General features: G+C 36.2%; 3 protein-coding genes and 1 long non-coding RNA gene across 15 annotated transcripts in view; all 4 read right to left on the bottom strand.

The window, feature by feature from the left end:
- Positions 1–11749: 11749 nt before the first annotated feature.
- On the bottom strand, positions 11750–116673 carry mtss1 (MTSS I-BAR domain containing 1). 11 transcript variants are annotated; one of them, XM_068221739.1, is made up of 17 exons: positions 116418–116673; positions 115972–116143; positions 97499–97560; positions 89111–89184; positions 47898–47982; positions 47733–47824; positions 45385–45459; positions 29335–29492; positions 27162–27269; positions 26975–27072; positions 24857–24947; positions 24045–24167; positions 21388–21498; positions 18429–18585; positions 18050–18076; positions 16255–16526; positions 11750–13423 (listed from the first exon to the last, which is right to left on the bottom strand). In XM_068221739.1, exons 2-17 carry the CDS (start codon positions 116041–116043, stop codon positions 12797–12799), a joined length of 2232 nt encoding a protein of 743 aa, XP_068077840.1. In that variant the 5' UTR covers positions 116044–116143; positions 116418–116673; the 3' UTR covers positions 11750–12796. The 11 variants fall into 11 exon arrangements, with proteins under 11 accessions (XP_068077840.1, XP_073809149.1, XP_068077843.1 ...); XM_073953048.1 differs by lacking the exon at positions 24045–24167; XM_068221742.1 differs by lacking the exons at positions 18050–18076; positions 24045–24167.
- Positions 54828–58474, bottom strand: LOC141386363 (uncharacterized). The gene is made up of 2 exons (XR_012408220.1): positions 56880–58474; positions 54828–55646 (listed from the first exon to the last, which is right to left on the bottom strand). It is a non-coding gene; the product is annotated as an uncharacterized lncRNA (long non-coding RNA).
- An 8587-nt stretch (positions 116674–125260) lies between the features above and the next one.
- osgn1 (oxidative stress induced growth inhibitor 1) overlaps positions 125261–143549 on the bottom strand; it is a 20182-nt gene continuing 1893 nt past the window's right edge. The window contains 6 exon segments of one of the 2 annotated variants that reach the window (NM_200186.1): positions 126328–127506; positions 129714–129805; positions 130578–130769; positions 132073–132209; positions 133841–133908; positions 135484–135635. In NM_200186.1, coding sequence (NP_956480.1) covers positions 126441–127506; positions 129714–129805; positions 130578–130769; positions 132073–132209; positions 133841–133898 — 1545 coding nt within the window. In that variant the 5' untranslated portion in view covers positions 133899–133908; positions 135484–135635 and the 3' untranslated portion in view covers positions 126328–126440. 2 annotated transcript variants of the gene reach the window in all.
- Positions 142488–143549, bottom strand: part of pigu (phosphatidylinositol glycan anchor biosynthesis, class U) — a 19900-nt gene continuing 18838 nt past the window's right edge. The window contains exon 12 of the mRNA XM_017356500.4: positions 142488–143549. This exon is cut by the window's right edge and continues 1893 nt beyond it. The gene's annotated coding sequence lies outside the window, so the exon portion shown is untranslated.

Consider the following 143549-nt stretch of genomic DNA (forward strand, 5'->3'; position numbering starts at 1 on the left):
CCACTACCCTACAGTATGTGGAAAATAATGTTGGTTTTAAAAAAAGTGGCATGATGTACAGGGGTGATAGCGTTCCGGCACCACGCCGGATTTCCGGCGTACTGTGGCTGCGGGGAAAAAAAAAAATCAGGTTCACGGATATTGATCTGTCATTTCTCTAGATTCACAGAATTCACTCACTGCTGAAAGCGCCGGACTGGTTTTTATTAAGTGCCATTTTGTGTGCTCGTGAATCATCTTTTGAGTGTAGACGCCATGTAAATAAAAGATTAATTGTGTAATTTAGAGAGCTAAATTATAACGGATCTTTGTGAGATCTCTATGAACTAAGATTAGTGACGCTTTTTAGTGATAATAAGAGGAGCGTGCTTTGCACTTTCCAGGCTATATTCCATTCAGAATTTGTATGAAACTTTCGTTTTCGGCACATATACGCTGATATGTTTTGGGAATGACATCTGCATATTTACGCTGGGTTTGTTCTCGAAATAACGGTGAAGCAATAGACGGGACAAAAATATATTTCCCCCTTCTCCTTAAACAACTTAGTGTTTCAGCTATGACATAGTTCAGTTTTTGTATGTAGCCTAATGGCAAAGTGTTTATCCTTAGTTTCGTTTTTTATTCAGCTTATTTAGAAATACGTTTGGAGCAGTTTTTATTCGTTAAAAATAAGTTTTTTTTAACGAACAGCGCCCAGCGGAAGACCATAATTGTCTGTTTGATCAGTTTGCCTTCTCAGATCATCACGACTTGCCTAAAATAAAAGATATAAAACAGTTCAAGTATAAAACAATGGTAGCTTAAACGTTAAAGAATGTGTGCTATTAGGCGCATAGTTTGCTTATAAAAAGCTTGCAGGACATCGCGGCGCCAGAGCAATCACTTGCATTTTTTCAGTGGGAGCAATTTAAAGTTATCCGTCATTTTTGCTCACAAAGTACGAGTAATACATCAAAAAACGTTACAGCGTTTTATAAAATAAAGAAAACCAAAATTATGCGCTTTCTGTCGTCTGGTTTTTGAACAGGAGCGCTTAACAAAATGAAGCAAAATGTATATGCCTCACAGACATAATAAATATATTTATAGAAAGCTTTAAATTATTACTTAACGAAATAAAACAAATCGAAAACAAAAAAACTCCTTCATGTAATCCGTAAAGATGAATTTCACTGTAAAGGCGAGTCCAAAAGAAGGTTGCCAGTCAGGATCTGCGACACTGACTCAGAATAAGTTTATTAATAAATAATTAAGATATGTCCTTACTCTTTCCTCGACACATTCATTGTTATTTGTTTTTGCCGGTGCTTGGGGCGAGTTTTAGCTTATTGTGTGCGCTTGAACGCGGATTCACAGTAGCAGTTTTAACATGGAGTGACACGACATCTGACGTACAGATGACACTGGCACATGCCACTGAGTGTAGTGACACTTCCGGTGCCACGTCCGGTTTTCCACTGTCATGTGTCACTCGCTAGTGGCATGTGTAGTGACCTGTGTCACTCAGAGTGTCGCGCTGCATGTCACTGCAGTGACATCGACACCCGGCGAAGCTTATGACACTAGGTGCGTTCGACATGAAGCTCAGCTGCAGCCGGTGATCAACGAGATTAGCCGAGCGCAGGCGGGGCGAGGTTGAAAACGGAGCCGTTAAGACGGACAGCTGGACACTTCGGGACTCAAAGTTGCTGCAGTCATGATGACCGATCACATGGCGTCATCATATTTTTTTGTTATTTTTATTTATAACAACAAAACATTTACAAATAAAACAGAATACAGTCTCTTCAAACTGTAGTTCATTTTTAAACAATAAGAGAGAATTATGAATAAAATATATAACAAATGCATGAGAGAAATAAGAGGAAATGAGAGGTTAATATAAACATAAAAACGAACAGGTCTATTAAATACAAAGCAATAAGCATAAATTCTAGGAGTTAAACATTAACCTTTAGGCTAATACTTCTTGTTTGAATCTGCTAAAAAAGGGTTTACATATATGTACATTTATAGATATAAAAGTTTCCCATGTAAAAAGCAAAACAAGGTGTTTTGATTAGGTCTTAATAAATGACATTATTTTGGATGATGAATGAATTTTCAAAAAAGCATTTTAATCCAAAAAGATTGTGTTGAAAAGAACAAAAGGTAAAATAAGTGAGCTATGTAGAAGTTTCGCCTTTAAACTGCTAGACAGGAAATAAAATATATATTTTTATATTATAATAATAAAGCCATTTTATAATTATTTCATAAAATAGTTCTTTACTTTAATTTGTTAAGAGAGCTTTAGGGGGGCAGGATCAATGATGATGATTTTCTTATTTCAAGTCTGTAAGACTTATTTGAGTTCATATTTAGGTTATTCACTAAAATATACACTAAAATATATCATTTAAATCGTTCATGGAGATGAATGCAGTAAATAGTCTGTATAAAAAAGTTAAAAAATAAACCTGTGCAAAAAAGCTAACCTTTATAACCAGATTATTTAACAAAAGATGATACTGCAGTAAAATATTTGTAGTCTTTTAATAAGCAAGATGTGTACAGGATAGAGAGGGTGTGAAAAGTGAATTGTTTGTTTTGAAACTTTTGAATCGGAATTTGTCCAATTATAAACCCGAAATACACGTGTTTGTTGTCATGTGGTGAACTTGGCCAATCGTGTAATATCGGTGTCGTCATCAAAGCTCCTGCAGTCGCTCTTCAGAAGCTGCACGGTCTGAGTTTGCCGTCTGATCTCGGAGCGCTGTCGCGGTACTTTGATGCCACATGTGACAGTCACGTGGCGTCGGCGCAGCATCAATCCGGACAAGATTTCTAACCAGAATGCACCGCTTTAAGACAGATTTCGATCGATCGGCGCAGCGCTGCATGAAGTCGAACGCACCTATTAATTAACACGAGCAAAACCATATTTAATCATTACGCGACTTTTAACCTAATTTATCGCGTCGCAAGTTAGTTTATTTGCTGAGCTACTCCACGATGTTTAAATTTAAACGCATTTATTTTATGTATTCGTAGTCATACTTCCGTACGTAATATAGTCATTTGACAGTACATGTCAGTCAAATTTATTGTGGCATGCTTATGTATGTGAGGGGTTACACTTATCTGTTGTACTGTATATTATTGCATCCTGGCAGTTCCTTTGTTCCCTACAATATGGACTTCTCTATGTTTTTAATTCATTCATTTATTTTATTATTTAACTTATTTTCATTTTAAGGTATTTTAAATAATATCCTTTAAAAAGTTATAATAAAATGCATGTTGAAAACTCATAACATATATGCATGTAAGATAACAGGTGTCATTTGCCTAATGATTTTTAAATATTAAAGCAAAGAGACTTATAAGATTAATGTGCTTATAATGTGCTTATACTGACACCTACTGGCACATGTCACAAGATCACTGACACTGGCATGTGTCACTGACATTACTGGCATACATAAGCATGCCACAATAAATTTGACTGACATGTACTGTCAAATGACTATATTACGTACGGAAGTATGACTACGAATACATAAAATAAATGCGTTTAAATTAAAACATCAGCAAGGAAAAAAAGTTCAGGCTCAGGAATTTTTTCAACTATCAGCCCTGGATGTAAATAAACTCCAAGCTTTAAATCTTTTAAATTAATGAATACCTAGCCGTTATCACCAGGGCTGATGTGTTTTTTTTTCTTTCCATGGACATCCACTTTATAGGAACCTATGTGTATTTGTTTATTTATTTAATTGACACACAAAAAAGTTAGAACATGTCAAAACAGATTTTAGTCAATAAGCACAATCTGAAAGTTCACAGTAACTAATATTTCTTAATTTCAACATTTAACAACTGATCCTCTTCCACTGATATTTGGTGGATTTGATCATGATAGGGTTGCGCATAATTAAATAAAGGCACAAACAACATTGAAACATTCACAAAACAAACTAAGTAATGTGTGTATTTATATAGCGCATTTTTCACGTACGACCGCACCCAATGTGCTTCACAATCATGAGGAGGTCTCTCCACACCACCACCAGTGTGCAGCATCCACTTGGATGATGCGACAGCAGGCACAGGAGAACAGTGCCAGTGTGCTCCCCACACACCAGTTATTGGTGGAGTGGAGAAACAGTGAGAGACAATTCAATGAATTGGGATGATTGGAAGGCCATGACGGATGAGGGCCGATGGAGGGAATTTCGCCAGGACAACAGGGTTACAAGGCGTGCCATGGGGTTTTAAAGGACCACAGAGAGTCAGGACCTCGGTTTAACATCTCATCCGAAAGACGGCACTCAGACAATATAGTGTCAATACAGTATATGTTCGGGGTTTTATTCATGAGTGAGGGAAGGATGGAGCGTGAGATTGACAGGCGGATTGGTGCAGCGGCAGCAGTAATGTGGTCGATGTACCGGTCTGTTGTGGTAAAGAAGGAGATGAGCCAAGTGGCAAAGCTCTTGATTTACCGGTCAGTCTACGTTCCTACTCTCACCTATTGTCATGAGCTTTGGGTCACGACTAAAAAGACAAGATCTCGAATACAAGCGGCAGAAATGAGTTTTCTTCGAAGGGTGGCAGGGTGCACTCTTAAGGATAGGGTGAGGAGCTCTGATACCCGGGTGTCTGACACCCTCCACATCGAGAGAAGTCAGCTGAGGTGGCTCAGGCATCTGTTTCTGATGCCTCCTGGATGCCTACCTAGGGAGGTGTTTCAGGCATGTCCCACCTAGGGTTGTAACAATATACCGGTATGACGGTCTACCACGATTTGAACGTGCACGATTATCATACCATGAACAATTGCATATCAATGGTTTTAAACCATTAAAGACCGAGACAGCCGCCCCCGGCTAAAAATAAGTATTGCTCTTAAATGTTTAATAACTTTTGATCCGCTGATCCGATTCATACAATACAAAGATTAGCATAAAGAAGAGAATCCCAGCTTTACAGTGCTGTATCACATAACATTCGCGGACTTTCAGAGGCTCCGGAATCAGTGCGGTTACGTCATCAACATTTGACAACGCTGATTTGACAAAGAAACGCTCGTCACTGTGTCTCCGGACAAACCAGACATGATACATTGATGCATTGTCCCTCCTCCATGCCCAGATTGGTTCAAACTCGCTATATCACAACCAATAAGCATAGGTTTCGCTTTTGTTTGTGGACCAACAATGAGCTTTTTGAACAACACGGAATGAGAGATAGGCATACATTTCTGCGCGGCTAAATAAAACGCAAAAAAAAAAAAGTTTTGCATGAAATAATTCTCATACTAAGTACTTTTGCATGCACAGCAGCACAGAAACATGACAAAACAGTGACACAGCAAAGACGAACTGCTGCTCTTGCTGTTTTCAAAAGACATTGCAGACAACCATATCCAAATCCATATCCACAGACAACCATATCCATGCTGGCACATAAAACCTAAGGATGTTCCATATTGAATCTAGTTTCGTTATGTAACTATTTATAGTATAGTAAATATTTATATCTATTTTTTTTTACTGAGGATTTGCACCATGTTTATTTGGACTTTATTTGGACTTTGACACATTATTTATTATTTTCTTATTTTTTATTTGTTCATTGTAAGTGGTGTTGTTTATAGTAACTGAAAATATATTATTTGGAAAAAGTTAAATTTGCTTCACTGTTCTATTATTTTGTAACATTTGTAACATACCGTATACCGCGAAACCGTCAAACCGTGGTATTGTTTTAGACGATTATCATACCGTAAAAAATTCATACCGTTACAACCCTAGTCCCACCAGGTGGAGGCCTCGGGGAAGACCCAGGACAAGCTGGAGGGACTATGTCTAGGAGTTAGAGGAAGTGTCTGGGGAGAGGGAAGTCGGGGGTTCACTCCTAAGACTGCTGCCCCTGCGACCCGGCCCAGGAAAAGCGACAGAAATTTAATGAATAGTATATGTTAGTGAGCGCCCCCTGCTGGCCCCACTAACATCACTTCCAACAGCAACTTAGTTTTTCCATGTGATCTCCCATCCAGGTACTGACCAGGCTCAGCTTCAGTGAGTAACCAGTCTCAAGCTGAAAGGTAATATGGCTCTGAAACTCAAAAGCAAATTCCTTCCTTCATGTTTGCATAAAAAGGACTCCAATTAGGTTAAGCGAGATAATAAATCACTTTACTGCCAACACTATTATACCATATGATCATCATCTCCTCCTTAAGTCAAATGCTTCAGATATGAGTAGCACTGATAACAATGAACATAAATAGAAGAAAAACACACCCCGTCCAGCTCACCTTTCAGGGTAAACCGATATTCTTTTAGACTGAAGGAGCGCCGTACAGCAGCTGCAAGCTAATCCTACAGTAAAAAGCCTGAGGAGTGAATGTCCACCTCACTGAAGAGACACAGGACAATTGAGAAATCCTAGACTCAGCTCAGACAGGTGTGAAGTAACCCTAGATTCAGAATAACCTGAAAAGTATACAAAAATAAGAGGGTGGCAGTAAAAGAGAAAGCGGCACGAAATAAAGCAACAAGTTCTGTGGTGAAGGCAAAGTTGAAAGCGCACCTGCCTGAATGTCAGTGATGGATATGATGAACTATTACACATCAAGGAGAGTATAGAGAGAGCGTGAAGAAGCACTTGTGAACATCTGGTTCATTATGTTCAGCATCGTATCATACAATCAATGGTTGATCATTTAATGTAGATGCTAAAAATAATACAGGAACATGCTAAATAAAACGTTTATGTCCAGCATTGGCTTTCGCTTGAGAAATGACACCATAGTAAAATTATAGTAAACACCAGTGCATGTAATGTAATGTAATGTAATGTGTATTTATATAGCGCATTTATTGTGTATGGCCATACACCCAAAGCGCTTCACAATCATGAGGGGGGTCTCTCCACACCACCACCAGTGTGCAGCATCCACTTGGATGATGCGACGGCAGCCACAGGACAACGGCGCCAGTGCGCTCACCACACACCAGCTATTGGTGGAGTGGAGGGACAGTGATAGAGCCAATTTGCTGGAGAGGGGATGATTGGGAGGCCATGATCGTAAGGGCCGATAGAGGGATTTAGATAGGGATAGATAGGGATTTTTAATGACCACAGAGAGTTAGGACCTCGGTTTAACATCTCATCCGAAAGACGGCGCCCACTGACAGTGTAGTGTCCCCTTTACTTTTACTGGGGCATTAGGACTCACGCAGACCATAGGTTGAGCGCCCCCTGCTGGCCTCACTAACACCACTTCCAACAGCAACCTAGTGTTCCCTAGTGGTCTCCCATCCAGGTACTGAACAGGCTCAGCCCTGCTTAGCTTCAGTGAGTAACCGGTCTTGGGCTGCAGGGTGACATGGACATGCATCACCCAGACTAACATAATTCTGGGTAATCCCCTCTAGAAAAAAGAAAATACAAGAAAGAATGTGGCCAAGTACAGGGAAATCCTGGATGAAAACCTTCTCCAGAGTGCTCAGGACTTCAGACTGTCCGACAAGACACTAGTTATGTTTGCATCCACCTATTTTTATGCTCATTTTGCACATGCGCATAAAAAACAGGTTGATTGAAACACCATGATGTGCATAAATGTTGAAAATGTGCATAAAAAACGTATGCACATAACTGAGTAGGATAAACTTTTTATTCAATAAGAAAAGATGCACATAAACTACGATGAAAATGTCAAATTTCAGTATGCGCATAAAAAAAGTCATGTGGTTTTGTGAGAAGAGATCATGTGATGATGAAAATGTGTGTAAATGGAAAAACCATCAAGCTGAGCACACCGTAGAACATCTGAACGGTTGTTTTGGTCATTCTAAAACATCGTACCGTTTAAATATTGGTTGAATTATATTATTAATGACCTCCAGAGTCAAGAGCGTCTGTGCTCCGCGTCTGACACCTTCAAACGCCACTGCGCGCTCACTGCGTGTCAGGATTGCTTTCTAAGGTGCAAGTCATTTATAAAATAAAGAAAACACTCACACAGCTTCTCCTACTGCAGCAAATTTAGTTTTTACTGTTGATATTTGGCGCCAGTTAATCAGGAAGTGACGATTTTGTTTGATTTGACTCGTTGGATGGAAACGCTGCTTTATTCGCACATCTTTTATGCAATAATCCAGTTTTGTACATTTAGTTCAATTGCATTTTTGGATGGAAACATAGCTACTGACCCTAAGCACACAGCTAAAATAACAATAAAGTGGCTTCAAAACAACTGTTCTTGAATGGCCCAGCCAAAGCCCTGACTTTAACCCAATTGAGCAGCTCTGGAGAAACCTAAAAATGCCTGTCCACCAAGTTTACCATTCAACCTGACAGAACTGGAGAAAATCTGCAAGGAGGAATGGCAGAGGATCCCCAAACCCAGGTGTGAAAAAACGTGTTGCATCCTTCCCCAAAAAGAATAATGGCTGTATTAGATAAAAAGGGTGCTTCTACTAAACGCTGAGCAAAATGTCTGAATACTTAGGGCCACGTAATATTTTAGTTTTTCCTTTTTAATAAATCAGCAATGATGTCAACAATTCTGTGTTGTTCTGTCAACATGGAGCGTTGTAAGTCGATGCGAAAATAACTTTTTTTTTCAGTTTCAAGAGTTCACACTTAGATATGCTTGCCGTTAATAGCAGATTTGGCATGCTGTCCCAGGACAGAACCCCGAGCTTGGAGTTAATTGAGCCCAAGGCTCCCCCCTGGTCAATAAGCATATCATTTATACAAATTAGCCACTAACAAAACACCGTGCTTTAATATAATATAAAACATTCATTCATTTTCTTTTCGGCTTAGTCCCTTTATTGATTGGGGGTCGCCACAGACACCCATACACTCTTGCATTCACACTCATACACTACAACCAATTTAGCTTATTCAATTCACTTACCATGTCTTTGGACTGTGGGGGAAACCAGAGAATCCGAAGGAAACCCACGCAAACACAGGGAGAACATACAAACTCCACACAGAAATGCCAACTGACCCAGTAGCTCGAACCAGCAACCTTCTTGCGGTGAGCCGATCATGCTACTCACTGCGCCACAGTGACACCCTAATAAAAAACACCATGTCATAAAACACATTGTGTCAAGCCATTAAACTTGTTCAGGGTTTCTTCAGGTTTCATCAAGTCAAATGTAAGACTTTTTAAGACCCTTTTAAGACCATTATGAATTGAACTTTAGACTTGTACAGGGCTAAAAACTAAGGATTATTTCTAATTGCCCGATTGGGCCAAGGGAAATTTTTTTTTTCTTTGCATGCTACAAAAAACAAAACAAAATCAAATGTCATTATGTCTAAGCAACTTACTTTGTGTCAAAATAAAACAAAAAAACTAGTTGTACACTTTTTTTTTTCAACATAAACATTTATATATATTTTAAATGACAAGTTTAACATTGTTAAAAGTCTATTTATTTGGAGGCAATTACATAAATAATCAAAAACAAATATTTGTCGGCCTTAGGTCCAAATTGATTGAGTAAAACTTCTATTCAACCTAATGCGTTTCGGTTTAAAAAAAAAAAAAAACATACCCATTTATAAATTTTATTTCTACTCTTTTTAGGCTCAATCCCAATTCTATTTTTGTACCCCTACAGATTGTGAAGGGGAAGGGCTTCAAATTTTACCCTTAAGAAAAGGGACAGCACTAAAACACGCCCACACGTCATCATATCATAACAAGCTCTTACTGCTGTAGTTATTTCAGTTGCGTTATTTTTTAGCATTTATCTTCAGAAAATCATAAAGGCAACAATATTATTATCATAATCTAATGTGGCAATAAGATCGTACCTGTACTGTGTTTTTACACCATGGCTATATTCATCTATGCAAACACACGAAAACAACATTAACATTATAGCAGACACTGTAAAAAGCTCATTCACAGCCACTAGACTTTTCTAATAGGGTATTCGAGTGACAGATGTGGAAGTATGTTGTGGGACTGCTATACAAGAGTTATTATTATGCATTATACACTCTCAGAAATAAAGGTACGCAAGCTGTCACTGGGGTGGTACCTTTTTAAATGGTACAAATTTGTACCTAAAAGGTCCATATTAATACCTCAAGCGTACATATTAGTACCTAAAAAGTACAAAAGTGTTCCTCTTACAATGTGCAGGTACTAATATATACTTTTGCGGTACCAATATGGACCCTTCAAGTACAAATGTGTACCCTTTTTAAAAGGTACCAACTCAGTGACAGCTCGCGTAGCTTTATTTCTGACAGAGTAGATAGCCAAATTTAGCAGTTTTTAATTTTTTATTATTTTATTTTTTGTTTTAAGCATGATGGTAAAACATGAATGTTGTTATGAATGTATTAAAAGGTACTTGTTTGTTGTAAAAATTAGTAATAATTATAAAAAAAATACTAATGTGTGCATCTCCAGTCCTCTGTGTGCACTTATACTGTTGTTGTAGCTGGCGATTTTGAGAAATTTTCGTACCCCTTGGTTTCGAGAGTGGTCCTAAAAAATCCTGGTTTGGAGGGGTATCTACACTGCAAATTTTAGATAGTAGATTTAACTACCTTGGAGTTTAAATTAACACTCCTCAGAGTTTATATGGGAACCACTATAAGTGTTAAAAATAACACTTTTGAAAGTGTTAACATTATCAACACCAAGAGAGTGTTAATTAGCAAACTCTTATTGTGTAAAATATCTGTTAAATTTGCGAAAAAATACCAGCAGCTGTGGTTGCCAGAATCTTTCTGTGAAAAATATGGAAGTTTTATAGAACTGAATAAATGTACGAAAAATAACCATATTTCATGAACTGATACAATGTTTAGTTTACAAAATCATAGCTTAGTGCACAAAAATGTAAAGTCTATATGCAATAATGTGTTTACGTGTGATTGCAACTAGCAAACAGATTTTGACTGCATTAGTAACTACACAGTTACCTTTACACAAAAGAAGATGCAGCATAACATCAAATACTCTTTAGTTCATCTTGCACTTGAACACAGACGTTACTAACCTCCACAATGGTGACAGAAAAACCGTTTTGCTGTTTTTTTTCCTTTTTTGATTTTACGGAAAAATACCCGCAGCTGTGGTTGCCAGTAATCAGCTGTTTTCAACATTTTACATTCATTAATTCAGTTTACAAAATATTTCTGTTAAAAACACATTCCACAGTCTGTATTTTTCATCGAACACAGCTTTCCCCTTAGCGCTGCGCCTTCAAGCTAAAAATAATTAGGACAGGGGGGTAGGACTAAAGGGTAAAATTGGGATCGATTAAGGGGTAAATTTGGGGAAAATTAAAAAAAAAAATGGAAAAAAAAACAGTTACTGTAGATCTTTGCAAAAAAAGAAAAAAGAAAATTATATATATATATATATATATATATATATATATATATATATATATATATATATATGTATATATATATATATATATATATATATGTATATAAACTTGCATATAAAAAAGGTTTTATTAAGATGGATTGCTGGTGATTGGATGGATGTCGACCCAATCAGTTAGCTTTACTTGGACAGAGGAAAATTAAGACCTGTTTAAAATGATTCCGGACACACAACACAATATTTCAGTGAATTTAAGACTTTAAGCACTAAAATTTTGTTTTTGAAAGACATTAAAAGTTTTTAAGACCCCGCAGACACACTATTGTGCAGCCATAATTAAGAGTAGCTTGGAATCGAAGACTTAAGAACGTCCACTTCCATTCAATACGGTTTATTTAAATTAGATAAATGGAGCACTTTTGACTTCCAAGGCATTTTGCAACAAAAAAACAAGAACAAAAAAAAAACAAGAGTTCAATCTACAAAACTAATCATTCACGTTCCTTCCAGGAACAGTACAATTGTTTCAAGAAATGTCTTTGATTCTAATACAAAAACAAAACATTGCCTCCAAAAAAAAAGTCATAGGCCACAAGTTTGAGGTTTTATGAATTGAGTCTTTATAATAAATCCTCCAGGAGAGCAAATTTATATGCATCTACTACGGGGCTACAGCGTCAAAGCTTTGGTAAACGAACAAACGATTAAAAATGATTGAGAATCAAACAGGTTGAATAAATAACCACAGTGATGCCTTCGTAAGCTCTCACAGTCATAAGCAACCCAAATATGATCCACTATAATCCAGTCCTTCATTCATCCACCCAATCACAACGCTCGGTCCCTCCCCTCCTCTCCACTCATTGGCTGAATCCGTTTTACAGACATTGGGTGGATTAAAGGCAGTGGTGCAGTTTTCAGTTACCCTAAACTGTACAAAAATAGACGCCTAGTGCTGCTTTATCTAATCTCCAAAACAAACGAGAAACAAAGAGGTGAATAATACAACAGTCTTTCCATAGTTTCGCTAATATATACACAAGTTTTTTGATCTCTAACCAGAAGGCTGAGTGCTTACGAATACGACATAAACAAATAACTTTAATATATCTTTAAGCTCCGACGGTCAATCTAGATCTCTAAATACATATATATCTGTATATATAAGTATACATATATATGTAAAGCACGTAGCCTGCAGAATCAACTTTATTAAGAGGCGACATTCGCAGGGACGCTGCAAAACGTTTGTTCTTAGAGCACAGTGTACTTAAATCGAACGTCTTTTCGAGTGGCAAGAATCGTCAACAGTTTTGCCTCCACTTAAAAAACAAAAACACACAAAATCGCAACAAGAAAAAGCTCGAACGAATTCACTAAACGGAAAAAAGCCACAGACGAATTCAACGAAAAAAAATTGAATCAATTGAGATAGTTAGGCGTGATTAAAGGCGCCGAACGATCGTTGGTAAGTGTCCTTCGAAGTTTCACTCCTCTACGTATCATACTTAACATATCTCCTCCACCGCTGCTCGGTTCAGGAGCGCCGTCTGTATGATCCACGCCAGGCTGAGCTGAGTTATTCAGCCCGCTTTCACTTGGCATGCCGGAATTGTGAGCTAGCGTGTTTTGAACCTGCTGCTGAACTTGATGTTTGAGTTTCTGCTGGAGCTCTTTGTGATGGATCTGTTGATACTGCGGCTCTTGATTGTATTGCTGTTGGTGATTGTATTGATTGTATTGCTTTTGGTTGTAATGTTGCTGTTGTTGCTGCTGATACTGCCTCTGTTGTTGTTGGTGTAGTGTGAACTGCTGTTGCTTGCTCATTTGATACAGCGGCTCTGTGCTGCCCACTGGTGGCTGCCCGGGGAACATGGAATAGTATGGAGGCGGCATCGCGCTCAGACTTTGAGTGGACGTACACAGATTATGCCTGGCGTGAGCTAAATCGGAGCCGGGCACTCTGTTGCTTTGGGTCACTCCAGGAGGACATGTGATGTCATCACTGCCACTCAGGCCAGCGGTAGAAATGGACGCCTTCAGAGGCACCTAAAATAAAAGAGAAAGAGATCTCGGGTTACTGTGATATTCTTATTATTGTAAGCAAGATCAAAAATAGTACAGGATTACAACTGGCATCAAAATACTAATTTCTTTTGTGATCAATAGGCCTGTCACAATAATCAATATGGACTTATCATGTAACACTTGGAGATTACCTCAATATTTTTTACCGTTGAAGAATTTACCTAAAGATCTGAAAATCCTTGTAGCAAACTTATGTGTGTGTGTGTTGCTTCAAGAAAGTAACCATTCATTTGTTTTGCGTTTTATTTTCATTTGTCCATATTTATTTATTCTTTATTTAATTATTTTATTTAATCATATGATCATTATTCATTTCATTATATAATTTACTGATCATTAGTTAATGATTGGATTATTATTGATTATTATTTGTCATTTTTTATGCATTTATATTTTTATGATTATTTTCCTATAATTATTGCTTTATTATTTTTTTAGTTTTTGCCTTATTGTTATAATCTTATGACTGTAGAATTAAGCGACACTTGTTTTCATGTGTAAGAGATAAGAGAATGTCTCCATTTCAAGGTCTGTATTGTCTCTGGACAATGTTGTGAAGCTGTAATTTTCCTTTGCTGTTGCTTGTGGTTTAATAACACTTGTTGGATTTATCTTGGTCAGACAAAGTCTGAGCATTGAATCATACGCAACTAAGATTATTCAATAAGCTCTGCTCTTTCTTTATTATCATTACTACGTCTCCTTCTTCTGCTCCTCTCTGGTTTTCTCAGTCAACTCCTATATTAATAGGAGACTGTTCTTCAGTTTAATACTGGTTCATAGGTTTGGGCATTGGAAACTCTGCTGACTTGTTGTCCAGATACCCGTTTTCTGACAAAATCTGGTGTCCGGGGCTGGATCATATTTATCTGGCGAGGAGATGGTGATTTAACACTGTTGCAATATATATTTACAAACTGACAAATAATGCTAAAGCCATTTTACAATGACATTTACTTAGAGTACCTCAATGGTGTCAAAGTTTATAATTGGACATTTACCTAATAGGACATTTAATAGTATTTATAATAGGACATTTAATAGTATTTATAATAGGACATTTAATAATTTAACATTAAATTATGGAGTCTAAATAACCTTAAGAATGATAAGCATTTTAAAGTGTTATGGCTATTTATTTCTATTATTACGCTGTTATAAAATCAGTGGCATAAAATTATCTCAAACTGTTTTGAGACAACAATTTCTGTCTTAGTGTGACAGGCTTAGTGATCACTTAACATCACTTATGGTATGGGGCTATTCACATATCATTTTACAAGCATGCACGCATGCACGCACGCACACACACACAGTTGAAGTCAGAATTATTATCCCCCCTTTGATTTTTTCCCCCTTTTTAAATATTTCCCAAATGATGTTTAACAGAGCAAGGAAATTTTCACAGCATGTCTAATAATATTTTTTCTTCTGAAGAAAGTCTTTTTTGTTTTATTTCGGCTAGAATAAAAGCAGTTGCACATTCATCAAATGAATTTATATAAAACAATAATAAAGAGTAGCTCATTGGAATAGAAAAACGCATTCTGTGTGAATGGCCACTTACAGCATATAAAACTAACTCATGTTTTTTTTGCTTAAAAGTGAAGATCCAACATAGCGTTTGTTCTGCAGATAATCTTTTTTGTAAAACATACTCTACTGTCCTGCTTTTAATCACTGCAGGCTTAACATTAATATCTTATCTAATTTGTGTATTCATTGGTTTGTGTTTTTTATTTGGAAGCACACATAGCCTGTTTTTTTTTTGATATTCCACAGAACAAACCATGATTATACAATGACTTGCCTAATTACCCTAAGCAGCCTAGTTAACCTAATTAACCTAGTTAGGCTTTTAATTGTCACTTTAAGCTGTATAGAAGTGTCTTGAAAAATATCTAGACAAATATTATTTACTGTCATCATTGCAAAGATAAAATAAATCAGTTATTAGAAATGAAGTATCAAAACTGTTATCTTTAGAAATGTGTTGAAAAAAATCTTCTCTCCGTTAATCAGAAATTGAAGATAATAAACAGGGGGGTTAATAATTCAGGGGGGCTAATAATTCTGACTTCAACTGTATATATTTTTATCATTTATTTTAATCATATTTTAATCATTTACACCAGAAGACTTTTCATTGCATTCTATGAACCACCAAGGACCACAGATTCAGCAAAACATTTTCAATGTTCTACTGAAGACAACAAAATTCACAAACATCTTGTGTGGCTTTGTTTTTTAAACGATCCCTTTAAATTCAAAAGTAAATTTATGTTAAAAATCCTAAAGGGCAATTTCATCCCATTTGTAATTAAAGTTATTTCTCTTTTTTTGCCATATGCTTTTTAAAAACCCAATTGACTTTATTCTAAAATGCGGAAGTGCGCCTATTTTCTTGATTGTTTCAGAACTTCTGATTCAGTCGCCTACGGGAGAAATCACTAAGTGTAATAAACGGCAAAAACGGTCAAACTACTTGCTCTACAAACAAATGTTTGCATGACTATACAGACCAAGTAGAAAAATATAATAAGAAAATATCAGGCTGCAACATCAAGCAGCGTAACGAGCAGTTTTTAACTTCATCTAGAAATGAATGGAAGTGAATGAGACTGGAAGTCTCGAGCCCAAAAGATTCAAATGGCTGCGCCCGCTCGACGGCAAAGAATAAGGTGAATAGAGTGCTGGATTATAAATACTTGAAAAATGAACGCCAAAACTTGAGACACATTCTAGCAGTTCTCCTGTACGTTCAAGGATTTTTTTTGACTGTTTTAGCAGACCTGCGGTGTGGAGATGGGTATAGGGACGCCTCCACTGATGGTTCCTCTGCGGATGTTGGGCTTGCTGGAGGGTTTACGGCGGATGGTGGCTGTGTGAGGACCTAAAGGCTCTGGATCCATCAGCAGACTGACGGTAGATGCCGGCCTCTTGCTTTGAAACATTTTGCGGTAATTGAGACTCAGGTCACTGTTGCGAGGAATTGTGGAAGATTTATCAAAATCAGACTGGCTGTGAGCATCCTCTCCTCCATGCAGAGAGATGTAGTCATAGTCTGAAAGGCAGAGAAACACAAAGAACTAAGAGTTAATGATAATGACGAATAATGAATTAAAGCTGTAATGCAAGCAGACGTAGCATACGCAGGGAATGACAATGGAGGACTAAAAGGTGTTCAACTACAGAGATAATCATTTCAGATGATTAAAACATGTTTTAATAAGCAGCAAACTTTTACCTTGTGGGGCTAAAGGACCACCAGAAGACAAAAATGCATATTTGTGCATGCAATACATGAGTAAAATTTACAATAAGGTCCCATAACTTAACAAGCATTACCTAACAATGAGCGCAGTGTTTATTAACCCTCTGAGGTGATTTTGGGGCACCTGAGTTTTGACATGCTCAAACATTTGTGCTTATTTCGGCTACTTATTACATAGTACTGGCCAACATGTATTTTTTTGTATTCATCACAAACTGTGCTACAGTAATATGTGGGAAAGGTGGGTGTACATGCTTGTGTTTTTTACAAAAATATATATTATGCGTGGTTAGTAGGTTTTGGAGCAAAAATGTAGCTGAAATAAGGTCCAAAAAACACATTGAATGGTACTGAATAAAACTTTTAAGATATTGAGTGTTGAAGGCTAGAATATTTACTTCACAATTATGTGAAAATTATTCTGTTCTCTCGCTCAAAGAAAACATTACAATGATTTACATTTTGTAATGTCTATTTTGACAATGATCATGAATAACTCACACCTGGAGAGACAAAAGACACTCCCCCACTGGCTAATGTTCACCCATCAAGGGCATTGTAAAGCATTGTCCAGCTGCAAAAGCCAGCCCAAACTATCTACAAATGCTTGTTGTATAACTTGCTGTATTATAACCATGTAAGCACTATGGGTAAACAATGTATGTGCACTTATACAGCATGCACAATAAATATACATTTAAATGGTATAAAACATGTTTGCAAAACTGTAGTAATGAAAACTTTATTGTGTATTAATCCAGCATTTATTAATAACTGAATGAATCTGAGACACTGAAGTAACGTTCATCTGTTAACATTAGATCACTGATCATTGTTTGTTCACATTAGCTCTGGTTCATTAAATATCATAAGATAGAACTTTTGATTTGAACAATGTAACATTATTGTAAAATGTTACAAACGACAAGAAAAGCTTTAAATAATTAATAATCAAGAATTATCTGGACTAAAATCACAGCCCTAAAAATGACTACATGAACAGTACATGACTATTCATAAAAATAAACCCATCAGACACACGCACGCACGCACACACACACACACTGAGCTCTGTTTGAATGCCAGTTTTTGGGTTACACTTGGCCAACATGAGACGATGGACGAGATGCAAGCTGTCTCTCATGGCTGCACACACACTCAAATTTTACACATACAGAAAACACTCATTCAACAAATGCACCCCTGCAATATGACATGGATTCCCTAAAATCAACACACAGAATGTTGGTCATTATTGGTACATGATCACAATGATAATAATCAAGTCTATGCAATGACATTCAGAAACCTACCATATAGAGGAGGTTCTTTCTTTATCACTGTAAAAGAACAATAAAGTACATTTAACATGTATACAAACGGCCAAAAACACGCACTTTGGACAGCAATCCAAGCCTGTGGTTTGTGCAAGCGCATTAGATTTAGTCTGAAATTGCTTCACATTTGATACGCACACAAACCACAAATCGGATTACTGTGTTTTGAGAAACGACGTTAAAGTGTGAAAACATTGAAAAAGGAGAAAAGTGTTATGCAAAGAAACACAAGGAAAATCTACTGAACACGTCAAGCTTTAATATGTGCACTAAAAGCTTAAAAGGAAAAACACAAGACAGAAAAAGAAATTGTCTCAATCATGCATGTGTGTGTATTCAGCATGTGTGTACTGACCGTGCTGTGACGGGATGGTGTCTTCAGAGCAGGATGGCGTGGTGGTCTGAGTGCTGTATCCGCTGGAGCAGTGAAGGGAATCCCTGCTGGTTCGAGGAGCTTCAGAATTAAGTCCTCCTCCTAGAGTAAGAGCCAGCTGCTCTCGAGCTGACTGTGGCTACACACAGCGGAAAAAAGCCAATCACTATTTGGAAGATCGATCACAATAATTGTAGCAGTACGAGAGGTGCACAGGGCTGCAGATTAACATATGAAAGCAGTGGAACCAGTATCAGTTGTACATGCTGAGCATTTGTTGAATACAGCAATGTTACTTAACACATGCAGATGTTTGTTTGAATGCATTTTACACTGATAATGGTGGCCTGCGATGTCAAGCACTGGGAAGTTATATGTGATGTTTATACACACAACAGATGCCCTAACGCCAGGCCCGGATTGGCTAATCGGGAGGACCGGGAGAATTCCCGGTGGGCCGGTCCGTTTTTTGGCCGCGAGGGCCGGTGTCCCTAGCTCCAGAATCTGTTGCTCTCAGCAGTCACACTTTTTGAATATAATTTATTTATTTACTTGACCACAGCCTTCTTATTTATTATTTTACCGCAGCTCTGCTCTTGTTATCTATTTTCTCGTAACTTCGTGAGCACGATGCAGCCTGCAGGTTAATGATGATATAACTAGATAAGTCACTATTCAACTTACAGCTGTTATGGTACAGTGGTTAGCACGTTAGGTTAAGACGCGGTCAACCAGGGTTCGGTCCTCGTCTATGAAGGTTTTTTTTTTCATTTTTATTGTTAAGACATATAATACTATAAGGGTTGTTGAACATTTGAAGTTCTAAAACAGCTGTTTCTCAAAAAAAAAAAAAAAAAGACGTGATAGTGTAATTAGAAACTGAATTGGAAATGACCTTATTTTAAGATAGTCAGTGGTGAACTGAGGTGGGCCGGTCTAAGGCTTGAAACTCCAGGGCTGAAAAAGAGTCCCACTCCGGCCCTGCCTAACGCAATCATATCTGAGTGTGTGTGTGTGTGTGTGTGTGTGTGTGTGTGTGTGTGTGTGTGTGTGTGTGTGTGTATGCGTGTGTTTGTGTGTGCGTGCATGCGTGTGTGTGTGTGTGTGTGTTGCGCAGGTTTAACTCCTCAAAGACGGATTGGTAGGCTACCAATGAGAGGGGTGAGAAGAGCAGCAGCTCATTATCAGTGTTGGGGAACTTTTGAAAGTAATGCATTACAATATTAAGTTACTCTCCTTACTGTAAGTTATGTCCTAATATGTAAGTTACTGTTACATATTTACTTTATATGGTAAGTTTATGGTTATGTTATTTTCAAGTTACTCTTGCTTTACGTTTTCTAACCAGGCTGAGGCTTGATCTCTTGATCTCAGAACTTGCAGGCTTCTTTTACAATAATTCTTTTGCAATTAACAACGCACTGTATAACCTACACCTTTATTACCTAAAAAACACACATCGAATAAAAATGATGTAGGATAATGTTATCTCCTGAGCCCAGAGCTCCACAGGTCATATACAGAGATTAATGAAAGTTTAAAGCAATGTGTTTGCTCATTTTGTACTTTTTGTCATATTAGTAAAGTTCAAACCATTTAGGTACAACTCAATGTTTGTTCATTTTCATTTCCATTTTGTACAATGTGTTCAAAATAAGCAATGCATTCGCTCATCTCAATTTTAATTCAACTTTTAATTAAGCTTTTTTTTATTTTAAAAGCTAAATAATTAAACAAAAAAGTAACTCGTTACATTTTTATAAATTAAATATTATTACTAAAACGTTTAAAATGCGTTACTTAGAAAAGTAATATTATTACAGTTGTAATCAGAATTATTAAACCCCTTAAATGATTAGCCCCCCTCAATTATTCAGCCCCTGTTTATTTTTTTCTGAGAGACGATTTATTCAACACATTTCTAAACATGATAGTTTTAATAACTCATTTCTAATAACTGATTTATTTTATCTTTGCTATGATGACAGTAAATAATATTTTTCTAGTCATTTTTCAAGACACTTCTATACAGCTTAAAGTGACAGTAATTCGGTTAATTAGATTAACTAGGCAGGATAAGGTAATTAGGCAAGTATCGAGTAACAATGGTTTGTTTTGTATTTATCAAAAAAATACAAATAAATTGACCTTAAAACCTTTTTTTTATTATTAAAAACTCCTTTTATTTTACCCAAAATTAAACTAACAAGACTTTCCCCAGAAGAAAAAAAATATTATCAGACATACTGTGAAAATTTCCTTGCTCTGTTACACATCATTTATTTAAATATTAAAAAAAGGAAAAAAATCAAAGGGGGGCTAATAATTCTGACTTCAACTGTACATAACTCGCATTACCCCAACACTGCTCTTTAGCATTTAAAGAGGTATGAATTAAAATGTTCCCTGGGATGTTTTAGACAGGGTAAAAGGGGTGTTTATTTATACTACCATTGAGAAATTTACCCAAAGTATACTTTATGATCCTAAGAATCATATCAACTTGTGTGAAATGGGCATTCATTTTCATCTCTAACTAAAATCATGTCTGCAATAATAAAATAAAACAAATATTGTCTATAATATTCCACTTTTCCACAGAAATATCATGGTTACAGCTACAGGTTAAAGACAGTGTTAGTAGTAAAAGCCTTAGCTCTGCGCTGTGTTTAAGACAAGCTAATAAATAGTCAGTGTGGTGATTTGAAGATTTAATTCTGCTTTTGGCATTTAATATTTCTAATATGCAATAAGCATATCAGTGCTTATCAGCAAATTGGTAGTGACATCAGTACAATGAAATTAAGTTGCATTGATAAGAAAAAAGGTTGCAGCATGCAGTTTATTATTCATACTTTGAAGCCCTGTTGTTTCAGATTTAGTACTGATTCACAGAAGTAAGAAAACAGTGCATCATTATTGCAATAAAATGATCCTGTACCTTGCCCGAGGAGGACAGTGTCCTGACTCTCTCCTCATGCCCGCTGTAAATTTTGTGCAGAGGAGGCATGGAGGTGCCATTTTCTGTGCCAGGAGAGTTCTGACCTTGATCCTACACAACAACACACTTCATTAGTCCTTTTCAACAGAAAACAAGAACAAAACATTATGATCCAATGTTTTAAAGTCAATATGATTTACAGTTTATTATAATGTGACATATAAGCAAGGCAAAATTGGACCAGGATTTTCCCAATTGTGGAGTTTCTGTCAAGTCCTCCAAAACATCCCAGTGTAACCAAGTGCTAATGTCTCCTTATTTAATGTACTCAAAAACTTTGCTGTCAGTTTACTCCTCAACAGGCTAGGCTTGTAAATATTAAATGTTGTAAATATTCCTTTGCTGAGTTTCTTGCATAGACTGATCATTTCATTTCATATGACCCAATGCATCATCAGGAGCCATAAGTGGTAGTTTTCTTTTGCCTGTACATACTTTTTACCTCTCAAAGTGTCACCGGCCCAATGACTTGGATTTCTATGAATTTTTATACATTTTAGAAAGTAAAAAAAAAGTCAACCACGTTATGAATGGGCTGAGAGGGTGAGTATTTTAACAGCAAATATATTAGATTTCATTAAATCTGAATGACCTACAACAGTATAAAAAACCTAAACAACAGGAGTAAAACAACACACGTCACAATTCTCACAATGAAAATAATAAACAAATGACAAGACAATACAAAACATGAAACAAAGCAATCACAGAGTTAAAATACTTCTACTAGGGCTGGGCGATATCCCCAATATTTTCACACAAAACACTGAATAATTACATTTAAATGAATAATTAAATCGAATTTTTCGCACCACAACATAAAATGCTTGGAGTTGAAGGCTATTAACCTATATAAGCGTATCATAGGATATAAAAATGCTCAAGAAAAAAGATGTCTTTTAAAAGAACAAATTTCACAAGCTCTATTTTAATTGCATACAAGACTTTTATAATAAAAAGAATATTAATAATTGTACCATTTTATACAATTACAGTGAAAGTAAACTCATAATGATTGCTAAAGAGGACCTTTTTCGAGATTATTTTTCAACGAACATGCATTCAGAGGTTTATTCATTTTGATTTTGTGTTATATCAGTAAGGTACTAATACTAGGGTTGCATTTTATTGCTGGTATTTGCCTGGGGTCGCTGCATCTAGTAGATTAGTCTAGTGCACTGAGCGAGTTTTGTCAGTGATGATATTTACGGTGTAATGTCTTTGCAGCTGGATCCCCTCATTTATCCAGAAACAGCACTCAACATCAGATCGCAACAGTTCCTATCATATTCGCGTCTTCTCTATTATTTGTCTCATCTGTTACTACTCACTGTGAGAAATACAATTTGTGGCATGCAGTTTTAAATGCGTGCGTCTCGTGGTGAATGCATAAGCCATGAATTTTTTTGGCGGTTGTGTTTGTGTGCCCGTGTTGTTTATTATGTAATTTCAATTCAAACAAATTGATGTGAACGTCACACTCAAGTTAATCTATAAAATCGATTTATCACCCAGCCATAACTTCTACTTGTATTACTTTTAGGATGCATGATAAACTGCTAGATTTTATATTTTGCGTTCCTTTTTTTCATAGACAGGTCAGGCCCCTAGCCAGGTGGGGATTCCCACTGACAAAGTCCAGAATTTGGCCCCTATTTGAGCATATTTGTCCCATTTTTGAAAGTGTGCCATCATTAATTGTGGAAATAACAGATAGAAGAAGGCTTTAATTATTTAAATGGACAAATTCTGACTGAGGAAATGAGCTGGCCAGTTTGCTATTTGCCTATAGGCTACAGTTTTTGATTTAAAATAAGTTTAACAGATTCCTTATGAGTTTTTTTTTTTTTTTTTTTTTAGTTTTTAATGATGGATGATAATAATTTCATGTTTAAAAATATACATATTTTTCATATTTATTAAAATCAATCATTTAAAACAGTAACGTAACATTAGAGTTATTTATAATACTGTAATGACTTTGTTTAAATGCACATTTGTAAAACGTGTATTCAACAATTGTAAATCGTGGTAAAATAGTAGGGTAAGCAGTACTAAGCACTTTGACAAAATTGTAAATATTTTTGTTGCTTCAAATAGTGTGATCATCATCCGACAAGCTAATCAAGCAAAGATTAGTGCTTAAAGTGTCACTAAAATGCAGTATTTGAACCTAATAATTTAATAAAAAATTAAAGCAAACAACTGCAAAAAGGTCCACTTTTTGAGAAAAAATAACTACCCCTTTTAAAAGACTGGCTATGGGCCTGCAGCTGGGTAACTGTACAAAGGTTAAGATGGGCTTATGATTATTATTTATAAAGCAGCATGCAGGTATTTTTGTGTTAGATAGTTTGAGTACAGTGTACAGGTTAACATGTTTTTCTCTCCGTCATCAGATATCCATCCTTGAATGTCCAGCAGATGGCGGTCTCTACCTTCACACAGACACAACCTTCACACATGCACAATGACAAACACTGAGGAAAACCTTTCGAGCTACGTGTGTCCAGTAACACATGCAACAACCATGAGTCTATTCACAGGTTCAGTATGACAAACACACACACACAGCACTACACTGAGTCTGCGCTCACAGTGCTTCGGTGCCGGAGGTGTGGGCCGCGGTGGCCGGAGCGACGGACTGTGGGAGAATTTCCCTCACTGAGAGAGCGAGCGCCTTCCTCTCCTCCGACCTGGAGGAGAGGACTGCGTGAGCGCTGAGAGATCAGATCAGATCAGATCGAGACGAGGGCCAGAGAGCAGTGGAACAAGAGAAATAGATGAAATTAGATGGTGTCAAATCCAAAATACAAAACCCCAGAAGACTCCTCAACAAATGTCTTGGTAAACCTCCCACTCTCCCTCGTGAATCAAATACGGAAGTAACTGAAACTGCAATTCATTGAAATTCTGCTAGTCCTGGCTCCATATAGAGCAAATTTCTATTGACCCCACTGTTAAAATGGCCAAAATTACAGTAGAAAAAAAGGTGTTTACAGCCTGGTACAAAAAACAATTTTGGTTCATATACAGTAGCTAATATTACACTTCATGACAACTGTGAGGGGGGGTACATTTTTTTTGAACTCATACGTTTTCCTTTACATTAGGCTATATTAAGTCTGCATAATTAAGGGCGTGGCCACTTGAGTGACAGCTAGGTCTCGCTCGTAGCCTTCACTTTACCTCAGCTGATTTTGCCTAATTATGCACATAAAATATGCACATTACAACCCAAATTAAAATAGGCTTAAAGGGGTTGGAATTATGAAGTTTAGACTTGGCACCACGATCTTCTGGAGGCTCTGAAGCCATTTCGAGACTTCTCTTGGCTGAATGAAGTCGTATGGGTGTTTGAGTGAATTATGCAAATGGTTTGCGTCAAGTGTGCATGTTGTGGTGATACCTGTGTAATGTCTGGTGCTCGCAGGTGAAGCCCGTCCACAGCACTGGAGATGGAGTCCAGAGACGGGACGTGACGCACAGACGTGTAGTTACTGAAAGACAGAGAGAGTCTAGATTATTTATTTCCTATATTGCTCAATTGTTTTTAAATGCACACTCACACTTGCTTGTCCAATCAATTTTAAACAACTGATATATCTTTGTATGTAAGCTACAAAACAATATACCTGTCATTGCAGCAAAGTAAACACCAAAAGAATGATTAAGATGACTCCTCCAGTACATTTTGTGGCAATATTTTTAACAAATAAATAAATATGCTGATATGTATAATACGTGAATATGTCTGCAGTGTAAGCTTTGTTTCATGACAAATTTATGCCTTCAGAATGTTTTAAGTGCAGTGATATCATTTTGTGATGTAAAGTGATACTAATCTTGATATGGAGCCAGATAAGTCTCAAAAATAACACATTTACGAAATATTAATTCACATAAACAAAATCTCATTTGTAAATTCAAAACTATTCATAAATCCAACACACTTTTCGTGAACTCACAAGTAAATATCAGAAATATTATCACTAAATGAACTGGATGTGTGTATTATGAATCGTATTTTGAATTTATGAATGGGACTGGTGTATTTAAGAATTGTGTTTTGTAAATGTGAATTTTGTGGATTTATGAATTATATTTTGTAAAAGTATTATTTTTTAAATTAATCTCACTCCATATCTTGACATAATTTTTTTAAAAGTACAATTTTACAAGAGTTTTGAGCATTTTTAAAGCAAAATGCAAGAATTTAGGAAAAATGTAATATGCCATTATTTAAGTAGACGATGGCATACGTTTTGAAAACCTGGAGAAACCGATAAATACATATAAACAAAATTATTATTACTATTATAGCTAATATTACTACTACTAATGATAATAATGTTTTGTTCTGTTCAACAAAAAAGTTTTTTTTAGTAGTTGATGTGGATGTTTCAGCTTGTAGTAAGAGGTGTAAACAAGCAGTATTAACTTAAGGGTATTATTTATTTTTGCATCTATATTTTTTATTGCTTTTTTTTTTTGTTTTTTTTTTTGTTTTTTTACTCTTAAAGTGTTGGAAGATTGATTTGCATTAAAAGAATCAACAATATAACCCCATCCTTGAAAGGGTGGCACAATCTTATTAAGGAATTATTCCTTTTGAGTTCCCTACCTGTGTCATTCTGAGGCTTTTCACCGGGACCTTTTCACCTCTCAGTCTGAACTCCTTAATTGGATTTTACTGATGTTTCTTCAAGCTGTATTTTGATTATGATGTCATAATGGTTTTTTTTAATCTTTATATATTTTAATTTTATTTATTTACTTATTATTATTTTTTTTATTATAATTATTTTATGGATTATGAATATATATAATATAGTTTCTTTCTTTAGCATTGTTAAAATGGGCATTGTCTGTTGATTTGTTTCGATGTGTTTTGTGATTAATAGTTAAAATGTTAATAAAAAGATGCAATGAAAATAATTAACAATATAATTAAACGTAATATAATATCAAAAGTTCATCAACATCTTAAATGGCTAGACATGGGTTAAAAACACATCAGTGTCGCAACAAAAAAACTGCAATATTAATATAATATACAGTGCTCAACATAAATGAGTACACCACATTTTGAAAATGCATATTTGCATCCATTTCTCAGTGAATATAGGCAATATATTTTGGTGCACTTGAACAAAACAGATTTATTAAACGGATATATTTATTAAAATAATATTTTAGTTATCGAACATCTTTGGAAATAGAAAGATAATACATTTAAATTCTTGCGAAATACTAGATTTTTAACAAAGTTTTATACATTTGTTGTTTTATTTAATATTTACATATATATTTGGATGTGCTAATTTTGGACCATTATCATAAGTTATTTTGTACTGTCTTATCTAATGTATATTCACAAATATAACATTGTATAGCTTCCTATAGAAAATATGAATTTAAATGAGACATTTGTGGGGGGTGTACTCATATGTTGAGCTCTGTATATTATAATTACCTTTTCCAATACACATATTAGCAGAGTATTTCTTCATGCCTCTGAACTCACCTGCTGATGCTGCTCTTGCGTGACAATGTGTTGCTAGGAGATGCGGGTGGAGTCTGATACGAGTAGATGTAGTCAGAGCCTTTCAGATCAAGAATAACCTGTGCAAACACAATAAGGATTAAAACACGTATTCAACTATAAAGAGAAATAATATCACATGCTGGCCTGTTTAGAAGTCACGCAGTACCTGTTCACTAGCAGGAGGCAGCGTGTTGGGATCAGCCGTTAGGTTGCCAAGATCTTCTAGAATTGTCTGTAAGTGAGTGACTTCGCCAAGCATGCTTATCTCTTCATCCTGACATTATATAGGAAAAATATGATGTTATTACAAAACAATTTAATTGGAACATACAGTTGAAGTCAGAATTAGTAGTCCCCCTGAATTATTAGCCCCCCTGTATATTTTCCCTTAATTTCTGTTATAAGCAGGGGTGTCCAAACTTGGTCCTGGAGAGTTTAGCTCCAACCCTAATCAAGCACACCTAAACCAGCTAATTAAGCTTACTAGATATACTAGAAACTTCCTGGCAGGTGTATTGAAGCAAGTTGGAGATAAACTCTCCAGGACACCGGCCATCCTAGACTGAGTTTGGACACCCCTGGATTAAAGGAAAGATTTTTTTAAACATTTTTAAACATAATGGTTTTATTGCTCATTTTTAAGAATTGATTTCTTTTCGCTTTGCCTTGATGACAGTACATAATATTTGAATAATTATTTTTCAGGTTGCTAGTATTCAGCTTAAAGTGACCTTTAAAGGCTTAACTAGGTTAATTAAGCAAGTTATGTCGAGTTCAGACTGCATGATTTTAGCCCCGATTTTGACTCGCTGACAGGTTTTGAGAAATCACCAACAAATATCTGAAATCACAGGCAAATCGGTGCTTGTGCACGTGAGTGACAATCACACAGTATGAACTATCAAAGATGCGATCTGATCACGATTCAAATCATGCCGTGTGAAATGAGCTTTGACTGAAAATAACATCAATGATCGCCTACAGCCAATGAGAGAGCAGCATTCACTTGTGTGTGCGTGTGTGTGTGTGTGTGTGTGTGTGTGTGTGTGTGTGTGTGTGCCTGCGCAGGCCAGCGAGAGGTTTATTTGGACCCAAGAAATGGAGGAAAAACTAGTGGAGGTTTGACAGGAGCACCCCTGTCTGATTGACGTTTCATACAGAAAGTGAAAAAAGAAATTAATTTATCAACTTAAGTTGAGGAGAAATTGCTAATTCCCTCCAAACCCAGGTGAGCAATTATGTACATTTTCTACCCCATTAAAGGCTTCTTTCTCGTTATGTAGTTAATAACAAAAGATATACTGCGTGTTTATGTCTGTGAGACGAAGTTTGGACGAAGTTGTCGGCGAATCTTCCTATTGTAAAGTCATGTAATGTGAAAGCCCCTGTCGCCGATCCATCTTGCAGTGTAAAAGCAGTGACAAAACGCTAACCCAGATAGTCATGCAGTGTGAAAATATCTGTGACACGACACGAAATCATGCAGTCTAAACTCGGCATTAGGGTAGGTGGGTAAGTCATATAAAGTATAATGGACACAGACGAATAATATTGACTCCAACTCTATCTTCCCGACAGTACATTTGGTTTCTTCCAAAAATAAATTAAAATACATATACAAAAAAATTGTCTTATGATTTTTGTTAGCATTATCTTTTTTTTCTCCAATTAAATATTTGCTTTATAATAATAATAAATAAAAAGCATGGTAATTGACATGAAAACATGATCACAACTAAATCTGCATAATACCAGTACTGCAACAATATTTTTGCAATATAACATTCCCTAACAGAATTACAGTTTATATTTAAATAAATAAATAAATAAATAAATATCTCATTTGTGTAATGATCATGCAAAAATTAACAGGTCATGGAAATAATATCTAATTAAATCTAATTCAGGCTAAAAGAAAAAGATGCAAACATTTAGTCTTTAAAACAGTATGAATGAGTGAAAACCTCTGCAGATATTCTGCTTCTTATTGGCTGTGGTTATTTTCCTCTCCTCCTAATACTCCTGCCATTATCATTTATTTTCTGTGAGGCGCTAGGTTTACCTTTAGGCCTCTCTAGCCAATAGCACAGCAGCACCAACTGGAGATGTAAATTTAAAAATAGTAAGTCCCTGTCAAATTTGGATAAATAACAGGCATCACACAGAAAATTTATCTAATTCATCGCAGGATATGGATAGATCATAAACCATTATCAGAATTAAAAAAAGAGTTCTATATATTGTAAAGCCATTAATTACAAAACAAAAAATTATGGGTCTTAAAAAAGGCATCCTTTTCCAAAATGTAGCATCTCTTCAGAGTTTGTTCAGCCTCTCACCAGGACAGGTTTGAGCATTGTGACGAAGGAGCAGAATCTTCCTCTTTCCTCAATAAGAGCTCGACACACAGCTCTCTTCTCGGTCTCCTCTAAGACAGCGTAGCGTGTGTTGACGTCCTGAAGAGCGCTGTCCAGCTGCATCCGCACTTCATCTTTACCTACACAAACACAGGAGCACTTCATCAACCAAAGACGAAGAATTATTATATAGTATATTGTATGAACAAGTCGATTCCTTTGCACTTTTTTAGTAGATACAAAGACCAAATATATGTCAGTAGTACAGGGTTAGTTAGGGCTAGTGTTGTTGTAAATTTTTAAAGACATTCATGAATGAATGGTGTGTGGTTGAATGAGATGCGCTGTTATTTAACACATTTCCGGTCCGGGGCGGTCCTTGACTATACAAAGTGGCCAAAGTTCCCAGTATTTTGTTTCTCTGCCATATATTTTGTGATCTAAATATAATTTGACCAGATGCTTTAAACAGCTCTATTGGGATTTTATTCATTTTGATAGATTGGGATGAGGTCGTTTACCATGCAGTGTGTTTGCATAAATCATTATAAATTGCAAGCTTATATGAATACAATAGAGAAATAGAAAAGATAAACAGTGCTTAATGGTTTTCAGTATTCAGATACAGAAATTTAACGATCAAACATAAAAAAACAGGGTCATCATTGTATAAATGTAGTCTTTAATGAATAATATAATCCTGAGTTGTGACTATTGTGGATGCACATATTGTGATATCGATGCTCAAACGATATATTTTGTACAGCCCTAGTTTGAGGTCTGGCTACATTAGAGTAGTAGTAGTAATAAATTAAGACTGCACGATGTTGGAATAATCAAACATTGCAATATTTTGATATTCTGTGATTACGCATTTTGATATTAATACAATTTCATTAGATAACTTGAATATCACTATTTGGAAAAAATTAACAATTTAATAGACTGATTGTGATGATTCTGTAAAAAAAAAGTGCATCTGCATAAAATATAATAAACCATCTACAAGCATTTATCAATACAATAAAAAAATACAATAGAATCAAAATTCTAAATAATAATACATGCTATCCTTTTCCAAATCTAACAGCATTCAAGTGCAGTAATTAAATAATAAAAATCAATGAAATGAATCCTTATTAAAATTACAAACGGCACAATGCTGAATATGCCTGAATGCTTTTAAAATCCTCATGCAGACACAAGCCCTTAAAAACATGCAAATAATAAATTACAATCCAGACTCAACATTGCATATCCTCCGATGTGACTATTAGGACATTATGACCACATTGCGATATCGATGCTGAAATTATATATTGTGCAGCCCTATAGTAAACATGATCATTTAATATTAAAGAGGGATGCATTCAAAACTATAGTTAAATTAATCTAATAAACTTAGTTTTTTAGTCTGTTTGACTAATTATCAATTAATGAATGCAATTATATACACTTGAAAAGACATAAAAATGTAAACTAGAAAATTAGAAATACAGCCTCGACAACTGATATAAAGCAGGTTTAAATGGATAGTTCACCTAAACATAGACATTTACTCACTATTTAACAACTCTTAATATGGTTATAAACCTTTATGAGCTGTTTTTTTTTCACAAAAGAAGACATTTTGAAGAATGCTGAAAACCTGTAACCATTGACTTCCACATTATTTGTTTTTCTTACAATGGACGTCAGTGGTTTCCAGCTTTTTTCCACAAATTATCTTTATATAGAAGAAACTCAAATAGGCTTGAAAGTACAAGTGAAGGGGGATTAAATGATGAAAGAGTTTTATTTTGGGCTAAACTATCCCTTTAAGCAGCAGTGCAAATGAATAAAATGTATATTTAAGCGAAAAATTCAATGTACATTAAATCTCAAAACATTTTAAAACGAAAGCAAAATTTAAAAATTAATAAATACTATATGGTATTATATTCAAAAAATATTTATTTAAAATGCTTTTGAAGAAAACAATGACTTTAGTAGTAGCTTTAATAACCACCAGGAGGCAGTAGAGTTTCTTATAGCACTGCATACACCATGCAAATATTTGCTGCAATGCTATTAGCTGTTGGAAAAGCCTTGCTGTGCAGTTTCCATTGGTCATTTGCGAGCAGGCGTGACGAGAGTTCAGGGGTCTCTAGTAATGGCACACAGGTGGACTGTATGGTGCATTTCATTTGAAGGCCATCTGTTACTGAGAGACAGACCCTCACATTCCACAGTGCTCCTAGCAGCAGTCAACAAATGCAGGTTTTTCAATGACTGTCAGAATGAAGATATCAGAATGTAACGTGAGGACTGTTTCTGTCTGTCTGCTTGAACTGAACTAAGGAAGTGCAGCGGGAGAAAATGTGAGGTTAATCACATTTCGAGGTTTGTTTACAGAGTCAGCCAAAGCCCATGCCAGCACACACCATGTGAGGAGCTTTAAACACATGACCCGTGCTTTTGCTCTTGTTTTCATCTCTCAGCAGATGCATCACCCCCGACACATCAGCTAAATTAACCCGCTTTGCTGTTGCAATCACTTGTTGGGCATTACTACATTTTTAGATTATGTCTGTGTGTGTGCGTGCGTGCGTGACAAGACTAAGAAATTTATTCAAATCCATTTCATATTCTGAGGCAACAAGGAAACTCAATATATTATTTTCAACTAGTTTCTATGAGTTCATGAAGGAATTGTGACCACATGGTTGACCTTTTGTGCATAGGTTATAGTTAAAAGATTAGGTAACACTTTAGGTCACATTTCACGCTATTAACAAACCAATAACTAGCTTAAGAAAGAGCTGATTAGCTGTTTATTAATTAGTAAGGTAGACGTTGGGTTTAGGTTTTGGGTAGGATTCGGGATGCAGAATAAGATCATACTTTACAACTAACTGATGAACAGTTAACATCTTGATAAAAGGCAGGTAATTAGCCAGTAGTTAATAGCATGAAATGTGACCTAAACTAAAGAGTTGCAAAAGATTTGCAAATAAAAAATCTCTGAGCACCTGTAAAAGGGTTAATATCCCCAAAAAAGCTTCTTAGTAGAAAAGAGTTCTTAAGGAATAGGTTTTCCATGCGGTATAATGGCGTTGGGTGGTCCCTTTGTTTTAAAGCTTCCAAAAGTGCATAAATCCATCGTGAACGCAACTAGCCCATACTGTGCCTGGGGGTTAACGCATGTCTTATACTGTATATAAATGTGTTTTTATATGAAAAAAAATATAAAATGTAAACTCTAAATCACTGATTTCTGGTGGATGCTGAATGCACATTCTAGACAACTTCTTGCCTGATCTCTGAGCTAATGTATGGCACATGACGTAAAGTACATTCGTGGCAGAGGAGGATGAAGCCTCAAAAATGAGTCAATGCAAAGGTGCAAATAGACATCCTGTGACGCTATTAGTGCAAATGAACTACATGAATTGAGCATGTTGTGCATTTGATGCGATTAACTCGCCAATCGCTCGAGTTGGAAAATCTGACCCTTAAGTGGACATCCGCGCCACGTTAACCAATCAGGAGCTTGCTCTAGTATGGGCGTGATTATGACATAGCGCCTGTTATTGGTGTCTCAAGGGGAAATCCTCCTGCCGAAATGTTAGAACAGCTAACCAAACTGGGCTTTGCTCAATCTGAAGCAGTGCTGAAAGCTTCCATTATCCAGGTACAGTTTCTGGAGGTATTGTGCACCTCAGAAAGGATCTAGTAGGTCAGACACGTCACAGAATGAAAATACGCTGTTTTTCAGTCTTCATAATTCACAGCTAAGCCCACGATTAGGCATGGGACGATAACAGTTTACAAGGTATACCACGGTTTGGAAAAGTCAAGGTTTAAAACCGCCTAAATTTTCTGCTATACCGTTCCTAAGGTATGTGTACGATTTTTTATTTACATTTTTTGTTATTTAGGACAACAGTATCTCCAGCAGAAACAATATCCAAAGATGCCATTTAAAATTGTAAAGAAAATGTTTTTGAAACTAATGAAGACAGCAGAAGTCAATGATTCATTTGAATTATTTAGCCCGACATGTTTACTGCACCAAAATATTATAAATCTTTCAAAAAATAAAATATATAGATTTTAAAGGGGAAATCTTTTTTGTTTTTAACCCAGACATTTAAAAAGAATATATTTTAGAGCAGCACTCACAATACCGTGATACCATGAAACTGATATTTTTTATCCAAGGTTATCATACCGTCAGAATCTTATACCAGCCCATGCTTACTCTCGATAAAACCATGTTAGCTATTCAGCATCGAAAGCAGAGTCACTGGGAAACCAGAAGCCCCGCCCATGATGCAACACCACGTCTATTGTGAAGTGAATGTTGCGCACAAATTAAGCGAATTTGACGCTTGAATGAAGCGTGTAAGCTCAAAATGTTCACGTGTCTATTTATGTGTAAATATCATGATTCATCCGCGCATGTATCGTGTCCGGTGTGAACACCTAATAAGAGCAAGATAGAGTAAAATGCTGTACATTAATACCAAGCCAAACAGTTTTCTTGTTGGTTGCCATTGCCTGTATGGGAAGTTGATTATTTTAACTTGGCCTCTAAATAACTCAACTTAACTATGGTGAAAAAAAAATATTCTGTAAAATTATTATTATTATGTAACTAAAATGGTTCTAATAAAGCATTCCTGTGAATCCCCTTGCATGTGAGGAGGATTCAGATCATCTTAGTGTCAAAAATACCCATGACTACATTTCCAGCATTCCACGAGAGCAGAGCATTCTGACAGCTGTGTGCAGGACGCAATAGAACACAACCCACTGACCTCATCCAACCCGTTACTAACAATAAACTCAGGTGTCCTTTGTGACACTCGATCATCAGCACTCCAAGAAGGCATTCATGACAGATGCACAATTGCTTTCACAGGAACTACTAGAAGCTTCCTCAGAAATGCATCAGATATGCTTTTAAAGATGTTCTTTTACATCAGAAGAGATCACGTGTCCTTATGAATAGTACTACATTTCAGTGACCCCCTAAATGAACACTTTCAGCTGTGGGGCAGGTAAAAGATTAATTATGTATGGTGGAAAATACGCCCAAGGATAAAACACTTCAACAATTTGACTACAAAAAAAATCCCCCCAAGAAAAAGCAGAATTATATCTTCAAATGTTGTGCAAGCATCATAGCGCAGTAAATCTAAATAACCTCTGCAAATCCCTTAAAGTGCTGCGAATGCATTTTTGTGATTTAAGCAATGTCCATCAGTGTTGTGAAAGTCCTTTGACCTTAGAGGCATTGAGTGCATTGACCTTGTGCTGGACTTGTGTGACTGTATGAGTGCTTAGATGCTGCAAGGCCATTACACCTTCAAACGTATTCTGACGTGAAGGCTAACAGGCTGGGTTGGACAGCTTAAGGCTAGGTTCACCTTAGGTTTAAAGGGCAAAGGTCGGTAGGTTTGTAGATAAATCCCACAGCCTGCCTGCAAGACTAATGAGTTAGGAAACGTACAGCTCTACTTGAAGTATGTTATAGCATTTTGTTTCCTCTTACACAACTTTGATAGAATGTAAGCTAAAGAAATGTAAAGAAGAGATCACTTCAAAAATAAAGGTAACACTTTAGTTTGTAACAATTCACACTATTTACTACTGGATTATTACCAAATTAAATCCTTAAGATGTTAAATGTTTATTAGCACTTATATAGCATCTAATTTAACATCCCTAATCCTAAACAATACCCAAACCCAGCTAACACCTTACAAACTATTAATAAGCAGCTAATAGTGAGTATATTAGCAGAGTAGTATATTTGAGATCATGATAGCAAAACAAAACAAAAAACAGTGCATGGGAACTATACCGGATAGCCAATTTCTTGCACATAGATTACGAAATGGCCAATTCAACGGACACCTCCTCATCCCATGAGGCAACAAGATAGAATTCATGGATGGAAGAAGCAATTGCTACTGATGCTGGTATGTCATGTGATAATAACAACGATGGATGTAGTGCACACAAAATCCATTCAATCGAATGCGAATTGTAGCCTCAGTTGGAGTGGCACCCGGTGTGCTCTTCTGCTGTTGTAGCCCATCCGCCTCTAGGTTTGATGTGTTGAGCATTCAGAGGTGCTCTTTAGCATACCTCAGTTGTAAGGAGTGGCTATTTGAGTTGCTTTTGCCCTTCTTTCAGCTCGAAGCAGTCTGGCCATTCTCCACTGACATCAACACAGCATTTGCGCCCACAGAACTGCCGCTCACTGGATATTTTCTCTGTAAACCCTAGAGATGGTTGTGCATGAAAATCCCAGTAGATCAGCAGTTTCTGATTTGAAATACTCAGACCAGCCCATCTGGCATCAACAACCATACCACTTTCAAAGTCACTTAAATCACCTTTCTTCCCCATTCTGATGCTCGGTTTGAACTGCAGCAGATCATCTAGACCATGACTACATGCTTTAATGCATTGAGTTGCTGCCATGTGATTGGCTGATTAGAAATTTGCATAAACAAGCAGTTGGACAGGTGTACCTAATAAAGTGGCCGGTTTCTCTCTTTTTTGCGATTGTGAAGCAAGTTGAAACTTAAGTGTAGTACCATATGATGTTATGCCATTGTAATGCACATGCAAGCTAATGAAAACATAAAACATTCAACAGTATTCAAAACTGTCGGTTCTTATAGAACAAAATATCAAACTCATAAAAAAAAAAAGTTTTGCAAGCTTTGGGAGTGCTGATAGACTCGATGTTTTGATCCGCATTCTGAATTTGATTCGCATGTGCTCTAACAAAAATGTGCCTTTTTATTCTGCTATAAATGCTTAATGTGCAATGCTTAAAGTGCTCATAAAAACAGAATGCATAAAGCAAGCTTTAGTGAAAAAAGATGTATATTATATAACCCAGAAGCAAATGGAATGATCCATGAACATTTAAAAGTAACACACACCCCTGTGCCTGATTCACTTAGACTATTTAAAAACAAACAAAACAAACCTCATTCAAAAACAGAAAAGGGAGGTGAAGGGAAAATAACCCAGAGCCATTCACACAAAGGTGTGTGTGTGAATGTGTGTGAGTGTGTGTGCCAGAGAGACATTCCCTCAGGTCTAGAAATCCCTGCGGTTGGAGGCTATGATGTCATCAGAAGACACCTTCGCTCCATAAACACTTGCAGTTTGCAGGTGTGCAGTGTTTCTGGGAGAGGCTGCCCTATAAAGAAACTCTAGGTATATCTAGGCATAGTCGAATAATAAGAGATCAGTTTATGGAAATGGACATAACGTGAACCTAAACTACTGTTTCCTCATTTTTTGTGTAAATTCCATGAGTGTAAAATCCAGGTGGACAAAAGGGCAATCAGAACACAAAGCAGACTGTTACGTGACTCACAGGGCATTCGTCATCAAGAGAACACAGACTCATATGCAGCGATGCAGCGATCTCAGGCTGCGATTGATAAGCCAAAACATTTCCTACTGAGACAACAATAATCATTTGCCTCCTTTAGTTATTTTTATGCATACATTTGACTGATTCACTATGTTTGACTTTTATTTTAAAAACAGGAGGCTTAGATTGTTTAGTATGCCTTACTGAGCAACGATGGAGACATGTTCAAACACACGTCAGGATGCAAAATGCAGGATTTACAGATTATACTTTTATTCAGCTCCACTCCAAAGAGGCATAAGATACTTTTAATTGTATCTTTTGATAATTCATCATGTTGATTGTGAAATTTGATACGTACGTTTCAACAAACACACCTAGACTGCTGAATGGTGTCAGATCACGCAGCTCAACTGGTATCCGTTAATGCAGAGGTTGATATTAATCCCTGGCTGTGTTTTCTTTAAGATTATAGCTTAAAAATACAATACAATACATTATTTGGTCATCATAAATCGGTCTCTTTTGTCAAGTTTAATTATTATTTATCCTTTACTTACAACATACAGTGCCCAGCATATATAAGTACACCCTTCACAGATTTCTCTTTTAAATTCATATTTTTAATAGGAAGCTATCCAATATTATATTTGTGCATATACATTAGATTAGTCAGTACTAAAGCCAAATCTGCCGCTTATCTAAACAAAATAACTTGTGATAACGGTCTAAAAACTAGAACACCTAAATTTATGTTATAGAAAAATATTAAATACAAATGGAAAAAAAAGGAAAAAATTAAGAGAAGCAAAAAATATGAAACATTTAACTGAAATTTTGTAGGTTGTAATTGTTTTGCAATATTTTATTTGAATTTAATTGTATCATCTCTTAAAAATGTTTGAATTTTCTTGGTGACTAAAATAACACTTTATTAAATACATCTGTTTAATAAATCTGATTTGTTTAAATGCACCAAAATATATTGCCTATATTCAGTGAGAAATGGATCAAAATATTTATTTTCAAAATGGGGTGTACTCAATTATGCTGAGCCCTTTATCTATTGAGGGTTATCAGGTTACTGTGATGGGTTCAAATCCATTAATATTCAAAACATGGTCAATAATGGACCCTTTTATTCCATGGATAGGGTTTTTTATGTAGATACCAGAAAAAAAACCAACGCAGCATATGGCAACTTTAAATCCGTGTAAAATTAAAAAACTGCAATGTTTATTTTCCTAGCACACATTGTCTGTTATTAGGAGCGCAATTAATTCATGCAGGCAAAAGAAAACTTGCTTTGGTAATCTTTAAAGTCTAACCATTTGCTTCAGTGTTTGGTGTGGCGGCACTGTGTTGACGTCTGATTGACGCTTCAGCAACAATATTCTTAGCCACGCCCCTCTTAAGGATGTGAAAAAGAAAACCCTGCCCACTACTATATAATCCACTTTAGTTAGAAGTACATCAACTGAAAAATAAAATCTTAGCAACTATCACTTCACGCAACATTAATAATAATCAGAACTTTAATATGGACGCACTCAATTTGTGATCAAGTGGCAACAAATGGCTTACATTAAACCAATATGAGCAGGTCAACATAAAGATAAGCTAAATACTATCAAGCATACTAGGACTAAATAATAATATGCAAATAATACCAGTATCAATGCATTCCCTCAGATAAAATATTAACAAATGCTGTTCATTCAAACACTGCTGACACGAAGCAGAAATTCCAGAGCTTGTTTTTTTTTTCCCAAGGATCTCAAACACAGCAGAAGCGGCACTGGAATACTAATGTGTGAGAGTTTTAATAATTCAGATCTAACGCTGTTTTTTCTTGATGATCTCCACGCAGCAGCGTCCAAGTCTCTTTTGAGCGGTCTGCCCCCTCCCCATAGACCTCTGAATAACACAAATGTACGATATAAAGATGAATGTGCACTCAGAGACGCATCACAGGTCCAGACGCCATATTTATTTTCATTCTCTCACCATCTGTGTGAGTTATGGCAGTAAATCAAACAGCGCTGCGATGGGTTTATAGGTGTGCGATGGCGATATAAAAGCACTAGCCTCTGAATCACTTATGCTAACACTTCATTATGACTCAGAATGTGTTAAGAAAGCGACATGCTTTCCTCATGCTGAGGCAGATGATTAACACTGTAGTAAAGGTAAAACAATCATTGGATCATCATTGAATTTTTTTTTTTCATAAAATTACCTTTTATGTACTGTATAGTTGAAGTCAAAATTATTACTGTTTGATGCAATGATGATTTTTTTTATAACACATTTTTTTTTTTAATATAATTATTTTTTCGGGGTTTTCACCTTTATTATTGACATGACAGTAGATAGAATTGACAGGAAAGCACGGGGAGTAGAGAGAGGGGAAGAATCGGCACAGGACCACGAGGCAGGCACCGGAGTGCACGTGTCGACGCACTAACCACTACACCACTGGTGCCAACTTTTCAACACATTTTTAAATATGATTGTTTTAATAACTCATTTCTAAGAACTGATTGATTTTTTCTTTGTCATGATGACAGTACATAATACTTTACTAGATATTTTTTCAAGATACTAGTATTCAAAGTTAATGTAATTTAAAGGCTTAACAAGGTTAATTAGGTTAACTAAGCAAGACATTGTGTAAAGGTAGTTTGTTCTGTAGCCAATCAAATAAATAATTGCTTAAAGGGGCTAATAATAGATTTGGGTATCGTTTGGGGTGATTTCAATATCGAAATTTTGATACCGGTGCTAAATCAATACTTTTAAAGTGGTGTCAAAATGACACCTGAAACTACTTTTGAGCCACAAAATTATGGTGGACAACTCTAGAAAAACGTTTTTATTTGACAAAAAGTATTAAAGTATACAATACTATACAATTCAATTATATTATAATTCAATTCAATTAAAATTTAATTATTAATTATGATTATTTGTTAGTTAGCATGAATGCAAAGTCATGAAAGTAAATTAGCTTACAACTAACCTGCGGAGGCTGTCATCAAAATCAGTGAAGCCCTTTTTTCTAAGGTTGGGGCTTGAGTCATCAGTCAATCAGGCTTCGTTCTGCGGACTTTAAGTTTGATCGGCATGCCTCATTTGTTCCGTGATTTGTGTGGGTTTGTGTCGTGTACGCTCACTTCTGTTTTGGTATTATGATTTGTTCCTTCTTGTCTCTGAACTAATCCAAATATCTGTAGTCTCAGTATGGTGTAAAAGTTTATCGTTCCTTTTTGAGGAAAAAAGAATAGGTTAATAAGTCGTGCGACATACCTTTTGCCCGTAGTTTAATGAGTGTTCAGAAACATTAGGCAAGTGGGTGAGCTCCACTTTTTGTATTTTTACTTATTATTTCAGGCAGTGTATTTATTGGCATGGAATACGCTGAAGATTTTGCCTTCTTTTTCCACATTTTTATTTTCGTTAGTAAGTTTAGAGAGGATCTTGTGTTCTAGTTTAGGTGGCTGTTGGTTTTTTGTTCTTTGCTTTGACACCACTCTAGTGTCTTTCCTCTCCTGCAACTTTTGGCTTGGTTATATTTCTGTGATTGTTTCTATTTATGTTTAAATGCACTGTTCAAAGCACATACATGCTCTTTTGTTGGCTTTATCATATTTCCTTATAGAGGAATAAACTAATTAATTGTTGTTTATTTGTCTTTGTTTATCTCCATCCATTCTCTTCAGTCATGTAGATGTCACGCTTTCTCTCCCTAAACACCCTGTTAAATCGTAACACTATCATTTGGGAAATATTTGGAAAGAAAAAAAATTCACAGAAAGGCTAATTATTTTTTTCTTCAACTATAGTGCTAATCATTTAAAGTATAAACAAGCTTTTTTTATCAATGAAATGAAACTAGGTTACTGACTTGTTGGAAATGCAAAATATTACATGATTAGCAATGCAAATATAAGCATCAACACAAACTCTTCTAAAGAAATACTAAAGAACTTGAAATAAACATCACCAAAGAACATTGCCTGGCCTAATTATACAACATCTAGGTTTTCAGTTCTCAAAAATCAGTAAGCACTGTTAAACCAAAAGACACTGGATCAAAGGTTATATTACTGCTAAATACAAGATCGTGAAGACTGAGACAGAGCGTGAAGCAGCTTTTGAAAGGGAATTTGTGACCACAGGGTGTTTTCCCCATGTTGGGAAAGATGACATGGCAATGGAAGGAAGGATGGGGATCTCTTTTCCTCTCTCACAGCTTACGTGGCCTTGAGAGATAGCAGCTATTCTGGTGACAATGTTCCTTAATAAACTTATCATTTCCTCAAATGCTAACGTTTTCTTTTTTTCCTTTCAGAAACTTACAAAAATAAATACCTTCGGCATCTAGACAGCTTCTTAGTTAAAAAAACAATAGAAAAATGCACATAAAACCATTCATATGCTAAAAATGTTTTACATTCTTACATCCTTTGAGTCTTACAGTTCAAAAACGCCCTATGGTCCTTAACATAGATATACCAATGTCTCCTCTGTTTTGTTTGTTAGGATCGTTTTCTGAAATGGATGTGGTGCCACAACATAAAAGTTGGCTATTGGTTAAATTTGTTATTAGAGCACATGGTCATGGAAAAGTTGTCTGCTTTAGCCAGGAAAAGCAGTAGTGTAAAAGAAACAGTGGTCACCTTTTATAACTTTGTGTAAAAATTTTTTAGATATTTAGAAAAAAATGGTTGCATATAATGCAGGATTATTTCTATATAATTTTCTATTAATCAATATGTAAATAGTGAAAATGGCATTGCGTCTTCTATAGTTTATTTGTTATTGTGGGGTATTTTAAATAGTTTCAATGTGAATTGTATTGCTAAAAAAAGAGGTTTTCAAAATCCAATAATATTTTCCATTTTTTCATATTTTTGTCTTCAGTATTATTATACAATTTTCCATTATTTACATATATCAAGTATCCATGCTAAATTTAGAAGAAAAAGTTCAAAAAAGTTTATTTTATGCTGACCAAAGGCTGCTCACATTTGATCAAAATAACATAAAGAAATGTTTTTAAATACTGATGCAGATACGGATAAGCATTTGTACTTTAACATGTAATTTATGATAAGTATCATAAACAGTATTTTTCAGTATCAATTATCCAGTGGTTAAGGTCACAATCGTTAGGAAATCATTCTAATTTGCTGAGTATTTTCGTGGAAACCATCATTCAATTTCATGATCTTTTGATTAGCTTGAAGTTAAAAAAAATGACATTTATTTAAAATATGCTTACATTTTTTATTGTTTATTACAGTCAACTTTATCCATCCTTACTCATTACTTAACTTCTTAAGACAAATATATGCTTTAAATTTAATGCAGTGAATAGCAGCTTAATAAGTTTTGCATGTGTGTTGATACCTTGTTAGTTTATTTTTATAATTTACAAATATATCAATTGACAGTACACTCACTGGCAACTTTATTGGGTACACCTTACTAGTACTGGGTTGGACCTACATTTGGCATCAGAACTGCCTTAATCCTTCATGACATAGAATTAATAAGTTACTGGAAATATTCCTCAGAGATTTTGGTCCACATTGACATGATAGCATCACGCAGTTGCTGCAGATTTGTCGGCTGCACATCCATGATGCGAATCTCCTGTTCCACCACATCCCTGGTGCTCTACTGGATTGAGATCTGATGACTGTGGAGGCCATGTGAGTACAGTGAACTCGCTGTCATGTTCAAGAAGCCAGTCTTGGCTTTATTACATGGTGCGTTATCCTGCTGGAAGTATACTGATGGGTACAATGTGGTCATATAAATGAAAATCCCAGTAGATCAGTAGTTTCTGAAATACTCAGACCAGCTTGTCTGGCACCAACAAAGCCACTTAAATCACCTTTCTTCCCAAGCTTGGCTTGAACTGCAGCAGATCGTCTTGACCGTGTCTACATGCCTAAATGCATTGAGTTGTTGTCATGTGACTGGCTGATTAGAAATTTGCATTAACGAGCAGTTAGACAGGTGTACCCAATAAAGTGGCCGGTCAGTGTATGTTCACATATTAAAGGATGCATTTGTTTTATACAGTTTTGTGTTTATATTTTAGATCTTTAATTTGTGGGTCCTTGTTACCATAAATGCCATGACTGAGCTCATATAATGATTTATGCGTATGAGCGCACACAAATCTCATGTTTTAAAAGTCATTTTTATCACATCCTCTGGAAATGTTGAATAAGCGTTTGTGTGAGGGTGGATGCAGAATATAGATGAGCGGGAGTGTTGACCCTCAAACAGGCCAGAGCAGAAGTGAACACTGAACGACTGCTCAGTCTCTTACTTCTGCCCACACACATGCACACTCTATAATGACACAATGCATTAATCTCTCTCTCTCTGTCTCTACTCCATGTGTTCAATCCATCACCACTCCATCTCTTCCTCCATCTAGAACTCGGCTGGAAACTCAATTATGCCAAATCTTTAAAGTTATCAAACCAAGCATTTGTTTTTAGTTTCCACAATTTTAGTTTCCACAAAAACATCAGTAAGTTAGAATTTCTTAAAGGTGCTGGATGCATAAAAATACCAGTTGCTGCAAATTTGTCGGTTGCACATCCATGATGCGAATCTCCCGTTCCACCACATCCCTGGTGCTCTATATGTTCAAGTACAAATGCTTATTTAACAGAAAAAGCGGAATTCTTAACACAAACATGTCTGTTTTGAACTAAAATCAAAAGATTTACATTTTGCAATAAAGCAGCTATAAATTATCATTAGAAATATGTTTTGTTGCAAAATAATGAAAACTAAATTTAAAAATTACTGATCAATTGACAAAAAGAAAGCTGAAATAAAGCAGAAATAAAATAAAATTAAATTCAAGTTTATTTGTGTAGCACTTTTCACAATAATTGTTGTTGTTTTAAAGCAGCTTTACAAAATCAAATTAAGAAAAGTTAAGGTCATTATTTACCATAACTTTATTAGTTACTAATAATTTTAACTAATTAACTAGTAACTAATAGCTTTTAACAGTTAAAGTTATTATATATAAACATACCTCAAATAAACGTAGTGAATGATTTTTCTAAAAACATACATTAGACAATTTAGCAACTGAAGGTACAAGTTTTAATAAATTAAAATTGAACTCACTAAAAATTGAAATAAAAAAAAAACATTATTTTTTATATAAATACTATATTATAGTATGAAAGCATATTAAATAACATATGTAGTTTTTAGATTTTATTTTGTTATTTTTGCCATACATCAGCAAAGAGTAAATATTACCACCATGTATAAATATAATCAACTAAAAACATTGTAAAAATATTATTATCATTAGATTTTTTTGTATTACAGCAATGACAATTTTGTTATGAGTGTGCTTACTGATGCCACAATAGAAACAACGGTTGAACAAACAAGCTCTGTTTTCCTTATGCAAATACCATTTGTTATTTTATTTTCTTTTTTTTATAGTTGGAATAAATATAACCAAGATGTATTCCACATAGAAATTCCCTTTTTTCCTTTTAATTTTAGAGGTGAAATATGAACTAGGGGTGTGCTTTATATTTTAAAGCTCTACATGATTCAGTAGCTTCTTTTCCATTCTAAGATGCACAAAACTGGAATATCACATAAAAGACGAGCAATTACAGCAGCGTTTTCATCCAATGAGTCAAAAAAAAATAAAAAATTAAAAAATAAATTGTGCCTTCTTTCCTGATTAACTGGCACCAAATATCAACAGTAAACACAGAATTTACTGCAGTAAGAGTAGCTGTGTGAATCGTTTCTTTATTAATATTGTTCCACAGAAGACAATGCAGGCATGCGTTAGAAGGTGTGAGACGCAGAGCACAGACGCTCTTGACCATTCTGAAGGTAATAAATGATATATATATATATATATATATATATATATATATATATATATATATATATATATATATATATATATATATATATATATATATATATATATATATATATATATCATAACACTAATACTGAAACTGTTAAGGTGTTTTAAATTAACCAAAACAACATTTCAGCCTGCTGGTTTTTATCATTCACACATACAATCCTACTTACTTATGCACATACATTTTTTTATGCACATTTTCCAAATGTATGCACATTTTGGCATTTCCATAAACCATTTTTATGTGCTTATCCAAAATGTGCATAAAAACAGGTGGATGGAAACATTGCCATTGCTTAGTTAACTAGTTAAGGTTAATTAGTTAATGACCTTCACTTCTACACCGTGATATCTTAACATTTACTTTTAATCTAAATCTGTTCAGATAAACACTATAGGACTGTTTCAATGAAGCTCTCAGTGCAGTTGAACTGGGTGCAAGATCACCAAGCTTGATGCCATGACAACACGAGGCGTGGTATTATGACAACACAGGGTGTGGAGCCAACAGAAGCCATGAGCACGACCTATTGTGTTCACACAAAGAGATCTGAGGCAGAGTGTGTCTATAACTAGACAACAGGACTATATGTTGCAACTCACAGAACATTATTAGGATGCTATTTACTCAAGGTGTTCACCCGTGGGTTTCACTTCACTTCAATCAATGTTATAATAAGTGCTGAAGTCTTACCTTTTTTGACTTTCTTCTGCAGTTTGATCGTGTCCGAAGATTTCTTTTTGATCTCTGAACGTGCTTTTTTATATTCTAGAAACAACAATAATAATAATAAAAGATGCATATTAGGCTTATGATAGTAAATGATTAGCAAATGATTATGATTAGCAAATGATAGTAAAGAGAGTTGTAATACACATCTCAAATACAGTTGAAGTCAGAATTATTAGCCCCCCTTTTCATTTTTTTTTTTATATTTCCTAAATGTTTAACAGAGCAAGGAAATTTTCACAGTATGTCTGATATAATTTTTTCTTCTAGAAAAAAAAATTATTTGTTTTATTTCGGCTAGAATAAAAGCAGTATTTAATTTTTTAAAAGCCATTTTAAGGACAAAATTATCAGCCCCTTTAAGCTATATTTTTTCCTGATAGTCTCTAGAATAAATTATTGTTATACAATAACTTGCCTAATTACCATAACCTGCTACCCTCATTAACCTAGTTAAGCTTTTTAATGTCACTTTAAGCTGTATAGGAAAAATATCTAGTAAAATATTATGTACTGTCATTATGGCAAAGATAAAAGAAATCAGTTATTTGAAATGAGTTATTATAACTAAGTTTAGAATTGTGTTAAACAGAAATTGGAGAAGAAGAAAAAATACAGGGGGGTTAATAATTCTGGCCCTTAACTGTATGTGCACCAATGATAAATGTGCCTATCTTAGTAAGCATTGGTAAAAAATTATTCACAAAGATGTCAAGCGAAACGACCCTTTAGCCACCCCAGACAGACAGACGTGTTGGAGGACGTGGGTGTAGCGGCGCGTTTACAGGAGAGCTGCAAACCAACTGATTGAACACCTAATCTTTTATATGACATAATGGATTGTTCTCATGAATAAATGATCCATTATGAACTGTAATATAACTGTCTGAGGGACTCCCACAGAGTTAAGAGCCATTTAATAATTAACTGTGTGCAGCTAATAGGACAGTTTTTCCAACACTGATATTCTTAAAGCGGCTGTGATATGCATATACTTTTCTTTTGCCTTGAGGAGGCAATTTGAGATGTTATGGTTTAAAAAACAAACAATCAAGCTTGGGGTGCTTCCACACATGTAGATCAATTGTTTTGTTCTGAAACAGGGATTATAATTGTTACAATGTTGCTCTTTGTTCTTGGTGTGGTTGGCTTTCACACTGCAAAATTTCTAATCGGACAAAAAGAGCTAAAACAAGTCACGTGCGAATAAACTCACCTCACATTGGTCAGAGTTCCACTATTTATTTTTCAGAGTCCTGCTCAGCTGTCATGCGTCCTTATTTTAATTTATGACGATGAGCAATAAAAAATTAGAAGCGAAAAGCTGCACTTTCATTTTGAAGGGTGACAAGCACAGACATCGTCACCAAATATAAATCAGAGGTAAGACTTTCTCATACATAGTAGGGGTTAGGGTTGGGCCGATGGACAATGCCATCGTCCATCGCTGATGGCCAATAGACAAGCTGCTGAGCCGGCATCGCCTCCACCCCGTCTTCGTCGTAAACCAGCTCGTGAAAAATACACACTTGGGCCCTGTTTACACTAATAGGTCTTAGTGTTAAAACACACACACGCATGCTCCTCTGAGCTCCAGAGAGCATTGCACATCGGACAGATGATCAAGTCTCTGTACATTTGCGCAAACGAGTGATAATCGCCCGGAAAAAGGAAAAGTCTCCTTGTTGGTCCTCAAATAAGTCTCGCACCCTTTTAACCCCCGGATCCCTCCTCGCTCTTCAGACACGTTGTGCGCACTTAACTAAATTTAATCAAATTAAATTATGAAATTAAGTTTAATTCAATTTCATCTAAAAACTTAGTTTCTTCATGTTGTCCCAACACAAATTGATTGTGTAGAACTCTTTTTTTTTTTTTTACAGAGTAGCAATTTTAATAGTTTCAATTGAAAGCCAAAGCAAAACTTATAATATCTCAAAAGGTCATAAAGACATCGTGAACAGAGTTTTGTAGCTCTGTCCTTTTAATACTTAAATGGTAATAAATTTTCAAGACATTACCTCTTAAAAGTTACAATCATTAAATCTTGGGTGCATAATAAGCAACTAACAAGCCTGGACTGACCATATGCAACAACTTGGTCATTTATCTAGGTCACTTTTTTATACTGCTTAAGTTTGCTTTCACAATTTCCTCTTTAAATGGAACACTACTTAGTTTGAAACTCTTTTATTTAAGGCACTAAAATGACACTTTATGCTCCATGGTACAAAACAAACTTTTTCCACACAAAGATTAAATGCTAAACCTGTTGAATTGTGATTAGATCTCTTAAAGGAGGAGGCTGATACCTTTGGCATGGTCTTTATCCAGCTGACTGGCAACCTTTTTCCACTCTTCAATTTTCAGCTCCAGAGGAGTGATCAGGTTATCCATAAGAGCCCTACACACAAACACACACACGTTAAAGTTTCCCAAATGTCCATACAAGTAATAAATAACCTGACTGGCCTTACGTCGTGAACAGTTTGAGCTTGTTCTCAATGCTTCGGTGCCTCATACACATTCTGGTTAAAGCTGATCCGATTTCTTTTGTTGCTCCTGAAGAGGGAAAAAAAGAGAAAAGAAATGAATATCATTGTCATTAATCTTATAATCTTACATTCAGGGCTCCATCAGGAGCTGCAAAATTCCAAGAGAGAGAGAGAGAAAGAGAGAGAAACATATTGCCTAAGAGTCCTGAAAGAGCAGTTTCATCACATTGTTCTCTCCTCTTCTTTTTAAGCCTTACTTTTTGCCTTTCTTTCTTCGGTACGTGTCTGAATGGGCTTCATTTTGTAACATGTCTCAGATAGACAGCTTGCAACATAACTCATCTTATCTTTAACAGGAATGTGCTTCAAATGATGCTGCACAGATTTCCCATTAATGAGGATAAATGACACAATTTTCCCAAAACTGAAACTTCTATCATCATTTCCTTGCTATCATGTCTTTCTAGACTCATCATTTCCAATAAAATCCAACTTAAAAGAACGATTTGCTTACAAATCATCACAATGACGTGTCATACAGACTACTTTTAAAAAGCTTTTGCGTTCTTTTTGAAGCTTGAAGCCTTCAGTTATACTGTAAGAGCATGGAAAACATTACTCCAAAGGAGGAGGAAAGTCAGTCCTACAGGGTTTGGAATTAAATAAGGAGTAAATAATGGCAGAAACGTTGTTCAATCTGAGCAATGATTTAGTGGGTAATTACATTACTGGCCTCACAAGATTTAAAGAGGCACTCAAAGCATATTTGACCTAGTTTCCTTTAGTGCAGGCCTTGTACCTGTATCAGGGCATGCTAACCAAGAAGACAGGAGGATGCAACCCACATTAGCAACTTTTCCCACTAGCTTTTTCCCCCAACATTTCATTTTTCATGGTAGTGCCAATGACGGTGCTTTCTGGAATGTAATACAAATGTGTCAGTCTTTGCCTTGGTGACACAAGTGTAATGTAAACAGAGAACTGGACGATGATGTTTTTGGCACTCCTTTTTTCTGATATTTACTTCCTTGAACCACAACAAATAAATAAATACTGATCTTCCAGTTCCACAAACTGGCAGCCAGGCAACAGAGTGACAACATCGCAACACCTCCAAAGTAACTTAAGAATTAAAGAAGGTAAAGATACAGTTAAACTTTTCATTTTTGCGTGGGTAATATAATGTATAATGTAATATAATCATTTTTTGTGTATATACAGCCAAGCCGGAAACTGCTCATTTCTCTGGCAAATTCTGACTTACAGTTTATGTTTCTTTACAATTCAAATGTAAATAAAAGTGGATTAAAAATACTGTATGTATTTTTTCCACAATGATGCCCCTCTTGTATATCCTTTTATTATATTTTGCGATAAGCCTGTGTTGTTTCCGCTAAAATAAAACTATTCAAAAATAAAACTATTCTGTTAAAATAAAACTCGATTCCGTTAAAATAAAACTAGCACTGCAACGGTATCGCAATGTGCACATCCACAATGGTCGAATCGCAAGATATGCAATGCTGAGTAGGGGTGTCAAAATGTATTGTTTCTTAAATGCACTGCGATGCAAATACCAACAATTCGGTATCGGTTCTGTAATAATCATAACCGGTCATTATGCACTGAGGTCCCTTATCACATATGCGTTATATGGCGGTAGCTTACTATGGCGAAGGAGGAAACCATGAGTGTTTAAAACGCTCCAACTACATAAAAAGCAGATAACTGTGCAACAATTCACTGCTTGTGAGTTTGCAGGGTCTCTCTGGGGCCCCTTTGACATGCTGGCGTGTTCGTGAGGTAACATTTTATCTCCTCTCGCAGCTGTTACAACAATGACATTACTTGTGGATGCAGACACGAGCAGAATGAGTTTTCTTTTCCACGTCGCCGTCTATAATGGATCAGCTGATTACCGCATCCATTTAACATCAGTGTGTCACTGTTTGCTGATCAGCGCCAGAGCTGCGCTGCCAATCGCAGCCTTTTCTGTTGAGCGTGTGATGAATCATAGGCGTTAAAAAACAAGCGGGATAATATTTACATTATACATTACGTTTATTTGCTATAAATGCTCCTGTTGTTCTGTGCATGGACTTTGGTTTTGATTGATACATTCAAAAAGAGTGCTTTTTTTCAGCAGGTAAAACTAAAGGTACAGTACATATGTAACTGACTGCTGTATTAAAGGATAAATATGTAACAAATCATTTATAAATATAAATACACTTAAAAATTCAACATTTTAATAGATGAATTATTGTGTTGCTAAGTGAAATATCAAATAGCTTATGGAAAGCATCGCCAATGCAACGTGATGCACAGAGATATCGAATTGAACAGAATTACGGCACGATAATCGTAACCGAACCGTGAAACCAGTGTAGGTTCACAGCTCTAATGGAGTCTGATTTATAGTTGACCAGAAACTACAGGATTGTATTTATTTACTGTATTTATATGGAATTTATACAAAATAATTTTGTTTCTAGTTCAAATATCTACATTTCAAAGAGAAAACAAGACAATTTACCAACCCCACTGGCAGATAATTTAGCTTGTTTAAAGGAAAAACTTAATTTTGACATTTCTTCTGAAGATGAAAACAAAACAATATTTTTAGTTGCTCTCAGACTTTGTAGATATTTAGACTAGAAATGAGACAAAGAAAAATAAGAAAAGCATTTCTTGCGTTGTGATAATTCAATTTCTGTACCTAAGTGCAACGTAGACACCCCAGAAAACCATTAAAGCTACTCAAAGCATCTTGTGAAACGGTACTCACGTCGCAATATTTATCACAGAAAAATAAAATAATCCGATTTTTCCAATATCGTGCAGCCCTAAATAAAACGTCAAACACATTAATACACTAAAATTATTGTCACACTGTTTGACACCCACCTAAAATCTACACACAGACAAAAACTCCTCTGTTGATCATCAAGCAATCAAAACTTAAGAGCGTGTAAGCACCTGGGGGAAAATCTGATGTATAATAATTTTAATATGACTATGCACTAGGGATGTAACGGTATCAGAATTTCACGGTACGGTAATACCTCGGTATGAATGTCATGGTACGGTATTTATTGAATCATTTACAGGAAAAAAAAACTTTTGAAAATACTCCAAAAAAGTGCCAAAAGTGTCAATGACATACAAATTAGCCATCTATCTGTTAGCTTTGAAACAGGAACTTCAATTTTAATAACAAAAAATTATTAAACCATGTAAAAAAATAAAGTTTCAATTTAGTATTGTTGAAAACTCATCACATTTAACATTTAATCACTCACTTAGATAGAGATGGGTTTAAAGGAAAATTATCATATAACTATAATCTGGTAAAAGCTGGGATCTCTGGGTATTTACAATGTCCCCTGCAACAGAAAAAACCCCTCTCATTTGGGACTGAGGTTTCTGGGACAAGAGAGATATGACTTGGTCCATGTTGACAGCAGTGGGTAACGTTGTGCATTGTCTTTCCCCCACTTGAGAAGACAAACCATGAGTGAGATAGAGGTCTCTTTGCGGTACAAGTCAATGTCTGCATCAATCTGAACAGTGTGCTGTGTTTCTGCAGTCCCCATGACTGTTATTAGTCGTATTCCCCAATTTGCAGGCACGTGCACACATAGGGCTCAACCTGTGCAGTGCACATGCCCTTTTTAGTCTTGGATAGAAAATGCCCTTCCAAAACGATCAAAAGTGCCCCCGCGACGCGACACAACCTCCGTCCAGTCCAGCCCTTCAGTAGGCGCGCGACAACACCTCTCGAGTATGCGCGCTCAACCCCCCCTCGGCGCTTTACAATACGCGCGCCACAACACAGCTGATCAGAACGCGCGCGACAGCACCGCTATTCAGCACGCGCGCGGCGACAACACCCGCTTTAGGTTCGATCATTTCCATCTTTTTTTCATCTCCGCTACTAGCAGTACACTCCATTTCCGCATTACTGGATCTGTAGCGACAACAGACCGCAAAGGATTATGGCCACGCCGGGGCTGATGGGAAATGAAGTTTCAGCTAGCTCCCGTTCGCTTCATTCGCCTGAGCAAATTTTCTCAGAAGACCTAGTTTTACCGAGTCATGCGACTTCGGTAATATCGAAAAAATTTAATATTGCGGTATGACGGTATTTACAATACCGTTACATCCCTACTATGCACTAGAGCTTAATATAATAAAACTCCTACTAACTAAACTATGTTGTTAATGTTATTTAAAAGACAACACAATGAGTAATATAAAACTCCTAATTGACATAATATTGAAGAATTAGAGCAGCACCCCCAAAGTTTTAAAGGAGGTCAATTACTTTGCTTCTGCATAATCACACTAATGCATCACTGCACCAAACCCTCCAGCATGCAGAGAGAGAAAGAGAGATCTGCACATTTATCAAGCCTATGCTAACATCACAGACAGGGTGCCAGAAAAACCAGCTCTTCCACGGGCCCTCTAGGCTTTGCTTTCACTATCTTTGCTCAATAACATCGAGCGAGAATGGTGCTCAAAACCTAGATTGAGTTTATTATGAACAGCAGAGATGTTTACAATGGAAGCTTTTCACTTCTCCTTTTCATTGTCTGGCTGAAATGGATTTATTTACCAATGCAATGTGTGACACGACTGCTGTGAATTACACTCGTTATAACACAATGATTCCTTTGCCTTTCCGATAATTCTCTAAGTAAGTAAAAAAACAATCAATCTCTCACGGTAAGTAAAGGCATTCTCATTTTTAGGGCCACACACCAACAAATGTTGGACTTTGTTTGACTTTTCCCCCCAACCTAAAGTCAGCTGAGCAAAACAAAAAAAGTTAATAACTGATCTGAGATGAATTCAACAATTCACTTTAACATTGAGGCCAAACATCTGGGAAAGGCATAGACTAGACTGGCTCACTTAATGTTATGATACATTACTACCTGAATAATTCTGATTACAAAGCCTGATAAACTAGTGAGATTCTGCATTACATTGTAATGATACATTCACTAACCTGCCCACCCATAAGCGCAAAAATGATTATGCTTTCTGATAAAATAATATAATTGCTTTTAGCATACTTGACCTTGTTGATCACAGTGATTAAAATGAATTTACTTTAAGTCTGTACAAACATTCTCAATGCTGCTATTAAAAAGAGCCCCTACTATGCATTAAAAAGGTCATATTTTGGTTTTGGGGGTCTCCAACAACCGGCTGATATAAATGCAAGATTAAAAAAACACTTTTAATGTCTTAAACATGCATTTATTTTTACCTAATTATCCTAACAACTCCTATATGAATAGTTCAGTGATTCATTTGTTTCCAAACTCCTTCTTAGCGCAATGCTAATCTGCGCTGATTGGTCAAATGACCCAATCTGTTGCGCGTGAGACAGAGAGAATCACCCACCACACCTTAGCAATAATTCTGAAGTAGTCAGAGTGCAGAGTATATGTGTGAGCCCAATGCAGGAGTGCATTAAAGCAATGCAGTTAAACACCAGCATATTGCTCTATTCTTAATCATGATGACTCACATTCAGTATTAATCTACACAGTGGCAAAAGCTGAACTATTCTGAACCGTGACTGCCACATGTATAAGAACAGCTGAAGGTGGCCATAGCAAAGACAAATGGCAGTGGATCGCGAGCACACAAACATTAAAATCCGTAAACAAAGCAGCACGAGTCGCTATTTCAATGTGTCATTAGATGCGATATGAGAATATAAAGAGTTAACCAGATACACTAACAAAACACAATTAAATACATAACTTGCAAGCTAGAGAAATCAAGGAGGCAACCATTTTAAAAACGCACTTACACTTATGAAATGAAGGAATGAACTTATCAATGAACTGTGGACTGTAAAGTTCCTGTCCAGCTCTGCAAAGTCTCAAACATCAATAGCCTTTCCTGATCCTTCTTTTAACAAACGGCTGATGAATCCACCATCGTAAGTGTGTAGATTGCTGAAGCACTCATCAGAAAAATGACGGGAACACAGCACAAGGCTGTGACTATAATGCTGAGGTATTTTTGCAAAAATAAACTTCAACCACTGACTCTTCACAGCCTCATCTTAGGGCAGGGAAAACAACACTTAACTTTTCCTCACATTTCAGAGCACAGCGTCTATGCAACATGATTTAACCAGGATCTGCTACAGTGTTTGTCTTCCTCTTCTCTTTCTACTGTGTTTGTGGGCGGGGCTGAGAGGTGAAATTTTCCGGGGTCTGAGCACACAACAAATGAGCAGAGCTTGAGTTCTGTATTAACGTCACACCAACACGGCAAAAGACTCATTACAATGGCGATTCATTTGAACCATTATGATTCGACTCTTTTATAGATGAATCAATAGTTTTAAACACGATGCAGTTTCAGATTTAAACCTTAGCTGGAGATTTCACTTCACTTAGAGCTGTGTTACACACTGCATGGAAAGTGATTTTCAAAAACCCATAGGGGCTCTTGAACAGTAAGATCAGATGTGCTTTGGACTGTTGACATTCCAGCAGGATGTAGTTGCCTCAATATGCAAATATGCTAATCTCTTATTGGCTGGAAGAAACTGGAGCTTCTCTTTTTGATTCATTCGCTCATACCGTCTTTAAAATAACATTTTAATAGACCACTGACATATAAAGAAACATTTCTATACACATTTACGTCACTGGGCTCAGATCTCTTTTATAGAGAAAAGGATTTGATTCACAATATTACACTAGTTTAATACAACACTAGAATTGTATTATACAAATGCTGATTCCAATTTCAAAGAGGAACAAAACTGTAAAGCTGAAACATGAAGACGTTGCAGTTTCTTTGTATAGATGTTCATCATTTCACATTCACAGTTGCCATTTCAAAAACACGCCGAAATGAATTCTTCCCTTTTAATTTCTTGTAAGAGTAACATCAAGCTGATTGCATCATTCAGGATTTTATTCATGGGATAAAACTAATGCAGTTGGAGAGAGAGAGAGAGAGAGGAAGAGAGATTGGCTGAGCTTGTGTGAATTACCTGCATGTTCCCTGCATTTCTCAAGAGTGTTCGGCAGCAGCCTATTTACAAAATGTGAAACTGAACACTAATCTGCTTTAAGAATATCAATGTTATGACCTTGCTACTGAGAAATGTCACATTTGTTTTCAATTTCAAAATAAGTGTGGGACAGTGTTGACACTATTTGTGCATGTGACATAACTATTTATGCATTATTATGCAAGTTAAAAATGCAAAGAATAGAGAGAAACACCAATAGTTTAGTGTGGAAACACCATATGGAATTATTAGCCCTGAATTTTTAAAGGCAACACGATGGCACAGTGCATAGCACGATCACCACGCAGCAAGATGGTCGCTGGTTCAAGCCCGGCTTAGTTCAGTTGGCATTTCTGTGTGGAGTTTGCATGTTCTCCCCGTGTTCGCGTGGGTTTCCTTCATGTGCTCCGGTTTCCCCCAAACACATGCGCTATAGGTGAGTTAAATAAACTAAATTGGCCGTAGTGTATGTGTCTGAATGCAAGAGCATGGATTGTACCCAGTGTTGGGTTGCGGCTGGAAGGGCATCCGCTGCGTAAAACATTTGCTGTATAAGTTGGCAGTTCATTGAATCTGTGGACCCTTGTGAATTTGCAATGTCAAGTTAGGATTATAATTAACCAAGACCCACAGATCAGAACACTTGATTTGTGGAGTCATTGCAAAGTTTAACCCTAGTTTATTAGTGTGAAAGATTTCACATGAATTTAAACTATTTGGCCACAAGAAATTATAAAGCTTACCACTTTAAGAGAGATTAATTGTTTAATCCACTGATTAATAAAAGGGACTAAGCCGAAAAGAAAATGAATGGATGAATAATTTAGTAGCCTCCTGTATATTTTCCCCCAATTTCTGTTTATTGGAAAGAATATTTTTTTAAACATGTCTAAATATAACAGTTTTAATAACTCATTTAATAATGTTTGCTACAAGCACAGAGCATAAAATTTGACTAGAATTTTTTTAAGATACTAGTATTCAGCTTTGAAGTGACATTTAAAGGCTTAACTATGATAATAAGGTTTTTTTCTGCAGGCAATCGGAAAAATATTGCTTAAGGGGCCGATCATACCGAACACGCTTTTCCGTTCTCAAAATGCGCTTTTTAAGTTGCTAGGCAACGACTGAATCAGCTGAGTATTGTGCGAGGGTGTTGCTGTTGATATTGTTATAATTTTAATATTTAATAATATTGTGATATTCAAAATTTCAAAGTCATTAATCTCTGGGTAACTCAAAGCAGCAACCACTATTCTCTCTTCCAACTTCAAAAGTCTCTGTTGTTGTCTTGACAACATAATACAATGACAGAACGTCAATATAATAGCATCATGATGCAAGTAGACTCTTACAAACAACACATCATATTTTATTCCTAAGAATATTTAATTGAATTATTGTCATTTTAACAATTTAATAATTAGGCATTGGAATCAGAATGTGAAAACGCATTTCCTACATAAATAATAATAAATGCTAACAAAAAAGATGTGAGGTAAAAAGTGACAGAGGCTGTAATGGTCTGCTACCAGATCTATTATAAGTTGTCTGACTCCCACATGAAAATATACTATAATAATTTATAGTAAACACTATAGTGTTTTTAACCATATTGACACGGACACCTTCAATTGACAGAGTTGTTGCACAATTAGCTAAAATGTTGAAGAATTGGTGTGGGCGATATATACTGCATCATCAAAAATGATTGAGTACATGTTTATGTGTTGTGCAATAAGTTGATATATAGATTATTGTGAAAGGCCTTGTAATGACAAAAAAAAATGCGAGGCACGCAAGGCGCATAAGCAGCATGCAAAACGCTCATGGCCATTTATAAACCATTCAAAAAAGTTGCCTCTCAACGCAAAAAGTGCATTTGTAGTGCTGCTTTTTTATTAAACATTCTAAAATTAAAAACTGCTTTTATTCTAGCCGAAATAAAACAAATCTGACTTTCTCCAGAACAAAAAGTATCATCGTAAATACTGTAAGAGAATTCCTTGCTTTTTAAACATTATTTCGGGAATATTTGAAAAAGAAAACAAAATGCTCAGAAGGGTTAACAATTTAGACTTCAACTGTAAAATATGAAGTTGTATAAGCCTACAACTGATGTTAATCTTTGATATGTTTCTCTTATTTCTTTTGAAGTTCTTCGTAAAACTACATCTGTCACTGTACTTCCTAGTAAGTGTTTCCCTGGTCAATAGCCGGAGGCAGTAAATGTGTGCTCTCTAAAATCTGACTGTTCCTCCAACAGGAGTTTGACAAGACATGTCACATCACGCACCTCACTGGTCTTTGTTGTCGTTGTTGCGTGTGTGTGTGTGTGTGCGTGTGTGTGAGTGTGTGTGTGTATAGTACATGAACTTCAGCAGAGCAACTTCTGCCACAAAATAATCTGTGTTGATGTTTTTAGGCTGGGGAGGTGGGACGTCACACCCTGATGCCCCAGGCAAATGCTCAATGAGTCGCATTACTTCCACGACGTTTCACACGCAAGATCTGTATGCGTTTTTAGCTGGTGGGGTTGAGCGGAGACATTAAACGCTTTCAAATATCTCTGTTGTCAATCAACCGTAGTCAAATAAAGGCTGCTAAAAAAAGACAAACTTTGTTAAAACAGCACTCAAATCTATAATTATAGGTGTTTGATTGGAAAGCCCTTTTAAAGCCAGCCAGATCACCAAACAAACCAGTTGCGGATACAAGAATTATATAATTCGTTCTTACATTTTTAATTCCTCGTAAGTATTGTAAGTATTGCACTGCATCCTAAATACATACTACGGCTGCATGATATTGAAAAAAACAAACAAAAACGACATTACAATATTTATCAAACCTTCACATTTTAAGTAAGTATTAGGCATGGGCCGGTATAAGATTCTGACGGAATGATAACCTTGGATAATAAAACTAATACACTTTTTTTTTTTTTTTTACGGTATCCAAACGGTACACTGCTCCAGAATAAGTTCTTTTTAAGGTGCTTTCACACCTATGAATCGATTGTTTTGTTCCTAAACAGGGATTTAAATTGTTATAATGTTTATTTTTGTTCTTGGTGCGGTTCGCTTTCACACGGCAAAGTTTCTAAATGGACCAAAATAGCTAAAACAAGTCATGTGCGAGTAAAACACCCCTCGCATTGGTCAGACTTCCTCTGTTTATTTTGCAGAGTCCTGCGTCCTTATTTTAAATTCATGGCAATGAGCAATAGGAGATAAGGGAAAAAGGTGCAATTAAATTTTAAATGGTGACACTCACAGACATCGTCACCAAATATTAATCAGAGGTAAGACTTTCTCATACATAGCCTTGGCTAGAATAATGCATTACAGGCTTTATATCATAAAGAGAAATAACAGATAAACCAAAACTGCTCTTCAGTCAATTGTCCTAACTGATAAACAGCACTTGGTAATAGTTTAGCATGCTTTCACTTTCACATTTGACATGAAACGCACATTTGCCGGTGGGATTAACACCCTGCCCTACTCATAATTCTCTCTTCATATAGCCATATATGCCTATTATGCATCCATAATACAATCCGATTGTTAAGTGATGACGTGTTGTTGACGGATGTAATACTGTTTCCGGGTCCAAGCCGCCACTCATTTGAGTTGAGAAATGATTTGTTTATGATCACTTTTAATTCATATCACACATTAAAGTTAATTTTATATATAGTCATAGTGTACCCAACAATCTCTGGGCTTGCTGGATCACAAATACCAAAACTTTAACAATTTATAAAAAAAATGAATGACTTTCTGGCCATTGGATATTAGGCATGGACATATATATTGCGATCGTGATTTTCTAAAGTAAAAACGTTTATAATTACCACTTCATGAGTCTCCCCAAACATTTGAATAGAGCGCTTGGACCCGGAAGCCACTTCGCGTGATGTCACACTTAACAAGCAGATATGATATAGCCTGGTTTGTTAGTTCGTTGGATCGTATTGCTTTCTCATGACAATCAATTCCTCTAGAGTTTGTTTAAATCGAGCCGAGACTGCATTATTTAGCCGATCTTGGTCCGATTGTTTTGGCGTGGGTCTAAAGGTGATTGCTGGATTCGCATATGCCAAACAAACCGCCCTAACTGTGGAAACATGCCAGGTTCTGAAACAAAAGTCTAGGTGTGAATTTATTTTAAGAAACATTTAAAATATTTTGGAGCAGTAGCTTTTGATGTGGAGTTTCCTTTTCTGCTCGATTTACCGTTGCCCTAAAAAATTAAATAAAATAGTTGTGAAAAACATGTAAAAAAAAATAAAATAAAAATACAAGTATCTTAAAAAAATTATCTAGTAAAATATTACCTACTCTAATCCGTTTTTAGAAATGAGTTAGTAAAAGAAGCATCTTTAGAAATCTTTTTTTTTTCTTCAACTGAAGTTTAATCATGATTGCTAGAACTTTGACTCACTGCAAACTAAAACCATCAGTCACTCAGCATGTACTTTAATAATGTTATAGTATAAATAATGTATGAATTAGATTATAAACCCATTAATTTGGTTGGGAGTGTGGTGCACTATTCTGCACAGCTAGTACTTAAATGTTTCTGTCGTGTCGCATCTGGTGCGGACAGACAAACTGCTCATTGTGTGTTGTTAAGACACGGTGTCAAGATTGAGCTGATTGTGCCATTCTGTATAGTCTTGGGATAAACCTTTAGCACCTTGCCAATTTTCCAGCCACTTTAAAAGCAACTGTTATGCTTAGTGGAAACCACAATAAAGAGCGTTCAATTAATTTATCACTCATTACTGTCTGAGTCATATTAATCCATCGTTTGTGGCTTTGTATTCAAAACATTACCAAACAATTGCATGCCAATTTATAAACCAGTTTGGTTGGAGTTGTGGGGTTGTATTGGTTAGTGCCAAAGTACTAAAGCATGAAGTGAGTTTTGTAGATGTTAATATGTTTTTCCAATAATTTCCTCTTTTCTGTGCCTGACTAAAAGTCTTGTTGTCTATCCCAGTTGTAAGAGCAACAAATAACAACTTGACTTCTAGTTGATCATTTGGAAAAGTGGCAGAAGGTAGATTTTTCAGATGAATCATTCGTTAAACTACATCCCAATCATCACAAATACTACAGAATACCTATTGGAACCAGCATGGACCCAAGGATCTCACAGAAACCAGTCAAACTTGAAGAAAAAGTCATGGTTTGAGGTTGCATTGAGTATGGAAGCATGCGAGAGATCTGCAAAGTGGATGGCAACATCAACAGCCTGAGGTATCAAGATATTTGTGCTGCCCATTACATTACATTACAAACCACAGGAGAGGGCAAATTCTTCAGCAGGATAGCGCTCCTTCTCATACTTCAGCCTCCACATCAAAGTTCCTGAAAGCAAAGAAGGTCAAGATGCTCCAGGATTGGCCAGCCCTGTCACCAGGCATGAACATTGAGCATATCTGGGGTAAGATGAAGGAGGAGGCATCGAAGATGAATTCAAAGTATCTTGATGAACTCTGGGAGTCCTGCAAGAACGCTTTCTTTGCCATTCCATATGACTTTATTAATAAGTTATTTGAGTGATTGCAGAGATGTATGGATGCAGTCCTCCAAGCTCATGGGAGTCATACACAATATTAATTCTGTTTCTACTGCACCATGACTTTATATTCTATACTGTAGATTATTTCTGTTAAGTGACAAGACTTTTGTCTAAGCAAAGTCAGACCCTACCGTCCTGAATAATTAATAATCAAAACATGATCTTATATCAAGACAATATTTTATTTTGGTAAAATAAGCGTAATCTAGAGGCCTTTGCCTTTCATATAAGCCACATCTGATGCCAAATGATCAACTAGAAGTCAAGTTATTATTTGTTGTTCCTAAAACCTGGATAGGCAACAAGACTTTTGGCAGGTTAGCGTATAAATAAAACAGATAAAAATCTTTTTTAAAGGGCTAATTCACCCCAAAATTTTAATTGCCTAGTGGTTTTAAACCTTTATAAAAGTTTATTTCTTCTATGAAGCACAAAAGAAGATATTTTGAGAATGCTGATTTCTGGCAACCACTGACTTTCATAATGATTTTTTTCCCCAACTATGGAAGTCAATGAGTGCCAGCAACCAGCATTTTTCAAATTATCTTATTTTGTGAAATATCAGAAAGAATAATTTTTTTATTGTTGAACAATTGAAGGGTGAGTAAATGACTTAAATTTTTCAATTTTGGGTGAACTATCCATTTAACATTTTTTTTTAAATCCATCTAAATGTACAGTTGAAGATAGAATTATTAGCCCCCCTGAATTATTAGCCCCCGTTTCAACACATTTCCAAACATAATAGTTTTAATAACTCATCTCTAATAACTGATTTGTTTTATCTTTGCCATGTTGACAGTTAATAATATTTTAGTAGATATTTTTTAGACACTTCTATTCAGCTTAAAGTGACATTTAAAGGCTTAACTAGGTTAATTAGGTTAACTAGGCAGGTTAGGGTAATTAAGCAAGTTATTGTATAACGATGGTTTGTTCTGTGGACTATCAAAAAATATATATAGCTTAAAGGGGCTAATAATTTTGACCTTAAAAAATAAAATAAAACATGTCTCTCTAAAACAAAAAACACTACCAGACATACCAACAAAATTTCCTTGCTCTGTTAAGCATCATTTAGGAAATCTAAAAAAAAGACAAATAAAAATAAATATTAAAGGGAGGCTAATAATTCTGACTTTGACTGTATGTTTTAAATGTAAACTCCAAATCTAGACCCATGAAAAAAAGCAACAATCAAATACAAACCTAGTCTCTCTGAAACCAGATTAAAGCATTCAAGCACACTCACATCTGTGTGTCTAATACAAAAAGGTCTTCACTGCTCTTGCCAATGTGATGTATGATCCCCATTAAACCTCTTAATCACACAAAGACGGTCTTTATCACTGGCGGACAGACTGTATGTTTCCGTCAGTGCTCTAATACTTTCCACTCACTTGTGCCGTTAGAAAGGAGTCCATAACTGAACATAAAGCCAAGCCTTTGGACATAACCTCAGAAGAACAACACGCTCGCTCGGTAACGCACACCTAGCTGGCGTCCTCATCACCTTAAACGGTAAAAATCGTGTTTGCTCAAGAGCAATAAACTTTTCCAACGTTTTCTTCAACGGAAAAGCTTTTCCTTAGCCACAATTTAATTTCCTTGCACGTAAGCTGGCGGTATGACGAGAGCTAAAGAGGACAGAAAGCATTCGCAGTGCTCCGTTTCAATCTCAGATTCTCTTTTCAGACCGCAAGTCAGTCACAATCAATTCATTGAGAATGAGAGAGGCCCGAAGAATGCTACTTTAGTTAACAAGCACTCACTGCTGTCTGTGATATGATGCTTAAAAGAGGCCATTCAGTGGACAAAGACGACCATTCACACAGACACAGCACACCTTGATCGCACTCACACATACAAAATGACAGCCACTCGTGGTCATCTGTGGAACACAGACGGAGAATTTTCAATGGTCAATAGTTGAATGTAGGGCTTCATGATACTGGAAAAATAGTTACGATTTTTTTAATCCTGCAATATATGTTGCAATATTAATAGAATTTCACCAGCAAGGTTATAATAGTTTGAGAATTTTTATTAGTTTTAGTTAAGTCGTTTGAAATTCAGTTAGTTAAAAATAGTTTTAGAGGTTGATTTACTAGGTTTCATTAGTTTTTATATTTTGAAATTGATTAGTTTTAGTATTAGTTTTTATTGTTTGTTTTGTAAATTAGGATATTTGTTAGATGAAAGATTCAAAATCATTAGAATAAATATAGTATAAAAAAAAACTCAATCTATATTTTTTGACACAAGAACACTCCCATCTACCACTACCATCTACCCATCCTCAAATTCAAATACCACAGCCCACAAGATAGCAGTGTAAATTATGTATGCAAGGCTGCTTCTGAGGTTAGATACAGTAGAGATGGGAAGATATTTTGACAATCTTCCCAAGTTTGGACTCAACATATCAAAAATATGTAGTGAGCAATCATCATTTCAGTCAGTAAACATCACCATGATCTGAAAAGTTTCTTACAATTTTGTTTTGCAACTGAACTGAAGCAGGATTCACTTATTTAAACTCCATTACGACTTTGTTATAAAACAAACTCGCGTTTCGCCAGATCCACTCATTTAAGGCTGTCATGTACTGTTTGTGATCGATTCACTGAATCATGCATGTGCAGTATTATTGGTTCACCGCTTCTCAAATCTTATCCCAGAGTACTGTTTTAATAACTGAATAACTCTATATTGGTTTATTTCGAGTCAGAGAGGGGGTATCAGGCATGTGGGTACATGCTTAAAGTTACTGGAGAAGCCAATTGTTTCAAATGATTCAGTCAGTTTGGTGAATAAGTTAAACCAGTTTACTTAAGCCGCCTTTCCACAGCACACGACATTTGTACCTTTTTTATTAAAATATAAAAAAATATATAGACCTTTTTTTATTTAAAAAAAATAACGAAAACACTCATCTCACGCACCTGTTTTGGCAACACTGAAATACATCACATCCGGTCAGCTGGTCGCATACGGTCTAGTCACAGGAATTCAAATATTTCAATGGATCCACAGCTCAATTCAGATCCGAATTTTCCGCATATGGTGATAATGGTAACTCCACGCAGCTCCGGGACTACTCTCCATTGGAAATGAATGGTTTCCGGTCTGTTGCTTGTTGTTTGTTGTGTGCAGTGAAAAGGAGGCTTTAGCAGATCCGGAAAAAGAATTATTCATTCGTGATCAGGATCACTAATACAGAAATAAAACCCATTATTGGACACAAATGTGTTAAATTAATACTTTTAAGTGTCTGCTTGGGTCGTACTTAATGTTGTCACTGTGCTGCTGTCATGTCCAGCCCTCATTTTTGTTGCAGGGGCAACAGCCAAGATGACTGGAGCAGGACGGGGTTGATCTAGCCAATGGCAGCAGGATTACAGACTCTGAGGTGCAGTACGGGTCAAACACCGTGCAGCGCGAAGTAAATAGGTTTACTTCTAAAACAGTATGTTCATTCTTACAGTATGTATTAAATACATTCACAAAGACGAAAAGGATGTTTTTGCTATAATTTCAGTTAGTTTTAGTTTTTTTTATATACACAATACAGTTTCAATTAGTTCTAAAAACTAGTATTTCAGTTAACAAAAACGATTTTTAATTCTAGTTTTCATTTGTTTTCGTTAACTATGATAACCTTGTTTACCCGATGGCTTGAATATCAGTATTTGGAAAGAATTTATAATTTTACATTAATTGGGATGACTTTATAGGAGTGCATGAAATATAATAAACATCCTACAAGCACTAAAAACTACATTAAGTAAAATAAATGATGCATTACATTAAATAAACCGCGTTTTATTGTTTTCTGAGGAGTCAAACTGTATTTAAGTATACAGTATTTGAATAATCAAATGTAAAATATTACTGCATGGTCTTCGTTTTTTAAAGAATGCAATAAAATTAATCATCATGTATTGGTCAGTTACAAACAGTACAATTTATTATGCCTGGATGATTTGAAAACCCTCACACAGTCACAGGCTTTGAAAAAACAATGATCAATTATGATCCAGATTCAACATTGCATATACACATTGCGATATTGATGCTGAAACAATGTATTGTGCAGCCTTAATTCAATGTGTTCAGTAGCATCGCTTTTTGCCCATAGTATTAAAGAAACATTTAAAAAGGTATCACAGAGCAATTTGTGTGAAACTATTTTTATAAATCAGGCTATAATGTGAGGGCTTAACTGAAACTTTTATAATCATTGCTTGCTAGTTACAGGTCAGATCAGGGGAAACTAATCAGTGCTGACGTGCCTAAAACATTGCTGCATTGATTACACTGTACTTCAACCACATTCATTTGAAAATCAATAATTTTCAGGGGGAAAAAGTGTGCTCATCCTCACAAACCCTCTGTAGTTGTCTCACTAAACAAAACATTGTTGCATCAGTATATCACCCATAAATTTCGCTACTGGAAGAATACAGCGATAAAAAATTTTTATTCCTCCAGCTAGAGTTCACAATGGAAGACTTAAAAAAAGAAGGGAAAAAAGACTATTTCACTGTACTGACATCAGCCAGAGAACACAAGAGGTCTACACTCTCAGCTGGTCTCCAAGCAGAAAGACTTAGGAAAAGAAAAACTCTCCTTTAAAAACCACTGAACCTTAATGACCCCACTTGAGAAAGCAAAATATTAAGAGTGTTTTAATGAAACAGGTTTTTTTATGCGAGCAAATCTGATTAGCATTATTGCATGAATCCGTTAAGTGCATTTGCTCATTCATAATGGTGCCGTTTTCTCAGCAGTGTTAAGCCTGGGACACACCAAGCTGACGTCAAAGTACTAATGGCAACTAAAACCAACTGTGTTGTCACCTCGCATTGGCTGCGTTTGGTCCCATCTAGAAAAAAAAGCTGTGCTTGAAAACACAAAATGAATGCCAGCATGAGAGGATTATCTTTTCATACCCACAGGTGGCAGTGGTCAGTATGATCATTCCACAAAGGGAAACCAGAACTAGTGCTGCACACATTCAAACCAACAAAGCAATATTTATGCACCATTTTCACAGAACCTTCCACTAAACAGAGAGGGATTCATTTATGAAAATAAGTCTGATAAGCTATATAGCTTGTAAATATTTAAGAAATGCGATAAAATGACAGCCAGTATATCGGTGTTCCTTCTTGAATTGTGTCGTTTGCTTAGTTTTGTCGCTTTAACTATTTTTCCAGTACTCTTATCCATAAACGAACAGCCAATCAGAGCATTCTCCATCACAGATGTAGATTTTATATAGGCTGAATCGGGCCAACTACTTCCAATCCTATAAAGTCTGTCAATAAGCAACATTTCTGATTCGATCTCAGCACGCCCTGACGTGCTACTGCACCATATGTCGACGTGCTAACCACTTGGCTATTGCACAGACAATGTGCAGATATTTGATTGCAAAACAAATGGTGACTGACTTAAAAGTGACGGCAAACTATGCAAAACATCACTTAATTTTTTTTTCGTCGTGTTGTACCCATGTAATCAGATGGGGTTTTTTTAGCCTCATAATTTGATGTGGCCGTCTCTTTGCTGTACTGGTTTTTACCAGGTTATGGAAAAAAAATAACATGCTCACAACATCCATCCAACAAGCAATATGATGTTTACGACTTCACAGAGAAGGTAGCATTCACGCACAAATTGTTTCTCGATTCTAAGACTATATTTGCATGCAATTGACAAATAGTAGCAGGCAAACTGAAATTAGTGACTCGATTGGGCCAGTAACGATTCTGTCTACTGTCCCGAGCATCTCTTACACTGGCCCCGAGCCATTGGGCAGTCCTTGTTGTTGAGCCCTGCACACCAAACAACTAGCCTGACAAACTCTCTCCGATGGCCGATAGTGTTTTAACCATTTATAATGTTTGCTTCTAATAATAAAACAATCTTCAGTGAACGCTAAATGCATGCAAACTTGTATGTAAAGTTGCTTTCATCAACGAAAACCATGACAAAATATATTCTATCCTTTTAATAAACCGAAATATCATGTGCCGAACACAAGACGAGAAACAATAAAATTCTAGTTGTGACTATAACTACAACTAAATTTATAATGCAATATTGTTGATGAACTTATTTGCTTACTTTTTAGTGCTTCTTAACTATGATTGATTGATTGTATAATTTTTGTATTGTTTTTTAGCGTGACAATTTTAACATCTGTCCAAGGACAACGGATGTAAAATAGCTTTCTGGCTAATTCTAGTGCATTTGCAGCAATGCTAATTAATGTACAGTGTCCCTGCCAAATAAACAAATAAATAGTAATAAAATAAACAAAAACAGGACTAAATGTTGTTTACAAAATGAAAACTACACTAAAATGTCTCTTAATTTTTGTTCGCGAAAATGAGATGAAATGAAATGTTATGTTATTTTGTTTAGGATTATTATTATTATTTGCAGTAAGTTCGCACTGTGCAGACGAAGTCAACATCACTTCCTCTAACCGCACTCACGGCATTATTTAGAGGATGACAACAAACAGACATGTGCTGAAAAAGTTAAAGAATGATGGCCGGCCAGTCAGGGTTTGTTAGCAGGAAAATAAGTGACATTAGAAAAAGAAAACAAAATTTGTTGAGGTAAAAAAAAATATGTGGCCTTAAAACTATTTAAAAACAAACACAAACATAAAGTTAGGTTTTATTTAAAAAAAAAAAACTCACAGCTGATGATAGCCAAGGATGATTCCGACTAAACGGAGACTAAAATGCTCACACTTTTATTAGACTAAAACTCAACTAGACTAAAGAGTATGAATTAGTGTTGTCACGATAGTCAATTTCAGCACCAATCAGTATTAAGTAGCACTGTTGAGCATGTTCTTAAACTGCTGATTTGCCATTGTGTTTACATGCTCAACAGAAAAGACTGTGATTGGCTGTGAAGGTCATCAGTTCACCGAACTCCCCGCTGTTTACTGAGTTTAACCACAGGGAAACTGAAGCATTTTTAAACAGCGAAGACCAGCTGGTTTGTTTATGAGTTGACATACGAGCAAAATGAATGGACGGATGTTCACAGCTTTAAAATGCTCAAGTGTTCCTGTATCTGTAGTTAAACTTCGTAAACAGTGCTGAGTTTGGTGAACTGATGACCTTTACGGCCAATTAAAGTCATTTCTGTTGAGCACATGAACTCGATGGAAAATCAGCGGTATTTAAGAACACGCTCAACAGCGCTCAAATGTTAGGGGGAAATGGACATTTTAAAATTTCAGTACCGATTGGTACCAAATTCTAGCATTGTGACAACACTAGTATGAATGTGACTTAAACTAATAAAAATTACAACATCAGCTTCACACAAAGACTAAACTAAAACTAAAACAAAAGCAACACTACTTGTGTGTAAAAAATGTATTCCTGTGATTCAGAGAAGATTCACTTTTTAATCCAACATCGTTTACAGTTGTTTTTGAAAACAGAAATGTACACAAGTGTTCATGCATTCTTCCCTCCCTCCTCACACTGCAAGATTTGAACAACACTGAGTTCAGAATCATGTGATGTCAGATGAAGGTGCAATACAAGGAAAAGCTGTTGCCTATATAAGGCAGCTTTGTCAATGAAGACTGACCCTGTGGAAGATCAGCTACAGTCAACGTCAGCAGAATGGCCAGGCGTCCTGCGTGGACTTCAGGGGTTTGTGGACTGAAGGGCTGCCAATTCAGTTTCATTCAGGTCATGTGTGCCCTTCAGGGGGATAATGAATTGCAAATCTCTTCAAGGAAGCATGTATGTACACAAACCCTCACAGATGCACGCAAACCTCAATGCGCACCATTGTTTAACATACACAAACAAACAAAAAAACAAGTCAAACTGATCTGTAGCAAATAATGTGCAATTTTTCAACTCTATAAACCAAAAACAAAGCTCCAGTTGAACTAATTTCCAAGTGACATCATAGCACATAATTAAATTCACTTCAGTGTCTAGGAACTTTTGACCGTGACGACGGCTCACTGTGCTGTTCAGATTTAACCCAAAAATAGTTAAAGCCTGAGACGAAGTGGTCACAGGTCATTTCACCAGGGGTGCACATTTCTCCAAAGGAAACGGTCAGTGGCTTGCCTTCCCCAACAAGGTCGGGATACTCTCGTAAACCACGTCTGGGGACAAGCTTCCTCTTCAAGCTGACTTTAAATAATCTGTCACTGCATACCAAGGAATTCCAAGTCCTTCCTGAGCTTTAGGCGTTGTCTGTATTATCCTTCCTTAACATATAGCACAATGTGTGCACAAATATACACATTCAACACATAAACAAATGAGTCTAAAATGTATCAAACACAGAACCAGGGCAGTGGAACAGACACCTCTTCCTTTAACAACTCTGCAAATAACTAGGGTTGTCAAAGGTTGGCAGTAAGGTTTACAACACATTCCACTATATCAGCAAACTGAGAGATCACTATTTCCCCTTAACTAAAAAAATCATGCTAAAGGTCGCTTTTGTTTTATGGGCAAGATCATGTCGTAGGAAGTTTAACTTATTAAACTTCACATGATGACTATGTTTAGTGGAAACCACATTGGAATAATTTATTTTAATCTGGGAATTTAGCTTTTAAAATAGGTGTGAATGTCTTAATTTTAGATTAAGCCGAATGTCATTACATTTACACTAAAAGGAATACACAACAACTACTTAAAATTCTTTAAGGAAAATAAAAGGTGCTGTATGTAAGTTTGACTCTTCTAAAGGTATACAAATACCATAATATCTTTGCTGATATTAAAGAAACATGCCAAATGAACATTCTTGTTTATCTTGAAAAACAATGCTGAAGTCAGATATTCTGCTTTGAAAATGTGCGCTACGTGCCGGAACGTCTGTCTTTGTTTTCATTCTTTTAACCCGCCCAATGCCAGTTTAGCAAATTATATTTCAGCACCCCAGGATGCTTTGATAATAAAAAAAAGGCTCTAAAAGTATGCGTCTGAGACCGAAATGCGCTGGACAGCAGCAGTCTCTGAAATAAGATGCAGATTCAGAGTTCCACATGAGGTGGTTATTAAATAGCAAATAATATAAATATTCCGAACGTAAACATTAGATGAGCGGGTTATATTGTAAACCATGTACTAACAACACACTATGTGATGAGATTTGCAATAAGCAATTTGGCTGTCTGCACCTGCAACACGAAATTTAAATAAAGCCATTCAGAAGCACAGAATAGTGCACTCACTGCACTCCAACGAAATGATACGGTTTATAATCTAATTAATACATATTAAACCTCGTCAACATAATTAAAGTAATTGCTGAACCACTGAAATGTGTTACTGCACCTTTGATCATTTTATTCTGCAGGAGCATTTCATTTAAAGTGACAAAGACGTTCATAATATTCCAAAGGTTTTAGTTTAAGTACCAATTTTCAATATTAACTAGTGGCTTATTACCTGCCTATGATTAAAATAAAGGCTGCTTATTAGTACTTATAAATGTACCTATTCTACATGATCTTATTTCATGTCCCTAACCCTACCAAATGCCTAACTAAAGGCTAGTTTATACTTCTGCATCGAGTGATTGCCTTTACCCACCTGCCTTGGGCATAGCCATGCATTTATACTTCTGCATGCTGTTTGTGCTCTACAATGACACTTCCGAAACACTAGTTGGCAGTAGGCTTTTATGTCCCTCTGTGTTGAGTTTCTTTGCAGGTTTTAATTTTTTTTCTGAATGTAAACCTTAATGTACAAGTAGCTTAAATTTGCTTATTTAAAGGCGGGAACCGGCGGACATGCAACAAGTTTAATCATAAGGTAAACATAAAACAAAAGTGTCCATCTGGAGCTTCTTCACGGGACTCGACACTTGTAAACACTCACTCCAACTGGCTCATGGTATCACCACCGCCCATACTCGTCACAGCGACAATTCAACCAATCACAGAGACTGCGCTACGTGTTATTGCGACGTGTAGGAACGCTTTTTGAGAGGTGCGCATCAGCATCTGCGTCAGCCTTGGCGACCGCGCAAAGGCTGCACTGGACCATACGTGCGCTTGATGCAGAAGTATAAATTAAGCTTTAGAAGGAAGTTTAAGAGTTTGAGGTAAACAGGTGTGATTTAAAATAACAACAACAAAGAAACACTGTTTAGTTATATGTAATATGATAACTGAAGATTACAGTACCAAAAAAACAGCTTTGAAGCTAATTTTTTAAACAGCAATAAAATTTCTAAATATTACCAATTTTGTGCATAATTTTTTATTTTGCTTCAAAAACCTATGAGAAAATCCAAAAGTTTCACTGGATACAACAGTCACAGTGTTATTTCAAGCTCTTTAACTTTGCTTTTTAGTGGAAAGATCTTATGCGTCGACTCATGATTGTCGTTTAAGAAGCCCATATGGAAAAGAGGACGCTCTCCGCTGCATCACAGGGTTGGGTTTGTACCACTTGGTTCCTTTCTCCATGTGAGTCATGGGGGCCCACTTAGCCACAAGCCTCAAAACATGATAAAAGCTCCAAGCAGTTTGTGTTCCAAATGATCTTTGGGTCATGCGAGTTCGAAACGTTTGCCACACAAATGCCCCACAGCACAGAGTAAAGCAGATGAAAATAAAACATTCTGGTGAGAGCTGACATATATTGTTGTGAAGTGTTATAAAGCACAGGCTGAGGAGCGACATGAATAAAATAAAACACCCCTTAAGAAATTCCTCTGCAAGCAGATGATCTGTGGGCATAGATTGTGTAACATCTGGGTTTGGTTTAGCACGTGTCTACAAAAAGAAGAAGTGTACAAAAGTGGTCCGCATGATTTTTGTCACAAACATAACAGCAGCAGATTTAACCAGCATCCGTAGCTTAAATGATCAGATTATATCCAATGACGAATTTCAATTAAAACTACAAACTTGTACGCTGGACAAGTGTAAAGCTCTTAAACCACTTTCAGCATATACAGTGTTCAGCATATACAAGTGCACCCCTCACAAATCTATCTTTTAAATTCATATTTTTAATAGGAAGCTATACAATATCATATTTGTGCATATGCATTAGATTAGTCAGTACTGAAGCCTAATCTGGAGCTAATCTCACGATAACAGTCCAAAAACTAGTTCAGCCAAATTTATGTTATATAAAAAAATTTAATGCAAATTTTAAAAAGGAAAAAAAAAAAAAATCAAGGGAAGCAAAAAAAAAAAGGGAATATTTAATTGAAATTTTGTAGGTTGTAATTTTTTTGCAATATTTTGCTTGACATAAAATAGTTTAAATCTTTCAATTTCTAAATATGTTTGGTGACTAAAATATTATTTAAAAAAATATATCTGTGTAATAAATCTGTTTTGTTTAAATCTACTAAAATACATTGCCTATATTTACTGAGAAATTAATAAAACAGTTCATTTTCAAAATAGGAGTGTACCCAATTGTGCTGAGCACTGTAGATCCTGCTTGTAATCACTGTAATTCCACCTCAGCCAGTTATGCACGTATGTTTTGGTCTTGTATAAATCTTAACTGCTTTTGAGACACTTTTTAAAACTATGTGTATATCCATCTCCCCTTGCCCACCGATTGTCATTTTTGGGATTTTTCCCATGTCATATAATCTTAAAAAGATACAACCTGAATGCATAGCTTTAATTGCTTCTGGCCAAATGACTAATATTGCTTAGGTGGAAGGATCAGAAACAGCATTTCCACTGTTGGGCCAGTGTGAGCCAGGGCTTTTATCGGGCTGGGTATTAAAAAAAAATGGATATTTAAAATTTAATTTTTAAATTTGACCATGTCATAGAAAAAATAAATACTTGTTTGAGGACATAAACACATTTTGTATTTGCAGTTTTCCCCAATGCATTTGTAAAGCCACGCTGCGCAGGACTGGATGACAGAAAAGAAGGTAGTTTCTGCTTTGACTCACCCAAAAAGTGCTCTGTTTGCACAATTTGATTAATATCATCGCCTCAAAATACTTGCAAAAAATAAATAAATAAATATTTTTAATAAATAAATTTAAAATAATATTTTAAACCTTCTCTGGTGTTTATTGTTTTTAGAAAATATCTAAAATCTTTTTTTTTAGATAGGCCTTTGTAAAATGAAAGCTATATATGGGTTTAAAAAGGTTTAATTTATGAATTGTATATACCTACATTGTTATAGCTAGCTTTTGTTTGTTTTATAATGGTTTAATTATTTAATGTGATTTTATTATATCCGATATTTGCATTTCTTTAAATTATTTCACTATAGCTTAGGCTATTTTATCAATAGGACAGTATTGTTTTGAGCCTCCAAAATAAATAAAAAAAAGAAAGAAGCCACTCGCGGCATATGTGAGTCTCACACTCACATACAGGCATCTAACATATAGTATACAGGCATACAACATATAAAAATATTGTTTTTCACACGACATTGAGTTTTAAAAAACAATACTTTTTTTGTCTAACCTTGACTATACACAGCCATCACATCCTCTTGTCTACTCCTCCTCCTTTACTGCTCTATTAGACACAGTCCAAAATAAACTTCACACTCTTTCCTTCATTCCTTAAACACTAGTTTAGCCAGTGCCCACTCATGCCTGGCCCCGCACAAAAGCATCCAGTGTGTCCATGAACACAGTCCATCAGTGTTCACACCTACTCACTTCACCAACTGATTCTCTCCACAGCACAGACTCCACATTCAACGCCTGCTCATGATTCAGACGCCTTCCTCTTTATTTATACATTTAGAAAAAGTCACAAAACGTGTTACAGAAATCCTTTGGAAACGAAATGTCATTTTTTATGCTTTCATGGGTTTCCATGATCCCATGGATTTTGCTTATCTGGAAGTTTCCGTCTCCTGCTGGCCTGAAACAAGTCTCCTGCAGACAGACATTTCACTAACAGCATCAAGTCTGGTCCAAGTTACAGCTTATTCAGGTCAATAACTGCCCACTTGGACAGGAAGAAACAACTTGGACATGTGGTGTGTGATATTATCGTATTTTCTGTTTTAACGATGTGCACGCTGACATTATAGACCAGGGCTTTTCAAAGTTTGAACTCACACATAGTATTCAATCCCACCTACATATCATATTACAAGAGCACTAATTAAGTGTAAGGGATTAAATGTGTGAATTTGCTACTTTGTTTAAACTTGTAATCATTTGAGCTGGGCAATTAATCAAAAAGTAATCAAAATCAACATTCTGAACCTATAATCAACCCAATTTTTCAGGTCAATTTTTTCAAGTTCTTTCCCGACTGTGTGTGGAGTCATGTGAGCATGCTTTGTTACGGCAAATTTATACTTGTTATATATGATTTATACTTATTATATTGTTCTAATATTTTATTTCAGTGAAAAGCACACGCAAGCTTTGTGATTGGTCAGTTTGGTAGCGGTAATGAGGGTGGGCGGAGACCGCGTTTTAATTTCAGTTTGTTCAGCATTTCATTTTACTCCATGTACATGTTTTTTAAAAACAAGTTTTGTTACAACCAATTTTTCTATACAAAGACATGATAGACAACATGCAACATGGTTTGAGCAAATAATAAGGCACAAATTTATAGAGCTGTGAACCTACACTAGTCTCACGGTTCGGTTACGATTATCATGCCATCGATTCGATTCAATTCGATATTTCGGTGCATCACGGTGCATTGACGGTGCTTTCCATCCACAGTTTTATATTTTCTTCACAGCAGCATTTCTTGTATTAAAATGTATGAATATATTTACATTTATATACTATTTGTAATACAATTTTGTCATTTAATACAAACAGTCAGATATATAAACTGTAACTTTAAACAAAACAAGCATTTAGCAAATAATATAATAAATAAATAAAATAATAAATATCCAGCTCAATTTCTGATCCTTGTCTAGTTCTCTTACACGCCTTTGATTGGTCACACCCTCAAAAAAAACAGCTGCGATTGGCTCTTGCGCGCTGCGTTCTTCACAGATGAGTGACACTGATAAGCGGCAGGCGGTAGCGGCGATCTCACAGCTGATGTATGATAGACACGCTGGAGAAAACTCTGCAGAAACGCGCTCGTTTCTGTACGCAAAAGTAACGCTGTAAAACAGCCGAGAAGAGAAGAAAAGCCACGCCAGCAGGTCAAATGGGCCACTGTGTGTGTGTGTGAGAAAGAGAGAGAGAAAGACAGACCAAGAGCGAGAGAGAGGAGAGAGAAATGGAGTAGGCTACTTTCATTCTCTCGATCTCAGTGAAATAGGGGCTACTGTTGTATATGTCAGTGAAAGACTGATCCAGTAAACACACACAGTGATATTGTGCACAGTTTATGAGTTTTAAGTAGTTAAAGCGCTGTAAATACTCGCGATTGCCTCCCTCGCGACAGAGCGCATATGAGGTAAATGACGTAAGTAATAACCGGTTATGATTATTACTAGGCGTGTCACGATTTTGGTTTTTAATCGAAATCGATTGAAATTTATGCTCAATTTCGATTATCGAATCAAAAAATAGAATTGTCGATGCTGCCACGCCCCCCATGTAACGTCAGGTTGGCTTGCCAAGCGGGAAAGAACAGGCTTGTTGAAGTGCTTGTTAAACTGCAGACGCAGGAGACCCGTCGACAGAACTTAAACCCTCTCCTCTTCCAATGAAGTCGCCGGTGTGTAAGCATTTTGGATTTCCAGTGAGTTATGTTGACAATGTTCGTGTTGTCGACAAAAAAAAAAACACAGTTTTGCAAGCTCTGCTATGTACGTATTAGGTACGGTTCGTCCGATAGACAACACCGGTATCGCGATCCTCCGCCCGCCCCCGTTGCAAATCCGCAAATCTGCTAGTAAAAGTACACACTCAGGCCCTGTTTACACTGTCTTTGTTTTTAAATGGCATTTTAGAATGACAACGATTTGACATCCACAGTGGCGTGTAGCATTTCTGAGCAACCCTCTTTCCTCTCTACCTCTGAAAATGCACATCACGTGACTACACAGACACAGACGCACACACAGCCATATGAGCTCGAGACAGCAGGTCCAGGCAGTCAGAGGATCAGTAGACTGCTTCAATCTTTCACTCACTTGTACTTAGTCATTTTAGCGAACACCTCAGATACTGTTGGCTGGTTCCTGTTGGTTGTGCGTCTTTTTTACCGACGCCATTATAACGACACAGATCACTGCCTATTCACGAGTCCCGCAGAAAAAAGTGATTGAAAGGTGGTAATTATGTGTGCATCTTGCCTTTATTCATTTACTGTTTGATTTGTTTATGGGTAAAACAAAGACCATGCAGGTCAGGTAGTTTAAACGGTAGTCTACAAATAATTAGTTGGTCATTAATTAAATAATTATTCATAATCGAAAATCGAATCGAATCGTGACTTTAGAATCGAAAATGTAATCGAATTGAGGATTTGGAGGATTGTGACACCCTTAATTATTACTGAACCGATACCGAATTGTCCGCGTCTGCATCAGGAGCTTGCTCTAGTAGCAGCCAGGTGCAGTTCCTGGAAAAGTTAGTGAAACTCAGCTAGCTGGGTGCGCCCCTGAAGGATCTAATGGACAAAGACGCATCATCGAACATGTCTACGCTGTTTTACAGCCTTCCATATCACTTAAAGCACAGCTACACTCTTAACAAAATAATTTTGCAATGAAACTGGAGCTATTTCACATTTCTGATGTGAAATGAATTGCACATGAATGAAGCGAGTTATTAGGCTTCTAATTATGTGTGAATGGCATGATTCAGTCGGCCAAGGCGTATCTGATGTGAATGCCCTATAAGAAACCATAACAATCCCCCAGTGTGGGCGGGGCCAATGGTACAATTGTTCACTAAACGTCTAGTTCCGCTCTAGATGAACACATTTGATTTCTGTTTATTTTATAATTAAAGTTGTTGAACACTCACAGATACTGCCCGAGTTAGAGCTGCTACTACTACAGTAGCGCTGCAAGTATTTCCAGCATCAACCCAAAACACTGGCAAAGAAACTCAACACAATGGAGCATTTAAACCGCACAGCTTACTAGCTTTTTGTAAGGGTTATTGCAGGGGAACAAAGACAGAATGCACACATATAAATTCTTACAATAGTGTTGGCTACATCCAAGGTATGCACCGTGAAGTACGGCGATCACTCATCGCAGAAGTAAATATAAGGATTTCGCACCAATAGTGAGATTCTTGTGTAAAAAAGCTATCCTTTTGAACATTAAATGTATCCTAAAAAGAGAAAAATTAAATGAATGTATTAGTTTCCACAACATATTGAGCAGCACAATGTTTTTAACAGGATAATAAATGTTTTCACAGCGTCACACAGACTGTACAGCTTTAGTAGAGAGGGTATTGCAAATGTAGTACTTTAACGTTTTTATTGTGTCAAATTAAAGCAGCCTTGAGACTTCTTTCAAAGACAAAAAACCATACTGAACCCAAACTTTTGATAATGCCATAAAAAGCCATGAAATGAGCGAAGTACTTGCTAGGATTGACAGGATTCACACCAGGTGTTACACTTAACATTTATATGCCATACTGTACTTTACCAGACTGAAAATATTGCATGAATCTGTAAATCTCCAGAGGCAGTTTCACTTCAGATAAAATACTGGGTGTGCCAACCAATTATGTAACGTCTACCACAGTGTTAGCCAGTCATGAGTTTCATAGAAGACTAGAGAAACACTTTTTTTGTTCTTTTAAAAACCATCTGCTTCAAAAAGAACGGCCCCAAGGGAACTCATCCACTGCGTGTCACTAACCTCATGATTCACAAGGCAAGTTTTTGCAGGCCTTTTCCAAAGAGAACGTACCGTTACATAAGGAGACTAAATAAATACAGTAGCACGGAAAACCACTGCGAATGGTGAAGTCCAATATTCATCCACATCAACTTTATTTATCAAAAAGAGAATCGCAGAAAAAAGCAACGCATTAAAATGAATTGGTATGTTTTCCATTTAATAAGATGATTTACTAAATGGAGTTTTGTACCGACTAGTTCACAAAGCCAGTCGGAATTATTCTACAGGCAACTCACTAAATGAATTGTACAGCAGCCACAATGGTAAAAATTTACTTCAAAGAAAATTTAGCAATATATCAGAACACATTATTAAACTTCTGACCATTTAAAAATGATTAAAATAACCATTATAATTCTTGTGGAAACAATAGGTGAACATTCAGCATCATTACTTCAGTCTTTAATGTTGCATAAGAAACATCCCTATATAATGATTTAGTGCTCAAGAAACATTTATTATTATAATCTGTCAGTCAGTCAGTCAGTCAGTCTTTATTCATTTCCCGAAGGCAATTTGGTTGCAGCATACAAGCATGTCACACATAATACACAAAAGCACATTATACAATACAAATTCTACCCTAAATTTAAAAACTTTACAGCTTAGGGAATGAATGAAAGTTTAAACCGACTTGTTTTACTAATAGGTGTTCTGTATCGAATACTAGAAGGGAGAAGATAAAACTTGTGGTGCATAGGATGGGAATCATCAATGTTGAATAAAGATGTGCTGCTTAATATTTTATTTCAGTATTCAGGATTCTGGATTTCATATTAAAGGATTAAAAAAATGTTTGATCAGTGGTACACTTACTTTTGTGTGCCTTTGTTCCCATTTTGAAGGTGAGTAAATGAAAGTACTCATTTTTGGGTGAATAAAATATTGCAATAAATCAAACCCCAACCACCAAAACTTACCCCAGACAGGTTTGGGGAAAAATAAAGATGAAATAATCATTTAAAATATATATAATCAAACACCAATTCACATTCCACAACTTCAGACATCCAAAGCTTCTTCAATATCTCTATTTTTCACAAAGTTCAAAAACATCTCTCAGATATCACACAATTCTGGATTCTAGAAAAAAAATTTTTTATTTATTATTACATACACTACCTGACAAAAAGTCTTGTTGTCGGTCCCAGTTGTCAGAGCAACAAATCACAACTTGATTTCTAGTCGATCATTTAAAAAAGTCGATCATTTGGAAAAGTCGATTTCTCAGATGACTGATCTGTTGAACTGCATCCCAATCATCACAAATACACCAGAAGACCTATTGGAACCAGCATGGACCCAAGATTCTCACATAATCAGTCAAGTTTGGTAAAGAAAAAAAATCATGGTTTGGGGTTACATTCTAAATAGGGCGAGCAAGAGATCTGCAGAGTGGATGACAACATCAGCAGCCTGAGGTATCAAGACATTTGTGCTGCCCATTACATTACAAACCACAGAAGAGGGCAAATTCTTCAGCAGGATAGTGCTCCTTCTCATACTTCAGCCTCTACATCAAAGTTCCTGAAAGCAAAGAAGGTCAAGATGCTCTAGGATTGGCCAGCCCAGTCACCAGAAATGAACATTATTGAGCATGTCTGGGGTAAGATGGAGGAGGAGGCATTGAAGATGAATCCAAGGAGTCTTGATGAACTCTGAGAGTCCTACAAGAACGCTTTCCATTCCAGATGACTTTATTAGTAAGTAGTTAAGATGTATGGATGCAGTCCTCCAGGCTCATGGGAGTCTTCCACACTATATAAGATCTGTTACCACTGCACCATGACTTTGTTATATACTGTCCATTATTTCTGTTAAGTGACAAGACTTTTGTCCAAGTCAGACCTTACTGTCCTAATTAAAAACTTACAAATCAAGGCATGATCATATTTTATTTTGGTAAAATAAGCGTAATCTAGAGGTCTTTGCCTTTCATATAAGCCACTTCTGGTACCATATGATCAACTAGAAGTCAAGTTCTTATTTATTGTTCCTAAAACTTGAATAGGCGACAAGACTTTTGTCAGGTAGATTATGTGAGTTTTTCAAGAGCTAAGCATTTTATTAGGTTTCTCAATCAATGAACTGTACTTTTTAAAGTTATCAACAGACAAGGTTGGGAGGCCCTGCTTTAGACATTAAGGTTTAGTAAACACCACCATCCATAAGAATCTAGTTTACGAACGGTAAAAACGCTCAGATAGAAGTGAGAGCCTGTTAAAAATAAGGCTGTATGGCATACATGCATATATAGTCTTTACGTGGAAGGGTCATGGGACTTCACAGCTGTTCTCCGCATGCTCAATCACTCTCAGCTGGGCTCGTGAAAGGGGGTAGTGAGGGTCAGCTCTCTCTCGGTGGGTTAAATTCCCCACAAAACACATACATGCCAAACCAGCCTTCATAGGTCACTTTAATCCTTCCTGTATCTGGAATGTTTGCAGTGGGGTCTGACGTTTGAGGGTAAGTGGGGGCTCTAAACGCGTGCACACATATTTACAGACAACTGGGGCTGGTGTGGCCCCTTTGTGAAAGCGTGGCAGCTGTGAAGCAGGCGCAGTCCAAAACAGGTGTGGGACCAAAACGGCACCCCAGCCAGTGACGGTGCAACAGTGCGTTTGACGACTCCAACTATACCTCCATATGTTCGTCATACATCTGCTCTTCCCATTTCGCCTCATACAGCTGCCCATGGGTCTTCACTTCACAAGAGTGGCGAGCCGGACACTTGATTTTATCATCAGTGGGCTGTAAGAACAAGAGCTGAAATGTAATGTTGAAGTCTGTGTGATATCAAACTTTAAATTGGGTATTTTGCTATTCTTTGGTGAACGATTCAACCGTGTAACTCAATCCACTAAAAAAAATATTGTTTTGTTAGTCTTCAAGTAAAATTTGAAGAGTTGCTTCAGCATTTGTAGTGGCGATCCTTCTTTGCTGACATCAGTTTGACGGCTTCACCAAAAATATTTTTAGCCACGCCCAACTTGCTATGAGGGGATGATGCGAATAAAATAAATCCCCACCCCCTACTCAATATTCAGTTTCAACTGGAAGTACATCAACATACTGAAATAAAAGACTCAGAAATTTCCAGTTCATGCAGACTTTAAGGACTTATTTTCCTTAGAACTGAACATTTTCTTGGAAGCGAATATTTCGGTTATATTCACCAGTGCTCAAATTTATGAGCCCCACATTTAGGCCACCAGCTGTCCTCTGAGGAGCTGCCTGTGCAAGAAAAAGGATGGACGGAGAGAAAACAAGAGCGAGGCAGTTCATCTTCTCTGTTATGGATGGAAGGAATGAGGTTGTAAAATTGAGGTAAAAGTGCAAATCACTACCCAATGGCAGCGAACTGCTGAAGAAGAGCGCAGAAGGCAGTTTTGCTCAGTTGCCTCAAGTAAATTGTGGGACTAGAAAAAAAATCTATAAATTGATGCAGTCATGAACAAACGAGAGAGTGTTAAACGAATAGATGAATTAGAAAGATGGAGGAAGGGCAGGTTATGTCATCCTGTACATGGTTACTACATGGAGACACACTTTAGATGATAAAAAAATTGAGATGAGGCCATGCTGGAGACCAGGTCTGGTCTTTATTGTTCATTAAAACCAATGATCTAACACAGAATAAGCATGGGGTAATGTCCAGTCAGCTGCTCATTATTACAGCATAAAGATCAACAGGGAAACCAGAATGTTACACAAGAAATAAATAAATTGTGCTCAGAATGTTGTGACAGTCCAGACAGAACCAGGAAATACTGTGAGCAATGTATGGGTAGTAACTCATTATTGAACACTAGATGTAATACAAAATAATACATAAAAATACAATCCATCCACCTTTTAAAGCCATTAAATTGAAGAAAAAATACATACATGGTTTACAACTGAATTTATATTAAAGGTATACCTCAACCCAAAAAAAATATTGAAAGATATTCTGAAGAAATATCTAAAAATGTGTAACCACTGACTTCCATAGTATTTGTTTTTCTTACTATTAGAGTTAGTGGTTACAGAACTTTTTTTTTTTTTTTGCTTTCTTCAAAATCTCTTATTTTATCTTCAACACACAAAAAAACTATTTGGAAGCACTTGAAGGAGAGTAAAAATTATTACTTTTTTGTATGAACAACCTTTAAAATGTATAATTAATTTGAATAAATCACACTAAACAAAATTTTATTTAGAAATTTAGGCTTTAAATATTAAAATCAAGTATGTTGCAAAAAAATGACGTTTTGCTGTTTGTTCAAACTACTTACTTAAAACTCTTAGAGTTTTTTTGGACAACTTAATTGTTTTAACTGCAAACAACTTAAATTTGTAAAAACTAATTAGTAGTTAACCTAATTCATTCATGTTTTCCCAACACAAATCGAGTGTGTGGAACCCAGCATTTTTTACAGTGTGTGTTACTGTGAATTAAATATATATCAAATACATATAAATAATCTTTTATAGAAATTATATCAAATTAAAGAAACCTTGAGTGGACCGGTTGGTTGAGCAAAGCTGTCTCAGCTGTAATCAGTAAGTCGACTGATCAGGTTTGGGGGAAGCGTGCAGGTCAACAGCTGATATGCCTGTCAATATAATCAATACTGAGATTAAAAATCAAGGATTCTTGTGGAAATCCGGCGACAGCTATCAAGTTTGCATGTCCTATTTTCTACAAATGTAGAAACAAATAGGCCAATAATCACTTTAAGTACTGTCAGTGTGACCATTTCACACAACATGAAGTCACTTTTTGACTGGCTATCACGATATTGTCACCACTGACCTTACATTACACACTAGGGCTGCACAATATCGTTTTCAGCATCGATATCACAATGTGCGCATCCACAATAGTCACATGGCAAGATTTGCAATGCCAAGTCTGAATTATAGTCGACCAGAATTGTATTTGGAATTTATATGACATATGCAAAAAAATACTAATAATTTTTCTTAGTTAAAATTTTAGTCTTGTTTCTAGTCCAAATATCTACATTTCAAAGTGAAAACAAGGCCCACTGGCACGAACAGATAGTTTTGTTTATTTTAAGGAAATATTTTACTTGATTTAGGAATTTTTTGATATTTGGACTAAGAGCCAAGAAAGAAAAGCATTTATTTGCATTTTGATTATTCAATTTCTCTATCTGGATACTGTTAGACTCCAAAGAAAATTTTAAATAGTGCTATCCAACCGACTTATTAAACTATCCCTTATCGCAATATTTAATCGCAGAAATTTTAAATATCACAATATCAGATTTTTCCAATATCGTGCTGCTCTATTACACACCATGCAAGAACTTATCAGTAAAGGAACAGTGAAAGTCAATAAACTAGCCGTTTACAATGAAGACAACAATCTGAAGAATGTAAAACAGACAGGAATCTCTTCAGACTGAATAAGATGCCAGTCATGTTAACACTAACTTCCTAATCAAATACAAACTCCAAACCAAACAACTGGGCCAGTCTTTCATCTTCTGTGAGAAAAACCTTAACACAAGACCAACAAACACAAGCATTTGACGCAACCATCTCTCAGTTATGAATGTGACAGTGTGAAATTGGCACTTGTGTGACTTTGGTAAATCAAATATAACTGTTTGAAAACACTGACAGAGAGCATTTTTTTGAGATGCCAGTCATGTTAACACAAACTTCCTAATCAAACACAAACTCCAAACCAAACAGCTGGACCAGTCATTCATCTTCTGTGAGAAAAAACCTCAACAAGACCAATAAATACAACCATTTCGTGCAACCAGTTTCCAACTAGCTTTATCAAAAGGCATGACACAGCAGGCATGAGTCATGACAGTTTTCTCATGTAAAGGTGTGTCGGCAGGTAACACCGGCAGGTAAATCTTTAAACACTCCTACGCACACTACTAATGGCGTGTCAAAACCTCTTCAGCATTTTGACTATCAATTCTCTAAGGGTATGAAAATATTTGCATGTTCATGCTGGGATGAAACTAGGAACCTGTTAATGAATTAATACTACAGCTCCGTTCCAAAACTGGAAGAGCTGACATGTCTATTGCAGCCCACACAAATACCTCCACTTTCACATGACGTCACTGTTGAGGACTTCCACACAAGATTCCAAGGTCTGACGTTAAACTACTATTGAGCAATTCTAGCGTTACGGATGGGACATTTCCAGTAAAAACGTAAAACAGAAATTCTGTTTTAAACATCTGACCATATTTTCCAAAACTATTAAGCACAGATTATGGGGTCAGTAAAAATATTAATCTGTAAACCCTTTTTAGATTTTAAATGAGGAAAAAAAATGTGTTATGGATGTCACCAAAGTTAACAGTTTTGCAGCAAACTTTGTAGAAATTCGATGAATTAAATTGCACAACTCAAAAGAAACTATGCTAATCAAAAAGATAATGGGGTGTTCACACCAGACAAAACTAGCTTGAATAAATGAAGCTATTTGTGGGTAAATAGACGTGTGAACATTGAGTTTACTTGCTTTATTCTCACGACGAATTGACTTCATTCTCGCATCAAATTCACTGTAAAAAGACGCGGATTTACGTACTGGGTGGGGGATCTGTCTTCCCAGTGACTCTAGTTTCTTTGCTAATTGGCTAACATGGATTTTAACAAGAAAGTATCTTTTTAAAAAAAGGAAGTAGCTTTATGTGCTTTAGGAATGCTGAAAAACAGCATAGATTTGTTCGGTGCCGTGTCAGCTCTGAGTTATTCAACTCAACTCAGAAACTATACATGGATGATGGGAGCTATCATCGATGCTTCCGACTGAGTCGTACCCCGTTTAATGAGCTGTTCTCCCATGTCAGCAGGAGGATTTTGCCTCAGGACACCCACAACAGGTGCTACGTCATAATCACACCCCTACAAAAGCAAGCTCCTGCTTGGTTAATGTTCAAGTTCAAGTTAAATTTATTTATATAGCACGTTTCCAACTGCCACAAGGCCGCACAATGTGCTTTACAGAGAAAAAAATGGACAAATGATATGAGCATAAAAACAATAACAACAATAGGCACATAATAGGAAAGAACATAGAGAGTGTAACAATAAATAGAGCAAAAAGAAAAAGATTAATAAAATAGAAATTGTCAAATTAAAAGATGCTACCACAGTTGAACCACACTAAAACAAGATCCAAGAACAGGATCATGTTGATCCCCCTCCCCCCTCCATGCAGGTGTCCATTAAAGTTCAGATTTTCCAACTAGAGCAATTCTAGCAATTCAATATCCACCACGTTATTAGTGTCGCTTTAAGGCTGGTTTATATTTCTGCGCCGAGTGATCAGCGTGACCCACGGCGAATGCCTTGTGCGTTGTCGTGCATATATACTTCTGCGTGCTGTTTGTGTTGCTCGGCAAAAACATTTCCGAAACACTAGCTGGCAGTAAGGTTTTCATGTTCCTCTCTGTAGAGTTTTTTCACTGGTGTTTGGTTTTTTCTGAACGCTACCTTAATGCACAAGTAGCTAAAACTCGCTCATTTAATGGCAGGAACTGGCAGATGTGCAACAACTTTAGGCCCAATCCCAATTCTAGTTTTGTACCCCTTCCCCCTTCCCCTTGGCTCTTAAAACAGAGTGTGAAGGGGAAGGGCTTCAAAATTTACCCCTAAGAAATGGGACGGCACTACAGCACCAGCATATGTCATTATGATCTCATGAGATCAGACGATCCCAACTGCTGTAGTAATCTTCAGTAAATCACTGAAGGCATATTATGTTATAATAATGATCAATGTGACAATAAGATCGTAATACTGTGCATTTAACACAGTGGCCATTTTCATCTATGTAAACACCAAAAACAACATTAACATTACAGCAGGCACCGTAAAAAGCCCATTCCCAGCCACTAAACTTTTCTGACAGGGTATTTGAGTGTCATCGAGAGTCAGAATGTTGTGGGACTGCTATACAGGAGTAGTTTCATCATGTAGTTAAATTGTTTGAGAAGTGCATGTCAGCATCAGGGCTATACAACCACACGAAGGTTGCAGCGGAGCATATGCGTGCGCTTGACGCAGAAGTATAAATCAGCCTTCATTCGCGCAATAGCACCGCAGGGTGTCTAATCACATCTCTGTATTAACTTAACATGTAAATTACTTACGCCCGATGTTTCATCCGCATGTGGTCTCAACGCCAAAAAGAGTTGGCTCACTATAGATCAAAATTTTATTTTATTTTTTTGCATTTATGAGGAAAATCTTCATTATAGATATGACGTTTCTCTGTTATGGATGTGACAATGTGAAACTGGCATTTTTGTGACTTGGGTAAATCAAATATAATTGTTTAAAAACATTAACATTGAGTATTTTTACAGTACTGTAAAATATTTGCCTAATCACAAAGCTTAAAAAAAGATTTTGCTATTTTGGTAAAAAAAAAATTACATTCGTATAGAATTGCCTTATTCTACTGCATCTACAAAGTAGGAAAGATATTTTTTATTTTTACAAAACCCAATTTGAAATGACTGAGCTCGGATATAACATTGTTTTGCCATTCGCTGATTGAGCAGCGCATTAAGAACAAGCATCAGGTTTCAGCAAACAAAACAGCTCACAAATTATTCACTATGGTTGACGAGTTTCTTTGTAGACTAATTTGAACAAGGAATGACGACAGAGTAAAAAAGGAGCTTAGATAAATATTAAAGATGAAAAAAGAGACTGTAAAGTACAGTTCAAAACAGTCCAAGTTTGCACATTATGCCAATCTCAATCAGCAACACAAGATCAAGGTAAAATTCTTGGACTATCAGCAAGATAAACAATGTCAGGGCTGAATTACAGAGGCGGTACAAAGAACTAGAAGCACAAGCAGAAAGTCTAAACACCACAGAAACTAGCAGGTCACCTTAACTAGGAGTGGAGCTATGTAACCTAATCCAAGCCATTATGAGACAGTCATGCCTTCCTCCAATTGTCTGAGCAGAGAACAATACCACGATGACCTTCTTTTGGTTCGGCGTGAAACAGAATTGAACATTTGTTGTCTAGGGTGACAGGGTTTCACACCGCTCATTTCAGGAGTTAGAACGTACTGGCCTAAAGGTGAGACCTCACAATGTTTGAATAAATAAAATACTCAAGTCTCAAAGAGATAATACACAATAACAAAAGATAACGCACTAGAAAATAGAGCATGACAGGATAAACAGCATTACTTGTCGTCAGTTTTGTATGCGAGAGTGATAAGAAAACCTGATCTTGATAGTAAAAATATGATTCTGTTTATCTCACTCTAAAACATAAACAAAAATACTGAAAACGATATTTTACAATCGACTTTTATCAAAATTTGATATTAAATATATGAAAACCGCTAGCAAAATTGTATGAAAAAAAAAGGTTCACAAACAGACTCCTGCCTATCATTAGTCGCTGAAACACACAGTCCCACACTAAAAATCACACTATTGGTTGAGCCAATGCTGAAGCGTTAAGATGAAATACTCCAACAATGACAACAATGTTTTGCTAGCAGCACAGTGTTTTCACATTTTTGTAAGAGTCAACCTTCAGACAGCCTTCTCTGTACTTTAATGGGCACCTATGATGAAAATCATTCTTTGAAAGCCATATGTCCACAGTCAAATTGGAGCGTATAAAGACAATAAGTCTTTTTGTAAAATTTCCTGACGTTAAAACAGGATCTAAAGCCCTCCCATTTTGAGGCCCACCTCAATGTGTTGTAAAAGTGCGGTTTTTCCTGCCTACTGAACTGGGAACACAAAGCAACTGGGATTAAAAGATCCGTTGAGCTCGCTGTGATCATCAATCCTCATCATCAAATGTGATCAAGAATGAGTTTTAAAACAGTGCATGTTTGTAATAAAGGGAGTTAAAAATGGTTAAAATAATAATAATACAAATAAATAAATAAATAAATAAATAAATCGCTGTAATTCTTCACCACAGCTGCATGTCAGATCATTTATAAAAGATGCAACAATCATGGTTTGTGGTTGTTAAGGCAGGTTTATTTTGTACAATAACATAACCGATATCTATAGAGCAGTGGATATTAACATGTATCCCATCATATTTGCCAAAAAACAGTGCAAAGTTAAAAAAGCTTGTGCTGTGTTTGTCTGCATGAACTTTGTAACAACATTGTGTGCGAGACTCATCATTGCAGAAAGGCTTGAATTTACTCCACAACAAATACATCAAATAATAATACATGGTTTCTCCTACAACCATTCTTCCTTGGCACACCAAAATTCATCCCGCCACGCCTACAATACTACCTCTTTTTTTAAAACATTTTTTTTTCTTTTTTTAGCCGGTTATAATTGCACCAAAACATATTAAAATGTAAGTGAATTATAACAGAGCAAGCTTTTCTGTAACCGTAGTAGTGCTGTGCTTTATTTGTTTAACCCTTGAAGGTGACATGCTGACTGACTGACTAACTGATAGGGCTGTTTGACGCATGAGGCTAGCAAACGCGATGTAGCTTTCAGTTAAGATGAACACAGTTTCCATAATTTTACTTTATAGATAAAGCTCTATGACTCTGCATACAATGACTTGATCTTACTAGAGTTTATAGCCGTTTCACTTTACTTCAGGACGCATTAATGCCACTCTGTACGATAGGTCTATTGGAGACATTCATAAATATGCCAAGCAAATCTAATAAATGGAGACATACTTGTTACATAAATGCACTAAATCGCACTTCTGCAGTGTTTATTTGTGAGCGCACAAAGAGATCTATGCTTGAGTAGCGTATATTTGAGGGTGCGTACAAGAAGTTTAGTGCACGAACAGAGGAAATCGGCACGCAAGCAAAGAGATTCGAACACTCATATTACATAAATACGATCTCGACTTGTAATACTGCGATCAAGACATTTGACATTGAAATTACGCCAAAGGTAGATTAGTGTAAAAGGTCTACATTGTGTTTAGAGCTGAATATTAAAATACTCTGAAAGGTATAATAAATAATCTGATGGGTATTTTGAGCTGAAACTTTACAGACACATACTGAAGACACAAAGGACTTTTTAAAAAGATCTAAAATCTTAGATCTCAAAAGATCTTAAATCTTGGAAAAGGAGTAAAATAAGTGCCCATTAAATGAGGATAGGAGGAATAACACTTTGTAGCTCAAACAGTAGAGTACAGTACTAGCAACGGTCTTGGTTTCAATCCCCAATGGAGCTGATTAAAAATTAAACGAGTACCTTGAAAGCAATGCAAGTCGCTTTGGATTAAAACGTCTGCCAAATGCTTAAGTGTAAACTCTGCCAAGATTGGACACAAGTCATCAACAACTTCAAAAGCATCCCACTTAAAATGTGCCCCAAACAGTTTAGCAATATACACTATCAAATTCCAGAGCATCTGTGTGGATTTATAGCTGAGTTTTATGCCTGTTACCAGGAGTACTGTTATTTGGAAAGCTATAAAACACTGTCTTCTCACATTTGGTGTCACCTGACCCACATCTGCTTAACAAAGGAAAAGACATATGGACGAGACCTGGGGTGTTCAGACTTAATGCTTCGTGTTTTTGATGAATAACCTTTGCTGTGAAGTACAACTTGCCTGCTTTTCTCATTATGAGTACCGGAGAGACGGTCTGTTTGTGGAGTGAGACAGGAGAGAGAAAGAGAGAGAGAGAGAGAGAGACAAAGAAGGTAAAGATCTCCTCTTACCTCGTGTTCCAGTTGCAATGTCAGCCACTTTCTGGAAAGCGTCCAGGAATGAGCTAGTGACGATGATTGTTGTCCTGCATGACAGAAAAAGAAAGAGTTTAGTTGTTTTGAAAAAACCCACAAGCAAAGTTGCTTTGACTGGATTCTCCATAACTGACTGTAAATCACACACCAAATATTTCCACTGACAGGTTTTTGGAGTTTGCACTAGGTAGAGATGCAAAAGCCAATATTAACAGTTCACAAACCACAACACTCTGAATGAATGATGTTTGAATATCTGAAGACGCTGATAACTAGAGTGAAACAATGCTACAAAACAATTCCAAAACATTTTCTGTACTAATTATGAGGGAAAATCTGCAGAAGGAATTTAGATAAATGTGGTGAAAAGGTGAAATGAACAGATCTGAAGGTCATACTGATTTGCTGACTGCATTATCAAATTCACATTTTGTCTAGTCTCCACTGCAAGACTTGGAGATATAAATAATCAGTAGTAAGACCAACCAACTGCAATAGCAAAAATGGATAAACAATTGCACATTGCACTTAATAAAAATAGTTTGTGTTTTTATGCAAGGCTCGAAATTGCAACCCGAAATTTTATCTACGTGACATCAAAATATATTTGGTAGCATTTGTACGAATGCATAAAATTACTGCTGTGCAAACTACAAAATGTTCACCGCATGTCCATATTTAAGAGACATTCACGCATAATTCCTCTTTGAACCTGAAACGCGAAGCACAGCGCTCAGGAATAGCTTAAAACAGTTGTCATGTCAACTTGCTGCAGTAAACAAAGCCTGCAATTACTGCCCCGCCTTCAACCTCTTCTGATTGGCCCACTGCTCTAGAACTGAACGGGAATGGAATGGTTATTGGTCAAGAAATCACCTAAAGTTACAAATAATGGCACATCTGATCAGTAATCACGTAGTGAATTTTATCCACCATTTATACTTTTTAAAGAGTGGATAAAATACTTCCATTGAGTTAAAGGGATCAAGTGGGAGCATGCATATTTTTTTGTTGGTTTGTTTGTTAGTTTTGATTGATGTTGATTTCAAATGCAATAAATCTGTTAATATGAAACTTGTTGTAACGGTGCTCATAATTGGTGGGTGCGACTAAATTTTGGCTGGTGCTCTTAAATTTTTTAAGTACCAAGCAAAAAAGGTCATTTCGATGCCTGTTATATTACTTTGTTTAAAAAAGCCAAGATAATAAAGAGGCCATAATATCTGAAAATGTTTAAAGATGCAGGTGTATTGAAAAGTAAAAATGAAAGAAGCCTAGAACTTTTAATAATTAGTAATCAATTTAGCATTTAAAAAGTGATCAAGCTTAAAATACCTCAAATTAGAGACTGGTTAGACATAATTTATGAAATCTATAAGATGGAGAGGCTAACAATGAACCGTCGTTTACAGACTGCGGAGTTTAATGAGACATAGGAAAAGTGGGTAAAATATAGTCTTCCAATAAGACCAGATTTATTATAGAATGAATGAATAGTCAGAAATATGTGAATTTTATTTTGTTTATTTTGTGTATTATTTTAGTAATGAGAGAAAACATAACAGAAAGATGGTAAGAACAATACCTATTTAAAAAATAAACAAATACATAAATATTTTTACATTCAATATTTTATTTTTATTTACATTTAAGATCCTAAAAGTGCCATCCTCATAGTTCCATATGTACATAGTTTAGGTTAAAAAAAAAAGAGAAAAAAAAAAAAAAAAAGAGTAGACAGGGTACCAAAATATGGTTAAGAAAAAAAAAAGTGCACAACTGAATTATAACTGAAAAACAACAAATTGATTTTATCTGTTTCTTTTTAAAGATATACAAAACAATTATGAGTGTATTGCTTTTCCTTGTTTCTTATAATGTCCTTAAATCATTAATGTAACTACCATATTTATTCATGGAAATGTTTTGTATTTTATAATTTCATTTATTTTTGGGAATCTAATGTTTGATTGTTTTGTGAATACATTGTGGAAAACCCTATCTGTATGTGAATTTGGAAACTGCAATAAAAAAAACTAAATGAAAAAAAATTATCCATGAACAAATTCATGAATGACATATTAAACCAATATGCAAAAAGTATGTACAGCCTTGATGCATGTCAGAAGATGGAAAGTTGTCAGAAGCGCTCAATGGAAGGAGTTGAGCATGTTCATCGGTTGGGACACGGGCTCATACTGACAGGGTCAATGGTGCCATTGTAGTGGTCCATTCATTCTGGAGAGAGATCTCAGCTTATCAGAGAGAGCTCTGTGGTATCAGGTGATACCAACTACAAAGTACAGCCTTTCAGCAATTTCCCCACCTCCCTATAGTGGCCCCCCAAGTCCTGCTAAAGCTTTTGTGCCTGATAGGTAAACCTGCAACAGACATCTCTTTAAGAACTCCTCTGGCTCTGTGAACAGAGGTTGGGTTAACGGTAGAGATATCTCGAAAAAAAATAGGGTACGGGTTACCTTTCGCTTGAAGAGTAATACTGAAACCAATCTGAATCTAAATCCTGGTGGGATTAATCATGTCCGAAGCTGTTTAAATAAGCATGTGTTATGATAGTTGGATTTTGGATGACTAGTCAATTTGTCGAATTGTAGCATATCTCATCTAATAACTGATTCAACCAATCAGAACTGCCACAAGACACTTTATGGCATTAACTGACAACTAAACATGTCAATGGTGTAAAAAAGGTATGCATTTGTTAAATCCAATCACAAATGGAGAGCAGCATGGTGGCTCAGTGGTTAGCACTGTTGCCTGATAGCAAGATGGTCACTGGTTCGTGTCCCAGCTGGGTCAGTTGGCTTTTCTGTGTGGAGTTGGTTCTCCCCGTGTTGGTGTGGGTTTCCTCCAGGTGCTCCGGTTTCCCCCACAGTCCAAACACATGCGCTATAGGTGAATTGAAAAACCTAAATCGGTCCTTGTGTATGTGTGTGTGAATGAGTTTGTATGGATGTTTTCCAGTACTAAGTTGCGGCTGAAAGGGGAACCGTTGCATGAAACATATGTTGAAATAGTTCATTTCGCTGTGGCGAACTCTGAAATAGAGACTAGCCTGAAAGAAAATGAATGAATGAATCACACATGGACAATGCCAAATACTGACAAAAACACTCTGAGCTTGTCTGTGTAGAGTAAACATTCATGGTTAATGCATTTAAAAAACCAAAAAAGACTACCTACTCTCTGCTATACCGATGGTAAAACGCGATTGCTCTCCGCTTGTGACGTCACGCGAAGTGACTTCCGGGTCCAAGCGCTCTATTCATCTGAATGGGGAGACTCGTGAAATGGCAATACTAAACGTTTACAAAGCGATTTAATATTTTCGAAAATCATGACCGCAATTTATATGTCCATGCCTAATATCCAATGGCCAGAAACAGATTGTTTTATAAGTTGTTAAAATTTTGGTATTTGTGATGCAGCAAGCCCAGAGATTGTTGTGTAAACTATAATTTATATAAAATTATCTTTAATGTGTGATATGAATAAAAAGTGAACTCAAATGAGTGGCGGCTTCGACCCGGAAACAGTATTACATCCGTCACCAACACGTCACCACTTAACAAGCGGATGTAAGTGATGTGAGCAGGGCTCGAAATTGCGACTTTTTTGGTCACATATGTGCCTGAAATTTTATTTATGCGACCTTAAAATATATTTGGGAGCATTTGTGCGAGTGCATTAAATTGTTGGATGCGACCGGTTTTCACTGCAAAATGTTCACTGCGCACACAGTTTTAGGACACATTTACGCATTATCCACAAAGGCCCTTTATTTTGTATTCTATAGTCTTCGTTATGCATCTTTCCACTTGAAATGCAGCGCTCAGGAACAGTTTAAAACTGTTGTAATGTCAACTTGCTGCAGTAAACAAATCCCGCAATGCTTGCCCCGCTTTTGACCTCTTCTTATTGGCCCAGCGCTCTAGAACTGAATGCGAATGGATTGGTTAAAATCAGCTGTCAATCAATCAGTCAATGCCTTTTGCCTTCAGATGACAGGAGCTACAAATGCGAAAATGTAAAGCGCTGAAGATAAGAATGAAAACAACACTGACAGATTTTGTTTTGGAAACCACCTAAAGCTAATATGAAGGCACATCTGATTACTGATCATGTGGTGAATGTTAATCCACCATCTACATTTTTCATAGAGTGGATAAAAGACTTCCATTGGCTTCAAGTCCACTATGAAAATAATTAAAGCATTCACTGTAATGTCTGTGGGACAGAATTTTCAGGTAACTGTTTGTCACATCTAATTATTTTAAGCACATTTTAATCTGTGCAATATCAGACACCACCCATAAAAAAACAGCAGGCCAGACGGAATCTGCGGACGTTTTTTGCTATTTCTGTGGAGAATTTTATAAAAAATCTGTGGATTTCTGCAGAATTATTTTGGGACTATAATAACTAAAACCTTAATAAGTGAAATAAAAAGTAATACCTTTTTAACGTCTATTTAATATTTAGATTGCAAATCTAATTAGATTCAAATTTTTAATAAACAAAGCAAGTCTTTCATATAATACATCTACTAAAAGACAGTAAATATTACTTTACAAACTGTATTGTACATTAATCAGATGAACATTTTCATATTAGTCAATAATATTACTGTAATTCATTTAAAAACTGTATAAATATACATTTACTTAAGTAAATAAACAGAATTAATGATAGGCTACAAATCTGCAGAAATCTGCAGCATTCTGTGGAAAATCTGCAGAAAATCAGCTGAATTTTGCGTGTGCAGATTCTGTGTGGGCCTACGCTAACGAATTCATTCATGTCAAGCAGTGCGTGCAGGGCCGGTGAGCGATGCGTGTATCTTTTGGTCACTCAATTATGTCATAATCATGTATTTTCTTGTGATAACGGGATTTCGTTGAGACATATTTTCCTCAAGCAGTCATATATATATATATATATATATATATATATATATATATATATATATATATATATATATATTTATTTTGCTTGTTAGTTTTGATAAGTGTTGATTTCAAATGCAATAAATCTGTTTTTATATAAAAAAAAAAACTTGTAGTAACAATGCTCAAATATGGTGGGTGCAACAAATTTTTCACTGGTGTGCGTACATTTTTAAAGTTAGGAGCACCACTGCTACCAAGCAATAAGGTTCATTTCGAGCCCTGTGTGAGGTATACATAATTCACAGTGTTTTAGTTTAAACACACAGGTTATGATCCAAATAATAGCTCCCATCCACATCAGCTTCATTCACTTACTTTCTCACATGCTTGCAAGCCATTCCACATGGGTTCATCGATTAAAAAGTACCAGTGTTGTGCACCTAGAGCTTTGCAATGAATCGAATTGAAATCGTAAATGCGATTGATTGCACATCTTCAAGGAGGTATAGTAAAAATTGTAGTAAATGTCCTGCGAACCCCAGAGGGTGCTCTCGTGAAAACCCACAATCCTGTGCAAATACAAGCCCAGGAAATCCCGTGTGGGAAATTCAGTTGCTGAATAAACTGAAGATTTAACTGCTTTCATTGATTCAGCGTGTGTAATAAACACACGACTATGGAATATTCTCACAAAAGGTTTTATCTCAAACACTCAACTGTAGTTACGAGGTGAAAAATCTTCTTCATGTGTTGCTATATCATGTGGAGCTTGTACTACAGTACAGATGTAGTTCATTGAGAAGCAATGCAAAAGCGGTTATTATTGCAGGATTATCTCCATGTCATTATCCAACAATTAAAAGGAATTTGAATTATTTGCATAGCTTATCAGTGTATTACGACTCTGTGTAGTAAACTCTACTCTGTCTGCACATGCTGCAGGTTTACAAGACGAAATGCGCATAAAAATTGCCTTGATTAGATCACGCAGCTCAGTTGCACCCTTAGAACTGACATCGAGCAAAATAAGTGGGACATATATGTAACCCACCCACTGTAAACAACTATAACTGAAACAACTGGTGGTTTGGATTAAAATATAATGTAGTCACCTCCAAACCAGATAGTCTAGTAACTACATTTGCATGTTGTGTGATGTTTGTTAAACTTGACATACCACTGCAACGGGTAAACATTACCCAACACTGTTGATAAAAACACTAACAAAGCCCAAAGTCATGAGGAACATTTAAAAAAAACAGTGCCTGATTCTTGGCAGTCCAGACGGAGGAGCTGGCAGTGGTAATGGTGTGTGTGAGTGGAGTGTGTTTGATGTTTATCTGCAGGAATGGAGTGGACCTTTGGGAGGGTCATTAGCCCGTTTACTCTCCAGGGGCAGAACATAGAGGTCAAGCAGAGGGGACACACTGTAAAAATGGGATCCATGGCTAACCTAAAAGATCACTTCCTTCCCTTGATAAGCCGGACTTTGTTATATTGATTTGGAGTACCAACTTAGTAGGCCTGCACGAATAAACATTACTAAATCGAAATGGTGATTTGAAAAGCTATAATTATTATTAATAATCATAACCTATTAATGATTATTACTAAAGCGAGGAAGTCGAGCCCGAGTAGCCTAATTAAAACACTCCAACTACTTAAAAAAATAATAATAATCAGACAACTTTTACAGGAGAACCCATATTTCACTACCAGGCTACCAATAATTCAGTCGTTATGAATTAATTCATAATTCATAAATAATTAATTCACCGCCACCTGCGACGACTTCGTCTATCTCAATGTTTTACATTAGACATCATACAATGCCAAATTAGTCGACATCCCCCAACCCTATACTGTAGTTATTTTTTAATATGTCACGAAAACTGACAGCATAGTGTAGTGCAGGGGTTCTCAACTGGTTTGGCCATGGGACCCACATTTTTACATGTCATCAAGTCCCGACCCAAATTTTTAGGAACTATAATACAATTTTAGGAATTATAATTAATTTGTATTTATTTGTTAACATACATAAGTAGTGACCGATAAATCATAAGAAAATCACCAAGACTTACAAATAAACACTATTTTATTGCTGTCATTAAACAAAATGTATCAAATTATAGAAATATTACAATGTAAAAACGACAAATACTGTAAACAGTGGTTAGGGTAAGGAAAGGTTCAGTTACCATGAACTAAACTGTTAATAAAACATGTTGTCTGGTTTCTAAATGTCGTTTTAATTTAGTAGGTTTCGTGCTCTCTTGTGAGAGCACCTCGCTACCTATGACACACTGAGGTTTTAATTCTTTTTTGTCGTCAATATATGTAAATCCATACTTTACATATTCAGGTTTGTACTTGCTCTTCGACGTATTTGTTGCTATAATTGAATGATATTTCACATGTCAAACGGTAGGGTTTTCATGGACACATTTCAAAATAAAAGTCAAAACAAGTTAAAATTAAACTTTCGTTGTTTTTGTTTTTTTACCACACACTTCGCGACCCACTGAAAATGTTCCTACGACCCACTTTTGGGTCACGACCCACTAGTTGAGAAACACTGGTGTAGTGTACTTTGTGATTATGCTTTGGTGATATTAAAAGCACCAAATCAACCTGCAGCGCTTTTATCAAAATATAATAAATCGCATTTTTAAATCACTAATTGCAATTTTGAACAGATAAATCGCAATTAGATTTTTTCTACAAATTGTGAAGCCCTACAACTTAGTATGCATCTCTGTAAGGTCAGAAACCATATTTATTCTGACGCAAATGAACAGACTGTCCAATGAGTCATGCTGTTGCGTATCTTGGTGTTGTTTACCAAATCAACAAAGCATTCGGGAAAAACATGGATTGTGAAAATACGACATGACCTAGGGCATTTTTCAGAACTAAATCAACACTGATCCAATTTACTTCATTTTAATGTTGGCTTTTTAAATTAATTTTAATTGAATGACTATAATATTAAATGACATTATTTTAAACAGCCAGTCTGTGAGCCCCTACCATTATTTGGCTTTACCCTCCAAATATCTTTCTCACTTCTGGTATGCATCATCCACAGTTTAAGATTCAGTCACTGGATAAAATCAAGCCAGACCCTTTGAACAAACTATACATCCTCATTTGAGGCAAACTAAATGTACCAGCTTTCCTACTCCAATTATCTCCAATTAAATCCCTCTACTTCTTAATGACCTCTTTATTCCTTTAAATAAATTTAAGTCCCCTTCATTCTTCATCGCTGCCTCATCATTGCCGTTTGCCTCCAATTTTTTTCTCAAATGCTCCTTTATTAGCTTTCTTCTTACACTGGATGACAAATCCTTCCTGAATGATGCAATAATCGAGCACATTTCCTGCTTTCGAAACGAGATTATCATAATTACTCCCTACTCAAGGAAGTGTAATGCAGGAGGCCTGTTCTTACCTTAACTGAGATTGCAGCTTAGCCCCTTTGGTGACAAAGTCCTCCCAAGCAGGATAACTGGCCTACAAAACAAACAGCGACAGAGAAGAAGAGAGGAGTTAGTGTGAGCAAACCAGAGTAAATCATTACACATCACCTACAGTTTATCTGGTGTCAGTCATCAATGGTTTTGTTTAAAAGACTGGAATCTGTCATTGTTTACTAGATTCATACAAAATCTAAATGAGATGTGAATAAAGGCTATTTAATAGGTAGAAGTCTGGGATTAAAAAGGATCAAAATGAGTTAGACAAAATGCTCAGATCCTGTGTTAGGAAGTTGTTGTTGATGTACTCTATGTTTACACCAAAAACAGCACAGGTATTGTAGGTCTTTAAAAGGTGACTGGTACAGTATATACTTAAAAGGCCAAAATTACAACAGGTTGTCTCAATTATTAAACATTTTAATTGTTAAGACTAATAGCATAACGACAAACTAAAAGAGACAGAACAATGTGTGGTTTTAAAAAAAATCACAAACATTTAAAATCACATGATTTGTCATTTCAGAGCATCACAGACTACAAAATTAATGTTTTTTTGGTTTTGTCTTATTTCTCAGTAATCTCATTCTCATTATTGCTCAAAGTTTGACCAAAGGTTGTTTCTTTGCCACAACTCAAATGACAAAAACCTTATCCAAATTAAGCCAATTCGCTTAGCCATAACGGGTATCAGAAACATATTACTGCATTTCTAACAAATCGCTGATGGTCTAATTTCAAACTTCAGAAATCTCCAAATAAAATGTTAATCAATTGCATTAATGCAGTAAAATCTGCCACAAAATATTTCAGTTTACTTTGATTAAATCCAATATTCCAAGTGACAATTACAGGTTTTAAATCGTTTTAATCAAAAATCTCACGTACATTTCAGCGCAATGTGTTTTTGAGCCCAAGATATACATTGTCTACAAGATGCATATACAGTATAGCTTGTTATCCATTATGGGTAGGTCCACGCGGAATCTGTGTGTGCAGAAATCTGCTAATTTTTAGCCCATCATTGAGTCCATGTATTTACTTGTGTAAGTGTGTGTACATTTATATTTATTATGTTTTTTAATTAATTTCAGTAATAATATTGACTAATGTAAGGGCAGCACGGTGGCGCAGCATGCACAATCACCTCACAGCAAGAAAGTCGCTGGTTTGAGCCCCGGCTAGGTCAGTTGGCATTTCTGTGTGAAGTTTGCATGTTCTCCTCGTGTTCGCGTGGGTTTCTTCCGGGTGCTCCGGTTTCCCCCACAGTCCAAAAACATGTGGTATAGGTGAATTGGTTAAGCTAAATTGTCCGTAGTGTATGAGTAGGAATGAGTGTGTGTGGATGTTTCCCAGTGATGCAATGAAGCTGGAAGGGCATCCACTGCATAAAACATATGCTGGATAAGTTGGCGGTCCATTCCACTTTGGTGACTTGCATTAATAAAGGGACTAAGCCGAAAAGAAAATGAATAAATGAATGATTGACTAATGTGAAAATGTTTATATGATATATTTACAATACAGTATATAAAGTAATATTTACTGTCTTTTAGTCTATGTATTATATGACAGACTTGCTTTGTTTACCAAATAAGTGGATCTAATTAGATCTGCATTGAAAACATTCAAAAGAAGTTAAAAGCGTATTATTTTTTATTTAATAAATTCTGTTTTTGGTTCTGATACTCCAAAAATCATTCTGCATCAATCAGCAGATTTCTTTTACATTTTTCTCCGCATAAATAGCAAAAAATGTCTACAGATTGTGTCTGGACCTAGTTATTGGACATTTTGTACTTTAGCTTCTTTCTAGCTGTGATTCTGAAAAAATAAATAAATACATAAAAAAAATAAATTAAAGCTTTGCTAACAAGTATGTTAATGCAGTAAGATCATCATTTTTACTTTATAGATTAAAAACAATGTTTCCATCTAATCAGTAATAATACACATACCTGAAAATGCTTTACAAGGAGGCCACAAAATGTAATCGCTCTGACTTGGTTTACAGACTAGTGTCTGGTGAGAGTCAACCAGATTGTCAGCAATTAAAGCACGTGATCAGTTTAATGGCTCGTCTAGAATTAACCTTAAATGCAAGGTCACGATTCAAAACAAAAACTTAGTGTTGATTAGGCTGCAGCATTTAAACTAACATTTTGGTATAATCTAAAAAAATGTACTAATCATTTTGGCATGAAAAGCATAAGCGACTTCTTTCAAGACAACTTAAACTTTTTAATGGTAGAGTATATTTAAAGAAATCAGCACATCCATTCAATTTAGCTAGCTCTTAAATTTAGAGTTTTTATTTTAGTAAAGAAGACAGATTTAATCATGCATTAAGCTATTTATTTATGTATCATGGTGGACCGGATATTTTCTATTATAAACAACTTCAGTGCATCAAATATGTGATTTTCACTATAGCCTGTGCCAAAATAACAAATCCTAAATGTGTTTTAGGACATTGCTAACTAATGCTGCACAGTAGGGCATCGCGAAACATCGCGCTAATGTGAAACATTACCATGGACGTGTATTTTTCACGAGCGGGTTTGCGACTGGGGCGGGGCGGAGGATCGGTGATGCCGGCTCAGCATCGTGTTGTCTATTGGCCATCAGCGATGGACGATGGCATCGTCTATCGGCCCAACCCTACAGCACAATACTGAAAAAATATGTGAAATACAATGTTGTTGTTGAGTATTGCTATATAACATTTCCTTAGAAAATACTATTTTTATTAGCTGCTATTAAATCATTCATTTATTAAATGATATTAAAATTAAGATCTAATTAATTCTAATTCAGACAAAAAAAAACTGTCAATGTGCAAAGATTTGGTCTTTAAAACAACGCGAAATGAGCGAAAACCTCAGCAGATATTCTGAATCTGATTGACTGTTGTTAACTTTCTCTCGTCTTGACACCCACCATTAGTATTTATGTTCAGCTTTGGGTTTCACCTTTGAGTGGCTCCAGCCAATCGCAGAACAGCAACTACTAAGGAGGTGGGGATAAAGATAAGGTCCCATCCGATTGGTCAAATTTAGATAAACATTCAATGCATAAAATAAATATAATTGGTCACACAAGCCTGTGATATATTGAATGTACTATTATTAATATAACGATAGCGTAATGATATATTGTGCAGCCCTGATGCTAACACTCAAAACAAATAGTGTGTTAATGCTAATCCAACGTGAAAGCAATTTTAGAAATAGTCAAATGTCTTTTAGACTGAAAACATGATATTCACAAACAAAAATGTTTAGTGGATGGTAGATAAATGTGAATTGATAACCAGCCTAAGCTTTACATAGTAGCTTCTTCCGGTGGCCATACAGGGCTCGAAATTGCGACCATTTGTCGCATATGCGCCCGAAAATAAATCTATGCGACCTCATAATATATTTGGGAGCATTAGTGCGACTGCAGATAATGGTTGTAGTGCGACCTGTTTTGATTTTTTGTAAAAACGTGCTGAAATCGCTCTTCCCTGCCGCTATATTGGTTCATATTAGCTGTCATTCACTCACGGTATACCGCTGTCAGATGACAGGGAGTTGGAGCTTTTATGACCACGGGAAATGCAAACGGCTGAAGAGTAAAAACTTAAAGCACACAGGTTTGCAAACCCCACCTAAAATTGAGGCGCAGATGAGAGCGATCATGACACGTCACGTGGTGAATAATGATCCGCCAGCTGAGATCAATCGAGTACTTGCTTTTCAGAGAAAGCGCCCGAATCTCGATGCGTTTCAATCACTGCGTGTTCAGTGCAAATGTCCGCTAAAAGTCAAATCTAATACTGTACATATCATCGCCAAAGAAGCTCGCCTTTACCAAGTTTACACTGAAACTGCGGCTCATAACAAAGAGCGGTATTGCGCCGGTTGTCATCGCAAGAATCCTGCTCTGCCTGCTCATAAATTGGGTCGGCTGAATCGCCAGCTTTTCCACTAACACAGAAAAATGAAGATCATCTCAGACTGAACCTTTAAATTGACACAAACTGAAACCAAAACTTTTAAAAAGAGTGATAGAAGTGAGACTTTACTTACTTTTCTTTTGTCTATTCTTTTTTGAGGTGTATATTATTTTTTTATTTATTTACCAATGACTGCTTTGCAGCTTTCATCATTGAATTGAATGATTTATTATAATCTATTGTTTGTTTTGTAGCAGAAATATTATTTATTAAATTGACATGCATATATAAACAGCAGTACAAAATAAATATTTCTTACTGCAATGCTTCATTTTTGTTTGATGCAAACTATACGACTTTTTATAGCAGATAACCTACATTCATGCACATTCAAGGCAGCATCATAATGAAAAATGTAATTCATTGTTACTATTATTGTCATTTTCATCATCACTAATATTCTATAGCCTAATTATTAGTCAGTCTTATTGATGTTGTTTTAAAATACAATAAATCCCTTAAAAAACTATTTTCAGCGGTGCTCATTCATTTTTGGTGGGTGCTCCTAAATTTTTTCTGGTGCTCCTAAAATTTTTTTGGTGCTCCTAAATATTTGAAGTTGGGAGCACCGGTGCTACCAAGTAAAAAAGTTAATTTCGAGCCCTGCCATAATTACAGAACGCAAGGTTATCTCACTGTATGCATCTCGTAGGAAACAAGTGACCATGATTTTGTACACATGCCTCCAGGGCTTTCCTGAGTCTGTCAGAAACTTTAAAGGACGATCCACCCACAAGAACACTACTAGCAAATCTGTGCTGTGAACCATTTCCTTCTTTTTTTCTCTGGTCTCTCAGGAAAAAGAGCTCTCCTGTGAAGTAAACCCCCAGAGTTTTGTTTTCAGCCGCATGAAAGAATATATTATCAGTTCCTGTCTTCGATCCTTCTCATCTTAGCCTGTTGCTGTGGTAAAGAGGTGGTGACACAGAGCGCGGAGGACGAGAAGAGGACAGAAAACCTGTCGGTCCACTGTATCAAGTGACAAAACACACACATTTATAGTACACCCGGCTGCGTGTGCAATGACGATCAGCCAGTGCATTTCAAATAGGAAAAAAAATGGCGTCTCTCGCAGATGGTTTCTTTGATTAATAATAAATGGTTTTAAAAACATCCCCCATCTATAACAAGGACTCAAGGGAGACATTGCATGGCACTGTAAACTAACAGCGCCTTAATGATCCACCTTCCGAGCTACCAAAATACTAGTTTTATTTTTCCACATCAGCTATGGCAAAAACTGTACATAACCAAGCTAGGTTTGGGTGATATCACTTCAAAATATGTCTTAATATTTCAAGAATATTTGCAATAATGATATTTATGGTGATGTAGAAATAAATGGAACAACATTGTATCGGTGTTTGTAGCAGGCAGGCAGAAACACTTATTAACAGTCATATTGATTGGCTGATATAATACACGTAGCCTACATTACATTAGATGGAAGACAAACAGACAATTGGTGAAAAGATTAACATTTATTTAACATAATTAATAAATGCAGTTATATAAAAAAATAAGTTAAATTTAATATTTCACTCATAACTAATTGCTGCTGCTTACTAGAGGTTAAAATAGCTTTCATAATGAATAAATTAATGTAAATAAATCAAGGTGTAATTTCATGTTTTTTATGTACAATGCATATAGATTGCTAATAAACCAAAAGTTTGTTTTAATTAGGAGAACTGTGAACTAACAGTACCTAAATGATCCACCTTCCGAGCTACCAAAATACTAGTTTTATTTTTCCACATCAGCTATGGTAAAAACTGTCCATAACCTATATGCTAAATACTATACTACACCTGTCTTATCTGCCTTTGAGCTAACTTACCAGAACTGTCTCTATCAAATGTCCAGTCTGCATCATTCTCATGGTCACTAAAACCCATCTCACCCTTACTTTCATCTGCAGGAAGAGCTAGTTCTGTCCTTTTCTTCTATTACTTACAATAGTAAATGGTGGTGCTCGCTAATACACTGTTCCCTGTATTCATATATTCAAAAGTAGTATTGCCATTAAAACTAGATTTTATCTATAATGCAAATGCCATTAGAATATGACTAATTAACATTATATTCCTAGTTTTCATGTTGTTATTGTTACAACTTAAAAGTTCACAGCTGACCTTGCTAGCTAGCTAGCTAACCCATTGCAATATTGCATGCTCCACTATGACACATTGTTGCCATTTGGATTGATTTAAAAAAACAACTAATTCGATTAAAAAAATTGAGTTGTGAATATGTCATTATAACGTCCTGGAGATGATGTTTCAGATTTCTTTTGTGGATCTCACATAACTTGATCATTTGTTTTTATTGACGTTTACATGTGCATTCAGCAACTACTCACAATAAACGGCAGTCTGTCAAAAATCACGCCACAGAAAAACACAGCATGTCATGTTACTTAACCAAAACACATCATTGGCTACTTTAAGGTCTTCTCTTTCCAACAAAAAAAATAATGTTGGTTTTAAAGAAACAGTGGCAGGAAAATGAACATAAGTATCATGTTACCATATGGTTACACCGTGCAGTGGATGGTTAAATGTTTTCTTATGTAAACAACAGCATTCATACTATTTAAAATTCATTTAAAGTAACCATACATTTAAGAGTACACTACTCGGATTGGCCACCCTGCTCTTTAACATCGTAATCATCCACTGAAAAGCCAAAACGGTTTAACCACTACTGAATATCATAAAGCACTCTAAACTGCCTGAGCCGTAAAGTCTCTCATTAGCACAAGCTTTGCATGTCAGTAATAGGCACCTGTACATATGAGGGTGTGTCCGTTTTAGCTGTAAGACAGGGTGTATCAAGTATGTGTGCGTGCACGTGAACCAGACGTACTAGTGTCCGGCGAGTCTTAAGCAGGTTGCGTTTTGGAGGTGATTCAGTGGCAGGCCTGTGCATGGCGCAGTCAGTGCGGAGGGATTGTGGGACGGTAGAGAGGGGGAAGGGGGACGTCCTGAAGCAGGAATGTGCACAGGCAGGCAGCTCCTCAGCTGTAGACTGGCGTCATCCCAGACAGGGAGGACAGAAATCATTAGCTTCTCCAATACATCTTAAGCAGCCTGGCTGATGTCAACGAAAAGTGTTGAAGCCTTTTAATGATTAGAGTCCAGCAGGACAAAACGCTGGGTGGTTGAGGGGGAGGGGCACAAAATAACTGCACAACAGTGGTTGCTAGGACTTTTGGGTTACTAAATATTTCTTACTTGATTTTCCACCTGTTTTATCATGCACCTGGCAATAATAACAGTCAGTGTTTCCACAAATAGCTGGATGATATATCATCAATGTCTAAAGCACATGAAGCAAGGTTGAGCAAAGGAATAGAACACTAATTAGCTCACTAAGGGTGCTTTCACACCAACACTTTTGTTTCGAAACGTGTCTCGTTTGCCCAGTTAGCGCGGTTCGTTTGGCATATGTGAACAGGGCAATCGCGCTCTGTTCCGCGCCAAAGTAATTGCTCCGAGATCGCTTGAATGAGGTGGTCTCGGCTCGATTGAAACGAACCCTGGAGCGGTTCGATAGCAGTGAGAAAGCGATCCGATCCGAGCGCTGTTATATCACTGTGTTTTATGGATATGTAATAGGCATACGGCTATATGAAGAGAGAATTATGAGTAGGGCGGGAAGTTTCGCGAGCCTCCGGATGCCCGCAAACGAGTGATGATCTCCTGGTAATCTCGCGTCTCCCTCCCGGTCCTCAAATAGGCATCGTCGCACACCCTTCTCACCCCTCCCCACCGCATCTCTCCTCAGACACGTCGCCCGCGCACCCTGTCAATCACCACCAAACCACCACCTCTCCTGACAGCTGAGCAGGACGCTGCAAAATAAACCCTGACACTCTGACCAATGTGAGGAGAGTTTACTCGCACGTGACTTGTTTTAGCTCTTTTTGTCCGATTAGAAACTTTGCAGCGTGAAAGCGAACCGCTCCAAGAGCAAAGAGCAACAATGTAACAATTGTAATCTCTGTTTCGGAACAACTGAATCGATTGACAGGTGTGAAAGCACCCTAACTCTTATATGTCATGATTTCAAACTCTGCAACTGAAACACAGTCTAAAACTGTCTTTTCTTTTTGTCAAGTAAAACACCTTGTAAATTGATAAATATTTATTTCAGATGTTTTGCTAATTTACACTATAGATATATACAGTAGATATTGGACCCTGAGCATGCATCAACACAGACGCCATATTTGTACACTGCTCCCAGGACAAGTCATTCAATTGAACCTGGTCAAGACTAAAGCCAATCTAAAGATGCTGGAGTTTTGCGCTGCATAAATTAACAAACGCTGCATAGTGAGGTCACTTATCCATCGATGTAGAAAAGTGATGTAAAGTTCTAATTTTCGTCATTTAAAAACATATTTGCATTCTGACCAGCGGGAAAACACCCGATCATAGATATATGTATATCTCTATGGCTCAGGATGGCCAGTTCTCCACTGCACCTTGGTCCCACATTCATTTCAAAGAAGCGCTACCCTGTACCAAAATGGCGGATCCATCTTCTGATAGTCAACAAAAGGGTAGGTGACATCTAATGTAAATATCTATGATCTAGACCAGTGGTTCTCAAACTTTTTTCATCAAGTACCACCTCAAAAAAAAAAAATTGTCTCTCCAAGTACTACTAAAACGAGCAGTATTGAAATACAGTAGCGTAATAGGCCCAGTAAAGCAGCTACAACTTTGCAGTTAAAAAAAGTGGCAGATTACCTCAGAAATATAGGCTATATGTCATATATGACATGTTATATACATAATTTTTGATACATTTTGAAATGTGTGTAGCATGTAAATGACATACTTCATTCCTCCACGTACCACTAGAAGGAAGCCTGTGTACCACTGGTACACGTACCACAGTTTGAGAACAACTGATCTAGACAATCAGCAATAAGGGCTATCCAGTGTGACATTTTTTATAGGCACTGACCGAATTGCTTTGATGCCATTGAAAAACTAAAAAAAAAAAATCTAGTCATTCAGTAACAAATTCCGATACTATACCTGAAATGGATTGATCTTGTCAGTGTTAGTGAACCAAGTATGATGGCAAATCTGTCAAAAAGAACTAATCACCCTTTTGATCCTGAAACACGAGATGAATTACTTCCATGAGAGAAGAACCAATCTACCTACATACAAACCAAATCTGTTCTCGATATGACCCGCTGTTTTTGCTTTTGTTTTGTTTTTTCACAATTTGTATTTGCCAGTTGTGTGACTGGACTTACTATTTTTAACTGTAACCTCAAATGTGATTGGCTACATCCACATTTCATTAGGTCAGCTGTGACTAATCAAAAGTCTTCTGGGATAGCAGGCTTGTCTGTCCTTTAAAAGGAATAATTCACCCCAAATAATTAAACTCTCACCCTCAAGAGATTCAAAAACTTTGAGTTTCTTGATTCTGTTGAACTCCAAAGAAAATATTTTGAAGGAAGTTAAAAACTGGTACCTACTGACATCCATACTACAAAACAGAAATACTATGGAAATCAATGGTTTCAGTTTCAAGCTTTCTTCAAAACATCTTTTGTTCAACAGAAAACAGTAAGTCAAACTGGTTTAGAACAAGTTATGGGTGAGTAAATAATGACAAAATGTTTGGTTTTGGGTGAACTATACCTTTAGGCATGAAGCAGTGAACCACATGAAACAGTCCATATTAATTGAAATCAATTTAAACTTATTTGGAAAGTTTTATTATGTAAATTTGGTTTCCTTTTGCTTTTTAATCCTTTCTGCATTGCCTCAGGAAACAAGAATAGAATGGTTAAAAATACATTGACTTAAACAAAAAAAAAAAAAGAAAGAAATGTATAATTTATTTTTGTTAAAACAAATTTGATAAAAATTGGCATCATTGAAGAACCCATATCATAGTCAAAAAGTAGTAAAAATATTACATCAATATTTTTGAATGATACCCAGCCCTATTTGCTATATTAACATAATTTCTATGAATAGTATGATACATACATATATATTTGTTTTTATTTTATCCCAAATATAGTGAACAAAATAGACTGTAATTCGTTTACATGTGACCGATTCAATCCATGGCGTCACTTTCTTCCTGATTGCAGAACATTTTGCCAGATAATGCAGATGCCTCAGTTGATCCTAATGAACTTTGCTGTGAAAACTGAGTGCAACAGATCAAAAGTATTTTTATTTCATTGTTTGGAGTCCAGAGCAGGTTAATTTTTTGGATCAGTCAAAAAACTAAAAAAAACTTGAGGGAGTCAATAGGTTAGAAAAAACTGCTTTGTTTTTTAATTATGAAATCAAATGAGTGCTTTAACTTCTTTTGTTTGATTAACAAACGCGGCTACTTGCAGAGCGAATCCCCAGACACAATATACTGATACACTATTCCTCTTTATCAACAATTAACCTTGATTGGGGTATTTTGACCTGTCACATGAGAACACCAGATATATGACGAGACGAGCTACAAAAATGTTTTCAATTAATCCCCAGATCACATCATGCATCCAAAACTATGATTAATGGATCATATTTATTATGATCAACTGTGATCTATTACACTTCCAGCAAATACAAATAATTGATGTTGTATACTTGGTGGAAAAACCATTACAGCACACATCTCTAGAAGGTCAGATCATCTGAACCCAGTTCAGTGCCTTAAAATACATATTGAAGACAGTGCAGGAGAAGGGGAAAACTCTCAGGTTACCTGCTGTCCTCCTGTTCCCTCTGTCTAGCTTATTGAGACCTTGTGAACCCAAGATACAACCCTACACCCCAGTCTGTGTATTATGATAGGAACCAATCTTTCACAGTATTTTTGCAGGTGTGGATGGAATTGTGTTGTGCTTTCTGTCTCTCAAAATAAATGGAGGTGTCCAATGATATCTACAAGCATGCCAGTCCAGAAATGAATGCATTGTACCGGGCGAAGGAATCTTTTACAGGCAAGTTCAAGGACCAAAATAAATCACTGTTCCATAACAATTATAAAAGCTTTATCATAACAACAACCCTACTTCTACAGGTATGCAACGTCATGAAGGAGTGTAAATAATGACAGAATTATCATTTTTGAGGTGATGTATCACTTTGAACAAGTCATTGCTAACAGACCTTGTCACTGTTTTGGTAAACAAAAAAAAAAAGAAAATATTAGAGCAGAAGAGCTCTAACGCTTGATGTCACTGAGAAGCAGACTGCTCTGGGCTCCAAGAAGAAAAACACATTTTTCAACGGTGTGAAGGGAAAAGTTAAGTAATGCACATTCCAGAAAACACTTGCTTCAATCCATAAATGTCAAGCTTAGCAGCAAAAATATCCATAGAGGTCCAGGAAGCTCACATCACCCATTACTAATCTATACAAGCACACATTAAACATTCATGCATTCGATATGTTTATTTATGATTTCAGAAAACTACACAGTAATGTGTTAGAACAGTATCAAATAATTTAAATAAACTTTAACCTGGACACCTTAACTTTATTTACCATCATGACATTTGTCTTTGACTATACTCAATTAAAAGCTGTCAGTATAAGCAAGCAGCATCTAGTAAGATACTTTACATGCATTACTGTCAAACCTTAGGTGAAACACTGGGAGTATGAAGATAGCATGCATATAAACATTTGGTCCATCCAAAATCATGTACTTCAGTAGTATGAATGAACTAATGAACAGGTGTGACTGTATAACTAATGTCTGGAACTTAGGAAAAGCAGCTTATCTGCTAATTTAAGGGTGCTTTCACACTTTGTTCGAATGACTGGTCTGAAGACCCAAGTTCGATAGTGCCCCCTCGGCTGGTTTGTGTTTATATATGCTGCGTCCGAAACAGCATATTTCCATACTATATAGTACGCTAAAATCAGTATGCAAGCCGAGTATTATGTCCGAATTCATAGAATTCGAAAATCAGTATGCGAGAAGTACCCGGATGACTTACTACTTCCGGCAAGATTCAAGAGTGCGCATCCCATGCAGGCTGCGCTATCCCATGATGCCCCGCGAGCGAATTAATGAATGAGCAAAAAGAGCTTAGAATGAACAAAAGGCGACACTCAATAGAACGTTCCATTGCAACAGCAGCGCCCAGCAACAGCCCCGGATTCCACCATTTTGGAGTGAAAGTGATCGGCCGTCCATTGAATCTCATTACTGTCGCGATGGTAAGCAGCTGCCTTGTTTTTTATTAATTTATTTAAAAAGCACATTAAAGCCGAGATACAACCTGAAAGATGACAAAACAACATTTATCATCATCATCAGCACTTTTATTAGTTTATTTTACAGACTTATAATATGCTGTTGTTCTATTTGAGTTTTCATTCCAAAATGGCCGCCACACCCTCTAGTGGCTGTTTCCAAAATTACACTAGAGTGTCGCCTCTTGGTCATTCTAAGCTCTTTGATGGGAGTAAAGCAATGCAATTGACGCAGGTAGGTCATGTGATCATAAAAAAATGGCAGATGTAGTACATCCGAATTCCATTCATACTTTCACATTCATACTGTATAGAACATACTTTTTAACGGCCGAGTAGTACGTTTACATTAAAATGCAGTACCTACTGAGTAGTAGGCGGTTTCGGACGCAGCCATTATCTTTTTTTCCTTCTGAACCCCGGTATGCTTGCGTCATCAAGCTGCTGTTTTGTGTACAGCTGTTGCTAGGAGACGGCCACGAAAGCAAAGTGCCCAAACGGAGACGTACGCATATCATGGTCGTTTTGCTTTTACTGAAACTTTTGGTTTTGTTATCCAAACCAAAATACAGAGAGCCACTTGCATCCAATTGCCACAAATAGTAATAAAAACGTTCAGAACATCACGTTATGTCTGCAGAAGTCGTTTTTGGTGGAGACAAGCATATATTATTACTGTTTGCATTAGGTCAGTCCCGCTTGTCACCAAGGTAAGTGATACACAGACATACACACATGAATGAACGTTATGAAAATTAAAATTTGTTGGACAATTGGCGGTTCACTTCTGTTATTTAGTACAATTGCATTCATATCAGAAGGGAACTGTACCAGAGTTCGCCCGAACCTTACCCCAGACCACCTCTTTCAGATGGACTCTATTATGGTTCACAGGTGCGTACCTGAGATCAGAAGACAACGTTCACACTAGCTCAACATACCATATACTCTGACATCAAACAAATCCGGGTGTGGACCAAAAGTGCGAGTGTAAAAGCACCCTTAGTAGCTATCAGCATATTAGGGTTGGGCGATGTCGACCAATTTGGCATCGTACGATGTCTAATGTGAAACATCGCGATGGACAATGACATCGTCATCATGTGAATAGCGAGCGGGGGGTGAGGGGGTGGAGTCGCGTGACGTGTCTGAAGAGCGAGGACGGATCCGGGGGTGATAAGGGTGCATGACTTATTTAAGGACCGGGAGGGAGATGCGCGATTTCTGTTCCATTTTAACCCTAAGACGTTTTAGTGTAACCAGGGCCTAAGTGTGTATTTTTCGCGAGCAGGTTTGCGAAGGGGATGGGTGGAGCATCAGCGATGCTGGCTCATAGTCATGTTGTCTATTGGCCATCGGTGATAGACGATGGCATCGTCTATCGGCCCAACCCTACAGCATATATGCTATGGACTAGGGCTGCACAATATTTAGCAAAATTTTTGTTATCCTTACAACAGTATATGCAATATACATATCACGGACGTGATAAATTACACTTATTTTATGTGCTGGTTATCTAAATTTGACTAATCAGATTGCTGTTGATGTTCTGCTATTGGCTATAGCTTCCCAAGGTTAAACAGAGCTGAAAATAAACATTAATGGCAGGAGATGAGACAAAATGACAACAGCCAATCAGATTCACAATATGTGCTGAGGTTTTAAATCATTTCATATTGTTTTAATGTCTTAAGAGTTTGCACCTTGGCAGTTTTTTAGTTTGAATTAGAATAATTAAATCAGAAAAAGATATTTCACATGTTTGTTTCAATATCATTAAATAAATAAATGATTTAAAAACAGCTAATACAAAATAGATTTTTTAAGAAAACGTTATATTGAAAGAAATATCTTTAATCACTATATTCAACAACATCTCATATGTTTCCATATCCTGCAGCCCTACTAAGCACTTTGTATTATTTGATTCAGTGTATATTAAGTGCTTGGATCACTATTAAAATGTAGAACCAACGACACATCCTCCTCAGAAATAAGAGTCTGTCAATTCAAAATAAAAGTTCTGAGGGTGAGTTGAGCGAACTAAACCTTTACATTTTGACAAAAGCATCCATATAATGACTTGGCTTCTCTGCGGTGTGCACTTGGCCATCAGGGCACACAAAGGTTAGAACTATTTATTGAGTACTTACAGGTCAAAAATGTAGCCTATGCCCTGCAGCTGTTTTTCTCTGAATCATAATAACTTTACATGCACGCAATTTCACATGAGCACACACACAGAATCATGGGGATATCCTGCACACTTCCCCCTTCCTGTGAGTCAAGTGGCCTATTTCCACATTAACAGCACGCATACAAATTGGATAGCTGGACCCTGCCAAAAAAACGGTGGTTCCATTCATTCGCTTCTGCAATTCAGAGTATATCTCAAATGTGCACAAACAAAACATGGAAATTCCCTTAAATTCATTTTCTTGACACATAATCATTATAAAGGGGAAGCATTTATGGAGCTGCTCACCCAAAAATGACAATTTGCTGTTAATTTACTGACCCCAAAGCCATCTTAAATGTAGGTGACCTTATTCTTTAGTAGAACATTAAAGACCATTTTTAGCTGAAATAGTGATCTTTAGCGATTCATAAAAATGCAAGATAATAGCTTAGACGCACAATTAATATCCATTCAAATCTTATGAAATTAAAACAACTAGCCTGTTTAGAAAGTAAATATTATTTATAATAGTATTTTTGTGTATTTTTATTCCACACAGCCACAGCAATGCAAAAAAATCTGAAAGGCAAATTGTTGCATCACAACTATACTACTTCTACAAACCTCCATGTAGGGCTGCGCAACTAATCGAAAAAAGATGGTGATCTCAAATCGACCACCACAATCTTAATCCAATATCGCTACCGTTCAGCCAATGCTATTGTTAAGTGAAGCTGCACAATACATTGTTTCAGCATCGATATCGCACACTGATCATTCGCAATAGTCACGTCACAGAATATACAATGTTAATTTTTTATTATAATTCATCATTTGCATATGTTTTTGAGGCCTGTGACTGTATAATGATTTTAAAAACATTCAGGCATTAGAAACTGTACTGCTTGTAATTTTAATAATGATTCATTTGAATGTATTATTTTTATTATTCAATTACTATACCTGAATACTGTTCGATTTCAAATGGCAAAACACTATTTATTTCAAATGTATCCATTTCTTTACTGTATTTATAGTGTTTATTACATTTTATGCAGATGTGTTTACATACAGACTCTTCCTAGTCAATCTAAAGTGATCAGTTCTTGCAAATAGAGATATTCAAGTCATCTGTTAAAATTGTATTCATATCGCAAAATAACACAATATTGCATTTATGGTTTCACAAGTCTTCATGTTGTTTTATATATATTGCTCAGCAACGTGGACCCCTTCAAATGGCAATGAAAGAGTCAGCATATTGTATATACAATATATAATTCAGCCAAAAATGTCATTTCTATCTTCATGTGCTGACACAATGTTTACTACGGAGAGGACGCGCGCACCTGCCCACGAATGAGGTTTACTTTAGTTGTTTGTTGTTTAGTTGTTGTATTCATTGATATGTTTTTTCTTTTAGAGAGAACACAAAGTGTTGTGCATGAGAAAAAATGTTTAACAGAGCCAGTATAACTACTCTAGCCTATACAACGTTGAATATAATGCAAGCGGGAATCTGATAATGACAAATGTTTCATTTTACCAGTGAATAAATGGTCAAATAATGTTGTCAATGACAGATTCCAAGCACATGTCTCAAACATAATAATTCAACATCAGAATTATGAATAGTTGTATTCTGATGTAATCACTTTACAGTGCATTAATGACCAGGACAAATTTAAAGTCTAATCAAGTCCACCGTTCCAAGTCTATACAAGCTTTAGGATTTTAACCAACAGTAGACCTACACATAGGCCTGATATTATTGTTGTTGTTTGACCGTATGTTTTAGCAATTGTAATAACAACAGGCTACTCATTTTAACCTTTATTTTACATCTACAGAATCGTGAAAAATGATTCTTATTTTAAGCAGAAATAATAAAGATCATTGCCAATGTGTTTTTTGACTCTCACAATGTGGTTATTTGACTTTCAATTTGTAGACGAAAGATGCCTTTAAACACATAACATGCAAAAAAGGCAAAATATTTTTTGTTACGTAAGCATTTTTGGAAGCTGTGCATACAAAAAACAACACACATAAAAATATTCAACTTATATGCTTGCATTCTGACTGTACCATAGTAAATTGAGCTTTAATCCCTCTATATTTTAATACGATGAATAAAACCTGAGTCACATACTGAGCAACGCTTACAACAGCATATGACACATGTTAAAAACTTCCTGCTCACCTGTGGACACACACACACACGCGCAAGCACGCACATCATTTCAACAAATTCAAATAAGCCAACAATAAGTCAGAGTTATTACAATGAACAACTGGTATCTGTAAAAACCAAAAACACATAAGAAATGTAGTCCAAACATGACAGCAAAGTTCCTCATACACAGACAGACCATTTAAAATGGAAACATCCCATTGAAGTTGAAACGGTCACTGAAGCTACACCAATTACAGGGTCTCCAACACAGGACAAGACTGTTAACAAGAACTTCTGACAAATGACAAGCTCAGCTGCCACATTTTACAGACTGATTGATATTGTCAACAAGGGCAGGTAATAGACTGATATATGCCACACTCAGAAACAGTCACTGAGGTGGTCCTCTTTCAACAGGTACATTTTTGTACTTTTATGTACAACATAAGTACCTTAAGGTGCAATATAGACCCTTTAGGTACTAATATAGAACTTTAAGTGAATATGGATCGTCTCGGTATTAATATACAGTTGAAATCAGAATTATTAAACTGCTTTTGATTTTTTTTTATATTTCCTAAATTATGTTTAACAGAGCAAGGAAATTTTCACAGTATGTCTGATAATATTTTTTCTTCTGGAAAACGTCTTATTTGTTTTACTTTGGCTGGAATAAAAGCAGTTTTTAATTTTTTTTTTTTACAATTTTAAGGTCAACCTTATTAGCCACTTTTAATCTATATATTTTTAATTGTCTTCACAGAACAAACCATTAAACAATAACTTGCCTAATTACCCTATCCTGCCTATTTAACCTAAATAACCTAGTTAAGCCCTTAAATGTCACTTTAAGCTGTATAGAAGTGTCTTGAAAAATATCTAGTAAAATATTATTTAATGACATCATGACAAAAATAAAATTAATCAGTTATTAGAAATGAGTTATTAATTATGTTTAGAAATGTCTTGAAAAAAACAAAAATTTGGGGAAAAAATAAACAGGGGGGGCAAATAACTCTGACTTCAACTGTATACTCTTTAAATACAAAAGTGTACCGTTCTATTAACAGCTTTTGTACCTTTATTTCTATGTATATGGTATTGAATGAATACTATATTCATTTATAAATACTCAATATACATATTTAGACATACTTGGCCATATTTATATATTCTTTTAGCCACAAAATAGTCTTTTTTCCTAAATAACATACCTAGATGTACTACTTAAACATGATGGTATTGCTATGGTACTGATGACATTACAGCAACAGGGTATTGTCATTGTGGTAATTGTGTTTTTAATAAAGGTTCTATGATAATAGAACATTGTGTCATACAGATATTGAAATAATGAGACATGCCAAAGGAAATCAATGGATCTGCATGGTACACGAAAACAAAACATGACACCATAGTCCAAATTTCTGCAAGTTATCTCTTTCAAGATAACCATGGTGCATGTCAATGACATGTTAAACCATTGTACTTTATTTAACGTAATGTGACAGTAATCCCATTTAGCATTAAAAATAAAAGCTGCGACAACCTCATCTTTTAACCGTATTGCATGCTTCATAAACATATAGACTATGACAAACACTACTACATCTGAGATGTTCTGTAACACAGATGTAAATAGTGATTTGAAGAGGCGGCTGGATTCACATCTATCAGCAGCCGGCCAACCAACCACAGAACTGTTGCCAACCCTCCAAAACAGCTGGAAAATAACTTATTCTGGGCCCTTGTGCAGGCACACTCCAAACCCACCCATGATGATGGGGGGAAAATCAAAGCATCGGGTGTGTTGTTTTAATTTGAGAGGGACTCACCTTCATGTCGTTCATGATGATTTGGAAGAGCCCTCCCAAAGCGCTGCACTCCTTCTCCATTCCCGCATCCATTTTACCAGCCCAAAAGCACACGCGCAGCGCTGACACTTCTCCTGCCTGCGAAAGCTCACCTCGAAAACCGCTGTCAATATCTGAAGGGCGCGGTGGAAATCTGTTTTTGAAGGTTATCGTGTGAATAAGGCAAAATGTGATAAATTAATGCAAAAACAGTGAGTGTTATTCCGCTGATTGGCTGCCCGGCGCAAGCAAACTAGTCCCGGCCACGCAACTTACTAAACCTCTGAAAATACCTCGCATCGCCACGATAAAAGAGGATAAAAATAACTAAAAACGTGATTTTTAATAATAAGTCTCCAGGTCAAAAAAGTGCCACGTAAGCGCAGGTAAACCCGCAGAAAAATGCGACCGTTGAAAAGTCGAAGTACCTGGCTCGGCGTTTTCAAAAGCTTGGCTCTGCTAGATCGATAGTCACGTTAGTTTAGGTCGCAACAACCGCCGTATTTTTTATTCCTCATGGTTTCATTCAGTCGATCCAGCCGCTGATAAATCCTTAGTTGTGATGATTTTAAACGGTTGCAGTTTAAACGAGGCTTTCTGGTGAAATGAATGCGGCCAAAACTGACTAAACTTTCGACTCCTGATAGATTCCACAGAGTGAGTGAGTGGTAAACATTATTCACCGCTGGCTCTCTCTCCCTCGCGCTCGTTTGTGTGGATCGGCTCGCGGACGAACTCAAAAAGGGGCGGAGCATCAACACTTCGGAAATCTTCGTGCCTTTCCGTCTATGCTACTTTTGCCATTCACAGATATGTATTGAGACCTGATTTAGATAAGATGTTTTCAAAGGTTTTTGCTTGTCGTTTTTAGATTTTATTTGATTTCCAGTTCTTATAACACATTCCTCATAATAATTATTTATAGCATTATTTTGACACATCAATAGAGTAAAAGGGTGACCAGTAGCATCTCCTATATATATATAGGAGATGCTACTGGTCACCCTTTTACTGTATTGTGTGTGTATATATATATATATATATATATATATATATATATATATATATATATATATATATATATATATATATATATATATATATATATATATATATATATTTTTTTTTTTTTTTTTTTTTTTTTACTCTATTATATATATATATATATATATATATATATTTTTTTTTTTTTACTTTATTATATATATATATATATATATATATATATATATATATATATATATATATATATATATATATATATATATATATATATATATATATATATATATCCCTGCTGCATTAGATATGAGTTATATTAATATTATCATAAATGCTTTTTAAACCAACATGTCTAAAATATTTTGGGGTTGTAGATAAAAAATAACGGAAGATTCCATCACATATTGTGAAAATAACTAATAAAAGAAGGCTTTGAGACTAGTTTAAATATTAATTATTATTAAAATGGACATATTCTAACTGAGGAAATGAGCTGGCTAGTTTGTTATTTGCCTATAGTCTACAGTTTTTAATTTATAACAGTTTTAACAGATTCCTAATTCCTTTTTTATAAATGATGGATGATAATGCATTACCATTTAAAAAGTGAAGTATATTTTATTAAAAAATTTTAATTAAAATTATTTTCTCATTACATTATTTATAAAACTGCAATAGCATAATGTACATTTGTAAATAATAACAAATTTTTGTAAACATAAAATAGTATAGTAAGCACTTTGACAAAAGTGTAGGAAACATTTTTGTTGCATCAAAAGTGTAATGATAACCATCCGACAAGCTAAAAATAGTGTTTAAAATGACACTGACATGCAGTGTTTGATCCTCATAATTTAATAGAAAATGAGGCAAACGATTGCGATAAGGCCCTTTTTTTTGAGAAAAAAGAACCATCCATTTTTATAAGCTGGCTATAGGCATGTTAACTGAAAACTGATAAGAAAAAAATATATCTGTATTTTAATATCATGAATAAAGCTGGAGTAATATAGGTAATGCTTGCAGCATTGCCCTATTGCCCCAATATGTAAATGTACATTTTTTGTGTTGAGTTATATGCATATAAAATGTTGAATGTTGTTCTTATTAAATTAAACTCATTTTAAATAACTGGCCAAGATCTTATTTTTTTAGAATTAATGTCAGTTAATATTACATCATTTTAATATACAGTTTAAAAATATTAATAAAAATCAGGTTATTCATAAAAAGGTCATTCCCCCTTATATTATTTTGACTACACTATTATTTCATGCACCAAGTGACATTATATATTTATTTATTTATTCATTTATTCAATCTTCATTCGGCATAGTCCCTTTATTAATCTGGGGTCGCCAAAGTGGAATGAACCGTCAACTTATCCAGCATATGTTTTACGCAGCGGATGCCCTTCCAGCTGCAACCCATCTCTGGGAAACATCCATACACACTTATTCACACACACATACACAACAGACAATTTTAGCGTACCCAGTTCACCTGAACCACATGTGTTTGAACTGTGGAGGAAACCGGAGCACCTGGAGAAAACACGGGGAGAATGTGCAAACTCCACACAGAAACACCACCTGACCCAGCCGAGGCTCGAACCAGCGACCTTCTTGCTGTGAGGTGATTGTGCTACTCACTGCACCACCGCGTCACCTATTTATTTATTTATTTAATTATCAATTTAATTAATTGATTCAAACACACATATATATAAGCATTTGAACCTGTTTTATTTCCAGTGAAGGAATATTATCAGTTTACATTATTATCAGTTTGATGGATTATTTATGCCCACTCCCTCTTGACTTTTATTAAGATGAATAGACAGTGTGACTTCATATACTGTTTTATTTGTCTACACACAAGAGAGCTGCTGGTTCATCTATGAGTCAGCATCATTGTAATCTTGGCCAGCCTTGTGCTGTTCCCTGACATTACAAAATGAGCCCACCTCTCATCTGAGCCGTCTCATAGCAACGCAGGCATGATCAATTCAGCATCACGTCCTCTAGTGGCCACCTGTCTGTCTGTCTGAGGGAAGAGAGGTCACCTTCTTTAGCAGGCTGTGCTGAGCTTTATGTGCCCACTCACAACACCAGCAGCTAGACTCACAAAGTCTATAGACTGGGCATCTAAGCAGTGTTTTAAGAACAATTGTAACCCTTCTGCATCTGCAATTGACATTTTTGAATATTTTTTCTTCATGTTATATAGTTATGTAGTTATAATATAGTTTTTCATTATTTTATAATGGCGAGGCAGTGGCGCAGTAGGTAGTGCTGTCGCCTCGCAGCAAGATGGTTGCTGGGTCGCTGGTTCGAACCTCGGCTCAGTTGGCGTTTCTGTGTGGAGTTTGCATGTTCTCCCTGCGTTCACGTGGGTTTCCTCCGGGTACTCCCCACAGTCCAAAGACATGCGGTACAGGTGAATTGGGTAGGCTAAATTGTCCGTAGTGTATGAGTGTGTGTGTGTGTGTGTGGATGTTTCCCAGAGATGGGTTGGGGCTGGAAGGGCATCCGCTGCGTAAAAACTTGCTGAATGAGTTGGCGGTTCATTCTGCTGCGGCGACAAGAAAATGATTGAATTAATTATTTTATTCTGGGGTGGCGCGGTGGCGCAGTGGGTAGCGCTGTCACCTCACAGCAAGAAGGTGGCTGGTTCGAGCCCCGGCTGGAACAGTTAGCATTTCTATGTAGAGTTTGCATGTGGGTTTCCTCCTGGTGCTCCGGTTTCCCCCACAAGTCCAAAAAACTGTGTATATCTATAGGAGAGTTGGGTAAGTTTAATTGGCTGTAATGTGTGTGTGTGAATGGGTGTTTCCCAGTGATGGGTTGCAGCTGGAAGGGCATCCAATGTGTAAAACATGTGCTGGATAAGTTGGCAGTTCATCCTCCTGTGGCAACCCCCGATTAATAAAGGGACTAAGTGGAAGGAAAATGAATGAATGTAGTCTTAGAATAGTTATAAATGTTATTTCTGAGCAGTGTTATTACTGTACTAACAAATATCACTCACAGAAATACAGATTTATCATTATATGATGAGTTCAGATGCAAAAAAAACACACAAAATTCCATAAAAATGTAAGATTTTCTCAGCCTTCTTTGTTTAAGTTGCGTTATTTCATTTTAAAGACCATGAAAATGACTTATTATTTGTCCTAAAAGTGATAATGCAGAACATACACACTGGAGCCTGAGGAAAATGCTCATTTTAGAAGAAATTATCAGACAACATTTTGACTGCTAGTTTTTTTTGCATCTGAACTCTTCATATAATGATAAATCTGTATTACTGTGAGTAATATATAGCTAGCCGGCAACCAGCTCTCTGCAACTCTCACATCGTTGCCCACTAAAGCTAAACAGGGCTGCACCCGGTCAGTATTTGGATGGGAGACCACATGGGAAAGCTAGGTTGCTGCTGGAAGTGGTGTTAGTGAGGCAAGCAAGGGGCACTTAACCTGCGGTCTTTGTTGGTCCTAATGCCCAAGTATAGTGAAAGGGACTCTCTGCTGCTCAGTAAACGCCATCTTTGGATTAAACTGAGGTCTTGACTTTCTGTGGTAATTAAAAATCATAGGATGTTCTTCAAAAAAGAGTAGGGCAGGGTTCTTAAACTCAGTTTAGCATGGGGGCCGCTGGAGGCCGAGTCTGGGTGAGGCTGGAGCACATCAGGTTTTCCACAAGAAATTAGTTACATTAATAATTATTAACTTCTAATTTGTTTATATTTTCATCTTATTTTGTGTTTAAAAAATAAAAATAAAGAGATCTGAGAGGATTGGATTTTTTTAAACACAAAATAAGTTGAAAATTAATTTAAATAGTAATTTAAAGGGTTAAAAATAGCAAAATGAAAGATATTTTAGTGGTTGTCATCTAGAAGAAAAAAAATACAAAAATTTGATACATTTATTATGTTTTAAAGTATTAAATATTAAGCCAAAAAATTTAAAACCCAATTATGTATACACTACTTTTTTTATAAAAGAACATGTGCAAATAAATATACACACTTTTGTCTTTGCAGACTTTTCGTGATTGCATTAACTTGTGTTGTATTACAGATTTTTCAGTCGCTTTGGTACATTTCTCAGATTTTAAATTTTCTAAACAGTATGGGTGTTTCTCAAAACAGCACATACAAATAGCAAAACAGCATGGATGACCTGCAAAAGCCAGTCTCTTGCTTAAAATCCTTAGTTTATCTCTCAATGAACATGTCAGTGTCATCAGAATGAAAAGTCCTTGTGTCATTGTGTACAGATAAGACAGTCAAATGACTTACATGTTGTCAATATAATATATATGTACTCTGTAGGGATGTTCTGATGTGAGCTATGGCTAATTTATTTATTTTCCTGTTTGTACTGTGATTTGTTGACAGATCAAGTCATCGTGATACAGAAAGGAAAAGACAGCATTGCATAGGACAAAGAATAAAACAAAACAAAAGTAGAAATGTAAACATAGGACACAATCTCCTTTCAGATGCACCTCACCTTCATTAGACAAAGTCCAGATTGACCTGTGAGCAATTCACCAATTATAGATTTAGAAAAAAAGTCTAATGGAAATGTATAAAAAAATGCATTATGACTAAATATTATGACAACTTGTTCAACTTCTTTTATATATAAATATAACTTGACATTAACTTTTTTTCTCACCACCCCACTGGTCATTTTCACAGGACAAAATTTTGTTGTTGGAAACTGTATTTTCTATACTTAAATTTGACTTTTGCATGCTTAAAGTACCTGAGTAAGAGACATTTTACTTGATTTTGGATATTATGATATAGATAGCCTATCTGTTGTAGTCAACCTAAAACAGTAGTTTGACATAAACCAAATTAAAACTCATTCTTGTCTTAGACACATTTTTATTAGGCAGATTCTTGAATAACAGTAAGTTCATGACATGCTATAGTATATTCTGCAGGTTTTAAACATACAGAATAATAAAAAATACATTTGTGTAACAACCATAACATTACCATTATGTCTTAGGACATCTTTGATTAACTTTTTATTAATTACACCAAATGTTGACTAATGAAGGTACAATTATAAAAACTATTCATTTGTTAGATTACTTAATTGTCAAACCATGTTGCATACAAATGCATTCAACAGACTTATATGACAGTGTATTGCTGTGGAGGACAAATAAAACACGAGACAGGTGTTTAGAAAGAGTATAGTTTATTTTGTTTGACCTGCAAACTTATCTAAACAAGAAAAACTTTCAGAAAACAGCACGGAAACATTATAATGTAAGCGCTCATGAATATAACCCACGGTTGTCTTCAACGGTTGTCTTCAATAGTCCTTCTTTGCTCAACTACTCTGCTGAAAAACAAAGCAAAACATTACAACAGCCAGACATAGAGTTAAAACATCACAGTTACTATAGTTTCTATTTTAAACTATAGTAAACTAAAGTTTGAAACTAGTTTAAAATAGACGATGAGTGGGCCTCGCTGCTCCCACCCACTATAACCCTGGCAGCGGGGTCCCACTACCGGCCTCCTGTGTTTCCCTGAGGTACCTCAGGGCTTGTATTGATCCCTCCCTAGGGTTCACGAGCCCCCTCGCCCAAGTGAGTGCACGAGTTAACCGGGCGCCAGTCCGTGCCAGAGTTCACTGGAATGTTGCTCGGCGGCACATTTCGAGCAACAAACGTAATATTCTTGCGATATTGCGTTTATGTACGCAAACCGCAAGGAACTAAAGCAAAGACATCCCGAGTGAAGCTTCACGAAGCGGACTTCGTGAGATTGGCGTGGCTCCACTCGTACCGTCGCTATTGAACTCACCTTGGTCAAGTACAAACCAACACCGAGCGAACTGACAACACTGAGAGAGAACCGACGATCTTTATAGGAATGCAGATGCAAATGTTTACATGGCGACGTCACTGCTGAGTCTCGTTGTCATGGTGAGCGATGAAGAGAGCGCACCTCATTGGAGCACTATGATTGGAGCACACAGGCTCAGGAATTTCCGTAATGGCGAGTCGCGGTCGGCTGTGGACACAAACATATAAAATATATTAAATATATATTTTAAATATATATTTTTGGTGCTGTGTAATATTCTGGGATGCAGTAGATCACGGAGACAGATAAATATAATTTAGATGCGGGACATTTGAACAGAAAGTGAGCTAAACAAACTGCTAGTTGTGGTAAGCTTCTTATTATCCAAGAACGCCATCTAGCGGTCACATAACCTAATAGCATGTTACTTGCGACTAACCACCCCCACGGCCAAAAGGTCCAGCATTTGTCCTTTTAATTATTTTATGTAATTTAATATTATTTAATATATTTGATATATAATTAATATACATATATTTATATTAATATATTCTCATCATGTCTGTGCTTATGAGGCTGTTCGCTCACTTCATTCGTTTTATTCTGATCAGATATCAGATCGCTCAAACTTCAGAAGGTCCAGATGAAACTGGACAGGTAAAATCATTTTTAAGACAAAATTCATATAAACAAAATAAATGATGATCTAGAGAAAATCTGACCTGGCCTGAAACACCTGTAGGTGCGCTTTTACAGCCATGTAAAAACATGTTCTAACTTTTCAGGCCTGTAGCCAGGAGGGGTTCAGAAGACCCACCCCACACTGACAAAGCTCCAGAATTTGTCCCATACATGAGTTCATTTGTCCTATTTTGACTGCTAAGCCATCATAAATAATGAAAATAATCCACCGAAAATGGCTTTAAGACCAAACGGATCCTCTGTCGGCTGTTGCTTTGGTGAAGAATTAATTATTATTGTTTTATTATTATTATGTTTTAATTATTATATTTTTATTGTTGAAATGGCCAAATTGTGACTGAGAACAGTTGAATGTGCTTGCCAGTTTGTTTTTTTGTCTAATAAATGATACAGTTTTTTTTTTTTTTTTTTACTTTAAAACTTTAACAGATTGCTATTTACTCCTAATGGTATATTATGTAATAACATTTTATTTTAAAAATTAATCCTGTTTTAAATTTTATTTTTTTTTTTGTAATACTTTAGGAAATATTTTAGTACATCTAAAAGTGTGATGACATCTGACTAGTTAATCCAGCAAAAAAAAAATATAATAATAAAATAATAAAATTAAAAATAATAATAAAAATAAAATAAATAAAATAAAAATTTCTGAAATGCAGTATTAAAATCTCAAAGTTAAATAGAATCTGAGGTGTACAAGTGCAACAAGGTCCACTTTTTGAGAAGGAAAGAACCACCTCTTTCAGATTAGACATCTTGGTCCTTTCTGTGCACCTAATTGTATTTTTAATTAAAAGTTAATATCAGTTCATATCTATATAAAAGTTTATATAATTTCCCAAGTATCAGTGAATTTTTAGGAGAGGGTTTATGACTATTAATAGTGCAAAAGCCAATTAGCTGTAGTTGGTCTTTGCTGCCATCTAAAGGTGAAAGTTCGATAGTTCGTTATTGGGTACAGAAGACTTGCGACGTTATACATCATCACTCTTCCATATAGGCCTATTAATCACAATTGACAAATTATGTCCGAACTCAAAACAGTTATGAACGAATGGCAAAAATCTAATATTTCCAACGAGTTCGACATTTTCACAAGGCCTCTGAGTGAGACCATTCATGAATGGCGGTGTGTAATCATTCACACACACATTTGTGCGTGCACATTTTTTCTGTCTCTTAAAGTGATAGTTCACCTAACCTTACCTATTCAAACCTTGTAGGATTTCCTCTTCTGTTAAACAAAAGCAAATATTTTGATTAAAGTAACTTGGAACTTCCGTTAACCTTTTCTCCTCTACTATGGATGTCAGATGATCAGTTATAATGCCTGCAGGATGGCTGCTGTCCTGCAGCAATGATAAAATCCTGTAGGACACATTGACAATATGTGCAGGAAATTCTTACATGTATTACAATGGATCAAACAGAAATTGGGGAGAAAAAATAAACAGGGCTAATAATTATGACTACAACTGTGTGTGTGTGTCTGTGTAATTATATCTGTGTGTGTATATATATATAAATAATATATATAATATAAAAATAATATAAAAATATATATATATATATATATATATATATATATATATATATATATATATATGTGTGTGTGTGTAATAATAATGAATATATAATGTCACTCACCCCATTTGTATGAGCTGTATTATTCACAGCTGCTTATTTTACTGTGCAGTTTAAATAGACACAAAATACACCAAAATACTTTCATGTTTTTATTATTTTCTTCTTTAAATAGAGTTTGATTAAAATGGTGTAGACAAACTGTACATTACATTTTTGCTTTCCAAAAACGAAAAAAACAAAACAAAAAGGTACAAACCCTTTCACTACGATGTTTAATCAGAGCTGCCAGTGAGCATAACTTGTAGGCAAATAATAGTGTAATTAGTCAAAGCTTAATCTCGAATCACTTTTATAAAGAAGCCAGACATGCTTCTGATATGATTGAAAATTTTTCCAACATTTTTTAAAAGTTGTCAATTTATGAGGTTCCTTGAGGCCTCAATCTCATAGGCAGTGTTACATTTGGCCCATGCCAGATAATAACCCCATCGTTAATAAGCTTATGTAGGATGAATTCATTCAAATAATGCCATGAAGGATATATTTTATGCAATGCTGCCGGGTTCATTCACTGCGTGCAAAGGCCCTCTCGTGGTCAGTTTTGGAAGTGCAGCCTGGCCTCACTGAGGTTTAGCTTTGTATTAGCAACAGTAGCATAAAATATTATTTGTTCATTTTAAATTAATCTACATACTTTTCTAATTCTACACAAATCATAAAATGAGTTGCAATGTTTTTAGATTCCCAATTCTCTCAAATCCAATTTTCTAGTAGAACTAATAGATTTACTATCGTTGTAAGATTAACTGAAAGGCATTGTATGGAAAGCAGAAAGTTTAAAAGGTCCACTAGGATTTCTACATTCATTGAAGTAGAAGTCAGTAAGTGTGTTAGTACCAACATTGATACAACAGCAGCATTTGCTTGGCAAAGATGAGCGGTGTTTTTACCTTGCATGAAAAAAGATGCATCTAAAAACACAGCGAATGACAAATGGTAATTTGGCACCACATAACACGATTGCCGTAAGGACACGAGTAGTGTTTTGAATGAGCAGCCATGTAGTGTTAAATCCCTGAAGTGTTAAAGCATCCTGTGTCCGTAGTCACAGATTAATGGATACAAGTGGGCTAGTAAGCCATTAACAGTGCAAATCTGTGTCAGTGCATGTGAAGTCTGCATGCAAGCACTTTCAGAGGGATGTCGGAACAGTCTCAGCCCATTGCTGATTGGTTTAACCATTCATTGGTGCAGAATCGCATTTAGAAGTCAGTTTGTGGACTTTGGAAGTCCCACAAAGAATAATTAAAATCTTTTCACGCTTCCAAGGTGCAGTTGGTGAGCTGAATGTTCATCAAGCTGGTGATGCAGTTCTCTGTCGCACTTTGTCGTTTTGCACTCTGCTTCCGCGCAATGTCACAAGCAATGGCCAAAGCTCCACCTTTCAAGAAGCGCACAAAGTTTTCACCCACTAATGGACCCATGGCATACAACCCTGCCTCCTTTATGCTCTCATAAGTGTACGGATCTACATCCATCGGATTCCGCCGACAGCTGATTGGCTCTTCCGAGTCCAACGCCAAATCGCGACCGTGTTCTGGAAGGAAAGACAGGTTTGGATGGGCACCAATCAAAACGAGTGCCATTGAGACTTGGAGCACCGTCTGCAGCCCTCCTTCGCCCTCCAGCACACACTTGCCATCAGGTTTGAATGCTGCCACACGGTGCTTTGGGAAACTGAGGTAACCTGGGTAGCAGGTGTAAGAACTGGTGCCGTCTGCAGGCGACGAGAGCAGTTGGTTGGACAGATTTTCCACAGTCTCTCCAACTTTGTGTTGCTGTTGGCTCATCATTTGATGCACTTTGTGGTACTCTGGGTAGAGGAGTTTGGGTAGCTGGTTGAAGATGAGCGCTGGATCGCTTACCGGCCGCCGGAAGGCATGGTAAACCGGTGTGTTTAAGTGGTGAGCTGCGAGAACAGCATCTGCTGCCGTTAACCCAGCGCCGACAATAAGAACCGGCTCTGAAGCACGGTCCAAGCGGCCTGAAGAGATGGCAGCCTCCAGCTCCCAGAAGCTGTGGCACACATAGGGAAGGTTTTCACCATCTACGCCAAGGCGAGCTGGAATGTCATGCGTTCCTGTTGCAAGCACCACGTTCTCGGCATACACAGAGAAAGGGACTTCATGTTCTTCATTAACATTTGCTCTTCTCTGGAGGCCTTGGATCTTCCATATGGAGCGACCGGATTTAAGGGAAACTCGAGAAACTGAGGTTACAGTGGTGCCACAAGCGAAACTCTTCTCCAGACCCATTTTTGTCACGTAGTGCTGGTAGTATGAGGCAATCTCAGCAGGAGTAGCCCGGTCATTACGTAAATTCCTACACACAAACAAACAAACAAATGCATATTAGACACGGTTCTTACTGTAAAAAGCTGAGTCTCAAAGACAGGAGCACTGAGCAGACAATAGGGCTGTGCAATTATTCGAAATTGAATCACGATTGCGATTTGAAACGTTGCAATTAGTAAAAAAAAAAAAAAAAAAAAAAAAAAAAAAAAAAAAAAAACAAGAGGCTGCAATATGAAATACATATGCGTTATATAAATTTCCCCCACCCAGAGTAAATGGTTGACTGCCATCTGTTTGTGACCGTCTTACTAGCCAATTGAGTGAGCACACTTTCGTTCTGCCCAATCAGAATTGGGCAACCAAACTATGCGGAATAGCCACATTTAAAAAAAAAACAACAACCAACAAACAAACAGGAAAGCGCTTCAGCGTCTGCCGCTTCAGAAGCATTAATAGATGAATTAATATTAAAAAAATTATTAAAAAAAAAAAAAATAAATAAATTAAAAAAAAAGCACATTGGTAATATGGGAACATTTTGGTTTCAAAGTCACAAAAACAGGTCATTTGTAAGAGTAGTTGCAGATTTGTTGCCACAACATGAGAAAATATAACAACCAGCACATTATAAAAAAAAAAAAGCACCACAGGTGGCTATATGAGGAGTGTCTTGCTAAAAAGTTAACGAAGTATTGCCGGTGACAATCAAGTAGCTAGCAACAGCAAAGTACAATTTCAGAGTTGTTTGCAGTTGTATGGTTCACCATATGACAAAAAAAAAAAAAAAAAAAAAAAAACACATCACGAAGGCACCAGGAGATAACGCCATAACTCACTATTGTTTGCTCTAGAGAAAAAAATAGTTTAATTTCTGAATATTTATGAACATTTAAATAAAATCATTAGTTGATGTCTTTTCAGCTAATTTTTAACTAACACTCACTGCATTTTAGCAGTAAAGAGCTACGAAACAGAATATTAAGCTGAAGCTTGACGGGGAGAATTTAATTTTTTTTCTCCGCAATAGCGGTTATATTATTATTTTTTTTATTATTCACAATTAGATATTTTCTTCAAAATTGCACAGCCCTAGCAGACTAAATCAATATTTAAATCGTGTGTGGTCACGTCACATCAGTTAAAGACATGGTGCTAAAGCCCAAAACAAATCTGGACTAGATATTTGATTGAACCGTCTTAATTCAAGAGGCTTGTTAATCTTATCAATTAGATTACAGCATTAATTGATGCAGTAAATAATTCTTTAACACTGATCTAAGACTTTAAATACGTGACTAAATAATGGTTAATAATATTTTCTTTATTCACTCGGTGACCATTTATGTCCACTAATAAGGCTACTCGTGTGTAAAATAAAATAAATAAATAAATGATAAGAAGTTAAACAAACATTTGAAGAGGAGCACGTGGTATGACTGATCGCAGCTGGTCTTTCATCTGTAATCATTAATAAACCAATCGGATTATTCCAAACTAACTATAAAGTAGACCGCCTAGCCTTACTCCCGTCACTTTTTTTTTTTAAGTATCCCCTCCCCCATCCCATCCACCCAACTGCCCCCATTTCCTCCTTTACCAGGGGGAGCTCTTGAGAACTACCTGATCTCTTACCCCCTCACATGCTCAGAGACCAGGCGGAAGCTCTGTCAGTAAATGCAATTATTATATCATCAAGCAATAGCTAAGTGTGAACTCTTGAATTTGAATAATAATAATAATAATAATAATAAACATTTATTATAAAAAATATATGAAATAATAAAAAGTACATTAAGATAAATAACAAAATTCATGGCATTACATGACCTGGACAAAAAAAATAAACAAAAAATTCCCTGACCCTCACTTGCCAGTGATTGGAATAAATCTAGTAAAGACCTGTGGGAAACCTGATTGGATGATATCTTTGATCATTTTGGACATTTGTAACTTCAATAAATGGGTTAAACATAATATGCCTCATTTAGCCTAAAAAATACACCACCTGCATTAATAATAGGTTTAAGTTGCTTGAACAAATAAGTCAGGGTTAAAAGCCACAAGAGAAATAAACAATTATTGGCTATTTATACTATTAGTAAAAAATAAACTACTGAAGCTGCTATATGCAAATGTTTAAATGTTTATCTGAGAACTACCTCAATGGACATGAATCAGAGAAATGTGAGCCTATTGTTACCCAAATAATTTAAATTTCAGTTTCATTTTTCATACCTTCGTTTATCTCTCATCCAGTCTTTCAGCTTCAAACCAGGAAGCTCCATCCAGTTAGCCAGACTGAGAGTCAACATTGAGCCTTCCATCGCCTGCAGGCATCAAGCATAAAAAGCAACACATTTACATTCTGAATCAAGCGGGAAGCACAAGAGAAACATCTGATTAAACTGCTACAAAAAACCTCAATAGAAGACGTTGTTGCAGTTGTTCGAAGACACGCAAATATTAAATCACGAGTGCTTGTTCCCTCGGGGCTACTACTTTTACATTAGACCCTTATGACACTGTTGAACATTCAAGACATATTTTGTAATATATCTGACCATTGTACTTCTGATTTTTAGGTAGTTCCGTCACTCTGAATGGGGTTTCTCATTATGTAATAAAGTGATATTCTAATTATACGATACCAATAAATAAAAAGAAAGCTTACTCATCATTCTTCATTAGTATAACAATACAATTTTGAAACAAATATGCTAAACTCATTAAAGTAATATTATTTTACTAATTATTATGCAAATAAAAATACATTACATTAAAATTATTAATATTAATTAAGATTAAAACACTTTAGTGGTCTAAGAACCATATATGGTCAATTAATTAACATCAATTACAATAGAGTCATAGAAGAAAAGTCTTCAAATAACACCCAGTAACATTACAGGATTTTTAAAATTAGTATTTCAACCCAATAAACGGTTAAAGGCCCTAAACCAGGCATAGTACTGTTATCCTATTACTTTTGATGCATTTTTGTATATGAACAAGAACATATTTGCACAAGAATGAGAACAACATGACTACTATAGGGATTTAAAATCAGGAGATAGAAGTATTTTAGGAGTGGTCACTTACATGCCAGGCCCCTCCAGGTGGTCCTTTTCCAAGTACGAGGTGCGGTGTGGCCCTTTCCGGCTCATGTCTCCATATCAGTGGGGAAGCACAATCCACCCCAAAGTCACCATCTGGAAGGAGGAGGGCATCGAAGAGCACAGCCACAGGGTTGGATGAGCGGCCCTCTACACCCTCACACAAGTACTCCAGATCCTAAATGCACACAAGACGACAAAACTGTTTTCCTGTGTTTGAACATTTCTGTGCACCTCTTAGATTCTGCTACTATTGTGCAGTTACCATGCGTATATGCAAATTAGACTTGACGCACAAAACTGGAATGTTTGACTCCAGTGAGTCAAAGGAAACAAAATTGTCAATTCCTGATAAACTGGTGCCAAGTGTTAAAAAGAAAAGTGGAATTTGCTGCAGTAGAAGAAGCCACTGTGGGTCCAATAGACCAGGGGTGGCCAACCCTGTTCTTGGAGAGCCACCTTCCTGCAGATTTGAGTTGCTACCCATATCAAACACACCTGAACCAATTAATTAGGACCTGAACACCACGTGATAATTACAGGCAGGTGTGTTTGATATGGGTTGCAACTGAAATCTGCAGGAAGGTGGCTCTTCAGGAAAAGGGTTGGCCACCCGTGCAATAGACTGTATAAACGGAGGTCACACTGCATTTGTATATATTTTAGCGGTTGTGATGGGAGCGAATGGATCGATAACGCCTCCACACATCATCATTTACCTCTTCACATGTTGTGGCTGCTTTAGGCTATGTATAATATAAGGGAGTGCATGTGCGTCTTCCTCTGCATGCAAATTCCTAAACAAACACCTGTAATCGGTTTATAAGATCGGCCAGATTGGCGAGCAGCAATCGGAGTCATTAAATGTGATTATCGGTGAGTTTGGTGTACTGATGACATTTACGGCCAAACAGTAATTTCTGTTGAGCACATGAACACAATGGCAAATCATCGCTGTTTAAGAACGCACTCAACAGCGTTCAAATGTTAGCTGGAAATGTATGTTTTTAAAATTTCAGTATCGATTGGTATCGAATTCCAGTATCGTGAGAACCCTAACCTGTTCTCTCTTCTGCCTGCCATTAGTCTCACACAATTTGTTTCTATTTTCGGAAAAATCTTAACAATATTGTAAGTTTTTCCTTTTATTATTTGAGAAAAGAGGAATAAAAACTATTTATTGTCCACTCCTATTGACTGCGCACAACTATGACGACTTCCGCTGCTGAGAAAACCCAAAAATGTTAAAGATAGTCCCTTTGCTTTTATGCACATCTTGGCATTTTCATTAATCTTTTTCTTCTTTGCAATATTTCAAAATGCACATATTAATAGGTTGATGAAAATCTGGCTATTGACGATATAGAGAAATCCTTAGAACTGTCGATAAAGGCTTTTGGTAAAAGGTGATACATTAGTCACAATTTGTTATGTAAAGAGGTGTGGTGAATGTGTGCAGGGGGATTATGTGTATGCCTTACCTGGTCAAACAAAGACAGATGAGGGTTCTTTGTCAGTTTGTCATGCAAAATCTGGTTGGGATGGAAACCATCGGGGGAAAGGTAAGGGGTGTATCCCGACAACAAATAAGAAAGACAAATCCCGGATGGTCCATTACCTGTTCAAAACACAGTCATGCATATGAATACTAGAAGCAATCGATAACATCTTCCAAGCAGTCACAGATATTCTTTTGTTTTTGGTACTATTGAGTTTTTATTTCTTGTAGGTATTGCTTTTTAACATGTTGGTTTAATTGTGGGTTAATTTTGCAGCAACTGTGTGCAATTTAGGCAAGGGATGATAACCGGTTTCAAGGTTTACCACAGTTTGGAAAAGTCAAGGGTACAACTGCAATCATTTTCTGTTATACCATTCCTACAATACATGTAAGGTTTTTATATGCACTTTTACGACTATATTATTTAGTTTTGGAACCAACATCCAAGCCTACTATAGACCTTAACAGTGCACCCAGCAAGCATTTTTGTTTTTAAAAAAAAGAAAAAGTCTTATAGGTCTAAACATGGACGGCTTTGTTAAAACAAGGATAAATTTTAGCTGTCAGTGAATATCTAATAGACATCGAAGAAAGCCCAAAACTAGTCATCAAATACAAAACAAACGAACTACGAATGTCAAGTCTGTCTATCTGTATTTGATGACTAGTCTAGTTTTGGTGTATTCTTAGAGATCTATTAGATTCACTGACTGCCCAAATTTAGCCACCTACAATTAGATGTCTATTAGATGTCTAAACACAAAATTGCTTGGTGGGCAGTGGCTTACTTTATATATAAAAAATAAATAAATAAATAAATGATATGCAAAGATGCCTTTACAAGTTGTAAAGGAATGTTTTTGAAAGTAATGAAGACAGCAGAAGCATGTGATTTATTTTAATCATTTAGTCGGACACGTTTATGTTCCAACATTTTTAAATCAGGGTTCCAACAGGTTTCTTTAAATCAAATTAAAGACTTTAAGACAATTATGAACGAAGGTTAAGGCTTTTACAAGCTAAACACGAAGGACTTTTCTGATGGCCCAGTTACTTCTAGAAATTGTTTCTGTATTAATAGAAGATCATGTAAAGGGATTTGTTGCTTCAGTTTTCTTTCCCTGATTAGGGAATTTAATTTGGAGAATTTGCTGTAAAAATGTCTAACAGCTGTTGTGACTTCAACACATACACAAGTTTCAAGATCATTATTGAGATTTTTGGTGATTGGGTGTCAGCCCGATTGGTTAGCATTAGAGACAAAGAGAAATTAAGACTTTAAGGCCTAAAATTTAAAACATTAAGACTAAGAGCCTGCGGACCCCAGTTAAATGTTGCTTAAAATAAAATATATCGTGTTCAACAGGGAAAAAAATGTTTTTTTACCCATACATTTAAAAAATGATGATAATTTAGAGGAGTAGTCAAAAAAAAAAAAAAAAATTTTGCGATACTGTGAAACAGTTACATTTTTATCCAATGCTATCATGCTATCAGAATCTTATCAGCTAATGCCTAACACAATTATCCTGTTAATTATTAGTTAATTGTAGTCCTTGGTTGCAGTACAACATTTAAACAGTACAGAGAGAAACAACAGTCCAAGAGGAGTTATTTTGCATGCATTATGCATGTAGGAAGCACATTATCGGCTGTAAGTGTTGATGGAAGAGGTAGTGTCATGTGTCAGACAAAGTACACACAAACTTCACAAAGCATAAAAGAAACATTGAAATGGCAACTCTTACCAACAATGACAACAGGCAGGATATCGTCAGAAAAGGTGTCTTTATTGTACAGCTCCATAGTGGCTAACCTGTTATATAAAAAAGAACAAATGTCGAGTTGAAAACGTTATCAACTAAACCATAAAACCCCCTCCCAAGATACACACCACCACTCCCTCACTTCCATGATAATAACGACCAGCTAACACGGTCCCCTTTTATATTACATCACTCTATATAATCTGAATTACAGTAAGACGGACTATAAGCTTCAGCCAATACTCCTTATGAATCAACTCAAGTGCAATTACATAACAGGAGAAGTTCAGCGTTACGGTAACCATGACTGGACAGAATATCTTAAAGTGACAGCGCCATTAAAGGAGTTCGCGCCACGGTCGAAACAGCTGAATCACTCTGAATAGAAACTAAACGGCTAAACGAAAAAGCAGAGCTTTATTTAATATCAAAAGTCAGTCAAACACACTTGATATGGAAATTGTTCGTCGTTTTCACTTTAATATACATTTGTAATGAACGTAGACGCATTTTAGAAACGTTTCTGTGAACTTGAACGAAGTCCAGGGGGGCGTGTGGGTCTGTGTCTACGTGCAGGACGCTTTCTGAATTCAGGTCAGTTTATGAGGTTGCGGCTGATAAAAATGTTTATGTGCAAGTCATAAAAGGTTAATGCACACAATGCATTCACATTAAACGCGTATAACGTATAAACGTGCAGTGTTTCGTAATTTTATGGCTCCCAAGTTACTATGTTGTGCTTTATAAAGTTTAAAATATAAGCCAATTTGATCTCTTATTGAATTTGTCAGTTGTAACAGTTAAGTTTTTTCTCGTTTATCTGCAAAAAGCTAGCAAGTGACAGACAAGTATCACAGTGACAGCGAGCCGCGTGCACGTCACATCTGAAGTCCATTCAAGGTGTTAAATCATGCGCGTTCACACGCCCCCAAAATTAAAGACGCAGCAGCTCATCCCAAATTAAATCATAGTCATAAATTTACTCATCTGCGATCATATACTTTCAGATGCTTAAGAAACAAGATGTCAGAATGACAGCCATACCACGTAACGTTACTTGCAAACCAAAGCGTAATGTGACCTCAGTTTCAACTTGCTGAACATAAAAGAAACACTATTTAAGGCTATATTTTCTCTCGGATTTGTGCAAAATGAGCTGACGTTAGACAGAGGTTTCCAGAAAAGGCGACACGCGTTTCTCAGACGCATTGTCTGCTGAATCTCTCCGCCCCCATGATGCGCGAACAGCCAAATCGGACATGCCAGACTGTAGGTTAACGGGATTGTATTTACTGAAGATTAAAGCCAAGTTACACACGAAAGCCGGTAACTAACTTAATGGGTGTACGTTAACCCAGATGCGCGCATTACATGCGTGCGCGTTCACGTAAGTGTCCACTGTCCAGACATGCCTACGAGACAATTTCCATATCCGACGGACATATTACGACGCAACACCAAATTTAAGGAAAAAGAACAAAGATGAGTTAAAATGACCCAAAAGAAGAGGTCGAGTACATTAATCATATCCCCCCTGCAATGATGTCAAGTTTTGTAATGTATTAACGTTAACTCAAACCGGCGTGATGCAAGCAAAGCCATAACGGCTTGATGTAACCACCTACCTGTAATGTAAATGCTCCGAATAAGTCGAGAGACAGCAAAGCCTTAAATTTACAAGAGATGAAGATAATATAAACCGAGAGGTGAAATACGCAGTTTCCTCTCGCTGTGCTTCAAGCGTGGCTGCTAGGAGAGATACGGCACTCTTCAGCACACAGACAGTACTCGTGCGCTAATGGGTTTTATAATTTTTCCTTCATAGTGTGTCCCATACGAGCCAATCATCGAGAAAAGATGTGACGTTTACAATATGATTGGTCCGGCTTAGAGTGACGCACCGGCGTCTTGATGCCTTGTAGTTTTCCACTCACTGACAATGATCTGATCGCTGATTGGCTTAAATCCTGCTCTCACTGCATATCAGCCAATCAGAGAACGCAGCGACTTCAGCGGTGTCGCTGCCATCGTAACCGTTCAACGTTGCATCGCCCTTAACGAAAATTGTTGCCTTTTTTGGCAACCTTAACAATTATGTTCGACTGTCTTTTGTAATAAAAGTGTTAATTAATTACTAATGATTTTCTACTCTCTGAATTGAATCTTTCATTGTTTTTTTCCAGAATTTTACCTCATGATTGAAAGCAATGACAACTGCTAAAGGTTTGTGTATTTCCTTTAACGTTATATCAATCTCCATAATTATTGTCGTTGGAGTATAATGACTTGGTGATTTAGTTAGTTGGATAAGATTCACCGTTTGTTGACTTTGCATGACTCATATTTCTAATTAATATTTCCTTCAGACTTAACTTTGTACATCCTCAGTTTGCTTATTGTCAAACTATATATGTAAGACATTTAACATTTAAATTAACCCTCATATTTTAGGTACATATTTTAAAACTATGAAGGTACGTGACTTTGCGACATGCTTACTGGGTCAAGTGATGCAATATAGTTAACCTTTGTGATGCTTTTTTTGACCCCCCCCCCACCCTCCTCAGAAGTAAAAGAAAGTTTCCATTGTTGGAACTAATCACTGAAATCCTCACTCGAGGTATTTTCTCATGGGTGTATTTGGGTTCCCATTAACATTTTTTTAAAAGTAGACTGCTTAGACCAGCTTCAAAGTCTGACAAAGAAACTGATGAGATAACAAACTCAAAAATGGGAAACATGTTGCCTGTGGACTGGAGCCATAAATTTGTGTGCATATGTCTAAGGGTGATACCCAAAGTTTGAGTAAATCAAAAAAGGTCATTTAACCTTGTCTAAAAACATACTTTCAATACCATTTGAGGCAGCGATAAGGGCTTTGAGTTATGGTAGTCGTGGTTCTTTTGTTTCTTGGATATCCACCAAAACTGCTGAACTTTAAGAACATGCTGTTACTTAACATTGTGACCCTGTGGTCAAGATTTATCAAGCCTGATTAGCTCTAAATTCATTTGCACACATACATTGCATGCAAATATGCATGCACGCACATACAAACAAAACCCTAAACTACCACACCAGGTGTCCTGACATTTTATCTTACCCATCAGATTATGCTACCAACACTGTATTTTAATGGTTCTGAGGTTGGGGTTAGGTATTGGGCGATAATACAGCTTCATATCTCTACTCCACATTAAAATTCAGCCCAAATAAATAGTTTACAACTACCTAACTTTAAAATATTTATTAATTAATTGTTGAATTGTCCTACCTCCCATTCAAAAAGTAGGTAGCACATTTTGATGACGCAATATGCTACCCATCAAATTTTGCTACAGTCTAAATTTTATTGTGGAGTAAATATTTTATAGTTATTAATGAAAAATAATATAATAAAAAATAGCTTCACCGATTAGCTTTAAATTGATGCTAGCCTTTCATGTATCCAAACACTCTTATATAGCTAAATTTTGTTTGGTTTTTAAAAACATCTTTGAAGGTACAGCATGTTTGGAAATGACATAGAATAAATGTATTTCCTTATCAAGCAATATTTACCTTGATTTTTCTTCAAGTGTTGTTGATGAAAATGTAAATTCCCTCCATCTTAAACATGTTCCCAGATGTCACTATTCATTTTCATAGAAACCACCTAAATAATCTTTCACACAAACATTTTAAAGCGACATTACGGAGTTGTGGTGGAAATGACACTGATACTGTGCGACAGCTATATATTGTTTAAAATATAATATTGATAATACTCTCACATTAATAACGATAAAATATTTAAATTATTTCAGTAGCGCTTCATTAAGATACATTAATAGATACCAAATAAATAATATTTTAAAATGTTATTTTCATTATTGAATTTTAAAACTTGAAACTTTTAAAACTAGAACTTTTGGATTTTGACACCTAAAAGGAGGTTGAATTATATGAAAAAAAATATAATAGAAAGGTAGTATTTTTTTAAAAAGTAGGTTTTATTGTTAGTTTGACAAAGAAAGAGGAACTTGAATAAAATTATATATATTTTTTTGGATATATGATCACAAGGACATAAAAGTGCCCGTAGTGGAAGAATTACTCAGAAATTGTTTGCAACAATTTTGCAGACAACATTTTTTTCAGTGTAATTAATCCCTAACCCCAACCTCAGAATCATTCAAATAAAGTGTTGGTAGCATATTATGATGGATAGGATAAAATGTCAGGAGTCAGTTATTAGCTTTTAAAATAAGCATTTAGTTGTAGACCAAATATTTAATTTGAGCATTTTCATGCTGTACCTCAGTAGTCTCTTACATTTTGCTGGCTTGTCAGCATATGACTCAACAAGCTTCCAGTTAGTCAGGATGAGGGGCCCTTTTCAAAAGGCTTCCGAAAGCATTTCTCTTTAGTCTGTCCAAGAGTCACCATGGACTCACAAAGAGAACCAAGTCTGTGTTATCACAATGCATCGCTTCATCAGCTCAAGTGCGAAAAGAATGGCAACTCTCTAATGTGATACAACAGGTCTCGTGTAGTTGTCATGGTGCAGCTCAGGTATTATGTAAATGCTTATGCAACATTATTTCAGCAATCTGGACGGAAACAAGCAATTGTAGTGTTAGGCAAACTTTGGTTTGTTGAAATATAGGGCTTGCATAAGGATATTAGTGCTTAGTAAAGTAGATGAAAAGGATAGGTTTCAGTATGGAATAGATCAAACCCAAACTTTTCTTATAAAGGACCAAGAAGCAAACCTGATTGAGGGCGGTGGGCTGAAGGTAAATATACCAAACTGTATTAAAAATAAAGTTGCCATTGGTAATTTCTTAGTTTAATTTCAGAATATAAAAAAAATATTGAATCTTTTTTTTAGCATTTTATTCATTCATTCATACATTTATTCATTTATTCATTCATGCATTCATTCATTTTCCTTTAGCTAAGTCCCTATATTCATCACAGGTCTCCACAGCGGAATAAACCGCCAACTTATCCAACATATGTTTTACACATTGGATGCCCTTCCAGCTGCAACCCAGTACTGGGAAACACCCATACACTCTCACATTCACTACAGCCAGTTTAGTTTACCCAATTCACTAATAGCACGTCTTTGGACTGTGGGAGAAACTGGAGCACCAGAAGGAAACCCACACGAACACAGAAATGTTAACTGGCTCAGTCGGGACTTGAACCAGCGACCTTCTTCCTGTGCTGCTATGCCATTTTCCATATTATAAGAAGCTTATTACAGTAAAAACATAAACAATTTCATTTGTGGAGGCGACGCAGTGGCGCAGTAGTTTGTGCTGTCGCCTCACAGCAAGAAGGTCGCAGGTTCGAGCCTCGGCTGGGTCAGTTGGCGTTTCTGTGTGGAGTTTGCATGTTCTCCGTGCATTCGAGTGGGTTTCCTCCGGGTGCTCCGGTTTCCCCCACAGTCCAAAGACATGCAGTACATGTGAATTGGTTTGGCTAAATTGTCCGTAGTGTATGAGTGTGTGTGTGTGTGTAAATGTTTCCCAGAGATGGGTTGCAGCTGGAAGGAAATCCACTGCGTAGAAATGTGCTGGATAAGTTGGCGGTTCATTCCGCTGTGGCGACCATGGCTTAATAAAGGGACTAAGCCGACAAGAAAATGAATGAATGAATGAATTCCATTTGTAATACAATGCCCAATACACGTCTTCTGCATCGTCTTTTATCTGTCAATGAGAGAATGTTTATTTAAAAAAAAAGATTCATTTAACATTTAATTTCAGTTTGCGTTTTTGTATCTGAACAATAAAACAAATAAAAAGTAATGTTACATTAGAAAGGAAGATGTCTGGAAAAGGCATTCCTCTTAACCCTCCCCATTACTCCCCCTCTCGTCCAAAGCGATGGGGGGTCAAATAAAAAGGTTACAATGGGCCAGCTTTGGCTTGTGGGCCCTTGTTTGGGCATCTTTTGGATAGATCTAAGTGAGGTAAACAGAAGAATGTAGCTGATATAGAGGAATTACCAACCTACGTCGCACACAACTTCACACGGGTTCCCGGTTGCAAAAAGAGACTGGTTGCAATAGCAAACATGTCTTGTTGTGTGGTAGAATGCCGAATTTAAACTTTTACCGTACACCACACTGCTTTTAATGCCAACCGCAGACGTCTTTGGCTAAAAGGGAGCTGAATGAAGTGAGGACCTAAATATAAATGCTGGACTCTGCAGTTCTCATTTAATATCAGGTAAGTTGACGGCGCTATGCTGAATCATACACATTACTCATTTTTGATTGCAGCAATGATTTCAGCAAAAACTGTTAAATATGGTGAATTAAACTGCGGACACTGAATGCTTAGAATGAGTGTTCACATATCCTGCCTTGCAGGTGCAGTTTGCTGTCAGAATGCATGTGTCCTGCTTGTTGATGATTACTCAGGCCTTGAACAGTTCCGTCTTCTTTCGTTATCTTTGGCTAGGCAGAACCTTGGTTTTCATCACTACATACTTTTGTATCTGGTAATCATGGAACATTATTTCTTGCACATGACCACACACAACAACATTGTTGGCTTCTAAAGACTTGTAGGCCTTTAACTTCTCTCTAGTAAAAACACTTGGAGTTTCAGTGAGATTGTATATTTCGGACTGGATGCTTGGCCCTTTAGTCTATTCCAATATCCATTGGGAGGGTGCAATCACAAATGGACCCGTCTTATGAACTCGCTCACTTTAACATTAATTTTGCTGAATAACTGCTTATCACTGGATGACAAGCTGTTATAATACGCTGAAAGCATTATGTAAATAATATATATAATATGTAATCAATATAACTTATCTCTAAGACAACAACAAACCGCATCAGATGTCATTCCCTCGCTGTAAATACTAGCGTTCCCATTTTTTTTTCTGCAACCTCGCTGCGCGCATTCCTGAATGTTTACAAAAATGCTAATTCATGTATATGTTAATATGTACTTTATAAGTACTAATAAAAATCCAACACACAAGCTAAGCAACTAGCTAAACGTGACAGTAATGCAGTTACATTAAGTAATGTACACACAAACAAAAATAAGATTGATTGCATTTACAATTTTTTTTTTAATGTAAGTGGTTGCAATTTATTTGGGCTGAATTTAAACAATTAAGTTGAACATTACTAAATGTAATGTTTGTTTAAATTCGGCCCATATAAATAGTTTGCAACCACTTACCTTAAAAAAACTAGCAAATCCAATGAACCATTTTTAAGTGTATGTTGTTGTAAATATACAACTATAACTACATTTTTACATCTTTAAAATTTATTATTGTAGTTACAATTCATAGTAAATTAACTTTACATCAAAAAAAGTATATTCCTTGCAGAAATACCCAAGATTCATCATTCATTAATTTTTCATTTTCATTCAAGCTTAGTTCCTTTGCCCTTCCAGCCGCAATCCACTACTGTGAAACAGTCATACACACTTGCATTCACATATGGTCAACTTAGCCTATTCAATTCACCTATAGCACATGTTTTTGGACCGTGGGGCAAACTAGAGCAGGATCACCTCAATGAAACCTGCGTGAACACGGGGAGAACATGCAAACTCCACACACAAATGACAACTGGTTCAGCTGGGACTTAACCCAGTGACGTTTTTACTGTGAGGTGACAGTGCTAACCACTGAGCCAACCACACAATATTTATAAATGATTTAAAAGTATTGCTCATGCATTTTATGTTAGTTATGGTGTGACTTAACAGTAAAATATACGATCTCATTGCAAAATATTATCTTGATTCATGCATCCAGGTAATGTCTTTGAAAAATCAGAGAGAGAAGGTTTCTTATTAACCAATAATGTGACAATTAAAATAGATATGAAATGAACAACCCCAAATAAATTTACAATCAAATCCACTGCAAGAGGTGAAAGGACACCAAAGCACGGGAAGAAAAAGTTATGTTTTATGCAGAGTCATTCTGACTTGTGTAATCGACATCTCCCTGTACAGACTTAATGACTAATGAAAATTACTGCAAATTGCGGCAATTGCAAACAAGCAAGTCCATACAGATTTTGAATATTAGAGGTTAAAGAAAAAAAACGAGAAAAATGAAGAATATTACATTTTATTAAAAGAAAAACATGAATTTTCGCAAAAACATAAATATTTTTTGTGGCTTTCAGGCATCAGTCAGAGGGAATGCCAGGTCAAACCTCTACATTTCACTCAAGACAGCTTAAATAGTTGACAGAAGCAGGTGGGGCATTATTGCTCAATCAGCAACATTTTTTACCGCGTTTAACCTGGATTCACAGTCATTTGTCAGCTAGTCCTAATCTCTCATTGACACATTAAACTCAGAGATTACCCTTTGGCAAAAAGGGTAATACAAAAATGTTGTTCCTATCTCTATAGGATCTGGTTAACATTAAACTTTACTAAGAAGCCCATTCATTATTCATCAAGTCAAAACAGAAGCTGCTGACATGAGATATTACACTTCTTCTTTCTCATTGACAACCCAATATAAGCTACAATGACAAGTGATCATAGGACTGCAGCCCTACGCCACAATGGCTAAGCTTTTATCCTTTATGTTTTGATAAAACCTCTTGAACCAACATGAACTTTAACAAAACAACCCAACTGGGAAACAATCTTTATTGGCATTTTAATCACCATACATTTTACAAATTATTTAAATTCGGTGTAATCGAATCCCAAACTCTCTTTAGTCTGAAAGCAGAACTATTCATGTAAAATGGAGGTCACATAACGTGTAATACTTCAGTGTGCACATCTCTCAAAGAAAAAATCCTGAAAAAACACATTGAATTTTATTATCAACTTTAAACAAATAAAATAAAAGATTCCCTGCAGTTCCGAGCAGGAAAAAGCCCTTAATCGTGCCGACCACATTTCCCCCAGTTCATTTACAAAATAAATAACCTGTATGAGGACTAAAACAAACATAGTACCAACACAAAGAAAATATATAGATGGTTGACCAACACATTTACTTTATTTCTGCTCAGAATGGTCAGTAGCTTCAGCCAAAATGCTGTATTAAGGCTAATTCACACCATGGACAATTAGCAGATTACAGTACAATAATTCTCAGGCATTCCTCGATCCGACAAACACAGAGTGAACATGTTCAATCGGCAAAAACAAGAACTAACCAATGCCCTCAAACTTGGTTCAGACACAGATTCGAGTGTTCGTTCGTCCTCTTTTGGTGGAGTGTAAAATTGGCCATTGTAGCATAAGAAGATGAATCAGCATTTCTTCAGTATTATCAGTACTCCAAATAACACAACATAAATATTTTATGTCTTTACTATATATTTTTGTTTTAAGTGTAAATAAAACAACACGAGGCTTAAAATAATTAATTGAATTAGTTTTTGTCAATGTGGTAACAACAGTGACCTATAGATCATTTCAATTGGCCCATGAAGATTTCCTGCTTGCTGTCAAACTGTTTTAATAAGTGCAACAAGACGCAATTCTATCACAAATTGATGTTAAAACAGCTATCATAATAATATTTCTCAATATGTGGCTCTTTTTGGATTCTCGGAAGCTATAGAAATTAAATATGTAAATCAGAAAATAGGTTAGGCCCATTGTTTTTGTTTACATCCTTCAAAATGGTCTATATTATTACTGTGGTCTATATTATTACTGTAGGTATTACTGTTAAT

This window comes from Danio rerio, chromosome 6, assembly GCF_049306965.1.
Source record: "Danio rerio strain Tuebingen ecotype United States chromosome 6, GRCz12tu, whole genome shotgun sequence".
NCBI lineage: Eukaryota > Metazoa > Chordata > Actinopteri > Cypriniformes > Danionidae > Danio > Danio rerio.

Coding starts and splice junctions, on each gene's coding strand:
- mtss1 (XM_068221739.1), bottom strand. CDS start 116,043: ATGGATGCGGGAATGGAGAAGGAGTGCAGCGCTTTGGGAGGGCTCTTC. Junction 18,077..18,428: donor CACCATCCCGTCACAGCACG/GTCAGTACACAC, acceptor GTTCTTTTACAG/TGATAAAGAAAGAACCTCCT. Junction 16,527..18,049: donor GAAAGAACCTCCTCTATATG/GTAGGTTTCTGA, acceptor TCTGCCTTTCAG/ACTATGACTACATCTCTCTG.